We start from the raw sequence: 126,237 nt of genomic DNA on the forward strand, positions 1-126,237 counted from the left end.
CAAAAGCTTTTCTCTTTCAATTTATCTTTGTATTATAATACACAGTATATATACACACACAAAATATATATAATTTAAGACTGTAATTTTAGCCCAGGGTTGTGGTGACATACATGAATGAGCCACTCTCATTGGAAAATGCAGTCTGTGCAGCTTTACCATGCAAGAAATGCCAATTTTCCCTGTAAGATTTCTATAAATCCATGAGGTTGAATATTGCACTATTTATCTAGGGAGCAAAAATAGAAAGAGGATAGAGCTACTGACTGCTTTGGAGAGCAACCTCCTATTCCAGCAGAAAATGTATATGTTGGGAATCTTCTGTGTCTGTGGGTGGGCAGGCATTTCCATTGGAAGGTATTGTTGAACTACAATCACTATGGGGGTGGTAGTATTTCCTAGGCATGAATTGCTTTTCCTCTTTTAAGACTGGTGCACAATTATATTAAGTTTAACGTGCCTTTTATATTTAAAGTAATAAGTGTGTAGGAGGGGGTTTGCTTGCAGATTAATTGACACCTTAAGAAACAGTATTGAAGGAAATAAACCACTAATCTCAAGGACTGTGTGTTCTGGAGCAGTCTTACCCAATGAAAAATGTAAATGGCTAGAAAGTTTCAACTTCCTCTGTCCAATATTATGCATGAATAATAATAAATCAAAATATGTATTGTCTAGCTATGAACATTTTAATATTTCTAAACAGTGTAACAGTGAGAGAAGCAACATGGCCTAGTGGATAATGCACTACAATGGAACTCAAGTGACCTCATTTCTGTTGTCTGGCTTGGATGTGGGATCTTGACAAGACACTTTGGCCCAGAACCTCAGAGGTCTTTAGGTGGCTAACTCCCATTTAAATCAATAGGAGTTTGATACCTAAATACCTTTGAGGATCTTGGCCTTCGCCTCTCTGGGTTCCTGTTTCCCTTCCCTCCCTTTCTCTGATTTATCTATTTATAGTGTAAGCCCTTTAGGGCAGGGGTGGTCTCTTACACTTTTGCACAGCACCAGGCACAACGGGATCTGGATATCAATCAGTTGGGGTGCTACTGAAATGCAAACAAATAATAAAAATTAGATATGTTCAGGATGCAAAATTCAGGTCCAGATTGTGAACACCCCAAATCTATGTGGTGGTATTACTGTAATAAATTTCAGGGTAATGAGATAAATTGCATTTATCATCTGCACTCTGCCCAATAATCTCTCTCTGCTGTATAACTTCTAGCATTCCAAAACTTCAGGTATACTTAAAATAAAACCCATTTTTCTTGTCCCAAAATGTTTTCTTCTTTGAATGTATAGAGCTCAGAAGCCTCTGAGATGTAATGTCAAATACTTAGTTCAGGAGTACTGGCAAGTTTGAAGCTAGATGTTTCATGAATCATCAGGGCTACGAGGGGTAGTTTCTTCTCACTAGATGTAATCCTCTACTTTCAATGGGATATAGCACTTGACAGGCTGTGAGAAATCAGAACAGAGAAATTACAACATTATTATGACTATAAAAGCTATTTGAGAAAATGTTATGAGTTTCTGGAAAGACATTAGGTAATAGTTACTTTGTAAGTTTATAGCACATAGAGATGATGTGATAATGAGGTATGGTATAAAGATTTTACTGGTACTGGTTTCGAGTGACCTACATAGCTCACTCATGGCTCCATCACGCCTCAATAATATGTCCATCCCAAAACTATACCAATAAAACTTTTATATGCATCACATACAGTTTCTCTTTTTCTCTGCATATAGAGAGAAAGAGAGAGAGGATCCTAGTCAAGTTCAACCAGAACATTTAAGCCTGAAGACTCCTTTCCAACCCACTATTGGCCCAACAGTAGCTTAAGTCCACAGGCTTAAAGTAGACCCTCTGTCCTTTCAGCTGTCCCTTTTCTACCATGATAATACCATAAAAATATGGTCAATAAAATAAATACATGTTTCTGCTCTTAAATTTGTATGAATTTTCTTGCTATTTCTTGCTTCTTTCATTTCTATAGCTGTATTTTCTTTTTTCTCTATTCCGTTTTTTCCTCTTCTGCATTTTCATGTTTTTGCTCAATCACTAATTATTTTACATCCTTTCCCTTTGTGTTAGCCCATTCTTTTTCACCAGCTACTTCTTTCTTCCTTCATGTCTTCCTCCCCTTATCTCTATTCTAATGTGGCCTAGTGGATTGAGTACTGGATTTAATCTTAGAAAAGCTAGGTTCAGGACCTTCCTCTACTGCTAGATGACCTCAAGCAAGTCATTTTCCTGTCCGGTGCCTCTATTTTCCCATCTGTAAAATGGGGATAATGATACAGCCCTCTTTTGAAAGCTACAGATGAAAAGCACCGTGTAAGAGCTAGGTATTATTATGCTGTGAGGTCTTGCCACCCTACCTCCTTGCCCCTGTCCCCCAAGTGATCTCTATCCCTCCTACCGATAGCCCTGTCTGAATTTCCATCTCAGTTCTCCCTTGATCTCCCATTTATTTTCTCTCCCAGATGTACCATTTTCAATTTGGACCTAAAACATATCCTTGTAATTTTAATTCTGCTCCGTTCTGCACTACCATGCTAATCTGAGCCTGATTGCGTGCCCATTTCATTCAACTGGAGCTAATCCATGGACTTCAGTGGGTGTTGGATCAGGCCATTTGTGAGTAGTTCCATTGGTTTCAACTGAATAAGGTACTACTCAACATGAATAAAAGCGGCAGAATCTGGCCCTTAATTATTAAAATTCTGTAGTAAAGGTTAGAAGGACTGGAGATGGCGGATGAGCAAGAAAGTAGTTCCTGTACCAGTAATCAGTCATTCCTGTGGCCCCTAAGACCTTGCCAAAGAAAACTCTCTCTCTCTCTCTCTCTCTCTCTCTGTGTATATCTATATCTATATCTATCTATCTCAGGGTCTGTGTTCCCCTTCCACATGGGAGAGGTGATCCAAGCAATGAATATTCGGGGACAGCAATGCTGCCATCACGCAGGATAGTTTGACACCTCCCAATTATTCCCAGATTGAAAAATAGGTCTATTAGATAAACTAGTGTAATTTCATTTTTACATTCATGATCATTTGCCACAAAGCTATTTTTGTCCCATGACTGCATAGAAAACCTTAGTCTTCCAACAGATGGGATTCTGTGATAATGTTAGGTGAGAGAAAAGGAAGCAGCCAAAGCTTAGCAGTGTTACGTGGCTCACACTGTAGACTTTGAGTGCTAAGAGTCTGAATTTATAAGTTGTGAAGTGAAATTGAATCAGGCTATATAGTTCTAGTGAAGTGAAATACAGGCATTGAGATTTTGATATTGGGGGGGGGTCCTTTCTCATGTACAAAATACTTATTACTGTAATTGTAGATAAGAGGTAGTGAGTAAATGAAGGATAAAAAGCTACAGTGTAGTGTTGATGACCTTTAGCCATAACGGTCTAGGCAGTGACCTTATTCTTGAAAGCTAAGCAGGGTTGAGTTTGGATAGTGCTAAAATGGAAGACTGGCCATGCTATGTTAGGAAATGGTGGTGGTTGTTCAGTAGTTTTGGTGGATATTGACCAATGCTCCAGCAAGATGCAAGAGGGCATTATTCTGTCTTTTGGATGAGATTTAAAACTAGGTTCTAACCATTTCTGATTATTTTATGTTCCATGACACTTTTTGAAAGAACAGGGTGTTAACCCTTATGTCCTGGCCAAATATCAGTTCAGGCAATCATATTTTGTATACCTAAATATCTACTGTAGTTTCAAATGTACACAATGGCTTTTACCCATTGTCCTAAATTATTTGTGTAAAGTACTGTGAGCTGTTATGCAGCTGTTGTATTCCAATCCACCACCATCCAACTGAGGACTTTCATTTAGAAAGCGCTTTTTTCCTCTCTTGGGAAGAGAACTGAGAAAGTATTTGAACAAGTCTGATAAGAAATGTTACCGATTTATTGTTTATGTGTAAGCTTCATATGCAAAGTTTCTATATTGGGCATATTATTAATATAAAAACAATCCACTAACGTTACATTTAAAAAAATCAAAATCTCAGAACCTTTTCCAAATTGCTCTTATTAAAAATATTGTTTAGTGTGAACAAAAGGCCAAATTTTGCCCCTATTGTACTGTCACAAATCTGGAGTAACTTCACTGAAGCCAATAGTTATTTTGGATTCATGATGGTGTATTGATTGAGAATGTGTATTGATCCTTTTGCAGAAAACAAGAACAAGGGGACATTCAATGAAACGGGAAAACTAATACATTCAAACCTGATAAAAGAAAGTACTTTTTCACTGGATGCACAATTATCCTGTGAACCTCATTGTCCCAAGATATCATCGAGGCCAGGAGCTTAGCAGGATTTGGAAAAGTATAACAAGACTAACCAGAGTAATAACCTTGTCTCTTTCATAAACTGGGATCAACATGGCTACAACAACACAGCAACCAGAGTAATAATAGTAATTACTAATTTATAAAAGAGCTCTGGAAGAGATATAAACCCACAAGCGTTGGGGCATAAACTAACCTCTAACTATTCAGATTTAGGAGGACACTTTCCCTGAGGGGAGGTTATTCCACAACTACTCACTGCAAGGTTTCTTCATCAGACGCTGCTGGTACCTACCACAGTCACAGACAGGCTGCTAGACTAGATGGGGGGCCTACAGCTCTGAGCTGGTATGGCAATTCCAATCATTTCATGTATCAAGAATAGAGTTTGGCCTGCTGCCTTTAATTTTTTTAACAACACAGTTTAATTATTTCATTTCTGTAATTCTATAACTGGCTTCTTTTTAATTATTTAACATTTCTAACTCTGCTCTTGAGTACGATAATTTGATACGAAAGCTCTGTACATGTCTGAACAATACCTTGATGTGAGGTGCTTTCAATCAATATATAAGCTCCCCTTACTGATGTGTAGTGATAGCGCACATTATTATTTTTATGTAGCCAAACAGAGAAGCACTGTTCCGAGACAAGCAGCATCCCTACAAAGGGCTGGTGACAAAACATCCATATTCAGGCAGCAAAAAATATAATATCTAAATAAAGTGATGAAAATTCAAGCCCAGTAGAAAAGATCCTTTTATCCTCTTTTACAAAAATGTCTAAAGTGAATTTTAAGCTTATGAACAGTGCTAGATTGAGAGCACTGGAGGTTTAAATCTCTATTCTCGGAGCAGCTGCTACCAGAGAAGGCAAGCAGCACAAACCTTCTCACTATATTTTGGAAGCATTCTCTTCTGTAGGGTGAGAGGGCAATTCATTCTGCATGCTCATTCAAGGCCTGATCAAATCTCATCAAAGTCAATGGAAAAACTCTCTAACTTCAGTGGGCTTTGGATCAGGCCCAGGAGCCTTGGCCTCTCTGATGAAAATTATCACTGAAGTACTCGGTACTGCTAATTGTTGTGGTGTATTATGTGACGTACATCTATGTTCAGTAAAATTAGCTTGAGATTTCAACTCATTTCACTCAGGCCATCAAACGGGTCTTGGCTAGTAGGAAGCCTATTTTTCAGTAAGAAATACAAACAAATCTGAGCCAAAGAATGATTCTCTGGAATTGCTGAAAACATATTGGCCTAAATTTTCAAAAAGATGTCCTATTAAAGCTGGCAATTATATTGGAAGTCACTTCAAAAAATTTCAAACTGTAGCTCTTCAGAGTTTAAGACTAAAGTATACCTAATAAGAATACAGAAACATTTGGGTAGCTGGGCATTCACTTAATTACATCTTCAGCATAACTGAGCACCTCATTTTGCAAACTGTGACTTAAGCATGTAACTTCATCCTGCTGCATGCTTAAAATACATTTGTTTTATTCTGTGGTTCTGGCACCTGTGCTGGTATTTGTGGGATAAGGCCTTGATTTTCAAAGGTTTGTCCCACTTCCCACAAGACTGTTAGGCCCTGATCATAGGCATAGTTTGACTTCTATATTTGGGGGCGGGAGGGCCATTCCAATCAGGCCAAAGAAGCTGCACGGGGGAAATTCCAAGCCTGCCTGATGCCTGCAGTTGTGGGGGGGGGGCAATGCCCCCCTGCCACCCTTAAACTAGGCCCATGGCCTGATCCTGCAAATGCTTACTTCATAATTTTGAGTTATCCTACTGAAGTCAGTGGGATTGTTCACATCCTACTCATGCACTTAAGTGTTTGTGGGACCAGTACCTTTATATGTTATGAGTCTGACTTCACAGCATGTGTGGTGATAATGGTGTGAAGGCATTGTTTAAAAAGAACAAAGGTAAATAGTACCATACATCTAAACAATACCATATGATGTAGACAAGACACATTCAGGCAGTACTGCATTCCTTCCAGTGTTGGGCTGCCCTTTCAGAGCAAAGACTCCATAACTCCTCTGTTTAGGGACCAAGTTTAAGGACAGTACTTGAGATTAAGCCTGGTGATGGGGGACGACTGCCCATCCCTTGTGCTCTATGTGGGAGTGGTGCGGGTCCTTGAGGCTCACAGAGGAAGTATGAAGAGAAATAGTGGAAGCTGGCCTGGGGAACAGCTGTTGGGCCCCAAATCCAAGGGCAGTTGGACACCATGCAAATGGCATGGAGGGTTATCCTTTATTCCAGCTCCTAGACTGGAAGGGCAGCTCTGGTGTGGGAGCATAACTGCTTTATTATGAATTCCTCCCCCGTGTGTTTATTTATTCTTCCTCCTGGGGCACAAAAGGATGGGAGACAGTATTTTCCCCGGGGGGGAACTGAAATCAGAGGGGTATTTAAATTTACAGGGAGGGGTTGGAAAATGACTAAACTGGCAACACTGGGAAGGAGTGTAGGGAAATCCGTGATGGGGAGCGAGGAGGGGTGTCGCTGGGTGTGTTGCGATCTCTGTTACCTCGGGGGTGGAACAAAATAGGAAGGATGAGCTTTTGCTTTGTCTCCTCTCCTAAGGCTGGGCTAAGGAGCGGGCATTTTGCTGTCGCTGAGCTTCCGTTTCCCCCTTCTGAGGGATAGAGGCGGTAGGGGATTTTGCCGTACGCTAGGCTCTCCCTCGGGAAGGGGCGGGGATAGGGTTTTACTGTGTGTGAGTGAGGCATTTAAAAATCTCCCCCGTTCAGCTTGTCGGCCCTACTGGAGAGAGCAGCAGCAGCCCCCGCCTTGGGGCGGGGGAAGTCCCTGCTCAGGCTGAGGGCTGCGCTGGGTGTGGGGGAGACTCACGGGCTCCTCACGTGCCCTCTGCGGCTCCGGCTCATTGGGAAGCATTTCCCGTGAATGGGTCACAGCTGCTGCTGCTGCAAGTATCTGGGGGAGCGAGGACCCAGCCCCGCAAACAGCCTGGAGATGCAGAGGGTGCTGGGGACGCAGCTTCTCCCCGGTCCCCAGTCGGGGAGCGAGCAGGAGTCCCTCCGCTCCTGGCCCCAGCCAGGTTCCTGCGGGAGGGAGGCAGGGTCCCAGGGTGCTGCTGGTAAATGAGCGTGGCCCGGGGGCGTGCTGGCCCTGAGAGGAAAGCACAGCGGGGCTGGGGCTCTGCTCGCCCCTGAGGTTTGCCCAGGCTGGGGGTCTTACGCGGAGCGGAGTAGACTGGGAAGATGTGGTTGCCTTGTTTACCCGCAAACCGCTTCCACATGTTCGGTACTTGGGATCGGAGGTCTTGCTTTTCCCCCAGCCTCTCGGAGCTGCTAGTGTGTCACCAAACCACGCCCCCTCCAGTCCGTGCCGTTTGTATTCTGAGGGTGCATTGCACACCCTGCCCCAAATCCCTCCCCCGTGGGTAGTCACTGAATGCAGTGGGGGCAGGCAGCTGTGCGCAACTCGGAAAGCGGCGTGTAAACAGTCCCTCTGATGTGAGGGGGTGCACACACAAGCTCCCTTCTAATCCCCACCTGTGAGCTGGGGGAGGGAGAGGAATTTCCTCCCCTCTGATACTATTCTAGAAAGCTTGCAATGTGGTTATGAGCTCGAGCAATTAGGGTGATAGGAAGATATTTCCCCTCTCCGGCTGTTGGGGGTGACTTTCTCTCTTGGGTGAGAAGAACATTCTTTTTGTGTTTGGAATGCTCCTCCTTGCTCCAAGTGACATTTATTGTCAGGATAGTTCCTGGATCTTCCTACCTGAGCTCTGTTTCCCACCACTGATTCCCCTCCAGTGCCACAGAGGGGGAACCGGTTTGAATACTTCCTATACCCATCCCATAATCTTCTGGTGGAGCTAACTAATGCTTAAGTGATCAGAGTGTGGGGTCAGGTATCAGCTGTCAGTGGGTGCAGCTGCTGTTGCCCCACTTCCCCCCCCCCCGCCCCTCTCAGATCCTCCTGTTGTTTGGAGGGCCCTGGTGGCCTGCTCTCCAGAGAGGAGTCATTGACCCCACCATTGCTACCATCGTTGGGTCTCTCCTGGCTAGTTGGCTGGCTGCTGGTTGTGTCCTGGAGGAGGAAGGGGAGCTGCAGGACAAAGTAGAGGGGGGTACTGTTACTGGACTGAGTGACTGTATCGTCTCTGCTCCTGTGGTGGTGGTCGCTGTTTTGTTGTGGAGAGAGTGGGGAGCGGCCTGGTCAAGAGGTACAGCACTGCGCTGGCTTGGCTGCCCGGGCCCTGATTCCAGTGTGGTTCCTGCTCCTGTTCCTCTTCCCCTGTCACTGCTGGCCTCGGGGTGGTCTTGTTTCCTTTTTACACTGACAGCTCCTCGGAGGTGGTTTTTGTTTTCCCTTCTCCCTGTCCATCAGGGGCTGCCTTTCTCCCTCTGCTCTCGCCCCTTGTGCCAGGGATCAAGACGGGTCTGCCCCCTGTTTGCCCATCTCAGTAGGCTAATTAAGCCTTAAGTCTTCAATGAGCCGCATGTTGGCATGTGGTTCTGTCCACATGGAGCTCAGGACAGGGTCAAGGCCTCAATGTTTGTAATGTCAGTGTGCAAAGGGAACACACACATGCCAAATTATTAATGGGTCCAGCAAGTCACTTTAATATATGGCAGACTTGTCTATGCTTTTTTATTTGGAGTCTACATTTGCCTGCACAAAACCCCTGAAAGATGTAGAAAAACAAAACTAACACAAAGAACTGCACCCTGAGAAATTTTAACACTGCCTATTGTGACTAAATTCTTGTACACAAAATTCAAATCCATCTTTCCTCTGCTTCCTTACTTGAAGTGCAACATCTATGAACTTATCTATACAGTTTAAGTAGAATGGCTATAATGAATAAACTTTCTTTTTACTGATAAAGTAACTTGTAGAATACAATATTGCATGTGTTAGAAAATTTCAAAATATTTTGCAGATTCTGTGAAACTTATTTCAACAAATGCTTTAATGGACAAGCTGCATCTAAAATATGCACAAAAACCATGGATTGAAACTCTGAAACTTGTACGTCTTTGCATGGTAAGAAATATCAGCAAGTTTGTTGGCAGTTGGATAAGATGAGGGTGTTTGACCAAAGGGCAAATAACAGAAATGTCTCTAACTAATCTGAAATTTTTTTTGGACTTTTTTTAATTATTATTATTTTTTTTTTCAGGTGAAGCTTTTTCATGGAGCTTTCTTACACCTACGAAAGCCTGACTTCTGTTTCTTTTACAGCAATTGACATGGGTACTTTAAAACAGTGCAGGGCGTTGCTTTTCATTAACTCTTTTGGGCCAAATGCAGGCCTCATTAGGTAATCTTAGCAACTTTCATAATATTTCTTAGGGGCTTGAGGTCTTCACTCAGTTTTTGACTTCAGCGGGAGTTGGCCTCCGTAAAGAATGAGTGAGCCCTAAGGTTGCGACCCCACAACTCTTAGACACCTCCTTAACTCTACGCAATGTGAATAGTCCCAGTTAAGCATGTGCATAAATCATTGCCGGATTGGGACCTACGTAAGGTCATTCGTGTGGGACTGCGGGTCAGCTGGAAGGCTTCTACTTAGATTATTTTTTATAATTTTAACTTTTAAGGTACCAGTGGTTTTGGTTCTCCATGTTGGTTACTGAATTTAAGTGTCTCCTTGTATAAATAATGGTGGCTCCAGTACAGTCATGAATACTGCCTAGAAGTAGCAAATCACATTTGTGTCCATGTCCTCCTTCTACCCTCGTTATTAATATTTAACTAAAATATCCTCTTAACAAAAATGAGAACATAATTTTGCTGATTGATTTTGGAGGTTTCTAGATAGTGCCTGCCAGCAAGGAGGCTTGGAGATCCTAATTTCTAATTAACGTCACATTTTCAAATATAACTTGGCCCCTGATCCTGTAAATGCTTACCCAAAGAAGTCCTTACTTAGTGCTCATTCATTTTTTTTACTCAGACACACTCTTCCTGAAGCCAAGAACTCAAAAACTTCTGGATTGGCCCCTAGGAAGCCTGGTGAAAGTAGCTCAGATTATCAAAAAAGGCCTGCATTTGGCCCAAAGAGTTTATGGATAGCAGGCCTTGTGCTATTTTAAGTACTTAGACTGTTAGCTTTTTGTTCTCTGTTTGTACGGCACCGAGTAAAGTGGGGTCCTGCTCCACAGCTTGGGTTTGTAGGTGCTATGGTAATACAAATAATTAAAAAAGGCTTTATGTCAATTGCTACAGTATTAGGGTGTCAATCCATTTAGTTCAAAGGGATTACTCTCGAGCTGAGTATTATTATTACTCATGTGCATAAAGTACTCGTGTGTAAGAGTTTGCAGAATCAGAGCCGTGGTGAACTGCTTTCACCTTCATGTGAAATTATAAAATTCTTTTTGGCGTGAAATAGCTGCTGCTTTTATTTTGGATTGGGTTTGAATCTTTCTAATTCATACACAGAATCCAGTTTCTTTTTGACTGGTGATGTTTGGAATGATCCTTTTTCCTCCCCTATTGTGCTAGGATAAACCACCTCGAGGTTCCATTTGTGTTACCCCACATCATCCTTTACTCTCTTGCTTGGAGAAGATACAGAGGACTTTAAATGGTAACAAGATACAAGAAAATTCATAATCCATTGTTGAACATTCCATGAAATTGCCCGTATTCGGGGCGGGGGGGGGGGGAAGGTAGGAGGAGAGAGCAGTGTGGTTGGGCACTACCGCGATATGAATAGAGGCTTCCAATCAGGATTAAGATTCTATTGTGCTAGGAACTGTATAAAGACAGAGGGTAGATTCAATCCCAAAGACATTACAGATTAATATTTAGGTTGAAGTTGGGTTAAAACAATTCTAAAACCCTGATCTTGAGAATTAACTCCTTCCAATAAATCATTCTTCAAGCATTGGTTAATGTTTATTATTAATGAAAAATGTTATCTGTTGTATTATATACACTAGTTAAATCATACTTTCTGAAGCCAAAAATTGCCATTTTTCCTAAAATTAAAATCTGATTAAATAATTTCCCCTTTTCAGCTAAATCTTTGTCTACTGTGATGAACAGATTGGAATTTTTATCCAAACAAAGGGGGTAAGTTTGTTTATGCATTAAGTGTAAATGAAACAGAACTGCCTCAAATCCAGTGAGAATTACCATATGGATGACTTAAAATTTTTTTTGAACTTTCTTGACTTGACATTCTAATGGGCTGTGTTATGTGAAAGAAAAAGAGGATATGTAACTGTCCCCTCTTAATAGGGTGACCATACAGAAAGCGTGAAAAATCAGGACAGGGGGTATGGGGGGGTAATATGTGCCTTTAGAAGGAAAAGCCTCAAATATCAGGGCTGTCCCTATAAAATCAGGATATCTGGTCACCCTACCTCTTAATGAGTTATTTGTGGCATTCTTAGAAGTGGTTGTTCTGGTGGGGTTGAGGAAGTCATGCAAAGACTAAGGTAAATATTTGCTGAACACATTAATAATGCAAATCACAGAAGAGAAGATCATAAGTATATTCTCTGGTTGGGTAGTTATCAGATGCTAAGCCAAGGAACAGCTATTTTAGAGCAGTGAACATTTCCAAATAAAATAAACTAGCCTTCTTTCTTCACACAACAAAACTTCCAGGTATACAATGCTTTTTCCTTTTCTATAGGTTGAAATCTCACATAAGCCCCAATGGGACAGTTTGCTATTTAACATCAGACATGTTCTATGTAGAAGTTCAGTTGGAGAAAGATGGAAAGGTGATAGATGTAAAATTGGCTCACCCTGGAGAAGCTCCTGTGGTAAAGTTGATCTGTTTTCTTTTTTTTTTTTTTTTTTTTTTTTTTTTCAAATCATGCTCCTTGTGTAACAAAACATAATCTTGTTTTTATGGCTCTTTTTTCTGAAAGTGACTCATAATGGGATCCTTGTAACTGGCTGGAAAAACACCAACTAAGATACTTCTCTGCTACCAAACAAACTTCCATTAGACTGTTACACTAGCTGGCATAAATATACCTGTATACCTAAATGTATTGATAATGTGAGTCTAGTTCCTAGAAGACACGAGTCCACATAGCAATTGATACTTCTTGGAATCCTTTTTAGCATTCTAAATGACAGTGATTCAACAGGTAGGCAGGCTGAGCTATTCTCCTAGTTAGATAATGGTTTTTGTACTGCGTTTTACATCTTCACAGTACTATAATGTGTTGGAGGGAGCTCTTGTGAGTTTTGTTAAAATTCTACCACCAAGCATAAGGGAAGAGTAGGGTGACTTCTCTGTTTCTTTCTTCCTCTTTAAATATTGTCACATCCAGAACTTCCACCAGGTATCTATCCCTTCTTAAAGCCCTACAAAAGTTGAACACTTATGTTCAACATACTAAATATATTCCTCAAGTGCTAAGAATTCCAGTAAAGTGCAGTTTAATTATTGTTAAAACAACGAGGAGTCCTTGTGGCACCTTAGAGACTAACAAATTTATTTGAGCATAAGCTGTCATGGGCTAGAGCCCACTATGAGAGAGGATTTCTCAGCCATCTTCAATACACGTGCACAGATTCCTGCTAATGGGGGATTATTACAGGGGAGTCTTCTGGGAGCCCCTTGTTAAAATATTGATAGAACATCACTGTGTGTGTGTGTGTATATTAGGTGAAACAACCTGGTGGGTAAAGTGTGGAGGACTTTAGGGCTGTCAGCCCCAAAATCTGAAAAGAATACAAATTAACTCAAAATAAACAGGAACAAACGTGCCTAGTGAGGAAAATCGGTCATTTATATTGAGTTATCTTATTAAGAATGGAAGTACATATTCAGAAAACTGCAGCACAATAGATGCCAATAAAAAACTGGCAAATGCATTTTAGAAATAGAATTTATCTTGGGTAGTTGTCAGTCACATAGCCGCTCTTTTCCTAGTATTCTCATATTAAGATTCTAGCATAAGTAACTATATAATATGATTTTGATTTCTTGGAGGAAATTTTGTTGAGTAAAATAATGAAGAATAATGTTGTTGTCACCAGTAAAATGTTTACAGAGGTATTTCATAAAGGGTGCTAGGAAAGTCTCTGACCTTTTCATTTATTTTTTTTCTAGGTTTGTGATGATCTAGTACAGCTTCTAAGGTATAGACTTGCTTAGAATTCTTTGGCTGATTGGAAGGGAATTATTGAATAGTCCTAACCTATTCTGAAAATAATTTCTGAAACATTTAAGTTAGCAATGTATTTTAAAGGAAATAGTACAAGAATTTTCTCTTCTAAACATCCTAATATCAGTAAGCTACATTTTGCTGAAAACTTCATTTTTTTAAAAAATAATTTTGTATTTTTAAGTATGAAACCAGAAAGTTTTAATTTCTTCCTTCTTCTTATCAATGTCCATGTTTAAACATATCTATATTAAAAATATAAAAAAATCAGCTTTAATGCTTCATATTAGAGGGCTTTTTTGTGTTTAATTCTTTATAGCCTGTAAAATAAAGGGAAGGAAATACCTTTTGCCTGCAGTTTGTATGCTCACTTCTGGAGTAACTGCTTGTGTAAGCAGATGCGACTCCATTAAATTCAACAATGTGTATTGGCTTTTTCTATCACCTGAACACACACAATATGTGTATTTATCTTATAAGGACTGCAGGGCTACATAACACAGTTTAAACCCTTGTTTATCAAAGAGTGGACAATACATACAAAATTGTACAAATTATGGTTTTGGCTAGTAATGAAACACATGGATTCTTAAAATTATTTTCCAAATATTATTGCTACATAGATTAGCTTTTGTTGTATTCAGACCCTGAACTGACACTCCCTAGATTTTTTTTCTTTTCTTCAGTTCTTCATCAATCTTCTACTGTGGCAGTGCAAATAAATCAGAATAATCTGTTCTGTTTCTTTTTCATAATGTAAAGGGGAGAAAGGGTCTTCACATTTCCACTAGTGATATTTCTAGAGGATGTTGTGCAATGGATTTAAAAATTCTTACTGCCAAATATTTCTTGACCTGTTTAAACATTTCCTGTTCCGAAAGTGACCTTCATTTTAAAGGCCAGATGAAAAGCTCATTCGATTTTAAAATCTACTTTAAAAAACAAATTTGGTCAACTGCTCTTTCCAATGAGTATATTTCAGTGAGTGTGGTATCTCACATACGTGTGTATGTGTGTTTTTTTACTGGAATAAAAAGGACAAGGATGGGTGAGAAATGGAAGACAGAGGATACTTCTGCCCTTCTAGCTGAGGGCCTGCATTGCACATTGGTCATCTTAAACATTATTTGTCTCAAACTGAACGATTAACATTTTTAATTTCATACATATATCTAGTTGAGTTCAGAACTTTCTTTTTCTCTCTCTCTCACTCATTCACCTTTGGTAATAGTACCTTTATAGAGTGCTTCAAATGTTTTGCTCCCAAATTATGATCTTAAAAGATGTGTAGTTACAATATGTAGTAATAAGGGGAAAAGTACATTAAACCACCCCGCTAGAGTATACCATTCAATCTAACTCCATCTCAGATATTCATTTACTTTATGGTCTTTAATTGGCAAATGGTGGACCCTATTGTAAATGTTATAAAAATGGAGAAGTATTATTACATCTTTTACATTTGTGGGCCTCAAAACACTGGTGAAATAAGATTAATAAATGTTCCTGTGAAGTACGGAAGTATTGCTATCTCCATGTTTTAGATGGGAAAACTGAGGCAGAGATAAATTAAATGGTTTGCTTAAGTTTCTGGTTGGAGAAAGAATTTGGTCTGGTGGTGAAGTCAGGAGATTGAGTCATATTCCTGGCCCTAACGCTAACTTGTTGTGTATCCTCGAGTAAATTGAGACTCAACTTGCCCGATCCCATTTACCTCTGTGATTCAATTTACACATCCAGACTGTTTAAAAATTTGTCTATTTCACAGGGGTGTTATGAGATCTAGTGTGACTAGAAAACCTGGAGATGTTTTGTTGAAATAACTATCTGTGGGGTTCATTATATTATGGGGGAGTGTTAGTGCACAACTAACTGTATTGAAACGTCAAGAAGTGCTGTTTCTAGCTGATAAGTTACCTCTTCAGCTGTCAGATACGTATACCATGCGTGTTGATTGCTTTCATTGATGCATACTTAAGTAATGTCAGATTTAATTGCATTGCTTTGTGCCTTAGTCAAGACTTCACATTTCCTGATATATTCTTAAAAAAAATAAATTCTTAACAAAGTTGTGAGATGCCAAATACTATAACCAGGTTAACATCACTGTTTCTATGCACCATATGAAATATTTCCACCTCACTGTATAAAGCTGTATGGTGTGTTTCATTCATCCTTGGTATTTTGGCTGTAATAATAATTGTTCTTTATTGTTAGGATGAAGAATTATGATGCCTTTGGAAAGATTCTAGAAGGCCTGTTAAATCTGTATCAGATTCCAGGAAATAGGTTGTATCTCTTAAATACAATTATCATTTATTTGTCAATTATTTAATTTTTAATAATCCGTATTCTCTTTTCTAGTGACATGAAAGCTAAGGTATATCTCGCCTTGCAGTCTTTGGAAAAAGATCTCTATTCAATGTCCCTTCTGTACAGGTAATCTTGAGTACATAATGCCTTTGGTTCATATTTTTTTGCAATATGAAATTATTAAATTGGTATAATAGAATTGCTCACAGCTGTATACATGGATATTGGGTTTTCTCCCAATGGGAAGCTAGAAATCTTTGCCCTGGTGTCACCTGCTCTTGGTGCAGTCTTTCTAGGGGTCCCAGCTTTCTCCTACTGGTCCCCTTCAATTCACCTATAATTAGACCAGTCCATACATTTTATAACCTAAACTGAGTCTACCAACCCTTAACATCCAGGTTCCCAGGTCTTCCAGTCTTCTTTTGTCTCCTTGTCTGTTTCTTAGAGGCAGCCTGGCATGGTGCTGTTGCCCCTCTGCTATCCCAGGCCTTTCTGCCTCCCTTCTCCTTTCACAGAACCATAGAAGATTAGGATTGGAAGAGACCTCAAGAGGTCTAGTCCAACCCCCTGCTCAAAGCAGGACCAACCCCAACTAAATCATCCCAGGCAGGGCTTTGTCAAGCTGGGCCTTAAAAATATCTAAGGAACAAACTCATACACCCCTCCTCTGCCCCAACCCCCTGCATGCAATTTCCCCATCCAGATGTGGCCATCAGGCCAAAAAGTTTGCCCACCCCTACTGTAAGGCATGAATCTTATTCACCAATGGGCAGATTTGTCCTCTGCCAACCATGTGTCCTAGATAATAGGCTTCCTGTTTTCCTATCAAGCATTTAGCGGGGTTAGCCATTAACTTAGCTTCCCTCAGGGATTGGAGAATGGAGGCTACCTTATTCAGATGGGAATCCCAATTCTTGCTGTAAGTGACTGTCATTCAAGTACATCAAATGTTGAAAAGTAGCTGCTGCCCCATGTAACCTGGAGGGTATTGTCCTAAAATGAAATAGGCCGAGCAGCATAGAAAAAGCTGTCTTCTCCTGAGAGTCTGGCCTTAAGGGGTTCTGCTAGTACTCCTTCATCAAATCCAGAGTGGTAATATACTAGGCTTCTCCCAACCAGTATAAGAGTTCATCTACCCATGGCATGAGGTAGGCATCAGATTCTGGAACGGCATTCCCCTCTCTGAAGTCTATACAGAAATGCAGTGAGCTGACTGGCTTTAGAATCAGCACAATAGGACTCCTCCAGTCACTTTGGGATTCCTCTATTACCCCAAGTTCTAAAATGGTCCTGAACTCTTTCTTGATGATTTCCCTCAATTTGTTGGGGACTGGTCAGAGCCCTTTCTGTATTACTTTAACAAGTTCTATATTAATGTGATGGTGGGCCATGGATGTCTTTGTGGGGTGGTGCTGAGAATACTTCTGGAAAAGTGGCCACCAGTTGGAATGCCTGTTCCTTTTGCTTCAGGTTTAGGTTCTCCCTGAGGGGCACTGAGCTTTCTTTTAGGCAGTCATTAATTTAGGATACCAATTCTGGTTCCTCAGCATGATGAACAGGTTTTCCCTGGCTCTCCAGGGCTTCATCAAATTTATATGGTAAACTTGTTCCTTTTTTTTTTTTTCCTTTTCCCTGGTGGTTTGACTAAATGGTCCGCAGTTCCTACCTTCTTTACCACCTCATAAGGACCTTGCCACTTGGCCATTAGCTTTGATTCAGAGCTTGGAAGAAGTAGTAGAACTATGTCACCCATCTGGGAGGCATGCATTCGTGCCCCTTTCTTATAATGTTGTTGTTCCTACGCTTCTCTGCGGTTTTCGCTAGCCTATGCCCCCATAGCCTCCAGTCTGTCCCATAACTTTAAGATGGGGTTGGCAACCTTTCAGAAGTGATGTGCTGAGTCTTCATTTATTCACTCTAATTCAAGGTTTTGCATGCCAGTAATACATTTTAACGTTTTTAGAAGGTCTCTTTCTATAAGTCTATAATATATAACTAAACTATTGTTGTTGTGTGTAAAGTAAATAAGGTTTTAAAAATGTTTAAGAAGCTTCATTTAAAATTAAATTAAAATGCAGAGCCCCCCAAACCTGTGGCCAGGACCCAGGCAGTGTGAGTGCTACTGAAAATCAGCTCACATGCCGCAGGTTGCCTACCCCTGCTTTAAGACATAATTGTACTATGTGTTCAGCTCTTGGAACCTGGATTTTCCATGTTTCCCATACCAGGTCTCGTATGCCTCTTGCCCAGACAGCAGTTTGCATGGTGATGCTTGAGATATTTCCCTGATGGTGGAGAATAGGGTCAAGAGTAGTCAGTCCCAATGTCGAGTGCCTGGATAATGAATTTATTGAGCATTCTCCTGAGCATCTGATTAAATCTCTCCTCTAGGCCATCCGTCTGCAGATGGTACACAGATGAGCATAATGCTTTGACTTTCAGTAGTTCCCAGCCCTCTCTCATCAGCCAGGATGTGAAATTTGTTCCCTGGTCTGTCAGGATCTCTTTGGGAATCTCTTCCTGTGTGAAGACCTTCAACAACTCATTAGTGATAGTCTTGCCATTCGTATACTGGAGCGGCATGGCATAGTCCACAATAACAAGTATATGTTGGTGTCCAAAGTGGCCCTTCTGTAGGGCATCTATAAGCAGAGCTAGTGCTAGGCATAAGTAGATTAAGCAATTGCTTAGGGCCCCGAGCATCTTAAGGGGGCCCGCTGAACTTGCGTGTTTTAGTATTGTGTGTGTTGGGGGGGGGGGGCGCAAACATATTCCTGCTTAGGGTCCCCAATAGGCTAGCAGGGGCTCTGCCTATAAGATCAATTCCTACTCATTCAAATGAGATCTCCACCAAAGGAAGGGATACTAGTAGAGCCTGCTGGACTCAGTTTGTGGCCACTAATTAGCATTTGGGGTATGATGCACAGAAATTCTTGACTTCTTTAAGGACCCCTGGCCAAGAGTATCAGTCCAGGATCCTAGAATGTGTCTTGTCCTTTCCAGGATGCCCTGCACACGCAGTTGTGTGTGTGCTGAATTTAGATGCTTGCAATGATATACCTGGGGTATTAGTAGTTGCGTCCATATCTCCTGCGCTTGCGTAGACCAGGACAAGCAATACAACAGGTCTGCCTGAAAGGCAAAATAGGGGTATTCCTGTGTCCTCAGGGGATCCACCCTTTCATAGTCTTATCACTGCTACTTGCTGTCCATAGCAGTAACAGGTTATCAAGTCTGTCCTTTGTCTTCCAGCAGCTGGGAGGAAGCATCCTTCTTCCAACTTTCACTGGGCCTTTGTTCCTGTGTAGGCTGGGGACGAGAGGCTGGTGGGATGCCTAAAATGGTGGGCCTGTTATCTCAGGGAAATCTTACCCACAGACCCTAATAGGGCTGCCTGTAACCTATCCTGTCCAGAAACCAGTCAGCTGCCTGTGTTCTCCTGGGGATTACCCAATAAGGACATCCTGACTTGTTCATAGGTCTGGGCACTGCATCGTCAAGTACCCGGTATGCTGCCGGGGCATCCCCAATGAGGCGTGGAGCAAGCCGATTGCCCACGGGGCTGGAGGCGATTGAGAGGCCGTGGCCACCCTTTCAGAAGTTACCCAGAATGACTCTGGGCCATCGTTTGTTAACATTTTGGAAAGTGTCTAGATTGGAATGGCTCCCTGAAGTATGGGAGACACATTTCCTCTACGGGCGGAGTAGCAGCAGCTGGTGCTAGTTCTGCCATCTGTTGCTACAACTGTTGCTGGTGTGGAGCCATCTGTTCGAACCGTTGCTGTGTCTGCTGCTGTTGTCCTTGTGAGTCAGCCAGCCGTTGCTGGAGCTGATTTACCTCCATAGCTTGTGTGAATATAAATATATAACTACTCCTCTTTTTTTTTTTTTTTTTTTTTTTTAAAGCTTCCTTTTTCTGCAGGGACAGTTGAGATCAATCCCCAATTCTGGTACCACATTGTCGACTGCCCTTGGTGCAGTCTCTCTATGGGTTCAAGGTTTCTCTTAACTGGTCCCCTTCAATTTGCCTCCCATTAGATCTGTCCATAAATTAATCTAAATTGAGTCTGTCAGCCCTTAAACTCTAGGCTTGCAGTTGTCTCTTGTCTCCTTTGCCCAGTTTCTTAGAGGCAGCCTGGTGTAAGACTGTTGTCCCTCTGCTATCTCAGAACTTTCTGCCTCCTTTTTCCTCTCTGTTCTTGTGAAGCACTGGAATGGGTTACCTTGGGGGGAGGTGGAATCTCCTTCCTTAGAAGTTTTCAAGGTCAGGCTTGACAAAGCCCTGGCTGGGATGATTTAGTTGGGGATTGGCCCTGCTTTAAGCAGGGGGTTGGACTAGATGACCTCCCGAGGTCCCTTCCAACCTCGATATTCTATGATTCTTTTATAGCTGGGCTTGTTTTTCACCTGTGGGTTCATGCCTTGGCAACTGTGCAGGGGTATGGACATCCTGATTGCCTATAAACAGGGAAGACTCTTCTCCCATCTGCCTATGCACGGTATGGGGTTTGTAAAATATATTACAAATAGGCATTCTGAAATGAAGACAGACATATGGCCAGATTCTCAGCTGGTTTAAGCTCCATTGATTTTGAAAACAAAGTGATTTATGCCAGCTTAATATGTTGCTCGGTGTTTAATGAAATGGGGTTACAAATTTATTCATATTAAAATTGCACTGTATCTCACAGATAGGTACCCTTACAGTCCAAATGCATAACTTGTCTGTTTGTCCAGTTCTTAGACTTGCATGTCTGAGAGACAAGGTGGGTGAGGTAATATCTTTTATTGGACCAACTTGATTAAATTGGTCCAATAAAAGAGATTACCTCATCTACCTGGTCTCTCTAATATCCTTGGACCAACAAAGCTCCAGCACCACTGCACGTCTAAGACAGACTTGGCTATGCCATGAACTATAATCTTCCTTATCATTATGCTTGATAAATTGTCCCCTCCTATAGGTGTAGTTCCCAGTTTGGGGCCAGCAGAAGGGCTTTTTCTTTTTTGGTGGGGGTCACCTGGCTGTAGTGTCTGAATTTTGGGGGCAGGGTGCAAGGAGGTGTCCTAAGTAAAAATGCCTTAAGTGTGAGAGTCTCTGTGGGAATCGGGAGTTGTGGTTATAAGTTTCAAGATTGTGGAAGCTTTAACCTATCTTTCCCTATGTCTAAACTTCCACTGTGACTAAACTAAGCTAGAGAAAGAAAAATAAGCTAGAGCAGTAGTTCTCAACCAGGGGTATGTTTACCCCTGTGGCTACTTAAAGGTCTTCCGGGGGTACTCAACTCCTCTAGATCAATGTTTCTCGACCTGGGGCTTGCAGCCCCAAGGGTGGTCATGGGATAGGTTTAGGGAGGTCACAAATGCAGGGCTGGCATGAGGAGGTGACAAGCAGGGCAACTGCCCAGGGCCCCATGCCACAGAGACCCCCTGCGAAGCTAAGTTACATGCTTCAGCCTCAGGTGGCAGGGCTTCAGCTTCACTGCCAGGTGGCAGGGCTTGGGCTCCAGCCCTGGGGCGGCAGGCCTTATGCTTCAGGTAAGGCTCACATGTGAACTACAGGCTCAAGTATCATACTGAAATGTAAGTACAATATTTATATTCCAATTGATTTATTTTATAATTGTATGGTAAAAATGAAAAAGTAAGTAATTTTTCAGGAATTGTGCTGTGTAGCTTTTGGGGGCCTCACAGTCTATCTAAGCTCTAGCAATGAGATTGGAGGTGGCTAAGGAAAAACTTGCCACCAGACCAGTTTACACCCTTGTCATAAATATAAAGGGAAGGGTAAACCCCTTTGAAATCCCTCCTGGCCAGGGGAAATCTCCTCTCACCTGTAAAGGGTTAAGAAGCTAAAGGTAACCTCGCTGGCACCTGACCAAAATGACCAATGAGGAGACAAGATACTTTCAAAAGCTGGGAGGAGGGAGAGAAACAAAGGGTCTGTGTGTCTGTCTATATGCTGGTTTCTGCCGGGGATAGACCAGGAATGGAGTCTTAGAACTTTTAGTAAGTAATCTAGCTAGGTATGTGTTAGATTATGATTTCTTTAAATGGCTGAGAAAAGGATTGTGCTGAATAGAATAACTATTTCTGTCGGTGTATCTTTTTTGTACTTAAGGTTTTGCCTAGAGGGGTTCTCTATGTTTTTTAATCTAATTACCCTGTAAGATATCTACCATCCTGATTTTACAGGGGGGATTTCTTTATTTCTATTTACTTCTATTTTTATTAAAAGTCTTCTTGTAAGAAACTGAATGCTTTTTCATTGTTCTCAGATCCAAGGGTTTGGGTCTGTGGTCACCTATGCAAATTGGTGAGGCTTTTTATCCAACATTTCCCAGGAAAGGGGGGGTGCAAGTGTTGGGAGGATTGTTCATTGTTCTTAAGATCCAAGGGTCTGGGTCTGTAGTCACCTAGGCAAATTGGTGAGGCTTTTTACCAAACCTTGTCCAGGAAGTGGGGTGCAAGGTTTTGTGAAGTATTTTGGGGGGAAGGACGCGTCCAAACAGCTCTTCCCCAGTAACCAGTATTAGTTTGGTGGTGGTAGCGGCCAGTCCAAGGACAACGGGTGGAATATTTTGTACCTTGGGGAAGTTTTGACCTAAGCTGGTAAAGATAAGCTTAGGAGGTTTTTCATGCAGGTCCCCACATCTGTACCCTAGAGTTCAGAGTGGGGGAGGAACCTTGACAACCCTTGAAATTTGTTGAACAAATTCCCCCTTTTCCAGAAGCATGTGTGTGCGTGGCAGACGGGGATAGAGAGGGTGGTGCCTATGACACTAAGCACCCCTGTAGTCACACCCTATACACTATCGTAATAATCTTTGTACAAAATATGCCTTGAAGGGTATCATTTGAAAACTAATAACTCACAGGGCAATAATATCATGGCAAAATATATGTAGCAACATTATATGTATAGTTATGAAATCCACCTGTACATAGGTGCCGACTTCCCCAGTTCCTGGGGGGTGCTCAAGCCCCACTCTGCCCCAGGTCCTGCTCCCTCCCCCCGCCACCTCCTGAATGCTGCTGAACAGCTGATTGTGGAAGGCAGGAGGCGCTGGGAGGGAGGTGGAGGAGCTGATCCGTGGGGTTGCTCGTAGGGGTGGCGCACCCATGGAGTCGGCACTTATGTCCCTATATGATGTTCTTAGCACGTGTTCAAAACCACACAGCCCTGCCTAGGCAGAAGTTGTTAATAGACCTATCCTATATCAAAGGAATGTGTGTTTACTTCAATTTACATATAAGTAATAAACAGGGTCCTCCAGAAAGCATGGGGAGTAGATGGCAGGAGACGAAGCAAATTTGCATTTTAGTTAGATTAAGTTTTAGATGCATATTTTCACTTTTATTTGCTGGTAACTATTTCTAACTTTATCTCTTACACTTGAATTCACTTAAAATCCTATCTTCTTCTGTTAAACATGTTTCATTTTTTTAAATACAAACCAATCCAGTGCTGTGTTTAAACTGAACTGTTCAGTAATCCGAGTTAAAGTGGCAGATTGGTTTCTCCTGTAAAGAGTTGATAGTCAACATTCTTAATACCTAAACTGCCCAAGAGAGGGCTGGATGGTGCAGAAGACACGTTTTTGGGTAAATTCAGTACTGGAAGTGTGTTGGGGTCACCCTGCAAGTAGTAACCAAGGCTGCTGGAAGCCAGAGTGTGACTGGTATGTTGCTGACAGGCCGCTGGACCAGAGCTGCAGCTATACTCAGTCACTCAGGGTGTGACCTGCATACTAGCAGGCTGTTTGTGAGCAGCCCAGGTTGGGAGCTACAAGAGCAAAGCATTGTGAGGCACCCAAGATTTCAGGGCAGGTGGTGATACGACCCCTCATTGGTCTGGATTGCACCCCAGAATGTGACTCAGCCTCCTTTCTGGGAACCCTGAAAATTGAAAAGACTGTTCTGGAGACTTGTCTACTTGACTTGCTTCATCAAACAAGGTCCTGCTGTAACGTGAGAACATACAGTCAGACTATTTTTGCATAGTGTTTCCTTATTAAGAACAGTCATTTCTTTTTGAGCTAACATGCTATGTCCTCACTAGTCACCAATCTGTCAGCAAATATCCTGAGCAGTTAACTATGAATTGATGAGTAAGCTATTTGTATGGCTGGGTAGATCTTTCAGCCTGTTACCATTTTGCAGCTCATTATTAAATACTTGCACTGTACATGAGTTGAAGTGTGAGTCTTACTTGAGTACCGGTTTATCCAAGTCACTTATACTTCCTCCCACCTTGCCCTTGCAGTACTGTGTCTGTCATTCCAGTACTTTCATCACCCCCTCCCCCACCTCTTTAGAGCCAGGGGTGTACAAAACCAAAACGTGTAGGCTTGCTGCATATTGAAAATTTGACAAAGGAGCAGAGTGAGCCCCAGCTGAAGCTGGATATACAAATGTTAAGACCATGCATGATGCCACTAAGAGACATAGGGCAGTGGTGAGTTGACTGAGAGAATTTCTGAAAACTACCATAGAACTGCACAAAACCTAAAGCCAAGGCAATCAAAAGAGAAGAGAGAATATTTAATGGAGTGAAATGGCTTTATATTGATTTAAATAGCACTGTCTCTCTAGAACCACTGATCTGTGTGTATTTTGTAAAAAAATTAGAACCCAAGATGTAAACAGAGTTACGGAAGTACTTCATGGAAAAGCAGGACACCTTGTGCCAAGAACTGGAGGTAATTTTTTTGTTTAGATTTAAAAAAACAAACCCCAACTTGAGTAAACAGTGTGCCCACAGCAAAGATCCTTCAGTACTGAGCTGCATCATTAGCTATATTTATTATTTGTTTTGAAGTAATGCTTAATGGGGGTTCTGTATTCCTGGGCATTGTACATTTACAGTAATGAAAAGATGCTCTGGGGACCATATAGCTAGCATATTCCAGCAGCCTGATATCATACCAGCTTAAAAACAGTGCTGCTAATTTTCTGATGTCATGTGGGGAATTTTGGGAGTAACTATGAGACTCACCATAGTTGCAACAGTGATACTGTTGCTTGCCTAAAAAGGGGACTAACTCGAATTGATGGGTTTTAGCACCTTGTTCTAGATCATCATAGATTGTAGTCAACAGGGGCCTTGGGCTTTAACTGTCAGAATTCAGACATTTGCATAAAATGTATTGTGAATACACGTTTTTGCTATGCTGAGCTATTGCTCAGCTCCATATGAAAGTCCCTTGCCTATGTATTATTACTTTCTTTCCTCCCCCAAGCAGATGAGTCAATTTTTAAGAAACTTTATTTGTGTATTCTAGTTGGATGTTCGTTCCAAATTCTAACATTTAAATATTCGTATTAAGAAGAGAGATTAAAATATTGCTAAATTCAATTGCTAAATTTTCAAGTCTGAATATGAGGCTCTGTAACAATTGAAGTATAATAGACCTTTCAAAATATTAAATTGATTCTATACATTTCTCATTGAGATTTTAGCATTAAAATATAATTCAACACTATAATGACTTGAACATTACTTACAAATGTAAGTTTTTGAGGGTGTATTTTTACATTTGCACCCAGTTCTCTCAAGGATTTTTTTTTTTTTTAACTGCCAGCTCAAAATTGATGATGTTTTGTAGTAAGCAACTGTAATTTTTAATTCTACTTCAGGGACCCCTATGAACATTGAATATTATCTATCTCCCTATCAAGTTCTGGAAGAAGAGCTGAATCCTGGTAACAATTTAAAATAGCTTATTTTTTTTAACTGGACTTTAGTTGTTACAGTTGTAGTCTGAAAAGAATCAAGTATAGTTAAAGGGTGAACTCGCGAAGTGAATACTAGTGAAGTAACTATCTTTCTACAATATGAGTTCCCTTTTGACCAGAAGATTGCTAAATGGAATTGGAAACAATTTAGGGCATAGATTCTACTTCTTGTAAAAGTTTCACTACATCCAAGTTCATATGTAAAAAGGTTCCTTGTAAGTTGAACAATTATAGAAATACCATTCTAGGCGTTGGTTCTTCATGATTGGCACTAAGGTGGGAACAAATAAACTTGTAAACTGCTTGTTTAGCAGAGTCCAGAAAGATGCATATAGTTTGCGGCAAACGGAGCCCTGTGATGCACTTATTTCGTGCAGGGACATGATCATTCAGGAAACTGGAGACTTTGCCACTTCTAGGTTGCTGGTACTAATAAAGACGAGCATGGGAGCAACCAAAAGTCATTCAATAACCTGTGTGAAATGGAACTGGTGGTCTTTTGGTCCTTAGCGAAGAGATGCTCATGTCACAAAAGAGCATCAGCTATGATGGTCAAACTGGTATCTTTGGCAATCTGGGTTAAGGCAGTCTTTGGCTAGGTGATGTAGATCTTGCGTTGTAGCTGTCTAGGTTGTGCCTGCACAATAGATGACCTGAAATACACCAGGCCTTCTACTCTGGCATCTTTCACCAGCACTATGTTCATCTATATTTTCATCAGGGAAAAAAATGCACTGACTCATATCTGTCTTCTCTCTTCCTTCAGGCTCCCAAGTATGTGGAATAAAAGTGTTTGTAACTGTTGGAAGTTCAAACACAACACACAAACTTCCCATTTCTCCGTTAATTGTGGATTCTCAGACAGGAGATGGGTGAGATTCAAAGGCACGATTGACATTTCTGAACATAAAAATGGACTTTCAAATCATTGACATTAAACCCTCACATCATTTGTATTGATCCTGTGATCATATAATAGAGATGCAAACCCATTATTAGACAAGAGCAACACTACTGTATTGACGGCATTATCCGTCTTTGGAGTACTCTGCATAATCAGATGACTGTTTTCCCAAAAGAGTTTAAAATTATGTCCAAGTTCATATTAACTGTATGAATTCCATGGAATCACAGATCTTAAGATCAGAAAGGATCAATGAGATGATTTTGTCTGACCTCCTTTACAACATAGACCAAAGAACTTCATCCAGTAACTCCTGCATCAAGCCCCTAACTTTAGATTTAATTAGGGTATATAAATTAAGTGTATTGTAATTAAATTGTGTAATATTTTAAACTGTTTGCATGACCATTCCTAGGACAGGTTTCAGAGTAGCAGCTGTGTTAGTCTGTATTCGCAAAAAGAAAAGGAGTACTTGTGGCACCTTAGAGACTAACCAATTTATTTGAGCATAAGCTTTCGTGAGCATAAGCTTTTCATGAGCTTACAGCTCACTTCATCGGATGCATTCAGTGGAAAATACAGTGGGGAGATTTATATACACCCCTCACTGTTCCTAGACTTCTTGTCAACTGCTGGAAATGGCCCACCTTGATTATCACTACAAAAGGTTCCTTCTCCCCCCCACGCGCGCTCTCCTGCTGGTAATAGCTCATCTTAAGTGATCACTCTCGTTACAGTGTGTATGGTAACACCCATTGTTTCATGTTCTCTATGTATATAAATCTCCCCACTGTATTTTCCACTGAATGCATCCTTTGAAGTGAGCTGTAGCTCACGAAAGCTTATGCTCAGATAAATTTGTTAGTCTCTAAGGTGCCACAAGTACTCCTTTTCTTATTCCTAGGACAGCATCATTTAATCTGACTGTCTGAACAGGTAATACAAGGGGTAGGCTTGAGGGGAAACTCCCCTCACCCCCTACTGAAAATGAACCACAGAGCACCAATTTAAAGCAAGAATCCTTGTATACTGCTCTGCCTGGTTTTTTTGGCTCACCTTCCTTCTCTGTCAATCTACATATAGACTTTGCTTTATGACATCTAGTCTATACTTGCATTTTCCAGAGGGAGATCTTTCTTGAGGTGGAAAGAGTATCATCTATACCATTTTACCCGGACACTAAGAATCCTTGTCACACCAGTGTCTTCTTTAACAAGCTTGCCTTTCTACCCTTTCTTTCCCAGCAACCCTGCTTTTTTACCACTGACTGATGAACTCAGCATGGATTTGTCCGCTTGCTTTTTCTTGACGTTTCATCAGCCTTTTCCTATGTCCTCATCCAATATTCAAGAGATACAGAAGTTTACAGGCATGTTTAATTATCTGTAAGATTAAATATTTTTGAGTATTCTACATAGCTTTTCCTTTTTACCTCCCTCATGCTAATTTTGCAGGAGATGTCCAGATTTTCTACCTTCTCTGTGAAAGGAATACTAATCAGAGAATTTTCTATCAGCTCAGATGTGATTATCACATTAATAATGTGATAATCCATGTAAATGTGACCTGACATTGGATAAAAATATGCAGAGGGCCAAGTATAGAAATGACAATATAAGGAGGATGGATAGCCTTGTGAGTAAGGCACTGGACTGGGACATGAGAAATCAGGATTTAATATGAAGCTATGATAGACTTCCTGTGTGATCATGGTCAAGTTTCTGTGCCTCAATTCCCAGTCTGTAAAATGGGGGTATATACGTCCCTATGTTCTTTATGATGACTCTGTAAAAATGGAATGAACATTTTCCATGTCTCATGAATAATTACAAATTAATCCAGAAATACTAATTTAAAAATTATCTGGCTTTAGGAGTTCTGATTGATGGACTGAAGCTAGCTTCTCTTCATGCATTGATTGTTCAATTTACCCTTAATGATGAGTACAAGGAAGATCTGTCCATGAATAATTCTTGCTTCTTTGTGGTATGTATGTTCTGACTTTTGATACATGAAAGTCATTTTGCTCTTATTCTTTGTCTGCATTTATGTGGCTAAGTAAACACTTTTGGTCTGTCAGTAAGCAATGCCAATATTCAGGAATCCTGACACAACTGAATGTCCATCAGGGAGTATATTATTCCAGTTTTTTTTACCTCGGTCAACCTGCTTACTTTAAACAATTTAAGGCAATTTAACACCTTTGTAAAGGTGACAAAGGAGACACTATTTTGTGTATAATAACTGGAGTCATGTCAATTGTATGTGGTGATGGTGGTGATAAAGCATTTAGCCTAACTAAGTTTATCTCCCACTTTCCTTCTAATTTCTTCAAAAGCAGAATTTGTCAGTGACTAGTCTCAAATCTGAGATCCTCCAGTATATCCAAGATGCTTCCCAGCTAGATTTTCATTTTAAAATAGATCCTGTCACTCCATTTTAAATCTGATTAAAAATAGAATTCCTTACTGCACAACCATAAAAGTAGTGAATTTACGATTTGTTATAGTCTTTATTACGATGAATGGGAGAAAGAAGAGTGTAAAATATTAGTCACCCCTTCAGTTAATTTGATTATACATAAATTTAACTGATTTCTTTTTGAAATGTTTTTTTCTGAGTTTTGTTTTTTTTGGTACATAGTGGTTAAAATAATAGTTTCAGAGGTTTCAGAGTGGTAGCCGTGTTAGTCTGTGTCAGCAAAAACAACGAGGACTCCTTGTGGCACCTAGTTTGTAAATATGCAAAACAGCCTCAGTCTAGGAGCTAACATAATACAAACTACTTGAAAATAACCTTAAACATAAATGATAAAGACTGCCCAGATTTAGTACTGGTGTAAGATGTTGGCAGGACAGCCCTGGTAGATGAAAGCCTCTTTATCTACGGACCTGTGGCAGGGATAATTTCCCACATCATCCGCTTTGCTAGCATGCCTTAATTCGGAAAGGGGGAGAAGAGGGCACTTCCTCTACAGATAACGGGTATCTACATGGCCCATGTAGTTCTTGGTCGCCGCAATATGGCGGTTGTGCAGGGCAATGGTGGGTGAGTTTACAATGTGATAGCTGCAACCGAGATCCACCAAAGACCTCCTCTTTAGAGGCCACTACATATCTATTAGATGGAAATAACTTTAATCTCTACAGAGCTGTGCTGGATATGGGTGAGAGACTCTGTAGCTTATTAGCAATGCCCTAAGGCATCCAGTTTCCTACCAAGTGCTTATGTTGCACCTTCAAGAATGAAGACTTTCTTTCTAGAAAAATAAGCTTATTAAATTAAGTGCTGACCTTTTTGGAGCTTACACAGGGAGGGTCTTCCTCTCTCTCTCTGGACACAGGGTAAAAGGTTCTACACCTGACCCTGCTCAATTGCTCCTTAATATGAACTCAATTAAGTGCACTGCCCTGCTCTTAAAGCAGCAGCTCCCATTTGACCAAGACAGAAACAGTAAGGTTATGTCTACACAGCAAATGAAGGTGTGATTGTAGTTGGGTAATAATAGTGAAGACAAGGCAGCATGGACTTCAGTGTCAAATAACAACCCAAGTAGGGTCTCCAGAGGGCTAGGTCTAGGGTCTCCAGAGGGCTTGTGCTAAGGTGGGCTAAGATGCCGCATCTTGACTACCACTGTTACTTATGCTAGTGTGGATTTTCTTTTGCTTGCTACAATCATACTTTATTTGCTACACAAATATGCTCTAAAATTACATTAAAACAAATATTACATCTAAATAAACTTCCAAATACGTTTTGGAACATAAAATGGCTTCAACAATTATTCCAGAGTCTTTACACTAAAAAGGTCATATCACCTTTTTCCCCTCAAATGAGTCACTAGATGGGTTTGAACCCGCACCCTTTATATCGGCCCATGAACTTCTTCTAGTTTGGCTATAGGAGCAATTCAGTGCCAGAAACAAGTTATTTGGTAGTTGGACCACCCCAAGGTGGTAGATGCAATACATGATCTGCCAGTCAGTTACACGATTGTTTGAGAGACAGTATGGAACACTGGCATGACTGGGGCCCTAGTGGAGGCCAGCTATGGTCACTCAGTTAGGGTGAAGTGCAAAGAATGGGGCAGACAATCCTCATAAAGCTGGTGGATATTCCAATACTTAGATTTACCAAGCCAGCATAAAACAGCTTCTTTATTACCTTCCTGGTAACTCAGAAGTCCAAACAACACAGTTCCCTTAAAGTGATCCAGCCTCAGGTTTCCCTCCAGGTACCCATGTCAAATATGATGATCATTTCTGTAAATGTTATTTCATCATATAAAAGAAAAGGTTCTACCAATGCCAAAGGATCGGACACATGACCTCCCAAGTTATTGAATATTCTAGATCTTACCCAAATACACACTACAGCCACTTCTTACTAACTAAATTAAACTTTTTTTAAAAAACAAAAGAGAGAGTATGGTTAAAAGATCAATATACATACAGACATGAGTTCAATTCATTTAGATGCAGATTCATAGCAGAGATGATGAGCTTTGTAGTTGCAAAGAGTTCTTTTAGAAATAGTTCATAGGTTATTGTCCAATGTCCAAGTATCATATTCAGGACGTACCAGCATAACTGGGACCTGAGTCTTCCCCTGATGAAGCCTAAGCAGATTTGAGATGACAGAATTGGGACCCAAGGATCTTTTATACAATTTCATGTCTTTTGACAAGTTGGAGTTCAAAAGGTAATTAGCATGACTTTGAGGGAGGTCCATCACCGGTACTTGGCTATAGAATTAACATAAGGCAATTTGTTTGTTCCTCCACCATTCACAGATTATTTGCTATACATTTCAAAAAGAGATGAATACAGAGCTATCCTGTGTTTACAATTCATTTAAATGCTAGGATTTTCTTTTGATCTCTGAATTATCAGAATACAGCGTAGATAGGGACTGTTGATTCCATTGTCGGCCCTACTCATACATACGTAAATACACAAAAACACAAACATCTCCCCACATGTCTTTTGAAGGTTATTTATTTTGCAGGATCTTTCACCCTTTCTAGCCATGCGTCAGAACTGGTTATCAGGATTCCTGACTCTGGGGAAAGTGTGCTAAAGAGATAGCACAGCTAAGCACATTCCTTCTGAAAGGCAGTATGGGAAAGTGAATGAGATTAGGGTCTGTCAGGTGAGAGCAGTCTGTTCATGGCTCGGCCTGAAATGTCCTCTCTTTCTGTTATTTTACCTGTATAATGACTGACTGATACTAGGTTCTCCTAAATTAAAAGTAAAAGGCTGTTAATTTCTCTCTGACTTTCACTGCCGTTATAAGAACAACTGAGACTAGAACTCATGGTCTCTTGGCGTGAAGCTCAGTGCAGATTATCCTGTGTTAAAAGGTATTTTGCAGGAGAGGGGCTTGGTCTCAGTTGACTCAGTTTCTGAGTGATATTTTCCAGGTGCAACCAGGGATTTCAGATTTGACAAATGTGTGCCCCACAAAAGACTTTTTTGGTACCAGATCCGTTGTAACATTCTGGTATCAGGACTAGCCATCTTGTCTTTCCAAGTTTCCATTCCTCACAAAAATAAGTTTTTCTTCGTCAGTCTCTTCCAGATTGCCCGAAGCACGGTTATTTCATAAATAAGGGCACAGAGAAATCAGGTATAACAGGAGCCCTTGTCAGTAAAATTCCATTTACCCATCCAAAGTGTGTGCCTGCTATAATTGAGATCCTTCGGCATCAAGTGACATATAACACTCTTATTGGCAGCTGTGTCTCTGAGAACACTACAAACGAAGGTAAATTGTATGTTACGAAGTACAGCGTGTTTCTCTGTAATAGTCTACTGATTGGTTTTGTATTTGTAAGTTGGACGTCCCTACCACAGCAGGTGCATTTTCCAAATCCACTGCTATTTACAAATTGTTTGAAATGACTGAACTTTTTATCAGCATTCTTAACTTTTGTGTAGGGCTCTGTAGGTTAATTATTTTCAAGTAGCACACCCATGTTTAACCCAATATTTAGTTTCCAGAGGCACAAACTGAACTGCAGAGTGACCATAATTAGATTCGGAGATGTCAGTGTTTTGAAGGGCTAATGTATAATTCACTTAAATGGGGCTAAGCTTAAATAAACCAAGTTATTAAATAAAGTTACTGCCTTACAGATTGCTCAGAGCTGCTTTATTTTGAAGTGTCTCCACAAAAGGACACTAGCTTTTCCATCTCATTCCAGCATCCTATGGGAGAGAGTTTAGCCTGTGGTAAGTGTGGAATATTCAACACTGCTATTTCTTTGTATCACGTTTACAAATATCTTTGTTTTGTCAGGACATGGGTTTCAATTGTAAATGTGCACAGTGTACTGTGAATCTCAAAAATCTTCCTAAGCTTCACTCTTCTGCGTGCTTATGTATATAAATAAACTGGAAATGCTTTGTTAAGGTTGCCCACCTCAAAACAAAGAGTCAGGAAATGTAAAAGAATTAAGGCCCTGGTTCTGGAATGCATTGAACATGGGTAGACAGACTCCCATGCCCCCATGGAGCTCCACTGAAATAAGTGAGATTGGGGCTTATAGTTCCTACAGCAATAGTATTTGAGCTATATGAGCACATTCTGTTTATTATGGTAAATATAACCATTAATATTAAATGTTACGTGTCTTAATTTCCATACTTGGATCAAAGGGAAATGTTCAGGGGTTGTAAATAATATTGCTAGACTTTTGTCAACACACACAATTTTGAAATGTCCATATTTTTTCCTATTCAGTGGTAGCTGATGTCTTGAGCTCCAGACAAATCAGATGCAGTCTTCATACAAATCCTCAAGATGTAACTCTAAATTGCTGCAATGACTTTATCACAAGAGTCATGGAGCGGTAAGTGTTCTACTCTAAAATGTTTGGGACCCGTATAAATTGTCTATTAATTGTAATAATTTTTATGCATATTCAGAAAAAATGTAAAAACTACCATCCCTATGATCAAATGAACTTGTTGTCTTTTTGCATTTACTAAAGTATATTTTTAGTTCTCAAAGAAAGGTCACTTTTTTCTTTGCATATCGTATTTATTCATTTACCCAATTTGAATTAGTGATATGTTCATTTACGCTAGCAGTTCTTGTGTCTGCAACTAAGACTTCTTTACAGTAGGAAGTGGAAAAAACATTTTGCAAGTTAGACATTTATTTTTATCCTCTTGAAAGGGGCCCAGTGCTAAGCTGTAGATACATCTGCTTAGTCACACAACAGGTACAGCAGAAGTAGTTGCAGTGCAAGTTTTCCCATGCTGTCTTAGCATCATGTGCCTCCTGTTTTCCAGAGGGCACCACCTCTGTGGAGTGAGCAGTTCATTTTTCATGTCTATTCAATTCTTCCCTTCTCTACTGAGATGAAGGGTCTAAATTGTGTGGGGCTGCTATGGAATGAACATGTATACACTAAGTGGACTGAGACCACTAATTCATTTCATGTAGGTCAGTAAACAGCTGTCCAATTGGCTGTAAGTTGGATGTAGGCTGGACTTGAACCATGAATTTAAGCAACAAGATATGGAAAATTGCTGCTGCAGCTAGAGCATTGTACATTTGGGCTCCTGCTATTGCTAATTCTGGTTCAGCTGAACTAGTAGTAGAGAAGGTAGAAACCCACTTTTTTGTAAAAACGGCCCTAATGTGGATAAGAAGTCAGGACTGAGGCTCTGTATTCTTTTAAAACTTCATACAACACATGAGAATGATCTTAAAATCTATAGTTTTCTAATTGTAAGGTGAATGCTGTCAACTTAAGCGCTCGTTAAAAGTAAAACCGTAAATCCCAAACTTGGAACTACCTAAGAGTATGTCTACACTATGAAATTAGGTCGATATTATAGAAGTCGATTTTTAGAAATCGATTTTATACAGTTGATTGCGTATGTCCACACTAAGCGCATTAAGTCGGCGGAGCGTGTCCTCACTACTGTGGCTAGCATCGACTTACGGAGCAGTGCACTGTGCGTAGCTTTCCCACAGTCTCCACCGCCCATTAGAATTCTGGGTTAAGCTCCCAATGCCTGATGGGGCAAAAACATTGTCGCAGGTGGTTTTGGGTACGTGTCGTCAGTCGCCCCTGCCTCCGTGAAAGCAATGGCAGCCTTTTTTTTCGTGCCGACGCTATACTGCTTTCAGCAGATGGTGTAGTAGGACTGCTAACTGTTGTCATCCACCTCTTCCCCTGCAACTCTGCTCTGCTGCTATTGTCTCTCTAGCAAATTTCTCCATGCTGTCTGTCATGGGCTCCCGGACACGTGTGATCTTCCTCGGGAAATGTGTGCGGTGCTAAACCGTCATCGTCCACTGCTTCCGCTGCAACTCTGCTCTCATGAATCCACCTCGCAGGTCCTCTCGTTGTTCTCTATAAATATCTATTCTCGTGGCATCTGTTGTCAGCCACTGCTTCTGCTGCAACTTTGCTCTCCTGCAGACTCCATACCACGGCAAGCATGGAGCCTGCTCAGATCACTGCGGCAGTTATGAGCATTGTAAACACCTCACGCATTATCCTACAGAATGTGCAGAACCAGAATTTGCAAAAGCAGGCGAGGAGGTGACAGCAGCACGGTGACGAGAGTGATGAGGACACGGACGCAGACTTCTCTCAAAGTATGGGCCCCGGCAGTTTGGACATCCTGGTGGCAAAGGGGCAGGCTCATGCTGTGGAACGCCAATTCTGGACCCGTGAAACAAGCACAGACTGGTGGGACCACATAGTGTTGCAGGTCTGGGATGATTCCCAGTGGCTGTGAAACTTTCGCATGCGTTAAGGGCACCTTCATGGAATTTTGTGACTTGCTTTTCCCTGCCCTGAAGCACAGGAATACCAAGATGAGAGCAGCCCTCACAGTTCAGAAGCAAGTGGCGATAACCCTGTGGAACCTTGCAATGCCAGACAGCTACCGGTCAGTCAGGAATCAATTTGGAATGGGCAAATCTACTGTGGGGGGGATCCAAGTAGCCAACGCAATCACTGAGCTGCTGCTATTAAGGGTAGTGACTCTGGGAAATGTGCAGGTCATAGTGGATGGCTTTGCTGCAATGGGGTTCCCTAACTGTGGTGGGGCGATAGATGGAACGCATATCCCTATCTTGGGACTGGACCACCTTGGCAGCCAGTACGTAAACCGCAAGGGGTACTTTTCAATGGTGCTGCAAGCACTGGTGGATCACCAAGGACGTTTTACCGACATCAACGTGGGATGGCTGGGAAAGGTACATGACGCTCACATCTTCAGGAACTCTGGTCTGTTTGAACAGCTGACCAGACCAGAAAATAACTGTTGGGGATGTTGAAATGCCTATAGTTATCCTTGGGGACCCAGCCTACCCCTTAATGCCATGGCTCATGAAGCCGTACGCAGGCACCCTGGCCAGTAGTAAGGAGCTGTTCAACTATAGGCTGAGCAAAGTGCAGAATGGTGGTAGAATGTGCATTTGGACATTTAAAAGCACGCTGGTGCAGTTTACTGACTCGGTAAGACCTCAGCAAAACCAATATTCCCATTGTTATTGCTGCTTGCTGTGTGCTCTGCAATATCTGAGAGTAAGGGGGAGACGTTTATGGCGGGGTGGGAGGTTGAGGCAAATTGCCTGGCCACTGATTACATGCAGCCAGACACCAGGGTGATTAGAAGAGCACAGCAGGGCGCGCTGCGCATCAGAGAAGCTTTGAAAACCAGTTTCATGACTGGCCATGCTACGGTGTGACAGTTCTGTTTTTCTCCTTGATGAAAACCCACCCCCTTGGTTCACTCTACTTCCCTGTAAGCCAACCACCCTCCCCGCTTTGTCGCCGCTTGCAGAGGCAATAAAGTCATTGTTTCAAAATCATTCATTCTTTATTTAATTCATCACACAAATAGGGGGATATCTGCCAAGGTAGCCTGGGAGGGGTGGGAGAGGAGGGAAGCGCACGGGGTGGGGTAGGGGAGGAAGGAAGGACAAGACCACACTGCACTTCAAAACTTACTAAATGCCAGCCTTTTGTTGCTTGAGCAGTCCTCTGGGATGGAGTGATTGGGTGCCCAAAGGGGACCCCCCCCCACCATGCCCGCGTTCTTGGGCGTCTGTGTAAGGAGACTGTGAAACTTGGGGAGGAGGGCGGGCGGTTACACAGAGGCTGCAGCAGCGGTCTGTGCTCCTGCTGCCTTTCTTGCAGCTCCACCAGATGCTGGAACATATCAGTTTGATTCCCCCAGTAGCCTCAGCATTGCATCCTGCCACCTCTCATCTTGCTTGTCCCTCCTGTCCTGGTGTTCATTTTCTGCTTTCCTGGACTCTGCCATTGTTGGCCTCCATGCATTCTTTCAGTGAGGGAGGACTGCATGAGCTCAGGGAACATTTCATCACGAGTGTGTGTTTTTGTTTTTTTTTTAAACAGTGGCTGAGACTGAGTGGTTAATGTTGTAGTGAATAATGTTCTCAACTCCTTTTTCCCCTCAGTTGTATGTCTGTCCCTCTCGTCATGAGAGCTATTTTCAAGAATGCTGTCACAATGAAAGTTGATGGTGAAATACAAAATATGGACGTTATCTCTGAGCAAAATCCTGAAGTGACCTGCAAGCAAACTGCATCTTCTAACAGTACTGGAGCAAATCTTTCTGGAGCCAGCATGCTAAATTCTGGCATGGAGGCAAGCAGCTCCACGGCCAGTACCGAGTGTGCGATTTGTGATATATCAGTATAACTAAAGCAAATACTCATCTGATGTTTACTGTGGTTCCATGTCACTTTTTTGTAGTGTCTTGAGACAATATCTATTGATAGATCAAACAGTAGAGGAGAATTTGGCAAGATCAATACTTCTGTCTAGCAGGATTTCCTCTTAGAATTAAATCTTTTCAACCCTGCAGATTGCTAAATGCAAAACAAGTTAAAATAGTTTAATGTAAATGCAAACTTTGAAAAGTGAAATGATCACTACTGTAGCAACCTTACTTTAACCCATAATGCATATATGGGCATGTAGTTTAGGTAGCTGTTTCTTAAATATTTGTAGATGTACATATAATATAACATGCAATGTAGCCAAGTTATATTGCTGTAACCTTAAGATTGTTTGTTTGTTCTTTGTGCGGTTCCATTTATTAAACCATGATGTTGCATTTACATTTTTTTTAAATGTAATGGAAAAATTTGTAAGAAAGGTAGAAGGGGAAAGGAACTATTGTTTGAAAACAGTCTGCGAGTAAGCTATTTTGTGCACAAGTGCAATTTGATGCAAATGAGTTTTGACTTCTTTGCACCATTCCCCATGTTAAATTCACTCAAAAGTGGAACTGTGCAGTAAATGAAAAGTCCCCCCCCCCCGGTATTGGTTTAATGTCCTCTTTCTGCAAAAAGAGTTCTGGATAATAGGGAGTTTAGGTCATACAGTTGTGCAATAAAATAATTTTGCAAATAAATGGCTATGTAACTTTAGTTTTAAATTCTGCCCAATGACTTGTCTTCATGGAGGATTAGCCTGATATTAGGCTTGAAAACTTAAAATTCAGTTGTTGGAGTGCAAAAATGTTATAGCAGAATTGTGGGGTTTTTTTTGTTAACTGCTCTCAAATCCACTGAATGTAGGTGATAAGCAAACCATCCAAATTTTTGTTTTTGGCCTTTGACTAATCATACTTTCAACCAGATGAAAACTTATGTAGTGGCAACTTAACAGGTATAGATAGTGAGAAGTCCTACTCAGCATTCTTGTCTTGTAGGTGCTAGAATTGATTTATATGGTGAGAAATGTGCGTAAGACAGTACTGAACAAATGAATACTGACGTACTAAACAAAAGCAGACTTCATGCCCAGAAGAATTTGCAGTCTGCTTAAACAAGAACAATAGAAAGTGACAACTGCAGTGTGTTAGGATAAATAAGGAGACAGCCATAAGAAATGTGGCGGGTTATAGGAGTAGTGTGTAGAAAATTGTAGCTGATATGCCTGTGACACACAGACCCCTTGGCAAAGGGTCTCCTGTTCAACTAGTCTCAGACCAGACAAACTTACTACACCAAATATACTGCTTCTAGGGTATTTGTCCATAAAAAGTAAAATCTCTTTTGAAAGCATGCAACTTATCAATGCTATGAGTACAGTTATATTTATTGCTTAAATATTACATAACTGGAAACAGCTGAAGGAGCAGAAAAGCATTCTTTGAAGCCTGAAAGAGTGTGATCAATCATGTCTCAGTAGATAAGGCAGAGGATGGAGAACAGATATTGTAACTGAATAAGAACCATTTTAGTGGAGGGGCAAGGCCAAGTCCGATTTCAGGGAAACTGATATGCCAAGCAGTAGGAGCATAACACACCTTTTGAAGTTTAAAGAGGAAAAAGGGTGGCAATTGCATTTTAAAAAAAAAATCTCATGGCACACAGTTTTTTAAAAAAATTGAATTACATATTAAAATAAGTTAACAAGGCCTACAACAAGGCTAAAAGTTCCATCCACAAGCAACTCTGGTCCTGTAATAACCTTATTATCTAGCTTCCATTCTGGCTTTCCCCTAAGGTGTAGAATAAACTTTCATTTCTGTTACCTGGTATATTTAATGCCTTAAGGATTTGCAACTCTTGTGCAGATTATCTGTCCATCTAATCCAGTCTCTTATCTGCCACAGAAGGTGATAATGTTGGTGTTTCAAAGGAAGATGAGAACCCTAGATATGGCAAAAAATTTAGTATTCCTCCAATACCCAAAATAAAGATGAGATAGAGGGAAAATAATTCTTACCAACACAAGCAAAACCCACTTCACTCATTTGGCATGGCAGGTACTATTGCCCATATGTTGAATTAGGGGTCAGATGCTGCTATGCATAACCACATCAAAAGGCACAGTGAGTCTCCACAGCTTCAACCCAATCACTTCCCAAGCAAGCCACAAAATCCCCACCCCTCTATCTCTGCAGAGAGCTGTATTCTGGCTCTGCACTTCAGACAGTAGTTGTGCTGCATTTTGAGTACCTCACAGCTACAGCAGAACTGGCCTACATCCTCTAATGTATGTAGTCAAATGTACAGTGCCAAAGCTGGCTGGCAATTTTTTTTAAACCCTTAACAATCAGATGCATTACCACAAGTGGCAAAAATCATCCAAGATTTTCCAACTATATAATTGATTTCCAGTGATTCCAACAGATTTTAAAATGATATTCAAGACAAATGCAGTCTTGCTTAGATCCTCTTGCCTTTGGTAGTTTAAGGAGCTTTCTTGGAAAGTTACACATATGGCAGGCACTGGTTTAGGAAGGAATATGCTCCAGTACACTACAGTTCTACTTTAAATAGAAAAACTGAAGTGAATTGCCCAGTCTTAATAGTTACAGCTTGGTTAAAACAGTGGTGAGGGAAGAGCCTTTTGTGTTTTAACCACCTGCTTCAGATGAAGTTTTGTCCTTGGTACTGGAACCAGTTTCAGTGAAGTGATGCTCTGAAAGCAGAGCTAACTACACCAGAGATTTGTGATACACAATTTGATGTAATGCAAGGCTTTGTTCTATTTTGACCAAATTAAATTGGCAAAACATCACTCAAATATTTAAACAGAAAGGAGCACATACTGCTTATTTCTGTATGTGCAGTTCCCACTTGTTTGAAGGAGTTCTCCACCCAGACTGCCTTCTAAACCAGAGGGGGGCAAACTATGGCCCGCAGGCCCCATCCGGCCCACAGGACCCTTCCCTCTGGCCCCCGAGCTCCTGCCAGAGAGCAGGGTCAGGACAGGCTTGTGGAGGAGCCAGGCCAACGCACCAGCAGCGCAGTGAGCAGGGTGGAGCTTAGCCCCTGGCCCCTCCCCTTCTGCTCCCCTCCCAGTCACAGCTCCCCCAGTGCCTGGGCAGCGTAGCTGCAGCTACAGCCAGTCAGCACAGCTATAGCACCACCAGACCTGGTGCTCCAGGGCAGCACAGTCAGGGGACAGGGAGCAGGGGGAGTTCCCAGGGATGGGGGAGGAGAGCAAGGAGCATTAGGGGTTGCAGGGAGGCAGTCAAGGGGCCTGGGCCCTGCTGCTGGGGACAGGGGCAGAGCAAGCCAGGGCCCCCCCTCCACCACCACGAGAATGCTTGGCCCCTGTCCCCAGCAGCTAAGCTCAGACATGGAGCAAGCCCTGTTCGACTGCCAGGGGGAGTCCAAATGAGCAGAGGAAACGCACAGGGAAAGGACTGAGTCCCCCTTTCCCCCACCCCACAGGTAACATGAGCAGGGAGGGTTGGATGGGGGCAGGGAGACTCTGGGGGGGGCAGTCAGGGGGTGGGGAGCAAGGGGGATTGCATAGGGGACGGGTATCCCAGGGGGATGGTCAGGGGGCAGAGAGCAGGGGTGTTTGGATAGGATGCAGGAGTCCCTGGGAGCAGTCGGGTGAGGAGCAGGGAGGGCTGGATGGGGGTTCCTGAAGGCTGAATGGGGGCAGGGTCCAGGCCACGCCACACGGTTTGGGGCAGCATAGCCTCCCCCCAGCCATCCCTACCTGGCCACCATACAATTTTTGTACCCTAGGGCCAAAACGTTTGCCCACCCCTGTTCTAAACCAAATAGCAATGTTTACTTTCATTTTTGGTCCTCTAGGAGCAATTGTTTTCTAGGGATAAGACTAAAGAATCATTCAGTCCCTTTTCTGAAAGAGAATATTAAAAAGGGCAAGTTAAATAAATTAAGAGGAAAATGTTAGACTCCCAGACAGAGTAGCAGACACATTAGTGCCCACTACAGCGTTATTAAGACAGCTGTGCATTTGTGTATATGAAGTATTCTCCACCTCTGCAAGTTAAATCTAGGTATGAAAGTAACCTTATTATTATTATTTTTTTTTTTTGCCAACAACTGAGGTATAACAGAATATGATGAGAGCAAGGGTTGGTTTATTAGATTTTAAAAGGGAAACATTAGAATCAGATCACTACATTCCCATGAAATTAAATGACTAGTATGACCATCACCCTTTGAGCCACAAATAAAATACAAGCCTGTCAAGTTGGTTCTTAGAATTGGCTTCCATTTGGCACAAGAGAAAAGTTAGCTTTCCAGTTGTTGGACATGCTGTAATATGTCCAGTGACAAGCCTAGCTGCTCTCCTAAGCAGGCGGTCTCTTCTTTAAGCCAAGCGAGGGTTGGCCTTTCAGAATGTGTGTGTTCTTTTGTCCTCCTCCAACTGTCAGACTGCAAGGAGTCAGCACCACCATTACTCCTGCAAGAGTTTTCACTCAACTCAGACTCATTTTCACAGAGTCTTCCAGTTTCAGTTGCATCAAATTCATTCTCCACTGGAACTGTATGACTAAGGTCCATGTCCTGAACAGAATCCAATAACTCTCCAAGGTGGGGCTGTGCACTGATAGAATTCATATACTTAAGCACACATTTTTCATACTTGCCAACTTCAGCCAGGAGGTTATTTATTTTACTCAGCAAAGCAGAAATTTGTCCATTAAGGTGACACCAAGACAAGAGTGCACTGAAAAGAAAAACAAAACAGGTGGAAATAAAAGTGATTCTGTACACCTTCAGTGAATTGCATGTTTGCTTGAGGTTGGGTGAAAAGGTGACCAAAGTTAAAAAGTAATTCCATTTTTGTATGGTTTCAGAGTAACAGCCGTGTTAGTCTGTATTTGCAAAAAGAAAAGGAGTACTTGTGGCACCTTAGAGACTAACCAATTTATTTGAGCATAAGCTTTCGTGAGCTACAGCTCACTTCATCGGATGCATACTGTGGAAAGTGTAGAAGATCTTTTTATAGACACACAAGCATGAAAAAATACCTCCTCCCACCTCACTCTCCTGTTGGCAATAGCTTATCTAAAGTGATCACTCTCCTTACATGGTAATCAAGGTGGGCCATTTCCAGCACAAATCCAGGGTTTAACAAGAACGCCTGAGGAGGGTGGTGGGGGGTAGGAAAAAACAAGGGGAAATAGGTTACTTTGTATAATGACTTAGCCACTCCCAGTCTCTATTCAAGCCTAAGTTGATTGTATCAAATTTGCAAATGAATTCCAATTCAACAGTTTCTCGCTGGAGTCTGGATTTGAAGTTTTTTTGTTGTAATATCACAACTTTCATGTCTGTAATCGTGTGACCAGAGAGATTGAAGTGTTCTCCGACTGGTTTATGAATGTTATAATTCTTGACATCTGATTTGTGTCCATTTATTCTTTTACGTAGAGACTGTCCAGTTTGACCAATGTACATGGCAGAGGGGCATTGCTGGCACATGATGGCATATATCACATTGGTAGATGTGCAGGTGAACGAGCCTCTGATAGTGTGGCTGATGTTATTAGGCCCTGTGATGGTGTCCCCTGACAAATCCAGACTCCAGCAAGAAACTGTTGAACTGGAATTCATTTGCAAATTTGATACAATTAACTTAGGCTTGAATAGAGACTGGGAGTGGCTAAGTCATTATGCAAGGTAACCTATTTCCCCTTGGTTTTTCCTACCCCCCACCACCCTCCTCAGACGTTCTTGTTAAACCCTGGATTTGTGCTGGAAATGGCCCACCTTGATTATCATACACATTGTAAGGAGAGTGGTCACTTTAGATAAGCTATTACCAGCAGGAGAGTGGGTTTGTGGGGGGGGAGAGAAAACCTGGCTTTGTGCTGGAAATGGCCCAACTTGATGATCACTTTAGATAAGCTATTACCAGCAGGACAGTGGGGTGGGAGGAGGTATTGTTTCATGATCTCTGTGTGTATATAATGTCTGCTGCAGTTTCCACGGTATGCATCCGATGAAGTGAGCTGTAGCTCACGAAAGTTCATGCTCAAATAAATTGGTTAGTCGCTAAGGTGCCACAAGTACTCCTTTTCTTTTTCCATTTTTGTATGTACATTACATGCATGTGTGTTTCAGGAAGGTTCAACAGGAAAAGCTGAATATTCAGCCAACTCACTGAACCACTAAGATCCTGTTAATTTCAAGTGAGGAATGGGAGGAGGGCTAAGAATTACCACACTACATTTTTGGTTCTGAAGAACAATTGTAATAGCAACAGCCACTATCACATAGTTGTGTAGTTCCTACTACACTACTATGTGTAGATGGTTGCATTGGGTTACGTACTCTTGCGTCCAAGGGCAGAACTGTGCTCCACAAGGATGCCTCACCTAACAGAGCCAAGGGTAAGAAATGCTGAGGCAGAGTTCTCAGTGACAGGACCATGGCCCATACCTGAGAAAGTCAGACTGACCTCTAGAATGACTGTTCTGATTAAAATGCAAGACCAACTTTTTTGCTAAAGCCTTTACAGGTAACAGCATCTTTCTCACAGCCAATTTTCAGTTAGTGCTACCTACAGAATTATGCCTGGTACTCATAGCATAGCATAGCATTTTAGGAATATTTTACATAATATAATCTGAAGTATGAAGTGATTAAGTAAAATTTTCCAAAGCACCTAGATGACTTGGGAGTCTAAATTGAATTTACTTTCAGTTTTTAAAATGGGATTTTAGCTCCAAAGTCACTTTTGAAAGTATTACCCTAAGTCTTCTCAGCAGTTGACGAACAGTAGATCCAGATTTTCATATAAACACACCACAGTCTCAAAGCTTCAACATTTACCTAAGGATCCCTTTGAGTTGGCCACAGGTCATCATCAACTCAGCACCCTGTTTGTAACCCCGATTGAAACCCTGCTGAAGTGAAAGCTCTTTCCCAGCCTCAACACCATCTCTGTAACCTTCCTGTAAGCAAGACGAAAGGTTACTGATATCAGTAATCCAGCTACAAGCAGAGATTATTTTACAAGAAATTATATACAAGAGCTCAAATCTATACAAACATTCAGGTTCTTGGAATGTGTCTTTCTAATTTAGCTAGATGCATGCAAAACTTGTATACTGTACCGTCCAGCAGAAATGAGAGAATCACAAAACTAGAAGAACAAAACAAACTTTTCTTGGTGTTTTATAAACATGATCATTTTGACTCCCTTTTTCAGATCTATATACAGTAAGGTCAAAATAATTGACTGTACTATAAAAATGTTTCTTTAGTCTACACACATAGTAACATGGATTAGAACAGCAATTCTTGTCCTCTTCCATACTGCAACCTCAAGTTTCAACAGCAAAAAAAGTTTCAGGACCCCTTTTACCATCTTGCCACAAAAAAGGAATGGTAGTCACCACCCCCAGGCTGTGAAGCTATGAATGAAAACATAGAACTTGCTCTCAGAGATGTACTATTTTCTGCTCAAGGAAATTGGAGATGATGGAATTTCAACTATGAAAATATCAGATGTGGTAATACAAGGAGCTAGCATCAGGAGTATCTTGAAACAGCAGAATAAAGTTTCCTTCAAGTAGCCAAAATCCAGATGCCTTTTTCAAAGAACAATGTTCTGTCTAGGCCAGTGGTTTTCAATCTTTTTTCATTTGCAGATCCCTAAAAAATTTCAAATGGAGGTGCTGAGCCCTTTGGAAATCTTAGACATAGTCTGCAGACAACCACAGGTTGAAAACCATTGCTCTAGTCCCATAGCAGTACCCTCCCTAATCTATGGCCCCGACCATAGCTTTCCCCCCAACCCGTTATTTTGATCAGATGTTGATCACCCAAGAGTGGAAGTTTAATGTTCCCGGCACCATGACTCATAGTGATGCTATATTTATTAAGAGTTTATCCAATGCCCATTAAAGTAAATGGCATGAGATCAAATCCTAAGGGTCTAATACAATACCAGCTGAAGTTGGAGTTTTGCCCTTCGTCTGACCCTGCAGGATTTTAAGATTTCTTTGTTAAAATGAGCCTTTATAAAAATTAATTTTTCACTGTTATTTTCAGTTCTATAGGAAGACAATTAGAGGAATTACTACATATTGGTTACTATAGGGCTACAACGAACTGCTGATTTTTAATCTGGACCTGCCATTGATTTAAGTGGTGATTTCCACTATTTAAAAAAATGCTAAGATATGGCTCATACATCTTCATTTGCCTTGTTTAATTATATCACTCATAATTTACAAACACAGATCTCCTATCATGATACACCTGCTCTGAGTCTGAACTTTGTTTTGGTTAAATTCCATCTCTCTCTCTCCAGCCAGACAAACCAGATACCTGATAACATATGGCATTTATAGAATCATAGAACTGGAAGGGACCTCGAGAGGTCATCTAGTCCAGTCCCCTGCACTTGTGTCAGGACTAATTATCTAGACCACTGGTTCTCAAAGCCGGTCTGCCGCTTGTTCAGGGAAAGCCCCTGGCGGGCCGGACTGGTTTGTTTACCTGCCACATCCGCAGGTTCAGCTGATCGCGGCTTCAGGCCAATGGGGGTTGCGGGAAGTAGCACGGGCCAAGGGAGGTGCTGGCTGCCCTTCCCGCAGCCCCCATTGGCCTGGAGCAGCAAACCGTGGCCAGTGGGAGCAGTGATCGGCTGAACCTGAGGACGTGGCAGGTAAACAAACTGGTCCAGCCCGCCAGGGGCTTTCCCTGACCAAGCGTTGGACCGGCTTTGAGAACCACTGATCTAGACCATTCCTGACAGGTGTTTGTCTAACCTGCTCTTAAAAATCTCCAATAATGGAGATTCCACAACCTCCCTAGGCAATTTAGTCCAGTTCTTAACAACCGTGGCAGGAAGTTTTTCCTAATGTCCAACCTAAACCTCCCTTGCTGCAATTTAAGCCTATTGCTTCTTATCCTATCCTCAGAGGTTAAGAAAAACAATTTTTCTTCCTCCTCCTGGTAACAATCTTTTTTCATACTTGAATAGATATATGTTCAATGTACTATGCAAACTCATTAATACTCATAACACACTTGGGAGATAGAAACATATTATTCCCTCATTTTATAGCTGGAGCAAAATGTACTCAAGGCCAAAGAGCAGGCCAGTGGCAGAACTGAGATTAGACTTCAGAAGATTCTTCCTGCCAACCTGACCTCCCACTTTTGTCTTTTCCAAGGGAAACTGTGGCCAGGGACCATTTTGCTATCACTGTGATCTCCATCAATCAGGTGAACAGTTGCATAACTAAATTTGCATATTTTTGCCTCTGATGATCTAACCTCCTATTGAGGTTCAGGAATTTATACAAAGAACACCCATGAGTAGTTGGGGGAGTTACAAACATAAATATAGTATGCACCAAGAGCAGATTAGATATACAGAATTTTGGCTACAATTTCTCAGTTTGCAGGCACTCTCCCCCTAGAAGAATCTCAAGTGTGTTCTGGTCTGTAACATTTCCTTAATAACTCGCTCAGTTTTTAGTTTCATATGGAACAAATTGATCTACAATAACTTTTAAATAGCCATCCTCCATTTTCCCTTAAATCACTCATGCAGGTATCAATTTATGTATGAAAGAAAATGGCCAAAAGGCTACTAAAAATAAAGTAATGGTTATAAAAAATACCTTGACTCTTTTCTCCATGGTGCTCTTCCATTCTTTCTGCACTAGATGCAGTTCATCAGCATCTTCATCAAACACATCCTCACTGGGCCGGCTGACTGCAGCTTTCACCCACGACATCGTAGTAGTAACAACAAGGATTCCAGTACATGTGGTAAAAGTGTGAGAATCTGAGCAGTTCTTCCTCCCAGGCATCAAGTTAAAACCACAGGCAGCATGTACAAGTTTTGAGGAAAAGTAACTAAAGAACCAGAAGGTCCTAGAACCTGGATGCACTTTACTATCACAGTACACCTGTAGAGATAAACAAATCAGACTGTCAAAGAAAAGCTACCTTATAAGGTCATAATTTCAGCCATCTCTTAATTTCTTTGTTTCCAATAACAGTAACACACCTATAGAGATCAAACTTACCATCCCTGTTTTAGCATCTTTTATGCCTCGATTAGAAAGATTTCTTTATATTTTGAGTAAAAGGATTAGCTGTTTCCAGCTGAAGTTTATTAAAGATTAAAAGACTAAGTGGGTTGTTTTAACTTTTGTACTGAATAAAGCACAGAGAGGCTAAAATGACTTGGTTGGATCTGTGCAATCCAGAAAATGCAGCCACTTGAAAATGGCTTAAGAGAATTACAGCAAAGTCTGTTTTATGGACTCCACTTCCAATATGCAGTCTTCATCGTAAGCAACAACTTCCAAAGTTTTTAGTATTATTTTGTTCAATCTTTAGGGAGGGGAAGATGCTCTAGTAGTTAAAAGACAAGACTGGGGATCCAAAAATCCTGGCTCCTGTTCAAAGTCACACACATCACCAAACTGAGTCACTTAATGTATTTATATCTCAGTTTCCCCATCTGGAAAACATGGATAATACACATATTGCCATCTCACAGAATTGTTATCAGGCTTAAGCTATTCATGTCTGTAAAGCGCTTTGCAATCACAGAATGGAAGGCGCTATGTAAGTACCAAATATTATAGTTTAATTAAACCACCATCACTAAATGACCTGTTTTTATTGGTCCCTTAAGTACTTTCACAGCAGTCCCCAGAATTGGAAAAGCTAATAAAAAAAGGTGCAGGGGCAGAAGGAAAGAAAGAGCATGTAAACAGGAAGAAAAGAGGTCCAACAGGTCAGAGATCAATTGACTTGAACCGAAAAGAGAGGATCACTGGCTGAAATTTAGAAGACTGCTCCATAGACTGGCCCCCTGGATAACGGGACAACACAAGGAAAGCCTGAGGACAGAAACAGTAATTCCACTCCAATGCCCTATCTATTACGCCACCCTGCTTCTTCTGGGACAAAGCAATAAAGCAGACTGCAGGGACTGATGAGAGATGTATACAATACAGATATGTCTGTCCACTTGCATTCCTCTGTTACTGATAAGAGAGGTGTGGTGGTACACATTTTCATATACAAAAAGAAAAGGAGTCCTTGTGGCATCTTAGAGACTAACAAATTTATTTGAGCATAAGCTTTCGTGAGCTACAGCTCCCCTCATCGGATGCATTCAGTGGAAAATACAGTGGGGAGATTTATATACACAGAGAACATGAAACAAAAACCAGCGGGGGGGGAGGGGGAGGGAAAATGGGACGACGACGACACCCCTTTTGTAGTGACAATCAAGGTGGGCCATTTCCAGCAGTTGACAAGAACATCTGAGGGACGGTGGGAGTGGGATAAACACGGGGAAATAGTTTTACTTTGTGTAATGACCCATCCACTCCCTCTCCCGCTGGTAATAGCACATCTTAAGTGATCACTCTCGTTACAGTGTGTATGGTAATACCCATTGTTTCATGTTCTCTATGTATATAAATCTCCCCACTGTATTTTCCACTGCATGCATCCGATGAAGTGAGCTGTAGCTCACGAAAGCTTATGCTCAAATAAATTTGTTAGTCTCTAAGGTGCCACAAGTACTCCTTTTCTTTTTGCGAATACAGACTAACACAGTGCCTACTCTGAAACCTGTCATTTTCATATACAGGCACCCATGTTATCTTCAATCCGCTCCCATTCCCAAAAGTCACACTTTTCCCACTCCCTTCCCCTATTATCACAATGCTTTCCTAGTAAACACTTTGAGACAAAGAGCACAATATGCAAGGAGAAAATAGTTTCTGTTGTCCTGTGTGCTTCACTCAATTCCTTTCCCCACACCAGGGCCACAGGAAGAGAGATAGATGCCTTACTAACCCCAAGCATTTAAAAATTATGAATGAGACCTCAAAATAAAATATTCACAATCCAGCTGTCTTAAAAATAATATATTTTGGGTTCACTTTATTTGCCTTTTGATGCTGGAGCCTTCAGAGTTTGCATTTTCAAGTCGTCCCTCCCCCTTCCTCCCCAACCATGCAGATTAGATTTTTTTTTAAGTGAAAGCCGAGACCCTTGGCTAACAGCACGATTACAGCCGCTGGGTATCAAGAAATATGACGTCATAACTAAATACTTGGCATGAGAGTTGGCAATCCTGAGGACCATCATCAAACCAAACCGGTCAAAAATCCCCCCAGACAAAAGTAAATTCACTCACATGAGATGAAAACAAAGCAAACAAACAAAACACGCCCCAGGACAGATATTTTAGTTATGTTTGTATTTCTGGTCTACTTCCCACACGTTATCCAGGGGGCCATCGTACATTGTGCCACACGCCGGCATTTTTACTTCTGGGGGCTCCTAATTCTGTAGTGGAAGACGACTTCCCCCTCCCAGTTTGTGCCTGATCATTTCACAGAGACAAACTCAACCTCAGTCACACACACACACACACGCGGGCGGGCAGAGCCTCCTCTTTCAGGCGGGGGAACTGAGATTTCTCTCCCTCCAGCGCCGACTCGCTCAACCTGCTACCCCCACACGGTCATCCCTTACCAGGAGGGCAGACTCTTCTGCCAGGGCTAGCAGCCCGCCTTGCTCGCAGGCCCCGGTGGAGAACAGAGCGCGGCCATTTTGTCTAAGGGCATGCTACCTTCACACCCGCTGGAAGCAACGGGGGGAACAGCAGCCATCTTTGCTAGGGGCGGCCTCACCGCCACCCCCCGCGGCAGAGGATGCAGGGAAACGGGCGGCCATCTTAACAGAGCGGGCTTCACACTCACTTGAGGCAATGTGGGGGGGGGGGGGGGGGGGGAGAGCGGAGTTGGCGGCCATCTTTAATAAGGGCAAAAATCGTTCCTGGGCAGCCACAGCTTGAAAATCGCGGCCATGGCGTCGCCTTCTCGTCAGGAGGCGGGGCTGGGGCTGGGGCTGGGGCGGGCCTTGGGGCAGCCCCCGGGTTCTACGGCCAGCTTGGCACGCTTGTGCCCGGTGGCCGGGCTGGGAGCGCCTCAGACCCTTGCGGGGAGGTAACCGTGGCAACAGGGATTAAATCCCGGCCAGAGAGGACGCGCCCCGGGGAGCGGAGCTGGGGCAGCAGCTGCAGCTCACCTCACCCCCGCCCCTCCCTGTCATGAGACAGACTTAAAAATAATAAGAGTTGAAGACAGATAAAGGAGTGACTAAAACATGAGTTCTTTTGCTTTGTCTTTTGAGCCTTAAAGGTGCACGTGGATCACGCTTTCAAATGTGCTCCATTACCAGGAAGTGCAAAATGCAAAAAAAAAGGAAAAAAAGGTTGAGATTCTCATCTAATCACTTGACTCCAGGAGGTGGGTCTCTAAGAAACACCAATATTGTGCTAGGGTTGTCGCCTGTCTGGGTTTTACCTGCACAGTCCACTTTTTGGCTTTTGTGTCTGGGTGCCCAGGTGCCTGGTTTTCAACAGGACACCAAAATCCTGGTTACAGGGTGTGGGGGAAGGCGCCGGACCATTAATCTTTGCTGGCCCCTGCTCAGCTGGAGCTGCCTCCTACCTGCCTCCTACCTTGGGGGGGAGATGGGGCGGGGCCTCAGGAGTCTGGTTACCAGCAATTAGAAAAGTGGCACTCCTACCTGAGAGTCATGCTAAAATTCTCAAGAGCTGGCAACACTGCGTGTGACCTGCCTCTGGAAACCAACCTCGTTGCGGGTTTTTTTTGCCATTGCCATTGCCAGTCCCCAAGGACCACCTGATGCCACAAGTGGATCATGGGGCCAACAGCTTGACTCACAGGGACTGTGTGATGATTCGTGGTGCCCTTGAGCTGTCAATATGGATTGTGTAGTGCCTAGAACCACTATGGAGACAATACTAATGTGTCTGATGCTCCGATGTGAACATCATAGAGGGAACTGGGGATAGAACAGAGTCACTTTATACCCTTAGCTGTGTCTGTGAAATGCATGATGCCACAGAACTATCTAGGAAAATTCACTCTCCAGATATGTAAAAACAAGACCTCAACATCCCAAAACCAAAAACCAACTAACTCCCCAAGCTCCCATGATCATACTGTGACAATGAGGGCCCAGACACCACAAGGGGAGAACAGGGGATTTGAACCCTAAAGAATAAGTAGTTGAATTAACTGATTATATAAAATGTTATTGTACTATAAAAGTATATTGACTCAGGTCTTTTATGAAAGCTTGTAATGTTCTGAACTTGATGGTCATTATGAGATATGTCTACAGACCATGGTAATATATTTATGTATTTGTGTAGATATACAACTTTGCTCATAACTTGTTCTGCAACATTCAGATCCACGTCACACCAGGGCAGTTAGGCAGGGAGGGGCTGCCTCCCCAACCCGAGGCAACTAGCTCCAAGCACCTAGTATTGTACAACCCTGGGAAGGACAAATGATGGGCCATTAGAGTTAATGGGAAAATGTTGAAACATTCTGGCTAGAATTTCCCCAATCTGAATAACCATGAATCATCATAGTCAGAGAAAGAGAGGGGAAAAAAGGAGAAATCCTTTTAAAAAAGAAGGGGTTTGAACTGAAGACTATCCAGAAACTGAGGCCTGGTGTACACGACACAGGTCGACGTGAGGCAGGTTGCATTGACCCAATTATGTCAATGTATGCACTACAGCCTTGTCGCTCAGATGTAAGTGCCCTACTACACCAACATTATAACTCCATCTCCATGAGAGCCATAAGGCTTATGTCTCAGCAGAGCTAGTGGAAAATCACAGGTGACAAGACAGTGCTTGGAGTTACATAGGCGAGTCACATGTCCATGCATGACTCCACTTAGACAGAGTAGGAAACCATTACCTGTACCCTAGACAGAACGTTCACAAGACAGTCCATTCAGTGTAGATGGGCATCTTCCATTGTGAGTTAAGTGTCATTTTGATGAACACTTAATCTGAATAGTCCCTCCAAGATGTGCTGGCTAATTACCTTGTGGACGTTACCCCAGGAGCAAACATTTGAAATCCAGGTATAGAGCCAATACTCATAACTTCAAATACAAAAATGATACATTTATACAAATAGCAGAATTATATTCAGCGAGTCATAACCTTTCCACCGACACCTTACTTGACAACCTTTGTACAAGATTTGTTGCAAATATATAACAGTGGTTGCAACAATGACCTATATGGTCATATTTTAATCAGATAATGTCACCCAAGGGCACAAAGGATTTGCCAGACATGATCAGTCCATCAGATTAGATATGCTGCTTCTCATACTGGCTTAAACCATACATGATGCTCTAGATAAGCCACGGCTTCTCATCAACAACTAACTTCCTCCCTTTCACTCATTAATATCCATCTTTCTTTAGTTCATCCACCCAATTCTACAAAACAGGAGACAAATAGTTAGTTCTGGCTCCTATTTTCAAAAGAAATACAAACAATTCAATTACACCACTCTTGTGAGTAAAGGTTACAGGATTAGAGCTCAAGTGAAAGAAGCAGGCAAAGGTTGAGTGTTTTTACACTTGGTATTTGGGCTGCTCTGGGGGTTGATGCAGCCCCTGGCATAAATTAGAATAGCCAAGGGCTCCCTATTGTCTGCTTTGCAGTTCAGGACAGCCCAGACTCTCACTACAAAAATTTTTATTGCAATCCTCTATTGCCCCTGGGACATCACTTGTGCTAAGGCTTATGATGGGACTATGGTAGGGCCACTTACGGTGACTCTATGCTGTACATGTGCTGGGGAAATTCCACTCTAACTGTGATATGTTGTTGTAGCAGTGTATGGGGCTGAGGTAGGGGATGGACTTAAGTGATGGTTGAGTTCAGTGCAGGGACAATGATAGCTAAGGGAAAGAAGAATAGAACCAGATGAGTAAATAAGCCGCTGTTGAGCAATGTGAAGTGTGGAGAACCTCAAGGTATAATATAATCAACAGTGTTACTGCAAGGGTTTGGGCACACCAGTCCTTCCTAGATGTTAGGTGGTTTGGTGGCTTTCTGAGCTGTAGCTCACGAAAGCTCATGCTCAAATAAACTGGTTAGTCTCTAAGGTGCCACAAGTACTCCTTTTCTTTCTGTGTACCGTGAGTTTAGAGACAAGGGATGTAGACTCATCAGGCTCTAAAGGCTCTTGAGTAACAGATCATTACTGTTCTAAAGCTGCCAGAAACCAAACGGTGCAATGACCCTAGGCACAATGACTTTAAGTTACAATAAAGAATCAATCCAACAGTTCCTAAACCCTGCCCCTATGGGCAATATGGTACAAGGATATAAAGGTAACCATGTCTCACTATATACATCCTCCAGTCTGCAGGCCATTGCCCTATATCCTCCTGCCAATAATGAGATGTGGGTGCCCAGCTCTCATGTTGCCTGCTCCCCAGCCTTCCCTCTCTACAGGTAGTTTCCATGTTGCTGCCTCCAGCCTGCTACTCCTGCTCACATGCAGCCTACGGGTACACTACAGATGCTATGGCGACACAGCTACAGTGCTACAGTAGCACCATTGTGTAGACACGTGCTACAGTGACAAAAAGTTTTTTTTCCATTGGTGTAGTTAACCCACCCCCTCAAGAGGCGGTAACTAGGCTGATGGAAGAATTAGGGTGACCAGATGTCCTTATTTTATAGGGACAATCCTGATATTCAGGGCTTTGTCTTATATCTGGTCACCCTAGGAACAATTCTTCCACTGACCTAGCGGTGTCTATAAGCAGCTTAGGTTGCCTTAACTATGTCCCTGCACGGTGTAGCTAGGTAGATCTAAATTTTAGGTGTAGAGGCCAGGCCTATGGTTCCCTCCTGAGCCTGGTCCCTCTCTGACCTCAGTATATTATTTATTTTTTTTGTACACTGGTGATTATGGAGCGTTCTACTAGCTTGATGTTGAGCTAGGTCATTCAGTGACCTCCACTGTCTAGATCCTTTCCCTCCAGACCAATCAGGGAGGATGGAAGATACCCAGTAGTGAGCCAGCAGGGTTAATTTGAATGCCATAGACTTAATGTGATTTTAAATATTGCATCTCCTAGCACAGGAGGCAACACCTGAAATTAACCAACAAAAGAGTTAAAACTGAACCCCTAGATAGGGTGACCAGACACCAAATGTGAAAAATCGGGACGGGGGTGGGGGGTAACAGGAGCCTATATAAGAAAAAGACCCAAAAATCAGGACTGTCCCTATAAAATCGGGACACCTGGTCACCCTATCCCTAGTGATGATTATGGTATGTCATGGCAACATGTATATTACCTAGCTCTTTCATAGCACCTTCTATTCAGAAATCTCAACGTACTGGACAAGCATTAACAAACCAAGTCACACAACACTCCTGTGAGGAAGGTAAAGGATACTGTACTTAGGAAACATTTCACCTCCCTTTGGGACTATTTCCCTTGCTTAACAGCACCCAGCACCACTGCACAACAGGTTAGGACAAAATATCCCACTGAAAGTGGAGGAAGAATATAGAGAAGTGGAATTTAGCTATCAGAGCTGGAATTTTGCCGGGATACCAGGGCTAACACCCTAACTTTTGCAACTTTTGACATTAAACTATGGCCTTGATTTACTCAAAGGGAGCAATGTTACTTCTGAATCACCAGAAGTATTTGTTTCCTCACCTACACTAAGCTTTTTCCCGCCCACATGCTGACCCATTTGTTTTGTGAGATCCATAGTACAAGACTAAAGCTGCAGGTTGTATATCCCCCCGCCCCCATATTCCCTATTATTAAACAACATCTAAACTAGTTTGTCCTTGAACTTTGCCACAATTTTCTGCCATCTCCACCCCAACGCTCCCAATCATTTAAAAAGAAGGGGAAGTTATTCTTTCCCTTCTCCTTGTATTACAAAAGAAAGTGACATTTGCCAGTCTATTTTAAACAAAGGTGTAGAACAACCTTGTTATTCTTCCTTCTTGCAGAATCATAACCACTTTAGGACCTACTATTGAATATTCCACAGACAACAGAGAGGTTTGGCTTTTGCTGAATTCTAAGTGGGAATGGATAAGCATGAAAATAAAATATTTTCCACCCCCCCCCCCATTTCCCCCAGATTTGCTTTGAGCTTTCCAAGGGAAACCAGCCTCACAGCTTGAAAAACTCTACTCTGAACTGTGTGTTCAACATAGCAGCTGATACAGTTTATTAATACTGACTTACTTTGCCTCATCCAGTCAATTTCCTTGATTTGCTTCTAAAATAATTGGGTTTTGTTCAGCCCATAGATACTTTTCATGTTCAGTCTGGAATTTATATTAACGTATATTATATTATTAAATATACACCTCCTGATATTCCTAACTGTTTACAGGGATAAAAACTGAAATCTTATTACAATGAGAGCTATTCATCATGAAATTACAATGCATGAATAGGAAAATATTACAGCAATAAGGAGAAGATATACATTGCAATATGATAAATACTAACATCTTAGTTGTTTACTTGTAGCTATTGTGTGGCTATAGTTTTAATACTGGCAATGCCTCTTGCTATTCCCCAAGTCCCCAAAACACTGAAAAGACCATATATCTGTGGCTTACAGATATCCCTCAGTTTGGAGCTACTGTCTCTGTCTCTTTACTTATGTTTCTTGACACGTAGAGCTGGCTTGCTGTGTTTGCACAATCATTGATCTGGATGTGCAAATAATGACTGTAAATGTAATTGATCTGAGGAAAATGCTTTATTCCTGTAGTGAATTTCCCTGAAGAATCATATATTTAGTCAAATCACACTGCCTTTACATCACAAAACTTGCTGTGTTTCACAGGAGAGAAATGGCAGCTTTTTTCCTTTGGCTTTTTAGAAGACAAGTTACTCTCTCTTTTTAATTCTTTGTATAAACTCAGGCAAATGTTGAGAGAGACCACAAGAATAGCAATTGTATAATGCTGATGCACTTGACTGAACTGCATGTAACTGGGCTAAAAAGTATAAAAGATAAACCGTGGAATATACTGATTTCATTTCTAGCTATATCCATTAAAACAGTTCTAAGTATCAGAGGGGTAGTCGCGTTAGTCTGTATCCACAAAACCAACTGTTTTTAAAACAGTTCTGAGAGTGGTAGTGGACAGTTCCCGAAAGAACTAGTTAGAATATGACATTACCACTCTTCTGGATTCCAATCTCAGTCCTGTAAGGTACTGAGGTGCTCAGCCCTTCACAACTGTCATTGATGTCAATATGAGTTGAAGGAGCACCCCTCTTTACAGGATCAGGATCCAGCTAAGCAAAAAACAATCATGCCACAGTGCATGGCCTGAAGATTACTAGCTAGCTAGGAAGAGTTTAACCCATAGTTATTCATGCCTTTGGTCCTTTGCATTTTTTCACAGGAATTATATATGTATAGCTACATCCAGTCGTCTGTGTATATTTAGCCAGTTGCATTTTCCCAGAGGTCAAAACAAAACCAGTTCTATCTACAGTACACAAGAACTTTTCTGGTGTAATTATTATGGGCCAGAGTCTGTCACCTTCATTCACTCTGAGACGTACCTTATTACACAAGTAGTAATTGATTTCAGTGGCTCTACTCATGGAGTAAAGCAGGGGTGGCAAATCTGTGGCTCCGGAGCCACATGCGGCTCTTCAGAAGTTAATACGTGGCTCCTTGTAAAGGCACCGACTCCGGTGCTGGTGCTACAAGTGCCAACTTTCCAACATGTCAGGGGGTGCTCACTGCTCAACTCCTGGCTCTTCAACAGGCACTGCCCCCACTCCACCCCTTCCCGCCCCCTCCCCTGAGCCTGCTGTGCCCTTGCTCCTCCCCTCTCCCCCCCCAGAGCCTCCTGCACACCACGAAACAAGTGCAGGGAGGGAGGGGGAGGTGCTGATTGGTGGGGCTGCCGGTGGGTGAGAGGCGCTGGGAGAGCGGGTGTCGGGGAGTGGATGGGGGGCTGCTGACATATTACTGTGGCTCCTTGGCAATGTACATTGGTAAAGTCTGGCTCCTTCTCAGGCTCAGGTTGGCCACACCTGGAGTAAGGTATCACTCAGCAGGAGGTACAGCAAGGGTACAGAATCTGAACTTTTGTTATGACCCCTTTTAGACAGGACCAGATTTTCAGCAGCTCAGTAGTCTCTAGTTCTTTAAGAATTTTCAAACTGTGGTGATCATATGTTAGGGCCCAAACTTTTGGTGATCATATTACATACTATTGGCCTGATCTTGCCTTCCTTTGCTCATCCAAAATTTCCAATGACTGCAGGGGAGGCTTGGGGAAATCAGGCTTGGCCTCTCACACTTTCAATAGCAACAACTCTTCAGAAAACTGGGATAGTCTTTAGTTTTGCATGAAATCAAATCAAGTACGTGCCTTTGAGGGGCTGGGTAGAGATTTTATAATTACTTAGTGCATTAGCTACCTCACTTATTCATCACTCAACTGCTGTATGAGGAATGAGGTAATTGTATATTATCAAATGAAAACATACTTACCATCCCATAATTATATGGGACTAAATTCAGAGGGGAGGTGTTTGGTGCTAGAAGTTATTGGTTAGTGGGTCTAATGGAAACTAATTTGGGGCAACTTACACACTGAGAGGCTGCAAGGAGTAAGGATAAATTCTGTGGCCTGTGTTGTGCAGGAGGTCAGACTAGATGATCATAATGGTCCCTTCTGACCTAGATATCTATGAATCTATGAATTTACACTTTCATACACTCTTGTTAGTTGCTTTTACTGCTACTTCCCATATATGCGTCACTTCTGAATTTGCCTCAGATAGGTATTGCTCTGTAATATCTTTAGCTGCACATTACAAAGGAGGTGAAAAATGGTGTTTGCAATGGGAACTGAGTTGTAACCTTAATGATGTAGAGATTCCAAACTGATGGCACTATTGGGTAAAACTATCACAATGTCACGTGCCTGTGGATTAGTGTCCATATTTATATGTATTATTTATAGATGAACTATCAGGTATGATGACAGTCAGTTCCGACTGGGAACTTTAGCAAAAATGCATAAGTGAAATTTCCTAGAGATGTTTTAGGGTGGTTCTAAATAGCCTGACTAACTTAATTCTCTCTGTTTAAGAGCTGTCATAGTCTACTCAGGAGCATCTTTTTTTCAGGATTTTTAGCAGAAACATTTCCAATTTAATAAAAAGACTGATTTAATAATTTTAGCTAAGCAAAACCCAGAGCTTCTCAGAAAACCTGTTTAGCACATGTGAAATTGCTACCATTTTTTTTTCTAATGGCATGAGAACAAGCAGTTTATAAATACTTTAGTGATATGCTGAGGACTGCATTTTATCCTCATGGAATGCTATGTCAAAAGAAAATTCTCAGAATATATTAAGGCAGTGATACAGTATAATTTATGGTTTCTTGAAAACCTGAAATATTTACCCATCTCTCACACCCACATCCACTCATTTGGCAATGTCTGCTTTTCTGAATTACCACCTCTAAACATCACCGACTTTCAATTCTCAAAGGATGACACCTAAAGTTTGTATGTCAAACAATAAGTATATGCCTGTGTGTTTGTGTTTTATAGGTATGTATTTTTACTCTGCTATCTTTGTGCCTCTTATAGAGACTCCAAAAAGATCAGGGGCATATTTCAAATTCACATCAATAAGGACTCCAGGCTCTGTTATAAGGTTTTCATTCAACTCCATCCCTTAGAATCTTGTAAGTAATCTCTTGGATATCCTACAGGCTCTCTTTCATAAAGCTTTTAACACAGAGTTGAGCAGGTTGCGTGTCTGAAGTTGCCTGATTGAAATGCCAATATTCTACTCTCTATGCTCTGAAATTTACTATCACAATAAAACAGACACCTTCCCCTGCATACCAAACTGAGCTGGCTAGGAAGAACAACCACTGAAACCCCGCATTGATTTCATGGATCTGGTTTAATTGATAGCAGCACTCAATTCTTTCTACTGTCTTATTCCATTCATTGTCTCCCTCTCCTGGCAGTTCAGACTGGACTCACTATACAGCAAATCTGATACCAAATTGCTGCAATTCTCCACCCTGCAAAGAAAGGAGTCAAATTATTGTTGGATGATAAATAACTAATCTCTTTATTTTTCCCTCCAATTCTTTTTGGTATTATTTACACTTCCCTCCCCCCCCCACATAATTGCCTCTAATGAGGGACAGTATGATGCATTGCTTGAGACAACGGGCGCTAAATGCTGTGACCCAAGAGGTCCCTAGCAGTCCTATGTTCCTGTGATGGTGTGGATTGATGGCATGCATTTCCCTTCCTGAACCCCAAATCATTGGGGCTAGAACTGGTAGAATACTGTAAAAATATTTTTTAATAACTTATTAAATGATTGATGTGGGGGGGGGAAATCACAATTTATTTGAATATTAGTCAACCACCTACAATGCTGTTCAAGTAATTTTAAAAAGCGTGTGACTAATTATTCAGTTACTGAAGGCACAAAAATTTGTTGACGATGTTATTTGTAAATATTATCCAACCAGCTCTAATCAGGAACTTGACGGGGATGCCAGAGGAGATGTGGACCTGCTGGTTTGAGCAGAGGTGCTGAGGCAGCAACTACAGGGGAGAGAAATATATACCATACTCCATATGATGAACTGGTATCTGTGTCGATAAACTTCTCTGCACACAGCTGCAGGCCAAAACGGGGTGTACTCTGTGTGTGTGTGGCAGAGGTGAGGGGCAGCATAGGAGATTGAGAAAGGTTGGGGCAGTAGTGCTGCTGAACCCACATCCCACTGTAGAAATTAAGAGTACAGAAGCAGTTGGCTTGAAAAGAAATGGTACTTGTGAGAGGGGCAATAATAGAACTTTGCTACTGCTGTACACACAAGATGGTGATTTCGGGGGGCGGGGGGGCGGGAGTAGTAGGATACATACAGGGGGAAAAATTAACATTTCCTAAGTTGTAAGCACTTTTTTGCAGTTCTAATGTTCTTGTAATGTGGTACTGATTATACACAAGAATGTTAATGTATTCATGGCACAAATCCAGTTTGAATCATGTGTTTGACCCTTATTATAGTAGTGTCTACAGGGCCCCAACTGAGATCAGAGCCCTGTGGTGGCAGACATCGTGTGTAGGGATGAGGAAGGAATGCCTTTTTCCTGTGTTTGTTGTGCTAAGTGCTGTTCAAGTCCTGGTCCATGTCCGGCACTCCTAGTCACTAGAGTAACACAAAGAAACAAAAACAATAATAATACTAATAAACTCTTTGATCATCATCTAAAATAGTTACTTTGTTCAGAGCTAAAAATAGCTCTTAATCTTACTTGTTAATAAAACAATGAAAGCTAGACCCCTCCTCCAGTGGGGTTCCAGGGCAGGGGTCATATCACCAGTATGGAGCATACCAGCATACAGGCATCACTTGGGTTGGGAGCCAGCAAGGGTATATATCAGGAACTGCCAGACAAACAAAAAAGGTCTATTAGTTATGTGCTGGATGCCACTTTCCTCCCCTCAGTCAGCATTCAAATCCATAACTCTAAAATTGCTGGATCTTTTTCTAAGCATTTGCGAGCACCCCTGTTAAGAGGAATACAGATCATGTGTAAGACTATCTACACGTTATAAAGCCCTTGGTAAGAATTTGGTTAATATGGCATTCACTAGCATGCTTTACACTAAGTTACTAAATTATATAGCAGCATATATTACTCATTCATTAAATATAAATAAATAATTTAAAAATTATCCTTAATTTATAGTGCTACTGAAATTACATCCCATCCCTCTGAATACACATGGGGAACTTTCTGTGTAATTTCTTCATTCCAAATTCCTCATTACAGTCAGCAGTATTAAAAGAAAATTGGAGAATAGTGGATAAATCATTATGTATTTATTATTTTGCCAGGAAAAAAGAAAGAGACTCTTTGTCACGAGACTGAAACAATTCTAGGTAGACTGCACTTTGTCTCTTGGATCTTCCTGGTCTGCCATTTGTAAGAAGAGGCAATGTTTATTTCCCTTTTCATCCAGCTGGCTCTGATAGCAAATTTGTGAGGAATCAGGGACATGGCTTTGCCTCTTGCCCATACCCCTTGCAGTGCTAGCCAAGTGCAGTCCTTGGATGAAATCCTGATCCCACTGAAGTCAATGGCAAAATGTCTACTGACATCAATGGGGCAGATTTTCAACCTTTGTGCTCAAGTGCGAGGCACAATCTAGCCATTAGTATTTAACTGCAGGGCATTTTTTGTGTAGGAATGGTTTTTAAAATGTTCAAAAAATTATTACACGTCTAGTGGTTCAGGCCAAATGGATGACAATAGATTTTAGATTATTCATGAAGAAAAGTGAACTTCCTTGGTGTCCTGGAGGCTTGGTCTGTCCAGCAGGGGTTGCCCCCATTTGCCCAGTGGGGGGATTGATGCATCCTGTCATCAAGATTCCCTGCTAAGTCAAGTGATCACGATCACCAACTCTAGATCCCTGGGTGGGGCAGAGCACACTGTCAGTGTATAGACTCTGAGCCTCCTGGCTGGGGCAAACAATAGCAGTTTGGGGGCTCTAACCCCCCGGATGAAGCAGAGCAAACAAACAGCCTATATCAAGAGTCCCCAGCAGCCATGCCTAGTGGCAAGTGCAGGGGGTTGGAGTTGGGGAAGCTGGGCCCACCCTCCTATACCAGGTTCTGACGCAGGGCCCTATGAAGCTGGTACACTTCCTAGGAAGGGTTCAAGCCTTGGCTCCTAAACATGTTCCCTGGGTCACTTCTACCATAAAGCCCATGTCGGGCATCTCCTCAGCTGGCAGCCCCTCAGCGGCCCCATCAGTCTCCATGGTTGCCTGTCCCTTCACAGCCTCAGCAATCTGGAGAGTCGACGGTTCCTCTGACAGTCCTCCGACTGAGCTGTGCTGAAGGGGTGCTGAAACAAATTTTATAGTGGAGGTGCTAAGAGCCATTGACCCAAACCCTGTATATAATGGAAACCACTTCAAGCGATGGGGGTCTCCAGCACCCCAAACACCCGTAGTTCCAGCACCTATGCTGGGCTGTCTCCTTTTATCTGTCCCCTCGACCTGGAGCATGCACAGCAGGGGCAAGGAGGGGGCTTGGTCTTTTGGGCCCACAGAGATTGGTCAGCTTCCGGTTGGGCCAATGTGGGGTTGATACACCCAATGGCATGTATAATAATTTCACATCAGCCTAATTAATTTATATCAGATATTTGCTTTGGGTCTGGTAACGTGGCTTGATTCTTCCTCAGCAGGATACAAGTTATTTATATTCTGTAGGGAGAAAAAAAGTGAGCCTAAATAAGAGTTAGGTATTAATTAGAGAGTTTATGGTAGTGTTCAACCTACAGAATATATGGTAGAATTCACCCTGAACTGAATCTTTATGGCTGAATATCATGTCTGTTATGAGACAGCATGAGACGTGGTGACACAACCTTAAGTATAATGTTACGTACTCCCTTTTTATATTAATCTTTTTCTCTATAACTTAAAGCTAAGAACATGAACTTTTAAAAGTTAATATAACAAGGTTTCATTTATTGGTAGGATACAAATGTACACACCATGGTGAGGTACAATAAAAAGTGCAACAAATGTATTGAATGAAATTTAAGACTTATGCTGCAAAATAAAGAGTTTCATAAAGTGTTTTTTTTTTGGGAAGGAGGAAGTAGTTAGATTGTGAAAATTAATCACACTGTGTACAGTGTCACATTTGCAGTGAGTGATGTTTTGCCAAATAATTCTTCTGTTGCTTTGTTTGCATACATAGTAGATTGATAATGAATCAGTGTTTGAGATTTTTGGCTCACATCTCATTTGTGTTTACCCCTGCTAGATGGTCTTCATTTGTCATTGTATTTCTCAGAAGGTTCCTTGATTGCTGAGGTTTGAGCATGCAGATTATGATGATGTATTATAAACCAAACGAGCAAAGTGAAATATTAAACATCAAAGGTGAACTATTAAACACAGAAAAGGAGAAGCAATTGCTTATGGTACTATAAGGAAAGTATAACTGGAAATAATGGGAGTAGGGAAAGGCTTGAACTAAACTTTTCCAAAGTTTGACGGGGTTAGGATCCAGGGCTTTGGTTCAGCGCATTTTAAAGATAGACGGCCAAACCAAAATTTGTATCTGTAAACTTTCCCAGATTCAGGAGTGCTAAAATCTAGGGTTTTAAATTAAGGAAAAAGAAAATGTAGGGTGGGTCTCAAGAAAACTTCCTAAGAATGAGACCAATCTTCACATCCAAGGAAATTGGTAGAAATATCATTGCTTGAGACATTTACAACGAGAATGGCCAAAGTACTTATGATTATTGTATTATAAGGAGCACTGTCAGGGAAATGGAACCACTGAGGCATGCATAACACATTGAATATGGTGCTCTGTTCCTACCTAGTGGGGACTGGGCCACATATTGAAGTTGATGAGCGCGGAACAGTCTTAGCTAACGGAACTGAATTTTTTAGCCTAGGCAGGAGAGGCTTATGCTTTAGCTCCAGAGTTCCCAGGTTCAATGCCCACTGCTGGTGACCCACAGACATAATGTAGAAAATTGGCTCCCCATGGAGAACTGAACCCTGGTTTCCTACAGTACAGGTGGGGATACTGACCATTATGGCACTGATTAGCTAGACTCCTGATCTCTTGCCCTTTTTTGCTTTTTTTCTTCTTGAAGCCAGTGTTTGGAATCAGTAAAGTCAGACATTGGTTGTGCCATCACTGAAAAATCCTTTAGAATTTTAAATAATGAAATAGTCTTAGCAATCTTTAACTACTATGATCTGACTCTTATTCATAGAATCACATCATATGGCCTTTAGGGTTTAGGGAGATTGCCTTTACAACAGATATGCCAAATGCTTGGGAAAGAATTCAAGTGCAGGATATCTTGCCCTGGGGTATCCCTGATATGGTCCTTATACCAACATGTGAGCCAGCTAATATCCATACCTGTCCTGTTTCTATTTGTCTTGCATGATTTGATTAGTGGGAGCGATCTAACCAAGGACCAAAAAAACCCAGAAAACAAAACCCCAAAAAGCCTGAAATAAAACTGGAGGCAAAAATATTAACTTGCTCAGGAAGCTCCTCCCACTGTTTGTATGTTATCAGGCAGCCCATTTAGGTTAGACTGTGAAACAGAAAAGCCTTGAAGCAAGGCCTTAGAAGGATTAAAAAATAGAATGGGGAATATAGTCTTTCTAAAAGCAAAGAAAAATACAGAAGAGGTTAAATTACTTCAGGGAATCTAGGTAATATCTGATGAGAAAGAATGGGAGGTGGCATTCATTGTTTGGTACAGGCTTTGGAAGCAGAATTGAAACTCCATGGCAAATCTGTTCTCAGTTCACCAAGATAAATCTGGAGTGACCTTACTGAAATGATGAACAGAGTTACTCCATATTGAAAGCAAGGAATAGGAGCAGAATCTGGCCCACTTGCCAATGACAGCAAGAAGGGCTGGGTTCAATCTGCCTAAAGGTCATATCCTAAAAATAAATCTAACTATGCCTTGAGCCCCCACCCAGAGCTGTACTCCTAATTCTAGATCCAGGGAGTTAAAATATAACCTGCATGGTCATATTTCTCGGTTGCTTTTCTCCACTCACAAGCACTCAGAAGTCCTTTGGACTCAAGGATCCACGAGTATTTTATGGGGGCGGGAGTGGAGAGCAGGGAGAAAAAACAGGAGAAACATGATAAACCATATAAATATTTACATTAACACAATGAGCAAAACCCAGTCAGTGTATCAGGAGTATGATCAATACCACAGATCTTATTAATGTACAGTAAAGACTCCCTCATAAGATCTGAGTCTGGTTTTTGTCAACCTTGGTTAAAATGGCTCTTTTCTATTTAAGCCGTCTTACTTGTACTGAAATTTTCAAAGTGCTGAGCCCAGTGGCATGATGATAGGTTAAAGAACCCTGCTTAGTGAAGACATGAAAAAGAACTTCGGCTCGCCCCTGTGTTTTAATCCATACCACTAACATTTTAGTGTGTCTACACCATTTCTTGATTTCCTGTTGACACCCTTGCTTTGATACTTTCAGGTTCTTAATTCAGGTGGGTGCAGAACAGGGAATGTTCTTATTTTGCATTCCATAAATCTGATTCTCTTTTCTCCGTTAAACAAATTTTACTTCAATGGAGTCACTCTCAAAGCATGTTAGCGTGAGAGGATAATCAGGCTCCAGCTTTTACAAGTCCACAGCAATTGAAATCTACTGTTTCCACAGGGCAGTGGCAGCCAGAAGTTACAGCATGCCTTACCCCATTGCACATATTTATTTTTTTAACATTTGTGCAGGATAAAAGCAGTCACCATTGTCTCTAGGCTGTAATTTTCCCAATAGCCATGCACACAAAGCACTGTATTTTAATACCCATGCATCCTTATATGGAATAAAAAATAGTAAGTAAGCCCTTTTAGGTGTTAGACCCTACTTTCTTGTAAAGCTCTTTCTCACCAACATGCAGTTCTGATAAGGTTAGCTTCAGGGAGACTTGGGAAATCAGTTATATGGCTTTAAATAAAGAGGGGAAAATGAGTGTGAACTCAATGCTCTGATTGTCTCATTAGTACAATCATAATATGCACTGTCACAAATAATTGCACCCCCTGAATGGACAAGGAAATATATTCTTTCCAAAAATCCTCTTTAGCTTGCAGAACTGTCTTCTGGCCTGTAGGTGTCAGTCAGATTATGGAAAACCAAAATTAATTCACATGAAATAAATATTTCTGCAGAACAATGCTGTCCGTGGAGAAAGGCTCGGGATGAATAAACGTGGCCCTGCTGTATGAATGCCTATGGTGAAGAGAGGTTCCAGAGTAGCAGCCGTGTTAGTCTGTATCCGCAAGTCTCCTTTACTACATTTCATCTCCAGGAAAGGGATATTGTGGATTCTGGGAATTAAGCATGTTTTTTCCCCAGTAGTCTTGTCCTGAAGGCCATTGGTTTGATCTTGCCTGGCCTGATCCTGGTCTTTTTTCCAGTCTCCCATCTACCCTTCTCTCACTCAAGAACAGAAGTGACTGAAAATATTAGCAGAATAGCATGTTCCTGCTCCCCTTGCAGGACCACTGTGGAAGTCATGTGGCCACAGGATAAAGCCATGATGAGCACCATAGAAATAAAATATCTAAACAACTGTGAGGGCATCAACTAATAATCCTCAGCCTTTCATTGTCCCAGGAAAACAATTAGGACACAGAGTTCACAAGAATCTAAAGTACAGATATAGTATCATTCATCCTGGAGGTTCTGAACATACCTGATAGACTGCTTATATAATGAATCCTTAATCCAGCATTGATGGACAACCATCTCTGTGGTAGAGCATGCCAGGCATTCTGTCCTTGTAGCTACACTACAGTTTAGGAGGCGTTTTAAAGTGAGTTTGAGGGCAGCAGGATTGGAACTACATCAATTGGAATTTGTCTTGGACATGTGTGAAAAGAGTGAACAATTTAGGAGCAACTTTGTAAATACCATTCAGAACTCCTTTAATAACATGCTTGAAAAAAAAATGGGGAATGACTTTTTGAGTATAGAGGAAATGCTTTATTCCACACTGAGCAATGCAGAGAGGGACTTTTTTGGTTAAATTAAGAGGAATAAATAAGCTAGCTCTGTTATTTAATTAGCATGATTATTTTCCTAATGGGAAAATATATTTAAGGATTCTTGGAGATCTATGGATTTTTGAGCTCTACAGTATTATTATCCCTAGCTATATGGACTAGCTAAAAAGCCTAATGACTACATTTGAAAAAGTAAATAAAAGTTTATTGTGTATTGCAATTTATTTTTTAAATTGAGTTTCAGTGGCTTGAGCTAGATGGGTGTGTTCTGGGCCAAATATTTTAAAAAAAATCTTGGCATTTAAAAAGGCACAACTTGATTTTGAAATTCATGCTCTGTAATATTCCTCCTTGATGCCTTCACTATAGAATGAACTCCTTCACAGTGTGTCATTTAACCCTTTGTTAACTACACCACATATTAATCTATCCTATTGTACATTTGTAGAATAGCCTAGAATACTCTTCGTTCTAGAATTTACCCAGATGCTAATATATATCTTGTTTACACCCAGACCTTACACACTCCCTTAGGAGGAATTGGAGAAGGCCAGATGTAGCTGGTGGTGCTATCTTGTTTCAATCTGTTTGGTGAACAATCCAACAAGACAGCAGTGCCCGCATCTTGTGCCCTGTCATGCAAGATGTAGAGGGCCTTGAATTTCCACTGAATTCAATGGGAGTTGTGGGGCAGTTAGGGCCTTTTAGAGTAAGGGATTATTTTACCAAGCAGAGGAACCAAAAATTTAATTTTTTTCAATGCAAAGTTTGGTTCTGGGCCCAGTAAAACTGCCTGGTCATGCTGACATATGGTGAATCTCAGTTCAGGAGTGAACTTGAGCCCCAGATCATCTATGGCGAAACACAATGAGGAGGTAGTGTGCTCAGGCTGGAGGAGAGGAATACTTCCCTTTGTTATGCAGTGATCTCTTCTGGCCAACCCAGGAATCACATTCTGCTTTCTATAGCCAGAAAAATGGGTTCAAACTTAACATCTCTCAGGATCAGATGCATAATAGTCAATCCAATTGAAGTAATTGGAAACATTCCCATTGACTTCAATGGGCTTTGGATAAGACACATAGTAAGCAGGAAGCTTATTGAGACTCTCCCCTGTCTCAAGTTAAAGTTAGATTCTGTATAGGATAGAACAGCAAGAGAACACCAAACTTGCATCAGTTTGAAAGGAAATTGACCCCCAAAAAATCAATTATTTCAAAATAATGGTATTAACCCTGGATAGTAATACCAAATGGATTCAAAACAATGTAGGTATAGTGCCATCCTCATATAAATCCATGGTATACCTCCATCTTGAATACTTCATGCAGATGTGGTTGCCCTATCTCAAAAAAGATATTGGAATTGGAAAAGATTCAGAAAAGGGCAACAAAAATGATTAGGGGTATGGAACAGCTTCCGTATGAAGAGAGATTAATAAGACTGGGACTTTTCAGCTTGGAAAAGAGACACCTAAGGGGGATAGAATAGAGGTCTATAAAATCAAGACTGGTGTGCAGAAAGTATTATTTACTCCTTCTCATAACACAAGAACTAAGGGTCACCAAATGAAATTAATAGGCAGCAGGTTTAAAAACAAACAAAAGGAAGTATTTTTTCCACACAACACACAGTCAACCTGTGGAACTCCTTGCCAGAGGATGTTGTGAAGGCCAAGACTATAGCAGGGTTCAAAAAAGAACTAGATAAGTTCATGGATAGGTCTCCCAATGGCTATTAGCCAGGATGGGCAGGGATGGTGTCCTTAGCCTCTGTTTGCCAGAAGCTGGGAATGGGCGGTTGCCTGTTCTGTTCATTCCCTCTGGTGCATCTGGCATTGGCCACTGCCAGAAGACAGGAGACCAAGCTAGATGGACCTTTGGTCTGACCCAGTATGGCCGTTCTTATGGTCTCATTTAGATATCAGATTGTAAGAAAAGGGAAAGCCTCACTGACGTGTACTCTAGAAACTGAAACCCACAGAATCCTTAGAAGTTTATGTGCGTTCTCCCCCCACATCTAAGCATTTCTCTTGCTCTTGCAGATAATTAGTTTTCCTTCTTTTGGCTAGCTTACTATGTATCTGATACAAGGCTTGATCTTTCTTGGGCTGTGAAACTTACTGTAGCAATTCACAGAAAGATATCATGAAGACTTCCTGGCACAGACAAAGTTTTTTCCCCCAGTGTATAGAGCAGGAGTTTTAGACTCTTCATCGTAAAAAGCCAGCAGAGCAGGGACCCTACTGAGCAATCCTTACTCAAAGGTAGGCTAGGGTTATTTAGATGAGCAAAAACTGAAGAATTGGGCCCCGAGGTTTTCCTTTAACAAAAGGAAAAAACTCCACCACTGCTGAAATTCAAGCTCAAAAGCACCTGTCATTTGGGAAAAACTGAAGTGGCCCTATGAGTTCAAGTGACTAATTAGGAGCTGCTTTACCAATGTCTTGTGTCAGATGAAAAAACCTGAGGCTTACTGATAAGTGCCAGTGGCAGAAAACTATCTTGTAAGAAAAAGCTTAGTAAGGTTTCTTTGTGACCAGTAATAATTTCTCACTGTGTGGAGAGAAGAAAAAAGAAAAAAAAAAATCCTCAAAGGCATTTCAAGCCACCTGTAACTTCGAGGTTTGTTTGTTTGTTTTTTAAATTTATTAATAAAATGCTGCTTGGAGTAAGGATTGTGAGTTGCAACATCTGGCTCACACTTTGACGCTTTATATTTTTGTCTAACATTTCTGTGAGCAGCAAGATATCTGTTTGGTCTTTGTCAAAATTTTTATTTAAGGCTTTTCTATGGCTTGATGATGCCCCCATTCTTCTAAGGACTATTCCTAGAGACAGAATTTCAGAGCTTGCTGTTTAGATGGGCTGTATTTTACTAACCCAGAACAATCATCAGTGTTGGTTAGCTGAAAAATTCAGTAGTACACAAAGGTCTCTGCTCTGCAGAACATAATATGACAAGGTTATTTTATTCAGAGCCCTTTTCTGGCTCCTGTTGGCTAGCTATCGTACAAGTTTCTCAGTATAAATTAATGTGGATAAAAATGTGGAGCGCAACTGATCTCCAGCAATAGGGATGGACAGAGATTATATTTTTTAAATTATTTAGAGCTTGCCTGTGCCTGTGGTTTTAAATTATTGATAGCAGTGATAGCAACTGTCAATGAGACAAAGCTTGCACTGAAAGCAGAGGCAGCAGCAAGCTACGTATGTTGGGAACTGGTTCAGTGCAGCCCTTCCAATTCTTTTTAGGAAAGAAAAGTGTCATTGTTCCTTCACCGTAGTCATCTCAAATAGAGATGATGATGGAGAAGTCTTCCACTATAGTTGCTCATTACAAAATGGCTTTAGCATACTGGATGCAACAAGCGCGTTCTAACAGACTGGCTATCAGGGATGTCAAACTCTTGTCAGTAGTGCCCAGTAAGTGATCGAATAACTGATATCATTTTAACCTGCCCACTTATAGAAATCAAATGCCCTCCAGCAGAGAAAGCAGTAGTGCAGCAGAATTGCTCTCTCCATGTTGTACTATGCTTTCTGCAGCTTGATCTAGGGCACTGCCTACAAGGCAAAGATATTAGTTTCTCCAAAAGTCCTGGAATAGCAAATGATTTAGCAGGAGGGACTCACATCTCAGTTTGTATAGCAGCAGGAATAAGCACTGCAGATCATCTGTCTCCTTTATTATTGCCTCTGACCTGGGCTGCTATATCCTCCCGAATCTGTTCCTGCAACTGATGGCTTCTAATCAAGTTCAGTTACTTTAGCTACACAGAAGGATATGCCTGTCTCTAAATATGTTGGCATAGGATCTTATCTGGATCTCTCATTTTCCCTTTGGAAATTGGAGATCCCAGAGGAATTATACAGTCCTTGGAAAGGTCATGAAAGAAAAAGGTAATAGATCATCAGTGTTTGGATCTGGGGTTTTGTTGGTCCCCTTCCTATTACAAGGAGAAGAGATTCCTTGTGAGAAAAGGAGAGTGAACTGTTGCTGCACAATAGATTTACTTGCTGAATGGAAAAAAAAGAGTTGTGTGAAATGCAAAATTACATCCTGTACTAGGCTGGGGATCAGGTGCTGTACTGGAGAAAGACAAGTGCTGTATTAATAAGGGGAAAATGATAGACAAATAAATTGCAGTTGGGGGGGGGGGGGGGTGGGAAGAGAGAGAAAGAAAAAAAAATCCACACTTTTTCATATGTTGAAGGGAACCAGAAGTCTTTCCTTGTGCTATGGTTTAGGAAATAAAAAAATCCTTAATTATCTACAAATATTAATTGTGAGGAGGACACATTTGCTGTCTTTTAAAACCCATCATTCTCCAGGCTGCATGTGGAGATGAAAAAAGTGCAATATATTAAAAAAAAAATCCATTCTTGCCTCATCTCCTCACATAGCTCAGATGGCTCATACGCTCACCACCCTTTATGTGACTGCAGAGACCTCCACATCAGATGACTGTGCAGCAGGTTGGTGGTGGTCTGTCATTTTCACTACTCTTCAGAGATTGCTGTAACTGTAGGCTTAGTCCTGCTCTCACTGAAGTCAAAGACCCCTGTTGACTTCATGGGCGCAGGATCAGATTCTTTTTTTTGATTCCACCAGTCTCCCTGGGTAGAATTGGTGGTAGAATATTGAAACCAGACTCTTGTTTAAAGACTGAGCTATTTATGGGAGGACTACCCTTTCATTCCCCACTGCTGTAAGTCAGTTGGTAGTAATGGACTATGCAATGAAATGGGGCTCAACTGTGAGTTTGCAGAAAGTGCCCCTTAATTTACTGCTTGATCATTAATCAGCAGCACCACAACAGCGAGCAATGCATGATAACAGCACTAGTAGGGAATCATCATTGATGATGCCATGATGCAAGAAAAGTGCATGCTAGTAATGTATCATATATCAATATTTGGATGCTAGTGAAACAGCACTATTGCTATATCATACAGGCAAAGGAAACATTTCAAAACTGCAAAAAAATTGATTATTTAGCTAAACTGGTCCTATGTTTCACCTTTTTGAATAACCTGTATTAAAATACATAAAACTTGTAATCAGCATTACTTTATGCAATATCATTTACTGGGGCAGAGTTTGCAAGCCATTCTGTGGGATTGCCCTTCCTGACAGGGAGTGAATAGTGTACTTGTGTGGGGGTTACATGTTAGAGTGGATGGAGTAATGGAATGCATACACAAGAGATGGACACCTCTTGTGCATGTATTCCATTACTCCATCCACTCTAACATGTAGTGATGGGGCCAATGGATCTGAGGGCTCTATGGATTCAAGATATCTATGGTACTTATGTCCTTGTGTGTCTGAGCACCTCAATCTTTAACATGTTTATGCTCACAGCTCCCCTTTGCGAGACAGGGAAGTACTACTAAAGCCCCAGTTGGGGAATGAGTCACAGGAGGATGAACTGACTTGCCTCAGGTCATACAGGAAGGATGGAGGGGAAAGCAAGGAATTGAACTTAAGTCTCTCACATACCAGCTTAGTGTCCTAACCACTGGACACTCCTTCCTCTCTATTGACCAATTGATCTCACCTAAAACCCTGTGGAGGTGGGCTGGTTGGAACACAACTGCAGAGATTTCTGTCTCCCCTGACTGCTGCAGAGGTACCCCAGACCAAGACTATTTACACAGACTTGGCTTAGGAAACAAGATCTGGGTCACCATTACGGTAACATTGCTTTCTATTCATACTGGTGTAAGGTGCTATCATGAAGATAATGCATTTGCATGGCCATGCAATATATCTGAGAAAACATGCTTCTTTCCTGACTAAATAAGAACAGTAGACAGCAAAAAGTCTAAAAGGTTGCTGTGCAAGACCATTACGTACACTAAATTTTTTAAAAAGTCACAACTGTGAACACCAGATGGCACTGAAAGACTTTGGATTAGGCACGTTGCTAAATCAAGAACTCAGATTATGAAGAATGAGGGGAACTTGCTGAGCTCTATATTTCCATGTGCTAAAAAGGGCTATAATTAGATACACAGATATTATAAGCTTTTACAGTCTTTCATCTGGCAGCATTAGATATTAACGCTATTATACCAGGTTAAATAAGTGGATAGTTAATTGCACGCGGACTTGTGGGTCACGATGTGTGAAATTCATCCCGGTATAGAGGACCCACATGAAGCCCTTTGTGCTACTTAAGACCCTGTTAAGGATTTAAGTAAGTAGTGCCATAGGGTTTCATAGCAGCCTCTGCACTGGAGTGGATTTCACTGGTAACCATTGAAGGGCATTGTGTGATGGGGAAACCAAAGAAACAATATGAGGGTAACAAAAGTTAATATTTTAAACTGTAATTGCCGGATAGGTTATTTCTCCCCCGCATCCCCCCAACAGTTGTTTGGAGACAACAGGAAGAGGAAATAAGAGCTAGAGAAGGAAAAAAAAGAGTACCAATTATTTTGCAGGGAAGGATTCCAAAGCTTGAGTCCTATGCCTGGCTGCACTTTAAACACCCTTTCTTTACTATAAATCAAATAAATGGTCTGAATTGTTTATTAGTGAACCTACACTAGGATTTGGCCCAAAAGGAGAATCCTGGATTGTCTCTAACTCGAGTCCTGAACCGGCTCTCATTGTAAACCATCACAAATTTCCCATTAAGTTCATTTGTGTAAATTTAAGAGGTTTATATCTTACTAAGCTCTGGTCTACACTATGAGTTTAGGTCGAATTTAGCAACATTAGATCGACTTAACCCTGCACCTGTCCACACAACGAAGCTATTTTTGTCGACTTAATGGGCTCTTAAAATCGATTTCTGTACTCCACCCCGACAAGGGGATTAGCGCTGAAATTGACATCGCCTGGTCAAATTTGAGTTAGTGTGGATGCAATTCGATGGTATTGGCCCCTGGGAGCTATCCTACAGTGCTCCATTGTGACCACTCTGGACAGCACTCTGAACTTGGATGCACTGGCCAGGTAGACAGGAAAAGCCCCGCAAACTTTTGAATTTCATTTCCTGTTTGGCCAGTGTGGCAAGCTGATCAGCACAGGTGACCATGCAGATCTCATCAGCAGAGGTGACCATGGACTCCCAGAATCGCAAAAGAGCTCCAGCATGGATCTGATAGCTGTATAGGGAGATGAATCCGTGCTATCAGAACTCTGTTCCAAATGACAAAATATTTGGAGAAAAAACAAAAAACAAACAAACAAAACTCCAAGGGCATGAAGGACAGAGGCTATCACAAGGACCCGCAGCAGTGCAGTGTGAAACTTAAGGAGCTCAGGCAAGCCTACCAAAAAACCCAAGAGGCAAACGCCCGCTCGGGGTCAGAGCCCCAGACATGCCGCTTCTGTGATGAACTGCATACAATTCTAAGGGGTGCCCCTACCACTGCCCCACCCCTGTACATGGACTCCTGCAACAGGGGAGTCTCATGCAACAGGGGTGAGGATTTTGGGGAGGAGGAAGATAGCGCACACCAGGCAAGCAGAGAAACCGTTCTCCTTGACAGCCTGGAACTGTTTATCACCCTGGATCCAATACCCTCCCAATCCGGGCTCCTGAACCTTGAAGGCAGAGTAGGCACCTCTGGTGAGTGTACCTTTGTAAATACAATACACGGTTTAAAAGCAAGTGTGTTTAATGATTACTTTGTCCTAATGACTTGGGATGCATTCGCGGCCCAGCTACTGGAAAAGTCTGTTAATATGTCTGGGGATGGGGTGGAAATCCTCCAGGGACATCTCAATGAAGCTGTCCTGCAGGTACTCCCAAAGCCTTTGCAAAAGGTTTCTGGGAAGGGCAGCCTTATTGTGTCCTCCATAGTAGGACACTTTACCACAGCAAGCCAGTAGCACGTAGTCTGGAATCACTGCATAAGAAAGCATGGCAGCGTGTGGTCCCAGTGTTTGCTGGCATTCAAGAAACATCTGTTCTTTATCTCTGTTATCCGCAGGAGAGATATATGATTCATGGTCAGTTGGTTGAAATAGGGGAATTTTATTCAGGGGACATTCAGAGGTGGCCGTTCCTGCTGGGCTGTTTGCCTGTGGCTGAAAAGAAATCATCCCCACTGTTAGCCACACAATGGGGGGAGGGGTAAAGCCATCATCCCAGAGAGTTGTGTGTGTGGGCAGGGTTAGTGCTGCACGTTAACCCGAAAACATCAGCCCCTCCTTTTAAATGGCCAAATTCCCTTTTTCCTCCCACAGCTGCTAATGTTTCAACGCTGCGACTAGCATCTCCGTTCCAGAGGCTAGCATAGATAAGAAGGCGAAAAAAAAAATGCACTTGCGCTGAAATGTCCTCTGAGCTCATGCAGTCCTCCCACACTGAAAGAGCCCAGCAGAATGCGTGGAGACAGACAATGGCAGAGTCCAAGAAAGCACAAAATGAATGCGAGGACAGGAGGGATGCCCGAAAGCATAGATGGCTGGAGCGACAGGAGAGGTGATGGCAGCATGATGAAAGGAGGCAGGATGCAATGCTGAGGCTACTGGAGGATCAAACTGATATGCTCTGGTATATGGTTGAGGTGCAGGAAAGGCACAGACTACCACTGCAGCCCCTGTGTAACCAACCGCCCTCTTCCCCAAGTTCCATAGCCTCCTCACCCAGACCCCCAAGAACGCAGCCCCCCCCCCCCCCCCGAGCACCCAACCACTCCACCCCAGAGGACTGCCCAAGTAACAGAAGGCTGGAATTTAGTAAGTTTTGAAGTGCAGTGTGGCCTTGTCCTTCCCTCCTCCCCCACCCCTTCTAGGGTACCTTGGCAGTTATCCCCGTATTTGTGTGACGAATTAATAAAGAATGCATGATTTTGAAACAATGACTTTATTGCCTCTGCAAGCGGTGATCGAAGTGGGGAGGGGAGGGCGGCTGGCTTACAGGGAAGTAGAGTGAACCAAGGGGGTGGGTTTTCATCAAGGAGAAAACCAGAACTGTCACACCGTAGCCTGGTCAGCCATGAAACTGGTTTTCAAAGCTTTGCTGATGCGCAGTGTGCTCTGCTGTGCTCTTCTAACTGCCCTGGTGTCTGGCTGCACGTAATCAGCAGCCAGGCAATTTGCCTCAGCTTCCCACCCCACCATAAATGTCTCCTCCTTACACTCACAGATATTGTGGAGCACACAGCAAACATTGTTTTGTAATAACAATGGGAATATTGGTTTCGCTGAGGTCTAACCGAGTCAGTAAACTGCACCAGCGAGCTTTTAAATGTCCAAAGGCACATTCTACCACCATTCTGCACTTGCTCAAACCTATAGTTGAACAGTTCCTTACTACTGGCCAGGGTGCCTGTGTATGGCTTCATGAGCCATGTCATTAAGGGGTAGGCTGGGTCCCCAAGGATAACTATAGGCATTGCAACATCCCCAACAGTTATTTTATGGTCTGGAAAGTAAGTCCCTTGCTGCAGCTGTTCATACAGACCAGAGTTCCTGAAGATGCAAGTATCATGTATCTTTCCTGGCCATTCCATGTTGATGTTGGTGAAATGTCCCTTGTGATCCACCAGTGCTTGCAGCACCGTTGAAAAGTACCCCTTGCGGTTTACGTACTGGCTGCCAAGGTGGTCCAGTCCCAAGATAGGGATATACGTTTCGTCTATGACCCCACCACAGTTAGGGAACCCCATTGCAGCAAAGCCATCCACTATGACCTGCACATTTCCCAGAGTCACTACCCTTGATAGCAGCAGCTCAGTGATTGCGTTGGCTACTTGGATCACAGCAGCCCCCACAGTAGATTTTCCTACTCCAAATTGATTCCTGACTGACCGGTAGCTGTCTGGCGTTGCAAGCTTCCAGAGGGCTATCGCCACTCGCTTCTGAACTGTGAGGGCTGTTCTCATCTTGGTATTCTTGCGCTTCAGGGCAGGGGGAAGCAAGTCACAAAGTTCCATGAAAGTGCCCTTATGCATGCGAAAGTTTCACAGCCATTGGGAATCATCCCAGACCTGCAACACTGTGCGGTCCCACCAGTCTGTGCTCATTTCACAGGCCCAGAATCGGCATTCCATGGCATGAGCCTGCCCCATTGCCACCAGGATGGGCAAATTGCTGGGGCCCGTGCTTTGAGAGAAGTCTGTGTCCATGTCTTCATCACTCTCGTCACCGTGCTGCCATCGCCTCCTCACCTGCTTTTGCGGGTTCTGGTTCTGCAGGATAAGGCATGAGGTGTTTACAATGCTCATAACTGCCGCGGTGATCTGAGCAGGCTCCTTGCTTGCTGTGGTATGGCGTGTGCAGCAGAGCAGAGTGGCAGCGTAAGCGGTTGTTGACCTAGTGCACCATCTGCTGCCAGGACACAACAGCTGAGCGGGCTGCACGCTTGCCGTGTTATGGTGAGACAAGAGCAGCCGAGCAGAGTTGCAGCGGAAGTGGCCCTGCGAGACCACCAAGAGAGCAGAGTGGCAGCAGAAGCGGTGGTTTGATGACGACGGTTAGCAGTCCTACTGCACTGTCTGCTGAAACAGTATGGCGACCACACAGAAAAAAGGTGGAAAACGATTGTCTGCCATTGCTTTCGTGGTGGGAGGGGCGACTGACGACATGTACCCAAAACCACCCGCGACAATTTTTTTGCCCCATCAGGCATTGGGAGCTTAACCCAGAATTCCAATGGGCGGCGGAGACTGCGGGAACTGTGGGATAGCTACTGACAGTGCAACACTCCAAAAGTCGACACTAGCCTCGGTACTGTGGATGCACTCCACCGACTTAATGCGCTTAGTGGAGACACACACAATCAACTGTATAAAATCGCTTTCTAAAAATCGACTTCTATAAATTCGACCTAATTTTGTAGTGTAGACATACCCTAAGACATTTTTTCTCTGGGCTAAAATTTAGCATATAAAATCTCAGACTAACAGTTTAGGACAACTATAGGTGTATAGGCTTGTGTGGCTGCCCCTCACTGTCAGTCTGAGGGTGGCCACGCCTCTTCGCTGTCATGCGCCTGTAATGGCAGTCTGTATGGTTGGGGAGGGGGATTAGTAGTCTCTAGGCTCAAACCCACAGGCAGGGTAGAGCAGTGAACAGTGCAGGTGCCCCGGCCCTTAGGCAGTCAAATACACCAGGCCTCAGGCAGGGGCAAGCACCAAGTGGTTAAGGGGCCCACCCAAGGGGTGAGCACCAACCACCGTCTAGGGCACCAGCAGGGATTGAGCTCCCAGCAAGTACAAGCCTCCTGACCTAAGAGGCAGAGTACTGCCACCCCACCCGTGGGGTGGCATGGGAGATGTGGGCCTGCCCAGCTGCACAGCATTCCAGCCGAGTGGTCTGCTACTGGATTAGCAGTCTCCGGCAGCACCACAGCCAGATGGTAGTCTGGTTCCCCAGGCTGCTTTCTACACTCCCCATCAGGTGTACCTGCATCCAAGGGTCATCTTCTGTCTCCCCGGGGTACACTGCGAGTGGCAGTCCCAGCAACTCCTCAGCATCAGGCATGTCTGGCCGTACAAGTAACTCAGGGCCCTCCTCAGGGCAGCAGAAGTCTTCTGTGGGCTCCTGCATCCACAGGTTACTCACATTTTTCAGTTTCAAGTACAATATATGATCTCCCTTTTTCGGTTGTCTATTTACTTGCTTGTGACTTCTCCCTACTCTAACAACATACCAGCCCCTATAGGAGCGTTATACAGCACTCTTATGCTTGAGATGTGGGTACTGTACCAGTGTTTCCAATTGTGTTAGAAGAAAAACTCTGCACTATACTATATAGTTTTCCTTTCAGCTCTCAGAGTTTAAGTGGTTTGATAAGATGCTGTCACAAGAAGGGCAGTAGTTGTCTTTCTGGTTTATATTTGTGTGCACACATGTATGTGCAAATGTGATTGGGGACTACCCTGCAGACTCAGGACCAGATTCTACTCTGTGCTGAGATCTGCTCCACACAAGAAACCTGTTATGGTGGATGCTCTGTTGCTTGTGTGTGCCAAGCATATTGGTTTTACCAGGGGCTCCTTCATTCCTCTATTCTTCCCCCACACGCTCCTTGTGGGCTACCCTCCTATTCCTCCCCACAGCATTTCATGGACTCCCTGCAACTCCCTCCCCCAGAGCCAGGCGCTCTGTGCACCCTCCATTTCTGCCCCGCCTCTCATCTTCACTGGCCCCAGTTCCCCTCTCCATCTCCAGTCTATGCTCCTCCTTTATTCCCTCTCTCCCACCACACACACTCCCCTGAGAGTCCCTGCTTCCCCTCCACCCACCCATTCCTCTCCTCTGGGTCCCTGCTTCCCTCATCATCACCACTCCCAACTGCCCCCTATTCCCTTGCTGGTCCCTGCTTTGCCTCCCTCCAGCATTGCCAAGATAACATCTCCCTACTCCTCTCCAGCTCTCCCAGCCTCCACTTGCCTTCAGTCATCTCACAGTCCCTTCTTTCCGCACCTCTCCATCTGTTCCTCCCACTCCAGGTCCTTACATTGTCCCCCTCCCCCCCGAATCACTGCTTCCCCATCCCTCTAGTCCCTGATGCTTCCCGCTCTCTCTGGGCTCGACTTTCCCCCCCAACATTCTCTTATTTTTGTTAGAGTCCAAGCTACAGTTTCCCCATGCAGCAGGCTAAGCTGCTGCCTCTAGTCTGTGTAGGGAGCAGAAGAGATTCTTCTGTCTAGAGCACCAGGCAGTCTGTGGCCCCTGATTTTCCTTTCGAACAGGCTTCTCTAGCATTCTGATTTGCACCAAAATCAATAGGGCACATGTGGGCACAACCAAGAACACACTGCAATTTTGGAATTGATCGGATGTGGCTTTCAAAAGTTATTGCATTACAGACAAGCAGAGAAGTGACATTGAGCTGAGTATTAGACTGTGCTTCAGATAGACCATGGAGCCAGTCTAAATTTATAGAACAGCTGTCCGGTACTAAGAACTTTTGGTCAATAGCAGCACTGGGGAGATTTGTGCTAGCAGCCTACTCGGGTGAGCGGCTCTATCATCAGTCTCTGGAGCCTCCCAATCTTCAGGTTTATCAAGGTCATGCTTTCTTGAACTCTAGACTAAATCTTGAGCAAGTTGTTGGCATTATTTTTCACGTCAGCTCTTGGTAATTTTTTGGAATTTACTTCAAATTTTTTTAAAGCAATTATTTTTGGTATCTATTTTACTCATTATGCAGCGTTTTTGTATTCCTGTCCCCAAGAAGGTTAATTTCTTTGTTTTTAGATGGGAGCAGAGAAAGCATGATTGTACTTATGCAGGAAAAAGGCACTAATGAATGTACCATAAATTAGATTAAGTGTTTAAAAATTTTATAAGCTAGAGACTAAATCATCCCCAGAGATTAAATGCATGTACATCTGCAATGGACAGCTGGGCACTGATATACCAGCTATACCACCCTCTTGCCAATTTTCATCATGAGGGAGTCAGGATAAGACATTAAACGAGTATACTGGTATCATGTAAGTTTAAAAAAAATTGCATAGAGCAAGTGTGCAACACCACCACCGGTATTTTTGCCAACCTTCTCCTAACGCTTATATTTGAAACCAGAGAAATCCCATAGTCCACACAGCTTAGCTCTGATCTACTATGCAGCCTAGTCCTTGAGTGGGACCCTGTATTTACAGCTTGCTTTATTACATAAAGGGCACGGAGTGCTCATTCTGTTGACTCTGAAGGAGGATGTTGGGCACACCCATCAACTGGAGCAAGCTCCGTGATGGTCTTTGGATCCAAGAATCTGCTGCTGGCCAGGAACTGGAGTCAGGAAGTGCTAAAATTAAAGAAATCTAATTTCAAAACAGAACAAAAAAAATGAAATTTCAAATTCTCATGGGATTGGAATTCTAAAGTCTTGTTTTGAAAGAGTCATTTGAGGCTTCCCGAACTGCCAAGAAAGCCCGGGCTTCCAGCTTAAGACAGTCCATCTGGTGAACTGCCTTGGAGCCAAGGACCCTGGAAGCCCTAGGAGTCCATTCTGCTGTAAAGCCACAAGCCTGGGAGCTTAGGAGCCAGGAACCCCGTCACCCCTACCAGGTGGGCTGCTGAGGAGGTGGGAGGGTGACATGGCAGTCAGCCCTGGCAGATGGGGTTCTATCAGAAGCCTGCCTTGTTTCCACTGGGATTGTCAGTGAAATCAAACAGTGCCACAGCACATTTTGATTAATCAGCATTTTTCAATGGGAAAAAACATTGGCAGAGCTAGTTGAAAATGTTCTAATCAGCACCTTTCAACATAACAATACAAAGCAGCAGTTTCCAAACTATTCCCTTCAGTGAAGTCCTTACAGACTCAATCCTCCAAGCACTTACTGTCATGTATAGTGCTTACTACTGTGAGTGATCCCAATGAACTCAACTAACTTCAACTTTTAAAATAAAATATAAAGTCAGTGGGATGTAGCTACATTCAATGGATGAATCCCTTGGGTCTAGCTGAGTTCTTCCTGGCTCAGGATCGGATGGGCATCTAAGGCACCTAATCTTGGGGTCGGCCAAAGGCCAGTCCATCCCCAGGACATTCTGCAGCAGCCTCAGTGCTGCTGTAACTTGCAACTGCCCTCAATAGAGGGATAATTCCCATGACTGGAATATTAGTCTATTAGGATAGAGCTTGTTCAGGAAGGACAGCCAGGGGAAAAAGGGAGAAGTTGTTGCCTTGTATATTAAAGATTATGCATCAAGGTTGAGATGGAAGTGGGAGGCAGACCTGTTGAAAGTCTCTGGGTAAGCATAACAAGGGGTAGAAAACAAGGGTGCTGGAAAGGTACAAGTCTACTATAGGCCACTTCATCAGAAAGAAGGGCGAATGAGGCTTTTTTAAAAACTAACAAAAAGTTACCCAAAAACACAGGACATTGTGGTGATGTGGCCGGGGGGCAGGGAGGGGGGTTTGGGACGGGAGGGACGGACGGACGGACGACTTCAACTACCCAGACATCTGTTGGGAAAATAATTCAGCTGGACACAGATTATCCAGCTAGTTCTTGGAATTCATTGGAGACAAGTTTTTATCTCAGAAGATGGAAAATGACTAGAGGAGAAGCGGTTCCAGAAATGATTGACAAAAAGGGAGGAACTGGTTGAGACTTTAAAGGTGGAAGACAGCTTGGTGAAAGTGATCATGAAATGATGAGTTCATGATTCTAAGGCAGCAGTTCTCAAACTTCATTGCACCGCAACCCTGCCTGACAACAAAAATTACTACATGACACTGGGGGGGGGGGAGGCATGAGGGGGGACAGACCGTAGCCTGAGCCCACCCAAGCCCCACCACCCCAGATGGGGAGAGCCAAAGCTTAAGTCCCATCAAAGCCAAAGCTCAAGGGCTTCGGGCCCAGGCAGGAGGCCTATAATCTGAGCCCCTCTTCCCAGGGCTGAGGTCCAGGCTTTGACTTTGACCCCAGGTGGTGGGGTTCAGGCTTTGGCTTCAGCCCTAGGAAGTCTAACACCAGCCCTGGTGACCCCATTAAAATGGGGTTACGACCCACTTTGGGGTCCCAATCCACAGTTTGAGAAACCCTGTTTTAAGGAAAACAGCAGGAAGGAAAACAGCAGAATCAGGACAATGGACTTCAAAAAGACAGACTTTATCAAACTCAGAATTGATAGGTAAGATCCCATGGGAAACAAGTCCAAAGAAAGACAACAGAAAATGCAGCAATAGCTCAAGTGTTATATACCTTTATTTCAGTTTTCACCAAAAAGTTAGCAGAGACAGGACAACTAACATAGTGAACATCAGTGTAAATGAGGTAGGATCTGAGGCTAAAATAGGGAAAGAACAAGTTAGATGTCTTAGAGTTGGCAGGGTCTGATGAAATCCATCCTAGAATACTTAGGGAACTAGCTGACAAGATCTGAGTCATTAGTTCTTTGAGCACCTAGAGGACAAGAGATCCTAGGGGATTGAAGAGGTTCTATATTTACCCTATCTATAAATGGGGGAATAAGGACAATCCAGGGAATTATAGACCTTAACTGTGGTATCCAGAAAGATAATGAAGCAAATCAATTTGTAAACACCTAGAACAGGCTTCTCAAACTTCATTGCACTGCAACCCCCTTCTGACAACAAAAATTACTACATGACCCCAGGAGTACTGTCTGAAGCCTGAGCCCACTTGAGCTCTTGTGCTCTGGGGGTGCTAAAGTGGAAGACCAAGGGTTTCAGTCCTAGGCAGGGGCCTATAACCTGAGACCCACTGCCCAGGGCTAAAACCCTGAGGCTTGGGCCCCTAGCAAGTCTAAGCCAGCCCTGGCGACCCCATGAAAAATGGGTCCTGACCCAGTTTGAGAACTGCTGACCTAGAAGATAAGGGGATATGTAACAGTCAATATGGAATTGTCAGGAACAAATCATGTTAAACCAACCCAATATCCTTCTTTGACGGGTAACAAACCTGTGGATAGGAGGAAAACAGATGTGATACAATCTCCACTTTAGTAAGGCTTTTGATACGGTCTCACATGACCTTCTCATAAGCAAACTAAGGCAATATAGCTGAAACAAACCTACTATAAAGGTAGGTGCACAACTGGTTGGAAAAACCTACTCAGTAGTTATCAATGGTTTACAAAGAAGCTGAAAGGACATATAGAGTGGGGTCCCATAGGAATCTGTCCTGGGTCTGGTTCTGTTCAATATCTTCATAAGCCATTTGGACAATGGCTTAGAGAGTATAATTATAAAGTTTGCAGACAATACCAAGTTGGGAGGGATTGCAAGCACTTTCGAGGACAGGATTAGAATTCAAAGTGATCTTGACAAACTAGAGAAATGGTCTGAAGTAAACAGAATGAAATTCAATAAGGACAATTGCAAAGTACTCCATTTAGGAAGGAATAATTGATTGTACAATACAAAATGGCTGCAAAAGAGGAGTACGGCAGAAAGGGATCGGGGGTTATAGAGGCTAAACTAAATATGTCAGCAATGTAAAACTGTTGCAAAAAAGTGAACATCATTCTGGGATGTATTAGCAGGAGTGTTGTGAGCAAGATATGAGAAGTAATTCTTCTACTCTACTCAGCACTGATAAGGCCTCAACTGAAGTACTGTGTCCAGTTCGGAGCACCATGTTTGGGAAAGATGGACAATTGGACAGTCCAGAGGAGAGCAACAAAAATGATTCAAGGTCTAGGAAACATGAACTATGAGGAAAGATTGAGAAAAAAAAACTGGGTTTGTTTAGTCTGGAGAAGAGAAGACTGAGAGGGGACATGAGAGCAATCTTGAAGTACGTAAGGAGTTGTTGTAAAGGACAGTGATAAACTGTTCTCCTTAACCACTGATGACAGGAGTAATAGTAATGGGTTTAAATTGCAGCAAGAGAGATTTACGTTGGACATTAGGAAAAAAGTTCCTAACTGTTATAGTAGTTAGGTACTAGAATGAGTTACCAAGGGAGGTTGTGGAATCTCAGTCATTGGAAGTTTTTAAGAACAGGTTAGACAAACATGGAACAAGGTGATCTAGATAGTATAGTGAAGGAGACTGGACTAGATGACCTATCAAGGACCTTCCAGTCGGACATGTCTAGGATTTTTATGATTACTGCAGCCAGGGATTACAAGACTACAGCAGCTCTGTGGCCATGACCTTCTCAGTCCCTTTGTGAGGAGGGATTTCAAAAGCATCAAAGCCAATTAAAAGTTACCATAGAGAGGACAACGTTAGGATTCTTGTTAATAAGTTCGGCACTTAACAGGTATGTTTACCTGATCTGGCCCTATATGAAAGTTGTTATGCAACACAGGAATTTGTATGTTGCACCTTCAATAATAGGTTTACAAGAAAATCTACACCAAGTCCTTTTTGTATGACTCTGCAATTCTTCCCTCCCCACTACTGGCTTCCATGGTTCTGTTCACATTGCCACCCTACCATCACATCTATTTTTCAAGGAAACACTGCTTGACCTAGGACCAATGTTCACTTCAGCAGATGGCCATAGGTGTAGCCAAAGCAGATTTTGGCTTTCTGCCTTTACCTTACAGTTTTGCTATGCTGATATTGTAATGGAACTAAAGTTAAAATAATCATGGTCATCAATAGAAATTCCAGTAAATGTTTAAGAAAGATGCATTTCATTATGTAGTGCATTCTCCAGTAACTCTCTCCCCTGCCCCACCCCACCGGCTATTTGTGGCCCAGCCTTACAAAGAAATTGGACCAAATTTATCTCAGCTGCAACTCTACTGATGTCACTGGAGTTACACAGGGGATTAATTTAGCCCATTGATACCAAAGGAGCTACTGGGATGCAAGTCAAGTTGCATGGATATCAATCAGAATTTGGGCATTAGTTCATAAGTTAAGATGAACATACTGGTATCATCCAGGGATATCAGTGTGAAGCAGAGAAAGTCATCCTAAAGACTAGTGATGACATTTGATTTTCACCTTACCAGGTGGTGTTCACAGTACTTTTTAAATAAAATCTGCAAATAGTTGCATTTTTCTATCTCCCACAAATATTTCAATATATAATGAATACAAATATAATGTTTGCAACGGGCTGAGATATGCTACAGCAGTGCCTCCTGCTGGCTGTCCTGGGAATTAGCTCCTGGTGCACTGTCATCTAGTGGTATCTCACCGCTGTCTTTTCTATCATCAGGACCCATGTTGCTCTTAGGACCACAGGGTCCTCTTCTGGACACAGCCCTCTGGCTGTACCCCATTCAGTTCTCTTCTCCTACTTCTGGGAGCAGGGCAGCAGTCCTCTGTCCAGCCACTTGCCCCAGTTGCTGGCTGAAGTCCAGGGTCTAGCCACCTGTGTCAGTAGCAACTGGGGCCAAAGGGTGGGGGGAGGGAGGAGAAGAGAGACACCAGCAGTTATGTATTACGTCCCCTCCAATCCCCACCATCTGTTGCCAAAAGGCCACTTCCCCCACAGCCCTAACACCTTCTCTGCCCTTCTATCAGGGCCAGTCTGGCCAGGAGCTCACTCATGCTCCCCTGATCTGCCCAACACTGCTCTGACCATGATGCGGTCACTTCTCCCTCCTTCAGAGCAGCCAGTCCTCCCTCCATCCTCAAACATCAGGGAGTGACCAAAGCTGTTCTGTTCAGCAGCCATTCTTATATGGCCCAGCCTGGCTCTGATTGGCTGTCTCTCTAATCCTTCTCTCAATTGGCTGTCTCTACAAGCCCTTTCCTAATTGGCTGCCTCCTGCACAGCTTCCCCAGGGCTGCTTTAACCCCTCTTCTGATAGCATGGGGCGGACACCCCACCACATGTACTTGTGACATGCTCCTGAATATGTGTTTGTTGGTACAAAATGGGGCCTAAATTATCAGAAAGATATTCTTTTCAATAGTGGAAAGGGTTTTATTTATTTATTTTTTAAAGTTGTAGTTTTGTCATCTAGCCTGCGTATACCCTTTTTTTTTTTTTTTTACACACAAGAAAAGGTAGAACCTTGAGTTTATACATTTGGATATCAGCATTCTAAATGTGACTATGCTGGTAAACCGTGAATATTAAGCAACAAATATAGAACTCCACTTTCATTTACTCATGTAACAGTGAGCATTGAACTTTTCCTATCATCAGATTGTGCAAAGTAAGGGGAAAAAGTATTGATTGAAAGAGAAATGCCACGTTCCAACACCAAAGTTTTGGCAGCAAAGCAAGTCAATAACACCAGGTGGCATCTATTACTACTTAATCTGTCCAAGTACACTGCATGATGGTTCAATTGATGTCATGTTGATACTATTGTCATACTGCATATTGGGGGATTGCAATACTGACAGTGAGTCTCACTAACTGGCACTATGCCAGTAATATTTTCCTTGAGCAAGTGGTGCATTATTGTGTACAGAAAGCTACAGAAATTCTGTTGGCAGTGGGTAGTTTTGAAGCTAAGAACTCCTAAGTTCATTGAAGTCTTTCAACTGGTCTGGAACAGCCAAAGCATCACTTAAACTTGAGTTGTTTAACTTCTCCTCTAGTAATCATTGTCCCCTCCTGTTATAATACAGGTAGACTGCTGTGATTCTATTAGTTGTTCTCTCTGGAATTTCACTGTGAATGATTGCTGGAACAAGCAGAGTTTGTTGGGGAATAGTGAGGAGGGCTGAGCTGCTCAGTGTGGCTTCTTGTGCTACTTGATTTCCAATTAGCTTGGGTAGATCTAACACTTCTCTCTCCTTTTCTGAGAGAAGGCAAACTAGTCCAGCTCAGATATTCATCCAGTCCCAGCTGCAATGGTGAGAATACTTTTCTTTTTAGCAGTTGGAATTCAAGCACAACTGAGGCTTCTAGTGGTAGCCTCAACTAAGTGTTCCTGTTCAGTTTACTCTGTGATTTAGATTTCCATAGAGCTATAGAAACTAGAGATGGAAGATACATGCTAGACTATCCTGTCCGTTCCCCAGGATTTCCCCCTTCAGCATATTTGTGCTACTTTGGTAAATATAATTCAGGGAATCTCTACTAATAAGCTAGTCACTCAACTCTCTAATTTTCCTTGCTCTTCTCTCTCTCTTTCCAAATCTGACCTCACCACTCAACTGAACTGCTCTTGTTAGGGGTCACCAAGATCTTCCTCAGGGGCAAATCCCAGAGCCTTTTGTCTGGTCTCACCCTCTAATTTCTTGGCTCCTTTCGACAATCGCTCACTCACCTTTCCTAAACAGTTTCCTTTTCTTAGGCTTTCAAGTTTCTGGGCTCTTCTCATTTTCCCCTCGTGCTATTTCTAAGTTCTCCCTCACTGGCTGCTCTACCTCTCTCCTGCTTCTTGTTTGTGTCCCTGATGACTCTCACCTTGGTTTCCTCTTCTCCCTAGATGTCCTATTCATAGGTGATGCCATTGACCAGGGTGCCTTCTATCCTCCAGCTACTTCAATTATGTTCTACTCCTTTAAATAACTTCCTTACAATGAGCAGCTTTTGGATCATTGCTGAACATCTCACATGCTTATCCCAATAGTCATGTTCTCAATTTGTGTAGTTAAATTTTTAACTACACAAAGGCAGCATACTTGGACCTGCAGCCTGTGACTTTGAGCACTCTCGTCATGAGGCAGTGCAGCTGGCTGGGAACATGGGCATGGAGAAAGCAGGCATAAACCAAAGCAGAGAAAACTACCTGCAGCCTTGCTTATGTGCATATAGTTCCTCTACTTCAGAGTAGATGCACAGGGAGTAGGACAGGAGTTTTCAGTTATCCTAATGAGTCTTTGATCTTAGATAGTAATATGCTTCTATATGATTATTAGAGCTAGTGGACAAACATTGCACAAAAAGATTGAAGTTTTCAAAATTTTCAAATTTTCATGAAATATTTTGAAAGTTAAAAATTCAGAAACCCCCTCCCCCCATGTTTTGATACTCCCTTATTCCCTGTTCACCTTTTTTCCATTTTTTGTAAATTAAGAGCTTTAAATAATCATTCAGCTGGCTGAAATCTTTCATTTAAGTGGATCCTTTCACTGAAAGGTGATTCTGTCTCTTTAATGGCTGTACCCCCTCACTAAATACAGAGCTCAGTGCCTGAAATCTCCCTTCTCCCTCCACAAACACCACTTCCTGTACCAGCAGTGTGTTCCAGTGGGACAAAGAACCTGTCAAACAATGGAGGGAGGCTCATGTGAGAGAGACAATTTGCACTAGAGCTGGACCTGTCCTATGTAAGTCACTTGAGAGATAAGAATGACCACAGACCTCATCACTTTCAGAGCAAAATCCAAAATTCATCTCCCCAGTTTAGCTTTCCCTCAGTAAGTTTTATATATACACACATAAAAACAAAATCGATAAACTACTCATGCTATTTATCCTATAGGATGAGAAGCAAGAGGGAAAGTGATTGATACTGTTATTTCTGTTTTTAAATATTTGCTAGGAGCTCAGGTACAATGGTGATATAAAGCCATATAAATAGGAAGATAGATAGCTCTATATTGTTTGTATGATCTAGGGAGAGAGGTAGATTAGGCAGACAGAGAAATTATGTAGTGGGTGCTATTTGTACTAGCCAAGGTTAAGGATTTAATTCCCCTACACAATGATATATTCTTACTGAAACATTCAACTTTGGGGTCAAAGTTTTCCATGCTTAGCCTCTACTCAAAAGTCACTAGCTATATATTTGTCCATGAATATATAGGGGAGAGAAGGAAAAGTGTTGCCAACTCTCACCATCTTATCACAAAATTTGTGATACCTGGTGTTTTTCTTAAAACCTCAGCTTCCGGAATCAGGTCATTACCTGCAAAGTTCATCTTTCATTTTAAACAACCAAGTTCCAAGTCCTCATGTTTGTGGAGGGAAAAAAAAAACCTTCAAAATGCAAACCCTACACGAGCTACCACCACAAGAGCCTACTTATTTTTTAAGGGATCACATTATTTTAAAGCTAATCTTATGATGTTGAATGTTTCAAGCTAGCAATGCTAGGAAAGTCTGAGCCAAAGCCCTGAAACCATTTTTGCATGATCCACACACAAAAAAATTGTTCCCATGATAAAATTCTAACTACACATTTTCAACAGCTCTACAGCAAAAATGGCTGAATTTTTAAACTGTTGCAGGGATACACTCCTCTTTTAGGAACGAAAGAGACTATTTCTCAAAGAGATTAAAAGCAGCTGGGGAAAAAAAAAGTCACATCTGAGCTTGCTTAGAAGACATCTACTAAGTTTTTTAGTCAAGCATCAGTGCACATGCCTGCCCCATAGCACTCCCTACCTCCATTTTCTGTTTCTCCAAGGGGTTCACATAGTTCAGCCCCACGCCCCCAGTTCAGTCACCCTGCGTTCAGTCACCTTTCACAATAACAAGGGTCCAAAGAAAATCAGAAGTACTTTTCTTGCCACACCTCTTCAGCCCACTTTTCAGGCTTAGTTCTCAGTTTCTTCTGGGTTACATTTACATTTTGGGGATAGAGCTCGAATTCCTGGGCTCCTTTTTTTGGGGTCCTCTAGCACAGAGACAGACACCTCCAACAGGCTACCTTACAATTTGTCTGGCTATAGAGCTTTGAAATAGAGACCTGAATCCCAAGCTCCTTTACTGGACTCCTCTCACAGTCTCCTTCAAACCCTTCTACAAAAACTCCCCTGACTCACTAGGATTCCTTTCTCAGCCTTTTTAAAGGAATCACCCAGCTGATCAGGACTGGCTTGGGGTCCAAGTGGTAGCTAATCCAGCACAGGCTTGGCTGAGTTCAACTACCTTTACAGGGCCAGCCAGCCTCTGACACAAACTTTTTTGTGGTGGTAGGTTATTAATAATAACCAGATAAGGTTGAACTCTCAAACAATGATGTTTTTTGTACTTGTATTAAACAGCATGAAAATAAAAATTAAAAAGCCTCATCCCTTTTGAGATATCACTGCATAGTCTCTCTGCCAAATGTAAAAGGCATAGGGACTGTTATTGAGACAGTTTGCATCAGAGACAGTGTATGAGTTTCATTGACAGTGATACAGCAAAATGTGCCCACAACACCTGCTTTAGCCTCATGGACGTAAGAAATCCATGCAATCAACAATTTTAGAGACTCACTGCAAGTCAGCACTCTACAATATGCTGCAAAGCCTCAACTTTCATTTATAAATAAATATTGTTTCTATATTTTTCCAGTGGGCAATTACAGGCATCATGGATCACAAAGGAAACAGATGTGGTGCTGCCCTATTAACTTAGCTTTGCAGAAAACTGTCTCCAGCTAAACATCAGTGGCTGTCAACTTACCCCCTACTCCAACTTATTACCCCAAATAGGGTATGAACCTTAAAGGCTAGGTGGTATCATTTAGATGCTAACATTATTAAGTACAAACAATTTTTGTCTTGGGAAAAAAACCACACAGAAGGCAATTAACTTCATTATTATGACTGTAACCCTTCTGCCCGTGAGAGTTGGCAGCAACAAGGGCCGGGTTCAATATCTAGGGGATCCATTCCAATAATACAATGCAAACCGGCTCGAGCCCCACCCAGTGACCTGGGACAAATATATACCACCCCCGCTGGGCGCCTCCAAGAGGCAATACTTCCCCTCTCGCAAGCACATAGTCTGAGTGTAGCAAAAAGCCTTTTAATAACAGAGAGAAACAATATGGCATTATGTTGGGGAAACACCACCAACAGGATTCATAACACAACCCATGAGCAAAAAAACCCACCCCAAGCAAATTGGGGCATGCCCCTTTCCTTTTGGTTCTTGAGTCCAGCAACCCCAAATCACCCAAAGTCCCAAAAGTCCAATGACCCAAAAGTCTCTGTCCCTGGTCAGGGCAGCCCCAGAGTTCAAAAGTTTATCTGCGGAGCTTTACCTCCCAACCTGGGTGGAAATGGGATGGGGGTAAGAGGCACCTTAAATGATCTGAAGCTGACCGCCCCACAGCTCCATAGGCCTTCGCTCCGCTCCGCCAGCCCCCCCACGAACTCCTCCACCAGCCGGTCCACAAACTGCTCCGCGTCCCACCAGCAGCTCCTGCCGTCCTACGAACTGCTCCACCAGCCTGTCCACAAGGCACTCCAGCCAGCCTGCAAACTACTCCACAATATATCGTCAGGCTCCCCCACTACTTAACACAATGCTCAGTGATTTCAGCTCTTAGTCAGTTCAGCTCTTTGGTGAATTCAGCTTGTAGTAGGGGAGCCTCAGTGCTGGTACACCATTAGCCTAAAGTGAGCTCAGCAGCCTGTAACTAGACTCCTAATGGAATCAAAATTAGCTCTGATATTCTACAGTGGAGAGAAGAGGAAGTGCAATTAGCATGTAAGGCCCTCACCAAGGGGCCCATACCACCAAGTATTAATACTTGTCCCCAGCCTCTCTCAATTCACAGAGTTTTAAAACCCATGACCCTTGCCTAGCAAGTGCTACTTAGTTGATGGTGAGTCCCTCCATCATAACAAAAGGCCAAGTACAGTTCCAAGCACAGTTCCCATAATCAGGGTAATAACAATTTATTCTTCCTGCCCCAATAACAGAGACACTGGGGATCCCACAGCAGCCAAAGTGACCATTTGGGCAGCTATGGCCTTATTCTAGGCGGGGTGGGTGTGCCTATTCAAATGAGATCAGCCCCTGAAGTTCTTTTCCACAAATTGCCACACCTCACCACCAGATGTCAGGGTGGAGCTCATCCTGACACTGCTTACATGACATTTAGACTGCAGTTAAAACCACAAAGTGAGGAAATACAAAAGATAAGCTTCCAAGAGCAACAGCTATTTGGCTGCATTTTGCGTATTATATATAGGGCCAGATTCTGAACTCAGTAACATGGATGTCAAAGTAACTCCATTGACATCACTTGCATTGCTCCAGAAATTCACTGGTGTTACTGAGATCAGAAAATGGCCAGTGTTTCTATTCCTGGTTTTTTTCTGGCTAAATGTGTGTATAAACGTATATTGAATTGTCTAATAGAGGCCACGCTTATTACGTGACAGACTGTTAGAAGAGACTACTCCAGAGTATCCACCATACAGTGTGAAAAAAGAGCCCTCTACTATAATAGAGCCTTACTGTCAATCTCTGGCCAGCGGCTGGTAAAACAAACTATTCACAGTATTGAAACTGTTGACTGGGATAAAAATACTGCAGCTTTGCTGAAAACGGAAATTGAAACAGAAGATGAAAAAAGCTGAGATTGAAAATGAATATTCTTCAAATGGATGATTCAGTGTATTTCATGAAGTGTTATTCTGGGAACCCATGTAGTATTTAAATGTTCTTGTTCTCCCGAAGAAACAAAATGTGGAAATTTTGGGACTAGTTAATGAAATTAGAGACATCTTGCTTAAAGTGCTCATAGAATCTACTCTGGAACAGTTCTTATTCCTAGGGGATTTCTCACAAACAAGTATGAATAAAAGAATAATGCTGGATTTGCTTCAGGGTTCGGCTGACAGAACCCAATGTGATGGCCCCTGGAGGTAGCAAGTCTATCTAATTTATTTACATGGCTCCTATCACCATGGTATCTCAGCATACCTTTGAAATAAGGGTACAGTGACATGCTACTTCCAAGCCCTATTTTACCAAAGGCCCAGAGCCGTTCAAAGTAGCCCCTTAAGTGGGTGTGGCTGGCCAGGAAGGGGCTGGGAGTATGACTCTGGAATGACTCAGCAGTCAGTACATCTCCAAGTGAAATTTAAATTTGCTCCCTGATGGAAGAAACCCCAGGATAGAGTGTCATTTCTTCCACCTAGCCTCCCCCAGAAAGTGAATCCCTCCTCCAGCTTGGTACTATTTTGTGGGTAGTAGGCCAGGTGGGTCTAGGCCCAACCAAAACTAAAGGCCTGCCCCTTCAACTAAGGGAAGGAACCACTAGGTCCAGGCCACAAGTGAATATGTGGGACAATGAAGGCGAAAATGGGAACAGGATAGGGTTGTCAACCCTCCAGGATTGTCCTGGAGACTTCAGGAATTAAAGATTAATCTTTAATTAAAGATTATGCCATGTGATGAAAGGAGATTATGCCATGTGATGTAAGGAGTCAAGATGTGGGGAAGAGTGCAGCCAGAAGTAAGAGGTTCTGGAAATGCCAAAAGAAGGACAGCAACATGACACACTCCACATAGATATGTGCTAGGGTCTCCTTCTCACTGCAGAAGGGACAGGTGTCAGGGGAGTTTGGGAACCATGCCAAGTGTGCACCCACGCTCACAGCTCCTTGAAGGAGTAGCCAACTAATATTCCTACTGGGCCATGGAACCAGGGTAGAGTACAGACTGGCCCACTCCTCCAGCTTGTTGTGAATGTGTATGTGTGTGAACATGAATCAAACCTATTCAGTTCTGCACTGCAGTCGGTGTAATGAATTTTAATTTCAGTAATTTAATTTTAGCTTCTCTACTTGTGGATTGCAATTTTGTGAACGTATACATACTGTTTTTAAAACTAGATATTTTGTAGATATTTTAAAACTAATCCAAGTATGGCATCAAGCATGTATTATTTAAACTTTAATTGACTTTCTTTTTTAGTTTTTTGTACAATTGTGCTACTTTTTTTTCTGATTCCCTGAGTGATTTCTTAAAGTAAGTTTCACCATATTACTATTAGGTTGCAAAATGCATACAATAAAAATACAGGCTATGTAACGTGACCAGGTTAACATTATTCTTGGAACGCTAACTTTTCTAATTCCTGAGTTTTTGCAGCATTGATGTTGCATTAATATAGAGAGTTTATGGGTGTGGGTGTGGGTGTATGCACATATACACTCACATGCATACATGAATCTTTTAAAATTTATCTTCTGTAAGACTTTTTTTATGAAACCAGGTGGTTATTTATTAACAACCAGAAAAGAATGAACTCTCAAGGTATGCAGTTTCCTGGGACTATATTAAATTGCATGAAGATAAAAATTATGTATATATTCTTGTATTAATGATCATATATGATTATTAATACAAGGAAAAGTTCTTAAAACTGTGAGCTAATAAGAGTAAGTTCCTCAAGGCATCCCTAGAATTAATTATTTTTGTCAATTATTTAGTAAGTGCTTAATTTGCTACTGAAGTGGTAGAAAATTACATGGTTGCTTCTAAATTATTAAACAATATTTTGGTGGAATTGACAAAGTAAATAGCAAGATATTGACTGGAGTCATCATGCCACAGATAAATTCTTTTAGTTTTTCTATTTATCTTTTTATGTGAAATTGAAGAGAAGAAAAATGTCATTAACTGTTATGAACTGTCTGTGCAAACTGTGATTGGAATGTTTCAGAGTAACAGCCATGTTAGTCTGTATTCGCAAAAAGAAAAGGAGTACTTTATGCTCAAATAAATTGGTTAGTCTCTAAGGTGCCACAAGTACTCCTTTTCTTTTTGTGATTGGAATGCATATTGAAAATTCACCTTCCTTTAGATTATGCTATAGAAAAGCCTATAATATAGTCATTCTAAGAAAGCATTTAGAAACTTGATTATAGCACACATCAATTTTCTAGCGTCTACAAGGTTTTTGCTCTTCTGCTGGCTTCATGGTCTATGTCAGGCCTTTTGAAAACATTTTCTTCAGCTTTAATAGCATTCTAATAAAATGGAACCTAGATTTCGAAGTCCACGCCAATTTAGTGACTTTTGTAGGTTTATTCATCAGGCATATTTGATTATTTTTACACATTCCAAGTGGTCCAGCAGAATACTATATGTGTCATAGATTCAAACCCAGATGTCCAAGTAGCCCAAGGGCTGGGTACATGACAAAGGCTAGTTTCTTGGCATCAGGTTGTGTGTGGAAGGCAGGGGAGAATTTGACAATGCTCATATAGGTTCTTATAGTGTCTGATCAAGAAGGGAGATGTATCCTGTTCTTCTTCTAGGCCATTGCAGTCTGAGCTGACTTGTCAAGGAAAGGGACAGTCCTACTGAAGGTTTACTGTTGTGCTCTGGAAGGCTCGAGAGACTCTTGATATGTGAGAGAAAAATCTGGGGAAAACTTTGTCCTCAGTCATGGTTTGGAGAACATTCCATGTCTCCAAACACGTGTATGGAGCACACTTACAGATATATATATCCTTACCTATGCTCAGGAACAACAGGGAGCCAAACCAGAAATCCTAAAAATATTTAGGCCTTCTAACCACCGTTTGCAGAGGGGTGAATTTTACCCGAGAGTGAATTAAATCTCAATAACAAGAATATAAACCAACTGTTTTAAGAACAATGGGATTACTTGCATGCTTAAAAGTACACATGTTCCTCAGTGTTTGCTGAACTGAGGCCTCAGGAAGGTCTTTGATAACATTACAATAAATGGGAGCAACAAGCTAGTAAAGTAGAGCATAGGTAAGGACAAGCAATAATAATCCTATTTAAACAAGTCTTACTAATAACTAACTATTCAGGAAGGGCAATTGTAAAATACAGCTGTATCCAGAAAGAAAAATTGGAAAGGATAACTACATTCATCCAAAACAAATAATACCTACATTAAGATATGAACATGCAATACATAATACAGTAACTCCTCGCTTAACGTTGTAGTTATGTTCCTGAAAAATGAGACTTTAAGCGAAATGATGTTAAGCGAATCCAATTTCCCCATAAGAATTAATGTAAATGGCTCACTACTATAAGCTTTCATGAGCTACAGCTCACTTCATTGGATGCATTCAGTGGAAAATACAGTGGGGAGATTTATATACACACAGAACATGAAAAAATGAAAGCTGTCAGGAACAGTATCCCTGATAATGTCACGGCAAACCTGGTGGCTGAACTTTGTGATTTTGTCCTCACCCATAACTATTTCACATTTGGGGACAATGTATACCTTCAAATCAGCAGCACTGCTATGGGTACCCGCATGGCTCCACAGTATGCCAACATTTTTATGGCTGACTTAGAACAACGCTTCCTCAGTTCGGTGAGCTCTAGTCCCCTAATGCCCCTACTCTACTTGCGCTACATTGATGACATCTTCATCATCTGAATCCATGGAAAAGAAGCCCTTGAGGAATTCCACCATGATTTCAACATTTTCCATCCCAACATCAACCTCAGCCTGGACCAGTCCACCAAAGAGATCCACTTCCTGGACACTACGGTGCTAATAAGCGATGGTCACATAAACACCACCCTATACCGGAAACTTACTGACCGCTATTCCTACCTACATGCCTCCAGCTTTCACCCAGACCACACCACACGATCCATCGTCTACAGCCAAGCTCTACGATACAACCACATTTGCTCCAACCCCTCAGACAGAGACAAACACCTACAAGATCTCTATCAAGCATTCTTACAACTACAATACCCACCTGCTGAAGTGAAGAAACAAATTGACAGAGCCAGAAGAGTACGCAGAAGTCACCTACTACAGGACAGGCCCAACAAAGATAATAACAGAACGCCACTAGCCGTCACCTTCAGCCCCCAATTAAAACCTCTCCAAAGCATCATCAAGGATCTACAACCTATCCTGAAGGATGACCCATCACTCTCACAAATCCTGGGAGACAGGCCAGTCCTTGCCTACAGACAGCCCCCCAACCTGAAGCAAATACTCACCAGCAACCACACACCACACAACAGAACCACTAACCCAGGAACCTATCGTTGCAACAAAGCCTGTTGCCAACTGTGTCCACATATCTATTCGGGGACACCATCATAGGGCCTAATCACATCAGCCACACTATCAGAGGCTTGTTCACCTGCACATCTACCAATGTGATCTATGCCAACATGTGCCAGCAATGCCCCTCTGCCATGTACATTGGTCAAACTGGACAGTCTCTACGTAAAAGAATAAATGGACACAAATCAGATGTCAAGAATTATAACATTCATAAATCAGTCGGAGAACACTTCAATCTCTCTGGTCACGCGATTACAGACATGAAAGTTGCGATATTACAACAGAAAAACTTCAAAACCAGACTCCAGCGAGAGACTGCTGAATTGGAATTCATTTGAAATTTGGATACAATTAACTTAGGCTTGAATAAAGACTGGGAGTGGATGTGTCATTACACAAAGTAAAACTATTTCCCCATGTTTATTTCCCCCACCTCCCACTGCTCCTTGGACGTTCTTGTTAACTGCTGGAAATGGCCCACCTTGATTATCACTACAAAAGGTTTTCTCCCCCCCGCTCTCCTGCTGGTAATAGCTCATCTTAAGTGATCACTCTCCTTACAGTGTGTATGATAACACCCATTTTTTCATGTTCTGTGTGTATATAAATCTCCTCACTGTATTTTCCATGGAATGCATCCGATGAAGTGAGCTGTAGCTCACAAAAGCTTATGCTCAAATAAACTGGTTAGTCTCTAATGTGCCACTAGTACTCCTTTTCTTTTTTTAAATGAGGATTACTGTATCAAAATTTAATTGGGGACATTTACAGGACTCTATATATTATTAATAAAAGAACAAATCCAATCTATTGTATTTTTAGAGTCATATTATTTCATTTATATAGTCATTTATTGCATGATGTATGTATGGTTAGTGTGTAAAATTATGTGTGTGTGCTAGAAATATCTTACTAAAATATGTTCCGAGCAAGCAATCTAAGTGGAGTGGATAAACAAATTTGTCATAGACAAAGAAATGTTGTTTTGCCTATTTGCCTGTGTTGCCAGTGTAACCTGAGGTCAGAGACAATTGAAGTACATTTACATCTAAGGTAAACAAAATGATCAAGCCAATTGAAAAAGCAAATTGACCAAAGGATGAGGAAGACAGCATGGCGGCTACACTCCAGCAAGGGAGAGGAACTTTCTCTGGCTTTACCTTTCAAAGAATACATTTTAAAGGTTTACTGGTCTGTAAAACGAAGGGGAGAGAACCCCTTGTTTATCCATCACCTAGGGAACACAGGGGACAGCACCATCTGATTCTGTGAACGTTGGATCTCTGGCCTGGAAGGCTGGAGATGCTGAAACTTGATGTAAGTGAGAAAACTGCTTAGGCAAAGATTGTTACTGGCTAAAATTAAGTTTTAGGCACTAGAAAGTGGGTTTTGTCTTATTTTCTTTGTAACCATACTGGTCTCTTTTTTGCTTGGTTAATATCACTTAAATCTCTGTTCTTTGTTAATAAACTTATTCTTAGTATTACTATAAACCATCTCAGTGCTGCTATATTGAATTAAAGTGTGAGTCCTCAGTTAAACCAACAGGTCAGTGTGTGCTCTGTCTCTTGGGAGCCAGCAAACTTAATAATTTCTGTGAGTGTCCAGTGGGGGGGACTGGACACAGCACAAAGATGTCTTTGGGGAACTCGGGAACTGATTGTCACCTGCTAGGCAAGGTTAAGACTTATAGAGTCTCAAGGAGTTTGCTGGCAAAGCAGGGAGAATTTTCTGGTGTGACAGGGAGCTGACACACAGTTTAAGCTACAGCAAATCTCTCGCTTGCTGAGGCAGAGGGGTTACATTTCTGAATGTCCTGAGGAGAGTGTCAAATTTATATAGTTTAATAAAATGTTAATTTCTTTCATGTCGCTGAAATTTGAGTTAAGTATATGTATTAATATAAACTGGCCAATGTAAAAATACATCTATATTTACAGAGGGGTGGGGGGCGGAAACACAACTATGTCACAGATTAGGGGGAAAATGCTGTCCTACTCTATTCCCTTTGAGGTTGTGGAGGTTCCTTCCTGATGGTGGTAAAACAAAAGTAGTTCTCAGAATTGCCAACGCCAAGCAGTCAAACATCATGAGATGTTTGCTCCCCCCACAAAACCATGAGATTGACTTAGAAATTGAGATTTATTTATGTTTTATTTATGTTTTTATTTATTTATTTATGTTTGCTCCCCCCACAAAACCATGAGATTGACTTAGAAATTGAGATTTATTTTGCAGTCTTTTTACTTGCCTTCTGTTTTTGAACATCTTTAGGGTTCATTTTTCTCTGCAAGGGTGAGGGCTAGAAACTTCCTTTCATTAAACAAAAACAACAACAAAAAAGGTGAGTCTCATGCCATGACTCCAGGAACTAGGTCTTTAAGATAATCACATAATATCATGAGACTTGTGAAAAAACCTGAGGATTGACAACATTGAATTCCACTGCACAGGAAGAAAGGATGGTGTTTGACAGATAGATTCCTTACTAGGCATATAAATACAGAGCTCTGAATAATTCATTTATACTACAGTACAGAACCATATTTCCTGCCCCCCTCTGAAGCAGTGCAGAGGCTTGGGGGAGTCAGAGGTAACAGAGGAGCAGAGGGAGCAGGAAGGAGCCTGGGAGTGAACCTGGAGAGTTGTTGGGTGTGGGTGGGAGAAGTATAGAACAGTTTTTTGGGGGTCGGGGGTTAGGGAGCCTCCCCTTGCAGCCCTGACTGATCTTTAGACTCTCCCATTCAGTCAGGCACATCTGCCCCTGTCCCCATGTGTCCCTGTACTCCCATATATCCTTGTTTCCCCTCCCCTGTCCCCATATATCCATCCCCACTCAGACACCCACTACCCCATCACCACGTGTCCCTTCACCCCACTCAGCCATCCCCCATATATCCCTTTGCACCCCCTCCCCATCTGTCCTTGTACCCCTTCAGCCAGCCCCCTCCCCCTCCCCGCCCCCCCGTGCCTCTATGCCCTCACTCAGCCCACCCTCCTTCCTCCATGTGGCCCTGCACCCCTCCCCCATGTCTCTGTGCCCGCATTCAGCCACCCTCTTCCCCCATGTGGCGCTTCACCGCCCTCCCTCTGTCCCTATATGGCCCAGTACCTCCACTCCCATTGAGCCCTTACCCCCGTCTATCCTTCCCCAATAGCCCTGAGGAACCCCAGTCTGTGACCCCCACACTGTCTGTCCCCCCCATACTCCTTGTCTCCTGACCTGACCCCACAGGCATGGCGCTGCCAGTCAGGCAACCTCTTCCCTTCCTTATTGGCAGCTGGGGCAGGAGCAGCTGCTCTGTTCTAGTGCCACAGCAGCCCCTGGTGGGCAAAAGGTGGAACTGCAGCAACTTTCCGGCAGAAGTTATTTTCTGCAGGAAAAAAAAAGACGTGCAGCACATTAATTATGCACATGAGCAGGGGCACTGAATTCCCTTAGGAGTAAATTAGGTGCATAGGATCCTATTTTTTTAAGGGGGTTGAGGAGAAAGGAACTTGTATGGGAACCATTTGGTCTTCTGTTGCTGAAGGGAAATGTCTCTTCCCTCTTCCAACTCTCTGGCCAAAATGACTCCACTGATAATGCAGGCATCTTACATGTAGCAAAAGTGATAACTGGGGTACTATAGTGTATGACTCATGTAACTACAAAGACGTTATTTTCGTGCACATTGTATCTGCTATGTGAGTTCAGTGGTAAGTAAATGTATGGAAAATATAACTAGTGTAACTACAGCACAGATAACATACTGTACAAGGTCGGCAACTCAAACTATTGAAACTTGCAAAACCTCATGCTCCACAGGGCTGATCTGCCATAGCAATATCCTTATATTGGGCTGAATGAACTGCAAAGATGAAGAAGACATGGTGTTAAAACTGCCATAGGATATTTGCCTCCAAGGAATTTTTCACCTATATAATGCCTTGCATGCAATGAGCTCAAACTACTTTAGGACCTGCTTCTGCTCGCGGAAATCAGTAAGAGCAGGATTCTGACCTACTGAATGGAGGCACAGAGTGACTGAGTTTCTTATCTAAGGTTCTATAGTGAGAATGTGGCTGAGGTGGGTGTAGAACTCAAAGGTCCCTACATCCAATTGACTGCTCTAAGTGCATTATGAGATTCGAATCTGAGCTTTGGTATTAAGACCTAGCGCCATGCAATGAACACACAAGTCAACATTCATCATAGCCCTACCAAATGAGATTTTGCTCTTTTGCTGCTTTGAGCTTCTTCTCAAGATGGATGTCATTCTGTTTATCTCCAGGGGTTCACATCAAGAAAGAATGAAGACTAAGGGCAAGTTAGTGTGTGGCAAGACTGGGTTTGAATCTACAATACATCAGCTTGCTGTGCACTAATGCCCTGCGTGGTCACTGCTATGGACAGCCTCACTCCAGGACTTCCACTGCACTGTATCTTTGACCACATGGAACGTTAGTGCATGGCAAACTATTGCATGGTAGATTCACACCCTAGCTTGCCATGCAATAATTCACTGCGTAGACAAGTCCTAATTCAATTGAAGGTAGAATTCTCTCATCTTGACTAGATAGCTACCAGTTTTACTGTGGCTTGCAAACATTGCTAACACTGCGGTCATTGTCCTGTGGGGAAAGGGCCAACTCCCAGTGATTTAGGTTAAATGTCAGAGTTAAGGTTCAAATATTTGTCTCTGGGGATCACTAAGTCAGTTATTTCACTACAGTACCAGAGTAAAAGGAAATCCTCTGTATCATCCTCCATCATTAACAACTATTTCTAAGATAGTCTGCTAGGAGAAGACTTTTTTTCACACTGATCCAGTGGATCATGCTGACAAGTTTGATTGAAGATATAGCATACCTGACCTGATGAGGGATGATGATGTTAGCCAAGTCCTTACCCACAAAAAAACTTACCAGACTGGTTGATCATGCTAGGGACCATCATCTTGACTGGCCCAGTGTGTGTGAAATATGATATCTTCAAAATTTGAGTCAGAATACAGCTGAAGATGTCCATGAATAGAACGTTCTGTGGTGGTATATAGGATATTACTAAACATATGAAGCAGGTAGATAAAGTTGCTTGTGGTGCTCCCTCAAAAGTTCTATAAAATGGCATCCATGACCTTGACTGTCTGGAAAGAGGTGATCACTTTAGTCTTATCAATAAGTGCAGTCTTAAGTCCTATTGCCCAAAGCTTAAACTTCAGGAGTCACCATTAAAAAGCCAGCATTTACCAACAGCTATCACATCATGATGTCGGCGATACTGCAGTTATTCCCTATTAAGTATAGGGGCCAAGATTTTCAAAAGTGACTAGTGATTTGGGCCGGGGGGGTGCGGGTGGGGGCGGAAAGAGTGTTCAATTTTTGGGTGCCCAACTCGAGACACCTTCATGGTCCCCGATTTACATAGATTGGGTGCTCAGCTGTATTAGAGTAGATTAAATTGTTGCAGCATGTTGGACGTGATTGACATATCTTCCAGTGACTTGATTCACTTGCCTCCATTGTCACGCTGCTTGTACATATTAGGCTCACTTTGGAACAAAGGTCCCCAGTGGTTCCTAAAGCAGAAATGCAGCACCTAGTCCATGCTTGTAGCATTCTCTACAGCAAGTGAAAACAGAAGAGCTAGCTGGTGATCACTCTCCTTGTTTTTGAAAACCCAACACCGGCACAGCAATTTTACGTTTATTATTACAGGCTTCAGAAGTATCGTCTGCATCTCAGTTTACTCCCCCGTAAGAGGATTCTAATCAAGTCACAGTGGGTGACAAGGATAAGCTTCTTCACTGCTCTGACACGAGGCCTAAATCTGCTGTCCAATAGTCAGCTGTTGTAACTGATGACTTTCTCTACGAGAAAAGTCTGTCCACCAAGAGGTTAGCTTCACCTTGGTGATTCTATACCAGATAAATAAATAAAAATATCTAATGTCATGACCCTTCTGTTCCACACATTCAGCATGTTTTGCCACTATAAGCAGCCATAGTTCAGGCCCAGAATATATAAACACAGAGATTAAAATGCCCTTTTGTCCTAGAGTTTGGCACCTTGCAAGGAGGGGATGTGCACTGGCTGAACAGTGATAGGAAGTCAACACAAAGGCCACCTGCACAGTCCATTGTCTGAATTGTATTGTTATTGCAGATATCAGAAGAGGCCTAGAAACAGTGAATAGATAGCACAGTCAATCACATGCATTTGTCTCTTGCAAAGTTTTTGTAGAAGAGACTGGTAGGTGAGGGGTGGGGGATAGAGTGTTACTGTATATATGGCAAACAAATTACATTGTCATTAATATTGCAAGCCTTTTTTTGCAGCAGAAAAAAAAATCTCTGCTTTATTTTAAGGTTTTTAGTATGGTTTATTCTGAGATTTAGAAAACACAGGAGAGTCAGGCCTTCCAGACAAATGCATTTACCTTGACGGAATGCATTTGCAATAGCTTTACAACAATGGCCTAGAGAATACTCACAATTCACATTGGACTTCATGTCTTTTTTTTTTTTTAGTGCTTAGAAAATGGACCAGGTTCGCGGGCCTAATTCACAGCTACCACACCTACTCTTTCTGCACAGAGAGCGAAGAGAATGAATGGGTCAATCACCTGACATATTTCCATCCAATTTCAAGGGTAGAATGTGTTCATTTTCTGACTAATGGCATGTCATTTTGCAGAAGCCTTTGGTCGTGAATTAATCCTGGAATCAAAACAGATTTTCCGGGGAGCAATCTTCCATCAAGTATTGATTTTTTTACACTCATGGAGTCTGTACTCCCTAATTTAACCTGACAATGATTCTGCACAATGGGCTGAGAGCACCTTGGCAACTCACAGAAGGAACTTTTACTGTCTTTTCTTTCTGCAAAGTGGGGGTGATTGAGGGGGGAGAAAAGGGAAGAAAATGGCATAGTCAGTCACTAGGGGGGCATTTACTGTTTGATGTTTTATTTCTGATTATTTGGAATGGGCAAAGAGATGCCGTCTAACTTTAGAAGTAATGTACGCTGGCAATGTCTCTGAAAGAACACATGACTTTGTGAAATCCTGTTTATAGCAACATTTTTTTTCCAAAAGGCCAATAATGTACAAGTGTAATGGCATATCTAGTAACAGCCATTGTTTTCATGTGATGACATTTTACTCTCCAATAAATAAATAAAAACAATAAAAATGCCTCCTTTACCAAAAGGGGTTTTTGTCTTTGGGCTCAAAAGTCTAACTTCTAAGACTTATGCTTTTTTTAGCATCTCCTAAAGGATCAACGCCTTTGTGTCTACTTCTCCACGTGTTGTGTATTATACATCTGTTCTATCTATTTATGCTGTAAATATAACAAAGAGGAAAGATGAAATGTCTATCCATTGTGAAACAATAAAAAGAACAGAATAAAAAAAGGCAGAGATCATTTGTGGGCAGGAAGATTGATGGGACTAGGTGTGAAGAAGATGCCATCAGAGCCAGGTCCTTAATAGAAACGCAAGGAAGTTTTTCTTTTTTGAAAGGTACCACTGCAAAAGCAAAATAATGCAGTATAATCATTACACCCAGGTTAAAGCTCCTTTCTCATAGAGGAGATACAATACATATATTTAAAAGAGACTAGGCAAGCTGTCAATCCTGTTGCTTATTCTGAGCTGAAATGGAAGAGGTTTGAGGCATTGAGACAACTATCTTCACAGAAAAATAACAATGTCTCTCTGCTGATGATTTCTTCATTAGAAATGGCATGTTACTGGGAACATTGCTATATGCCCTAAAGAATAATACTTCCCCCGGCCCTGTCTGCCATTTTGGAGGTGCACAAAGTTCTGAGACCCTGTTTCTGCAAACAAACAAACAAATAAAAGAAGATTTCCAGCAAGATACTTTTCAGTTTTACAAGGAAGAAAAGGAATAAAACAGCCCTTCTGGGCCTAATGGCAAAAACCGACCTAGAAAAGCACATCAGTCTTTTCCTTACTCCAGCCATCACACACAAACAATAATAAATACAGGATAGCTTTGTTTCTAGAGTGCATCATATGATCTAAAAATTGTAGACCTCCTCTTTGCAGTTTTCTGGGTGCTGTAACTCTAGCACTGCCCATGTTAAATCAAAGAGAGGGGGAAAAAAGACACAAAAGAGGAAAATGACAGGGAATAACTTAAAAGAATACTATGGAATCTGATTCTGCAGGCACAGGTCAATAAGTACAGCAGCAAAGTGCTTTACAACTCTATTTGATAACTTCAGCCATGCAATTAAGTGGCTTTTGAGGTATTTGTGTTTCACTTCAAACAGTTAGAGCAGGAAGATGCTAAAATACGTATCCATGTTTGACTTTATTAATTTGTAAAAAAACCCACGTAAGTCACATGGATGTTAGAAGGCAAAAGGTATGTCTTCACTGCAGAGTTAACTTCAGTTATCTGCACTTGAATAACTCCTCTTGAGTTATCTTAGCTAGCGTGTGAGCGGCCACATTGCGAAATCACAGTCAAGTTGTGTCCACGCTGGCACTGCACTCACTTGTGTGTGGTGCTAAGACTCCTGGGGGCACATCCCATGGGTTTTAGAGGTGCAGTAAGCTGAGTCACCTGAGGAATTCTTTCCAGGTGAATTGTGGGAGAACTTGTCTGTCTTTTCTGGGCACATGGGGGGAATTATGGGAAGGCACTGGAGGACTAGTGGCCGTGTGAGGGAGCTGGCTTGTATCCACTCAGTAGAGTGGAACTGTTAGCAGCTGATGAGTGCTCACTCAAGCTTTAGCTTATATCCCTGCTGGGCCAGAGAACTCAAAGAACCACTACAATGGAGTTAAGGGTCTTTATGTGTGGTTGGGACTTGAGTTAGAGGCAACACTTCACTTATAACTCAAGTTAACTTTGCAGCAAAGACAAGTCCTTTGTTAGTAAATAGTTGTAAAAGCATTTTAAGATTCTTGGATGAAAGTTGTTTTCAAAGTATAAAGTATTGCAGGTGGTGGCCATCCAGATCCATGATTACTTTCTGTGACGTTTCTTTCTCGCCTGTGTCCAATCTAAAGTCCTGATCCAGCAAATCACTTGCTTGGCTTTAAGCACACAAATAATTCCATTGACTACAATTGGAATATTCACATGCATAGAGTTAAGCATGTACTTTACTAGAAAAGGGCTTAAGTTCTTAACAACCACATTTCAGGGCAGATGATTCTAGAGGTCCAGACACCAAACACATGTAGTATCATTGCCAATCATGACACAAAACTTAAAGTTAAAGGGGTAATGTAATGAGGCAGGCTCCTCTCCCATCCTGGAGTTCCTCACAAACAGTCTTGGATGCTTTTTGGTTGGTTATCACCTCTTAGAGTGATATTTTATTTACTAACTTCACCAAACCAACATCATGTTCCTGTGCAGTCAGTCTATTTACAGCTTTTCCTGATCCTCAACTCTTTCTCATCACCCTGAGTCATTTCTTCCTCTGGACTCTGCTAGCCTTCAACACATTGCACCTGCTTCCTGGGCTTTTAACTAGACTCCCATGTAGGGGTATAAATAGCTCCTTTGCTCATCATCTCCCAGTTTGCTTAAACAACGAAGTACTCTCCTCCATCAGGTCTTTCCTGGTGGAGATCATTAATGCTTAAGTGATCAGAGTGCTGGGCCAGCTACTGGCTCTCAGCACTCTGTCACAGGTACCCAGGTGCAAGAGGTCCAAATTCAGCTTCACTAACAATCTTAAAAACAGGTTGGTGTGAGTTACTTCAGAACACTAGCAATGTTTTTGTATTTCCCCATGATACTATTTTTGGAATTCTTTGGAGAGCCCAATATAAGTGTGTTCTGGCTTCATCTAAAATATTAGGGTGGAGGGCTTTTGTGTGAAAAGTTTTGAGTGACACAATATGTTTAAATGGTTACAAACGTTTATAAAAGTACTTCTAGGCATAAAGGTGAGAACTAAAATCATACAGTGGAACAGCTTAAGACAGCTTTCTTATTGTTAAAGACCTCTTTGCTTCCCTCAGTTTTTTTCTACTTTCATTTCATTTTCCAAAGACAGTTTGAAAGAGGGCTGCTTCTCTCTTTCCTTGTTTTATGAAAGTGCTTCTGTACATTAGCAAAGTGCTTTAATAACATATGCTTTATAAAAGTCAAAATGATCACTGTCAGAAAGATGAGTCAAACTGCTTTCAGTCTTTGAATGGGATCAAAAGTCAAATTTATCTCAGGTCTGAGTTTCTTTCAAATGAGAATGCCTGCTAGCCGTTAAGTGGTTAAAATGCTAACTGGTTAATAGACTTACACCTTGTCTACACACAAATGTTGTACTGATTTACCTAAATCCCCCATCCCCCATCCTTTCCATGGACACTTAAATCAGTCCAAGAATGCCTTATATTTAACTGATTCCTCACCAACTTACGCAAAATTGAAATAAGGCACTCTAAAACCTATTCAAGAGCGTTCAAGGTGTGTGTGGCCGGGGGATGGGGGTGGGGTGGGTGGGAAGAGGGTTGTGCTGATGTAACTAAAATTACTTGCTAAACCAATTTAATTTTGTATGACGACAAAGCCTAAGTGTGCCAGGTTAGTCCCATGCCAATTGGAGTTGAAGCCATGCCTATTTTGCTTTTGTATTTGGAATGAGAACTAAGGTTAGATACCAAACCAGTTAGAAAATGAAGTTAACGAAAGAGCTGAACTGGTTCATGACTGAATTTAGTTTTCAATAGTGAACAAATACATAATAATAATAAAATAATAATACCCAGAGAAAAAAATTGTAATTTACTACCTGCCTTTTACTACATCCACCTGGATTAAGACTAGTTATAAAAGGCTCAATCCATAGCCCATTTCCGTTGTCTTCAATAGCTTTGGATCATGGCTTAAAAAAGGTAAACCTCCATTTTCAGAACCTGTGCTCACTTTCTATTATTATTGATTCATATGATGGTGCTTCCTAGAAAACTCAGTCAGAATAGGGGCTCCATTGTGCTAGCCCTGTTGGGCTGCCAAAGGCTGGCAGTGCTGCTCAGAATCCGCACAGCGTTACGTGTTGTGGCCCATAGCCTGACATGTCCTCCACAGCAGAGTTTGCGGATGAAACCTTGAAGAACAATCTAAGCTCCCCTTATATAACACTTGTATCTGAGGGAATTCTCCCCGATTTGCACTGGAGCTCAATGGAGCTTTAAATACTGCCAGTGTAAAAGGGCTATAGTTAAGAGGAGTATCCCTCCCACAGGAGAAGGGAAGCGACTTTCCCAAGTGTAGGCCTGGCTTGACATAAGTAACTTGCATCATGTCTTAGTGGGTGTAATTGGGAAGGTGAATGGAAGGTTAAGTTGTAAGTAGGAGCTTGACAAACAGTCTGCTGGAGTCAGGAAGTCTGTGTTAGTTAAGATAAGCAGCAACACTAATGCTAGGGACTATGGATAAGATAAACCTGGAATGTAAAGATCAGGTTCCACATGAACAGCACACTGACTGTGCATGCTGTACAAGGATTGGTTCCTGGGAAGTAACCAGGCCAATCCAAAAATGTGTGATGTAATATACAGCAAATGCAATGTCATGTGTAAATATATATAAAGGAAGCGGTTTACTGTGTAACTGTGGATGTGAGGTACACCCTATGCCCATCCCCTACTCTTGAGTCTGATCAACTCAGCATAGCTTTGCCGTATTCCAAATAAAGGAACCCGAGTAATGAAATCCAGAATCAAACCTTGTGTTTTGGATCCCAGGGAACTGGATGAAGTGTTCTCCTAGAACTGGACAAGGTGTTCTGGATAAGAGAAGTGAAAAAGGTCTTGGCGGGAATCCCAATACCAAGGTCAGACAGCAGGTATTGGCAGAGCTGAGATTACAACTCCCAACTGCAAGCCCTATCTACCCCACATCACACTGTCTTCCCCACAGTTGGTGTGAGAAAGAAATAATAATTCATAGCCCATCATATCATCAGTAGCTTGGAGACTCTAGAGCAAAACTGTCATTATCCTTTGGAGTCAAGATTAATGGAATAAATATATTTCCTGTTAAGCAGAATTGCTGACTCTGCAACTTCCTTAGTCTCCTGCTGGTGCACTTTACAGTTTGGATAGTAGGAGGTGTTATGTGAGTAGTGTGACTATATACTCTGAGATCTGAAAGTGGAGATATATACATGTAAGATATAGATAGGAGGGGTGAAATTCTGGCTCAGCTGAAGTCAACGGCAAAACTTCCATTGATTTCAGTGGGGCATGGATTTCACTCTAGGTTTCTCCCACCACCACAAAGGGTCTTCATGACTGGAGAAAAATCCCTGCATCTATTAAGTTGATTGGATGAAGTGTGCATGGGGTGGTAACCAGATTGACCAGGTAGCATCAGTATCTAAAAATACATTCTTTCACCTCCACCTTGCTTGGAAATTTCACTCTTTCCTCCTGGATGAGAATCTGGCCATGCTTTTGTCATCTTCAGGCTGGATTTCTATAATTCACTGTATCTGAAGCCGAATGTGATGACGATGCACAGGTTCCGGCTGGTACAGAATGAACTTTCTTCATGCTCTAGGCTCCCCCCCTCCATGAGCACATCAGGCTCATGCTCAGGTGCCTCCACTGGCTCTCAGCCATTTTAAGATACAAATTTGAAAGCTAAGTCCTAATCTTCAAAGAAATTAATGGATCAAGCCCCAGTTACATTAAAAACCACATTTTGATCTCTGAACCACCACGACAGCTGCACTCCTCTGGGACAATACTGATCTTAGAGCCAAGGGAAAAGCACATGAGAGCTGGGGATACAGTGTTCTGTTAAAGGGATCCAGCTATGGAATGAACTTCCAGAGGGTATCAGGTGAATCTAGAATCTGACCACCTCTAGAAAACTCTGCAAAATCTTCCTCTTCCACTGCAGCAAGAATAACATGACGTTGGCACCCTCATCTTCCCAATGCCACACCAAAAAACCTGAAACAAACAATATAATCAGCAAATAAAATAGAATACCACCAAGCAGAATTCTTCCCTTAAATGTAAGAGCCAGACACTCCATGAAGCCCACCGGGGACTTTGCTATTGCTATAGATTTTAAACAGACATGCTCAGATAGTGATTCCAAAGCCACATAAGTTAAAACCAGAGAAAGACACTCTAATTCCAGACTTAGAGTTCATATTGGAGTTCTAGTGGTATAATTATAGAGATGTAATTATGTTGGCATTATTCTGCTGGTAAATTTCCCTTTGTAAATAAGCTTGTATATTGAGTATGTGACAAAGTTCCTCCTCTACCTTGATGGGTATTGCGCTTATTGGCGGATTTGCTCGCCTTGGAGCTTCACAGCAGCCCTCAGTTCGGCCGTTTTCATGAACCCACAGTCTAGGTCAACTCCTCTTGTGTCTGACCAGGAGTTGGGAGGTTTGGGGGGAACCTGGGCCTGCTCTCTACTCCGGGTTCCAGCCCAGGGCCCTGTGGAATGCAGCTGTTTAGAGTGCCTCCTGGAACAACCGTGCAACAGCAACAACTCCCTGGGCTACTTCCCCATGGCCTTCTCCCAACACCTTCTTTATCCTCACCATAGGACCTTCCTCCTGGTGTCTGATAATGCGTGTACTCCTCAGTCCTCCAACAGTACACATTCTCACTCTCAGCTCCTAGCGCCTCTTGCTCCCAGCTCCTTACATGCGCACCACAAACTGAAGTGAGCTCCTTTTTAAACCCAGGTGCCCCGATTAGCCTGCCTTAATTGAGTCTAGCAGCTTCTTGATTGGCTGTAGGTGTTCTAATCAGCCTGTCATCTTAATTGTCTCCAGAAGGTTCCTGATTGTTCTGGAACCTTCCCTGTTACCTTACCCAGGGAAAAGGGACCTACTTAACCTGGGGCTAATATATCTGCCTTCTATTACTCTCCTATAGCCATCTGGCCCGACCCTGTCACAAGTAATATCTTATGTTGTGAACTGCCCCAATGGGAGAGTGAGGTACTACTCAGTGCGAGTAAGGGTGGTAGAACTTGGCCTAGAAATGCCAACACTGTATATTACATTATTTTGGAAGTGAGAACTTGCCTGACCTGTAGGGAAAGAATGGGATGGACAGCAGGAGATAGTAATGAGGCAGAAGGAGGGAAATGAATAATTTATTTAAACTCCTGTTTTGATTGTTTAAGTCTCTCTTCCAGCACCTGGACAATCCCCTATTCTTTGTTTCTTGATATTTTACTTTCCTCTTACTTTTCTGTTTTAGCTGAAGGGAGTGAGAAGACAGCATCTTTGTTGCTGGCAAACAGCTTGAAAATTATGATTTGAGCCAATCAGAAAAGAGGGATCATAGTAGCCAGTGAAACTAAAGAGATCTGTATATTTATAGAGTTACCATACACCCAGGTTTTCACAGACATGACCTGCTTTTTGGTCTTCCAATCTCTGTCTGGGTGGATTTTTGAAATACATAGAAATGTCTGTGATTTTTCCTTGCTCGTCCTTTTGACTTGCCTTCACAACTTGGCAGCTGGAAAGTGATGCCTACTGTCTGGACACCCAGCTGTGAAGACAGAGCTGCCACTCTGCAGCAGTGTAGAAGTAAGGGTGACATGGTATGGTATTGCTACAGAAACTGTACCTCTCCCCTCCAGCTCCTCCTCCCCGTGGCAGTGTCCCCTATTTGAGAACTTGAAATATGGTAACCCTATAGTTCTGTCACAGAGAAATACCCATCCACTGTGTGATGGGTTATTCCCCTTAGGAAGCCACCTGATGTGCTGAGATACCACTGAGTCTATCTGTTCTGCCAGAATAGGCCCCCTTTAACCTGTCTTGCTGAGACAGGCTATAAAAGCCTGCTCTAAAACACACAGGCAGGGCCACACCCAGCTGCAGATCAGCTCTGGGAAGACTCAGCTTAAGGGACTTGCTTCAGCACTCAGGTGTCTACCTCCCTTGGAATGCAGACCCAAAGGTATATTATGAAATCCACCTCCTCCCTCAATGTGGAGGAAGGTATGCACCACTTCATACCCCACCACAGCCCCGGTTTAAAGGGGTAGCAAACTGAACAAAGCAGATTACTAAGCAAATGGAACCAATCATGCAAACTAAGCTAGTTTCAGTAAAGAAATTGATTACAAATAGTATTTCTCACCCTAGATATTGTTACAGGCAGATTACAGAAAGTCTTGAAAGGCAGCTGCACTGGTCTCCCTCTTGAGACCTCAGGCGTTATTACTCACAAGATAAACGCCCTTCCAGCTTGGGTTCAACCCTTCTCCCCTCTGTTCAGTTTTTGCTTCCAGGTCTTTTTCAGTGTCTCTTTGGAGGAGGACAGAAGAGAACCCTGATGATGTCACTCCCCTGCCTTATGTAGCTCTTGTGTAAGGTGGGAACCCTTTGTCTTCTAGTTAAAAATCACTGGTACTCCAAAAGGGGAGGAGGGGTATCCAGCACCAGGTGACTCAGACCCATGTCTCTGCATGGCTGTGGCAGCCATTGCTCGTAGGCTGTCTCCACCGTCCACAGAAAGACTAAGCTCTTTCACAGTCCATTGTTTCTGCTAATGGCCCATTAGCCCTGTCTGGCTTTTCCGCTGTTGTATCTGAAGGGCTGGTTGGGGTTGACACCCAAAGTAACACATTTGAAATATAGATACATAGTTAATATTCCTAACTTCAGATACAGAAATGATACAGGTGTACAAATTGGATAATCACATTCAATAAATCATAACCTTTCTATTGATATCTTACACGAGCCATCTTGCATAAAGTACATCTTAGTTATGCTTATTCATATTATAAGCATATTTTCATAAGTAATATGGAATGGAATGTCTCACACTGATTATGCAAATGAGACAAACAGCCCATCAGAAGGCATTTTATAACAGAGCAACAATCGTACTGTGCTGAATCAGTAACTGAACAACGTCTGTAGCCTTAGACTGACTGGGACAATTACTTGTTGGGATACTTTTTTGATAGCTTCTTGACTTATTTCTATGTAGTTTATAATGAAGGCCAACTGACAAATCAAATACTATGATGAAATCCTGGCCCCACTCACGTCAATGGGAAAACTCCCATTGACTTGAGTGGGTCAGGATTTCACCCTATTGGCTAATATTGACAAAATTCAGCCATTTCAAACATTACTCTTGCCACACCTTCAATTGTGTTATACCCCATGTTCTGCCCTATTGCTATGCTACACTCCCAGCTCTGACATACCTGTCACACATCTGACTCTGACCTATCTTTAGGGCTATTGAATATACCATACCTCCTGTTTCCTAGTCAGAGATTGCAAGGGAGAGCTTGTAAAATTGGGTCTTTCCTCAGCTATCCATTTATTTGCTGCAACATAATAAAATAAATAAATAATAAATAAATAAACAAATAAATAATAACAACAACAATAATAATTCATAATTAATAAAATACCTCCCAGGACAAATGCTGGACACCAGACTCCTAGAGAATTGTCAGCACTGAGAAATGTTATTTTCAAATATGCAGACATCTATGTTGGTTATAAATGCCAGCACCATTTTAACATCCATAGAACTCTCTAATGTTAATGATGAGAGTGGATCATACTGTAAGTGTATTGGAAATGGCAGCATTCAGTTACCTGTAAATGTTAAAACATGGTCTCCTAAGAGCTGACAAAGAGGATCAGCAGATGCATGTTTTAGTTTGTCGGACATTCAGCCCCTGAAGACCTGTTCCAGCTTGCTTTGTGCTCATCTGAACCTTTTGTTCATGGTTCCAAGAGGCCAGATTTGGCTTGAGACTTTAACGACTTTTGTCCCGGGAAAGGAGAGCGAGGAAACAATAAAAGCCTCAAGATGATCTAAAAGGAAGAGATACATTTGCTGGCATCACAGGTGGTGGTTGCTGTCTGAGTGTATTTGTAGGAACCTGCAGTAATTCCATATTGTCTTTATTGGTTGGAGCTCAGGAAAATTATTTGAAAGGGTGTCAGAGAAAATAGTAGGGTAATATGCCCTTATGGAAAAGTCCTATAGAATTTAATGCAGATGAAACTACAGAGCTCTATAGATGTGTTACCGGCTTCCACAGAACGTACTATGAAAACTTAATATAATTTAATAGGAAATGAGAAGCTTTTCATAGATGTTTATAGACCCTATAGATTTCTATCACAAAGATATATTTCTCTATTAAATTCTGTAGAATGGCTTAAAAAAGTTTTGTTTTCTTTGGCAAGGGTCACTTGCTAAAATATAAATACAAATTGTATTTGAATCCTTTGGAGGCTATATAACCTTCCAAGCACACATTTGGCTGACAGTATGCAACATGGTAGAGTTCTAAGAGTTAAATAAAGTAATTTATGTACCCCTTATGTAAATAGCTCTATTTTATTAGATGTATTGTATTGGGCAGTGGAAAATAACTGCAGTGTAGATTGCATCAAGTAATTTCTAATAGTGACAGGCTATCTTGACAGGACAATTTGTGCTTGATTTCACAATATAAAGCATGGAATCCACTGCTGAGCCGGAATTATTCCATCACAACTTCAAAACAGGCCTGGTAGCCAGAAGCCCCTGATTTCTAAGTCTGGCAATGACATTGGCTCCTTAAGCTTTGGGTAAGTCACTTGTCCTCTTTGCCTCATTTGTGCCTTAGAAGACCTCCCACAAAGTAACTAATAAGCCAGGTGCCAATTATGACTTTCATAATTTGAACTTTGCTTGCAATGGATAGTTGAGCTTAAGATGTAGAAATATAGAGGACATTAAAGTGGAAGACCATGAACGTTCAGAGAAAATAGGCACAAAAGAGTCACAAACAAAATCTAATCAAAATTCACCTTTGCATTTCAACAAATATATGCAGAAGTCATTTTTCCACTGTTCACTCAGTTTTAGCTAATTTTTACTGTCATTGTTACTGATTATAGTATAATGTCACAGAATCAAAATCACATACACACACACATTTCCTTGTTTTAGAAATGCTATAAGGGTGAGTTACTATATAAATATCTTACACAAAACTCTCTATGAATTTTCTTCCAGGAAGACATATAAGAAAACACTCTGAAAAAGTTGTTAGACTTTTATGTGGTTATTTTGTGTGTGCATTTACTTTGCTGCAGGCTAGGAAAGAAGAAAAATCAATCCATGTTTGTATGGGATGAAAAGATGAAAAGAAAAAAAATACATACAAAATAATTAGCTGTGTGGTGTAAGGAATGAAATCAGCAAAAACAAAGCAAGCAAGAAAGCAAACAAACAAATAAGAAACAACCCCAAAAATATGACCAGGTCTCCTGCTGCTGCAGTTCTGCCTTTAAAATACACATTAAAATAAATTGTTATTAAGGTTTATTTTGGGGTACAGACTGCTCTTGTTCTGAAGACTAATTGTTACTAGCCTTTTCTGAAGCCTGGAACCTCCTGAGTTCTAGGGGTTAGTGCTTTAAAAATGCATCTACAGCCAAAAATAACATAGAAAACCATTTCTTTTAAAAAGAATAAGTGGGTCAACCATCAATTCAGGAATGGATTTTGGACTTAACTCAAAATGTCCACATCTGAAAAGGTCACACTCTCTCTTTCTCTCTCTCTCTCTCTGAAGAAATCTGGAATCCACTCCTAAAGACCATAGCCTCCCCTCTGCTAAATGACTCAAATCACACCTAGGGGTTCTGGGGGGAGGGGAAAAGGACATGTAGATGTAATATGTCCCCAGCTGGAAAATATTTGAAAAATGGAATGGCCTTTAAATGTTTAAACATGTAGTCATACCATGATGTTGCATTAACAGTGCCAACGTAAAACACGCCTCCAGCAGGAAAGATTAATATTACTTATAAAAAGGCACATGTAGAATGTTTGTTGTACTGCCAAGAACACAGTGTAGCAGGTGATTTTTTTAGTCTCTGGCAATGATTTTTGCACAACATAAGGAGTAATCATGGTCTACAATGCCCTTTTTTCCACCATAAAACCTGTAGAAGGAATAATAATGGCCCTCATTTTTCCTCTAGCGTCTGAGGACAAGTCTAAAATACCTACCTCATGGCAGGAGTCCATAAACTCCAGTTGTGATAGAGCAGTATGCAACCTGAAGCTGGCAAGATCAGTATAATTATTAAACCAACAAATAAATATCCCTATAGTTAGTCTTTTTAGGGAAAAGTTTAGAGAAACCTATATCTATATATATGAAATACACAAAGAGGCCTTTGTGAGTTGTAGGAGGCCCAAAATATTCAGTGAACACATGCTGGCTTTATGCTGCTACAGTGATCATCAGAACTGGGACACTCAGGGTTTGGTGCTAGCTATTTCAATGTTGATGAAAAAGAATGTCATGCTTCAATTCCTTTGGCTAATATAACCAACCATCACTTAATTTCTTGCTCAAAGAACATGCTCTCTGTGCTTCATTAATGAGAATTCATTTATTTATTGGAACTCACTTATAATTTTCTCTCTTTGGCTTGATGAATAAGGAGTTTGGTATCAGAAAGGAATTTCCCTCAAAAATCTTTTCCTTTTTCAGAACAAATTCCATTGTCTCTGTGTCACCAGAGGAAAAAGTATTATTAAGGGTACTTAATCAAGTAGCATGTTCTAGGACCCTGCATAGGAATGCAAAGCTCTTCTGTTGAATTTCCCTAAGTAATTTCCCTACATAAATTTTCCCTAAGTAAATTCCCTAAATTTCCCTAAGTAAAGTGCTAGGACTCTGATAATACACATAGCAGTGTTTTCTGACTCTTGTTGGCAGGTGAATCTTTTTTGCTCCAACCACTGTCTCCCTCTAAAGCAGAGGGAAGGAGGGGCTGTAAGAACAGCCAGGTGTGGAAGGAAAACTTACATCCAGGTCTATATTCAATTTATTTTGAAGTTTACCTTTTTAACAAAAAATGGGTGAGATGGGTTATGGCTCGTTTCAAACATTTGGCCTTCCCATTTCAGCACAAGCAGGCTAACTTTGTATTTTCCCTTACCTACCATAGTGAATTCAGTCAGCATCCAGGCTTATGAAACTAAAGAGTGGGAGATGGGTGCACCCCTATAAAAGTTCATTCTTAATCCAACTGAAACCCATGCCAGCAGCCCCTGGGAGGAAAAACAGCACAAAAACGGCTTAAGGATTGTAACAGAGACTAAAGCTCAACTGCATCCTCTAGCTATTAGCACATGAAAAGAATTACTTCATAATGCTGCTGTGATGCTTGGACCCTGGTCAGAGGTGGCGCTCTTACCTTCTTGGCATTGGGAATATCACCCGTACAGTGCATCCATTCGTCTCATTGCCAGTGGTTGAGGCGTGAGTAGTTGGAGCCTTACTCAGATCTCCTATGCTGCAGCAGGATGTGCTACCACCATGCTGGAATAGTCTTCCCCTTCAGAAAACCAGGAAATTAGTGCTGTGGGGATATAGATATGCATATGCCAATCACAGGGATTATCATGAGATTGTAAGTGAAGTTTACTCCAGCCTAAAAGACAACTCACTGAATTGGGAGTATGACTTCACTAGCATTCACAAAATACTGAGTACTCTTACATTCCTTGGAAGGAGAATATGTTTTCCTACTTGGGATGGCTAGATTGCTGAGGACAGCGGTTCTTGGGAGATCAGTAAACCTCACTGCCAGGGATGATCAGCCTTTACACCTATACATTAAATTGGGTATGGACTTTGCTGCCCTAGATTGACCCATTTAGCACAGACATGTTGAAGGTAGAGAGATTTATAGCTTTTTTTGAAGTATCCAACCAGCATTAAAAGGAGATGTACAAACACCGTCCATTTCTGGAATCCAATGAGTGAAAAACCTACTCCAAAGTCAATCAGCTGGGCAACCAACCAAGTTGAGGTAAAACCCCTCATTCGCTCAAGCACATTGTTATAGGTAGCCATAGAAAAGTAAATTGACCAATCCAGTTTCCCAGATTCAGCTGACAGGTGTTTGCAGAAGTGGCCTTAAACAGACCTGAATTTCCTGAAGTTAATGGATGCAAATCTGATATCTTGATTTTGCACCTGTATGCATTAATGACCTAGAGATTTTGTGATACAAACGCTCAGTCAAAATACCACCTTATATTTTACTTGTTAATAACTCCAGCATCTTATAATCAGGTTTTATCAGAAGTCAGGTAACTTGAATAGCTCTTTCAGTGCACTAACAGTGGAAATCCACTTTCAGCTAAATAGATTGTGTAACTTACTAATCAATACTGAGTTGAATCTCACCAACAAATGAAAATTTGGTGAAAATGACATTATACATGCTTCTAAACTTATCACCATCTCACAGTAAGGAACAAGCTTAAAGAAAATGGAGGCCTAAACATTGTGTGGAGAAAAATGCTTGCACTGTGATTTAACTGCATACTGCAGGGTTTCTTCTATGCCATTGTCAGAGACAGGCCACTGGACTAGACAGACCACTGTTCTGAGTCAGTATGCCAGTTCCTACACACTTGTGATTATGCATGTAAATCCCATGAAAAATTGGCTAGTTAGGCATTCAACTGCATGCAAAAATGATTACTTACTTATGCAATTGTTGCGATTGCATGCACCATCCTGGGGCACTTTTTTTGTACAGGATTGGGCCTCTGCTTCTGGATCATAAATGTCACAGAATTGCACCATCTGAGTGGAATTAAAAACAACTAAACGTAAAGTGCCTATGCTATTAAAATAAAGGAGCACTCATGAACCATCTAAGTTTATTTGAAAATATAACTTTTCCCTCTCCTGCCCTCTGTTGTCCCTTTCTGACCCAAGAGGTTAGTCAAAGTTCAGGGCTCTGGGATGTTCCAGCTGGGAGTAAAAAGTGATGATGGAGGCCAGTATGTTCTTGTTTGTTTATAAGGAATGTACAAAGTCCTGCTTCTGTAAATGCAGGAGGAACTAAAACCATGGGATGGCTTCTTTGCTTACAGCCCATGCCTCTTTCAGACGCAGCCATGACCCAGAATCTTCCTCTAGGCTTCTCCCAGGGTTACACCTGCTGCCTGGCTTTCTTGCTGCCTGTCTCTCTCTCGCTGGTGCTGGGTTCTGCGTGCCTTCCCTCACACTCACCTTCTCCCAAAACAATACTCAGCAAAACCCTTCCACCTATACAGTCCAAAACTCCTGAGTGGGTTCACATAACCCTTTTTTTTTGTCTTACGTGGGAGCTTGTGCTTAATTTAGCCTTATAGTAAATTGAAGGATGCATGTCCACCCATCAATCTCAGCATGGTTTTAAATCAATCAATCAATCAATCAATCAATCCATCCATCCATCCATCAAGGGGTTTCAGCCCGCTCATAAAACCTCTCTCAAAAGGATAAATTACGGAATATGGGGCCAGGTTTGTATTTGATTTAGGAAAAGTATGTATGGTCTTCTAAAGAAATTCTAAATCACATTGTTAAACTTTTTTTTATATTAGCTTCTTTAGAAAGGGCAGATTTCAGTTTTATTATGAAATTCAAGTAATTTCCAGATATAAATTTACCTTGTCGTTTTCTCATCTTCAGTTGATATGTGGGCCAGGGGACTGGTTTTTGATATCACACCTCTAACCACAGTAAAAGAAAGTATGTTATAAATAATACAGCCTCCTCATAAACTTGACCTGCTGTGATCCTCTGCTCTGTTGATACCAGGTGCTGATAGCCTTTTGTATTACAGCAGAGAGCTGAGCTAATAATTCAAAACAAAAAACATATTCAGTTAATTTGCCTCTTTTGCTGTTAACAAAGGACCAGAGATAGTGACTTTCTGAAATGTATTCTTTATTCTAAATTACTCTCTGAATGATTGCTGTGAAGATTTCTTGATTCCTAGAGATTATGTGTGTGTGTGTGTTAGTGTAGGCTTTTGCTCCTTGAAATGTCAACTGTTTTGCTTAGAAACATAGGCCACATTATACGTCTGTTCTCAGATTTAATGGGGGAGGAGGGGGAAATAATTATTAGAATCAGGTGCAAATACTCTTGATTATGATGTTTTTAAATTCTGTTTCTGTGAATTGTCTACCCTATTCACTTGAAATCTGAGGTGTCTATGAGCACTACTTACCAGTTAGCACATTTGCTAGAATATCCCGAAAGAGTAAACACAGCAGGGATGTGAATGAAATTGAAAGCAATTTTGCGCAAAAATATGACAGAATATTTGTGGATTTTTTTTTAGTATTTGCCAGCCCCCATTTTTATATATGATCTAGATACAGTGGACGAGAAGCTGGATATGAGTCAACACTGTGCTCTGGTTGCCAAGAAGGCCAACGGCATATTGGGCTGTATTAGTAGAAGCATTGCCAGCAGCTTGAGGGAAGTGATTATTCCCCTCTATTCGGCACTGGTGAGGCCACACCTGGAGTATTGCATCCAGTTTTGGTCCCCCCACTACAGAAGGGTTGTGGACAATTTGGAGAGAATCCAGCGGAGGGCAACGAAAATGATTAGGTGGCTGGGGCACATGACTTCTGCGGAGAGGCTGAGGGAACTGGGGTTATTTAGTCTGCAGAAGAGAGGAGTGAGGGGGGATTTGATAGCAGCCTTCAAATATCTGAAGGTGGGGTTCCAAAGAGGATGGAGCTAGGCTGTTCTCAGTGGTGACAGATGACAGAACAAGAAGCAATGGTCTCAGGTTGCAGTGGGGGTGGTCTAGGTTGGATATTAGGAAACACTATTTCACTAGGAGGGTGGTGAAGCACTGGGATGGGTTACCTAACGAGGTAGTGGAATCTCCATCCTTAGAGGTTTTTAAAGCCCAGTTTGACAAAGTCTTGGCTGGGATGATTTAGTTGGTGTTGGTCCTGCTTTGAGCAGGGGGTTGGACTAGATGACCTCCTGAGGTCTCTTCCAACCCTAATATTCTATGATTTACTGTTTCTCCAGAAAAATTCCTTCAGTTAGCTTTTTGTACCTTATGCTTATGGCAGTGATTTACTGTTCAACACTGGTAGCTAGGGTAGAACCGAGAAAGTAGATGCATCTAACGTTTGTGGAAAGATATTGTCTCCCCTCAGTGGTTTGTGTTTTAAAAATAATAAAGTATGTAACAAAGTCATCTGAATGATCCTGGAAAGACTTATGCATGTGAATAACTTACTTATGTGAGTAGAACCAAAATGTCAATCATCTTCAAAATAGCTGTGTTTGGTTATTACTGCGTGTGTATGTGAGCGTGTGCGAGGAGAGAAAGATGAGTTTGAGTCAAATCCATAATCCAAACTTTGGGAGGTGTTTGAAATCCATATTTGAATCCAGATCTGAGTTTTGTGACTTCGGCCCCACTCACGCTAATGGCCATTGGGTTGGTGCCTAGAGTGGTAGAGGAAGGTATCTGGGGTTATGAAATGATGGAAATGATTAGCAGACGATGGCAAGTTCAGTGCTTTTCGCCAACACATGAAAATGACAGGTTTTATATCATACATATCTCCTACCAGGCTTGTACTTGAAATCCCTGCTACTGCTTTGGTGAGATGTCTGTGGCAGACATTATTGAGCCAGTATGGGATGTTTTCTCTGGGCTACCTGATTCTGAGTTTAAAATATGTGGGAGCTAGGGAAATGAGGGGCTCTGACTACCCAGTCCTGAACCTTTCTGCACAGACTACTGCACAGTGCAACTGACTGTGACTGAGACAGAAAGCATGCGAGTAGCGCAGAGAAAAAACACTTACTCCTCAATTATTTTTAAGATCACCATCTCATACAGGAACGATTCATATTGAGACTACTGGCTTAACAAGCTTATTTAGAGACATGGTGAATCCCCAGATAAAAATGTAGCCAAGTCTCTAGAGAACACTCCTGCCTGATGAATCTATTTTGCTTTTGGAGCTTTCACTTCATTGAAGTTAAAGTCAGCAGAAGAGCATGTCAGTTCCAATATTAGCACTTTCTTTTTCCAGCTCTAGCACTAGACTGTGACTAGTCCCAATATGGCTGCCCAGGGAATAGGGTGTGTAAGGATTCTTCTTCCCTTACATGGCCACCTGGTCTTACCTCTGGGTACTGGGGTGGGAACTGCAGAAGATGCATGCCAGATCTTCCCACCATGAAGCAAATCTGCAGGGAGGGGCAGGGGCAGTATGCAGGCAATGACTATGCATTGTCAAGTGAAAGCGTCACAGTGTTGCAGATTACTTCCCTCTCTGCCTCGCCACAAAGTGCAGAGCTCTAGGAAGAATTATGCCTCTGGGGCTCTTTGCCTCCAGTGCTCTGCATAGGCTGAGGCCTAAAGGTATAGTCAAGCACCTAGGAATTTGTCTTTTAGGGAAGGGAAACTGCTGAGATTTTTTGAAGCCATTTCAGAGGCTTCTACTGATGCTGGTTTGGGAGCATGGCTAGTGTTGATAAGACAAGGTGAGTGAGGTAATATCTGTTATTGGAACAACTTCTGTTGGTGAAAGAAACAAGCTTTTGAGCCACACACAGCTTGTCTTCAGGTCTGGGAAAGGTACTTCAGGGTATGGCTTCACTAGCAACGTTAAATCACTGTTGCGGCACCAGCTCTCTCCCAGCACTGTAAAAAAACCACCTCCACGTGGGGAGTAGCTACCAGCGCTGGGAGCACGGCTCCGGCACTGGTGCACTGTCTACACTGCCACGTTACAGCGCTGAAACTTGCAGCGCTCGGGGGGGGGGAAGGGGTGTGTTTTTTCACACCTCTGAGCGAGAAAGTTGCAGCGCTGTAAAGTGGCAGTGTCGGCAAGGCCTAAGTGTCACAGCTAAATGCAAGGTGGACCAGGCTGTGTAGCGTAAGTAGTTAGCACATATTCCAAGGGACCACTCAAGGGAGAGTGGCTCATTAACACCTGTGCAGTCACAGGACAAAAAGAAGGGGTAGTGGGTTACAGATTGTTGTAAAAAGCCATAAATACAGTATCTCTGTCCAGTCCCTCTTTTGGTGCTCAACATTTTCTGGGACCTCCATCTAGCGCTCCCAGCTTCCCATCCTCTGTGCTCTGGAAATGCAGATAGTCACATCATGGGAGCAGAAGAAGGGAAAGGGTTTCCTGTACCCAACACACTTGTGCTGGAGCAGTTATGCTGTGATTTGGCCCAAAATACATACAAAAGGAGTTTCAGCTATTACTATGGTGTGTGTTCAAACAGCCGGGGTGTCCCAGTGCAGATGAACCTCTGTCCTTTACCATTCATATGGATCTCTTATTGCTGTGTGGAGAATGGAAGTCCAGCTTCATGAAGGATTTTGAGATTTCGAAATCTGGTTTAGTTCCGAATGGAACTGAAACCAGAACATTTCAGAATTCTCTGTGAGGGAAAAATCCAAATGATAGTTTGTTTCAGTTTTGACTCTGTAAAACTTTGTATTATAATGTATATGAATACAAAATTTAAAAAATTCAAAATGTTCTGAAAATATTGACATGGGACATTTTGACATTGTCAATTTTTTTTTTCTGGTTTTCTTCCAAAATTAAATTCCAACAAAACTGACCCAATTTTGTGAAGCATTTTGATTTTGATTGAATGGCATATTCTGAGGAATATGGTTCTGTCAAAGTTTCTTCAATCCACTCTAACGGAAAATCTTCCTTCTACCCACTACCATAGTCACAAAGGATGAAGAAAGAATTGAAGAGTGAAGCTATATAAATTACGCAAAAAATGTGAGAGAAACCTTTCGAGACAAATATAGAAGGCTAAAATCAGGCTAGTCAACTCTACTCTCTTCTTTCCTAAATTTATCTTGCTTTGTTATGGAAGCTGCGGTGCACTGGAAGATTCAGTGGTTCTAGCCTTAATTTTAATTTGTGTTGTGATTCATTTGGCCTTGGGGATGATACAAACTTACCTGAATGACTATGAGGTAATTCTTTTGACATTATCTCTACCCTGCATCCCATATTTATACAGAAATTAATAAGATATTGCTACGGTCCTACCAAATTCATGGCCGTGAAAAATACGTCACGGACCGTGAAATCTGGCCTCCCCCATAAAATCTGGTCTTTTGTGTGCTTTTACTCTAGACCAGTGTTTCCCAAACTTGGGACGCTGCTTGTTCAGGGAAAGCCCCTGGCGGGCCCGGCCGGTTTGTTTACCTGCCACTTCTGCAGGTTTGGCCGATCGCGGCTTCCACTGCCCGTGGTTTGCTGTGCCTGGCCAATGGGGTCTGTGAGAAGCGGCGGCCAGTACGTCCCTCGGCCCGCGCCACTTCCTGCAGCCCCCATTGGCCGGGCACAGCGAACCATGGCCAGTGGGAGCCGCGATAGGCCGAACCTGCCAGGGGCTTTCCCTGCACAAGTGGTGTCCCAAGTTTGGGAAACACTGCCCTATACTATACAGATTTCATGGGGAGACCAGCGTTTCTCAGATTGAGGGGCCTGTCCCAAAAGAGAGTTGAAGGGGGGGTCACAAGGTTATTTTAGTATTGCCACCCTAAATTCTGCGCTGCCTTCAGATCTGAGCAGCTGGAGAGCGGCAGCTGTTAGCCAGGCCCCCAGCTCTGAAGGTGGCACCCTGCCAGCTGCAGTGCAGAAGTAAGGGTGGCAGTACCATACCCTGCCATCCTTACTTCTGCGCTGCTGCTAGCAGCAGTTCTGCCTTCAGAGCTAGGCTCCCGGCCAGCAGCTACTGCTCTCCAGCTGCCCAGCTCGGAAGGCAGCACAGAAGTAAGAGTAGCAGTACCACAACTCACCCCTTACAATAATCTTGCAATCCCACCACAACTCCTTTAGGGATCAGGACCCCTAAAATTACACCACCATGACATTTCAGATTTTAAGAGCTGAAATCATGAAATTTATTATTTTTACGATTTTTAAAATCTTATGACCGTGAAATGGACCAAAACAGATTGTGAATTTGGTAGGGCCCTAGATATTGCTAATGCTAACCTGGATGCCCACTTGAGAAGTTAATATTTTTACGTGTTCAGAAACGTGCAGGAAAAGGTGCATCCAACGGCAGCATCTGGATTTTTTTTTCTTTCAAGCATTTAACTATTTTTTTTATTGAACTGATGTGAAATTACATGAGCTCTGATCATGTGAATAATGCATGAGTTTTTCGACAAACACGATACAAGCTTATTTTTCATGTCAAACAATTCTTTATTTTTTATGGTACAAATTAAAAGTGACAGATCTGAAGCTGTTAAGAAATACACAAAGTGCAGCTTTACTGACCATACAGATATTGCTCTAGATTAAGTACAGTTTTTGTCAGTTTTTTTTAAAATGTTAAGCAACCTGTGCAGATAAATCAGCTTTGGTTTCAAAGTCAGAGCAGTAAGGAGCTTTTAAATATCCAGTTTGGCTTCTTGGTCACAAGTCCACCAAATCAACTCCTTTTTAAATTATTCTTTTTTAAATAACACAATACAGTCCATTTCGTACTGCCATCTTTCCTGCTGCATGCTCCATGCATGGAAAAGCAGATCTCTTTGCAGTGCTTCATAAGTGACCCTGGTGACCATTCTGTAGATTATAGCACATAGGACAAAAAAAGAAATAGTAATATCACTTTTTTTTTAACAATAAATAAACTAATGTGCCCCACATAATCTCAAGTTGGAAACAAGCAAACCACATGACAAAAAGCTCATTACAAAATGTTATCCAAACAGATTTTACAGTCAAACATTGACATGGAAATCGATTTCCTCTCTTATTTTATTTCTTATTTGAATGGTGGTCATTAACTGGGTACAAGTAGAGTGCTGAGGTAAAACACTGATGAACAGTTTTATTTCTGTATTTCTTTTTTTTTTAAATAGTAACAGTTTAGTATTGCGAGATTGTCAGCAACATTTAGCCATATCTATACAATGTGCATATACCTACATACATTGAGCTTTGGTCCAGCATTGAGAAGACGAGCAAAGGCATTTTACATATTTCTTTTTGGTTATAGCTTGAGTTCTTTGATACGCCTCTACTTGTTCCTTCCTAGCTCCTTTTTGCTTTCTTGTTCTCTCTTTCTCTCTTTTTGTTTTCTTTTTTTCAGTTATAACATAAAGAAACCGGAACGTTTTGAAAGCATTTGATTTTTTAAACTGTTCAAAATAGTTTTTAGTGGAAAACATAAAAAGACAAAAACAGAACAAAAATTTTACTTGTGGTTCATTAGTCAAATAATTATGTTTTTTAAAAAAATCTCCTTTTAAACAAATTGTAAAACCGATATGCAATCATACATTGCTAGAGAGTCTCTTGTTTCATTTGTTGGTAGCAGCCTACCTTTTTGTCACATGGAAACTTAAAAGGTATTCGAATGTAATTGATATATGAAATTTGTTTACAAATGGAAATGTAGCCAGTAACAAACTAAAACAAAAAGATTTATGAGACGCGCATAATTTATCTCCTAAGAATCTGTTCAGGCACCATATATGCCTTATAGCAAAAATCTGTTCATTAAAAAAATTAATACAAGAAGCATTACAATACCTTATAAATAATTTACAAAACATAATACAAAATTAGAAAGCTGTAAAAAAAAAAAAATCACCGCATATGAATGGTTTTAAGACTGTGGGATGAGCTTCATTTTTTTGTTCCAAACTGGCGATTTGTATTTATTTTACATTTTCACTGTCCTAGTTA

The 126,237-nt window shown here is 42.0% G+C and overlaps 2 protein-coding genes across 2 annotated transcripts; one reads left to right on the forward strand and one right to left on the reverse strand.

Annotated features, from left to right (window-relative positions):
* The first annotated feature begins 6,200 nt into the window (after window positions 1-6,200).
* Window positions 6,201-37,772, forward strand: LOC144260164 (mediator of RNA polymerase II transcription subunit 1-like). The gene is made up of 17 exons (XM_077808721.1): window positions 6,201-6,246; window positions 9,243-9,346; window positions 10,811-10,895; window positions 11,329-11,383; window positions 11,952-12,084; window positions 13,389-13,417; window positions 15,661-15,732; window positions 15,808-15,882; window positions 24,388-24,458; window positions 25,396-25,461; window positions 26,261-26,366; window positions 27,643-27,767; window positions 28,272-28,384; window positions 31,969-32,164; window positions 32,536-32,631; window positions 33,143-33,251; window positions 36,854-37,772. The coding sequence occupies exons 1-17, from the start codon at window positions 6,201-6,203 to the stop codon at window positions 37,095-37,097; spliced, it is 1,725 nt and encodes a 574-aa protein (XP_077664847.1). The 3' UTR covers window positions 37,098-37,772.
* Window positions 37,773-41,242: 3,470 nt separating this feature from the next.
* YAE1 (YAE1 maturation factor of ABCE1) lies at window positions 41,243-49,817 on the reverse strand. The gene is made up of 4 exons (XM_077811009.1): window positions 49,664-49,817; window positions 46,774-47,064; window positions 43,967-44,088; window positions 41,243-41,855 (listed from the first exon to the last, which is right to left on the reverse strand). Exons 2-4 carry the CDS (start codon window positions 46,963-46,965, stop codon window positions 41,417-41,419), a joined length of 753 nt encoding a protein of 250 aa, XP_077667135.1. The 5' UTR covers window positions 46,966-47,064; window positions 49,664-49,817; the 3' UTR covers window positions 41,243-41,416.
* Window positions 49,818-126,237: the final 76,420 nt, after the last annotated feature.

This window comes from Eretmochelys imbricata, chromosome 2 (assembly GCF_965152235.1).
Source record: "Eretmochelys imbricata isolate rEreImb1 chromosome 2, rEreImb1.hap1, whole genome shotgun sequence".
Taxonomy (NCBI): Eukaryota; Metazoa; Chordata; order Testudines; family Cheloniidae; genus Eretmochelys; species Eretmochelys imbricata.

What these genes read in the sequence shown, in the direction of transcription:
- LOC144260164 (XM_077808721.1), top strand. Translation starts at nt 6,201, where the DNA reads ATGTGTGGTGATAATGGTGTGAAGGCATTGTTTAAAAAGAACAAAG. An exon ending in ACCCTGGAGAAGCTCCTGTG is followed by an intron (nt 12,085 to 13,388) that starts GTAAAGTTGATC and finishes TTTTTTTTCTAG; the next exon opens with GTTTGTGATGATCTAGTACA. An exon ending in TATCAGATTCCAGGAAATAG is followed by an intron (nt 15,733 to 15,807) that starts GTTGTATCTCTT and finishes TCTCTTTTCTAG; the next exon opens with TGACATGAAAGCTAAGGTAT.
- YAE1 (XM_077811009.1), bottom strand. Translation starts at nt 46,965, where the DNA reads ATGCCTGGGAGGAAGAACTGCTCAGATTCTCACACTTTTACCACATGT. An exon ending in CCATGGAGAAAAGAGTCAAG is followed by an intron (nt 44,089 to 46,773) that starts GTATTTTTTATA and finishes TCTTGCTTACAG; the next exon opens with GAAGGTTACAGAGATGGTGT. An exon ending in CAACTCAAAGGGATCCTTAG is followed by an intron (nt 41,856 to 43,966) that starts GTAAATGTTGAA and finishes TTTTCTTTTCAG; the next exon opens with TGCACTCTTGTCTTGGTGTC.